This window comes from Pelobates fuscus, chromosome 9, assembly GCF_036172605.1.
Source record: "Pelobates fuscus isolate aPelFus1 chromosome 9, aPelFus1.pri, whole genome shotgun sequence".
NCBI classification, from domain to species: domain Eukaryota; kingdom Metazoa; phylum Chordata; class Amphibia; order Anura; family Pelobatidae; genus Pelobates; species Pelobates fuscus.
Window position 1 is genome coordinate 148406760 of NC_086325.1, and position 109274 is coordinate 148516033.

A 109274-nucleotide genomic window follows, 5' to 3' on the forward strand; every position below is an offset into this window, starting at 1 on the left:
TTTCCTGGCATAATAGTTTCCCTTTAATCTTCAAGACTTGTGGCACTGAGATAGATGGTCACCTTCCTTACAGAACACTAGGCTCAAAAAAAATCAAAGCTTCACCAGGTTGGTTTAAAGCCAAGAAACTTAGAAAGGCCCAGTGGAATCTAAGACTTTGGTTTGATTGAGAATCTCTGCAAAGACCGGAAAATTCCTATTTACTGATGGTCCCCAACCAACCTGGCAAGGCTTGAGCAATTTTACCAGGAAGATGGATAAACTGCAGGAAACATATATTCTGGTATAGATTTTCCCAAAACGGGTAATTTACTTTTGCCTCCAACATAACTTTACTTAAAAATAAATCCAAACTCACAATACATTTTTTGTATCTTTAAACTGTTCACTATGCTGCATAAAACAAATTATACAAATCTAAATAAAATTCATACTTAATATCTGGTTGTCAAATTACAAAGTATGGAAATGTTGGTGAGTACTTATCTAAGGTATGTTGTATAGTTGTAAAAAATATGGATGATGGCCGAGATGAATCCCCTCCTCTCCAAAAAAATCCTATGGACGGGAGAAAGATCCCCTCTGTCACAATGGTGTAGCTTTGAAAATCTTATGTTTTACTATTTAAGAGAGATTAAGTGGTTGGCTATCTTCTCTATTTAGCCTTTAAAAAAAATGTATTTCAAAAAGGAAATGTACTCCGTGGTGCATTGATCACTTGCCGTGACAGAATTTTAATGAGATTTCATCTATTCGGTGGACGGGTTTTAGTTGCGGCTGTGCATTACGTCTTTGGGTGTCAAATGTGCCCCCAGGGCAACGGAAGTCATTGGGGATGTCTAGTGAGCCAGAGTTTAGAAACAATCACATGTAAATAATAAATTTGATGTTGAACAGGCTGACAATCATGCATATCTGCTCTAGGTTCCAAGCTACCAAGACATGACATGTAGTAGTTTTGACAACGTCAAGGTCGACTATAGTAGCTGTCCAACATGTGCCCTTGGGCCTATATAATCAACAGCTGTGTGTGGAGACAACGTGACCGAGCAGTGAGGAGAACAAAGACTGACTTTACCTGTAATTATTTGTGCTGATCTGCATTGTTCAATAAGACACAAAATTTGTCTCTTCTTGAGTACCATTGATCATTGTCTCCATGAAACATACTCTAGCTTGCTGTCTATCATTGTGCGATGAGCTAGTCTCGTTTAAAATTGCTCATTCTTCTTGCAGGAATCCTTTCTTTAATCTATAAGGGATAGAGATATTTTTAAAAGAAATTTTTTTTTTTGGAAATTGCACTTTTGAATGAAATATTAAAAATAACTATCTTGTGCACACATTTTAGTAGATTGGACCCACAAGATTGTTAATGCCTTAACACAATTTAACTCATGTGTGGGCACGATATCGGTAACATGATCTACTAAATCATGTGCACAAGATAACTATAGCTGCCCGCGCATGTCAACTCCAGTGATCCGTACATACTGAATAGTGAATACAGGTATATCTCTGCTCCCTTTATTAGGCAAACAGGGAAAATTGGGCCGTATCAGAGAGCCACATCTTTCAATCTCTTCATAGATCTGTATCAGTAAACCAGACATAATCAAATAGGATAAATGTATTTAAAAATCAGTCTGTGTAAATAAGATAAATTTTACTTGTTCTAAGTAACATTTTAGCTGTATAAATTATTAGTAAGTCACCTACATTTCTCAGAACACCCACCCTTTCCCAGAACCCTAAAATGTAAGTGTCTTTCTTTATCCATTTGAAATGTTGGAAGGTTTGTAACCATATCAGTCTCCCAGCAGATAGCCAGGCATGCAAAACAGTGTGACTATGTTCATTAACATATTTGTGGTATGTCTGTCTCTTTAACCTCAAATTTAATGGCTGTCAGACTGGACAAGCAGTGACGATGATGTGGCTGTGGTTATAGCACATACCTGATCCACCTGTACGTGGGACCTCTTGTGTGGTCCATGTATCGGCATATGATTACATTCCTTAGCCTGGAACAGGCCTGTTTTGTAGTATATTATAGCAGAGCTTTAGGACATATATAATAATTACATCCTCATTACAAGTTACATAATTGATTTGTTACAGGTATGTCTCTGAGTTGAAAGGTTACGGTAAATCAAGAGTACGTTGATAACTTCTTTTGTTCTTGCAGACCTAAGCCCTGGGGTTTAGAAGACTTGAGAGCGATTGTGAAAGACGAATGACTATTTAATGCTGCTGTAGTTAAATATTTCAATGTGCAGACAGCATGTGTCAATACAAAGTCCACAAATAGTTTTTATTAATGAAAATTGTGGTTGCTGTTAAGTTTAAAGATGGAGGGGTGCTTCCCAAAGTTTGACTCTCCCCACGTGTTCAGCTCCTTACGGATATCTGTATTTGGGAAATAACAATTACGTTCAGGAGATCTGACTCCACCCCCCTCATGATGTTAGCCAATGGCAGCGCTAGAAGATAGTACAACACACAGGCCTGTGTGATGGCCCAGATCTGATGGACCATTGCAAATCCAATAGGTGATATTAGAAATTTTGATACAACAGACTAAGCTTGTCTGAACAATTTTTCATGCCCAAGTAAGAGGCTATTCAGAAACCTGTACATCTGTCAATTGACCAGGCCATACATGATATTTATTTTCCTCTTACATTTTCATGCTTGGCAAAATTAAAGGGACACTATAGGCACCCAGACCACTTCATCTCATTGAAGTTGTCTGGGTGCAGTGTCCTTGTCCCTTAACCCAAAAAATTGCAATGTTTACTCTATACCAGAAAGCCACTAGAGGAGCTTTTTTCAATTCCATGAAATTTCTTTGCATATTCTCACACTTTGTATGAGGACGTTCAGAGTCTTGAAAATCCCCATAGGAAAGCATTGAGTCCAGTGGCAGAACTACCACGGTCACAGAGGTCGCAAATACGACCGGGCCGTCACTCCAGGGTGCTCGGTCACTCTGTCAACCCCTGCAATCATGGGCCATTGGCATCACTTTAGGGCCGATGCACAGCCGCACTGGCCTGATGCCTGCAGTCGCCGGGTGACAGGCAGGAGGGGAACACACAGCACAGTGCTCCCCTCCAGCCGGTCACTGTGTGTAGCGTGGCTGAGCGGAGAGTTGTCTGAAAGGAAGTGCTCCCTGAGAGAGCACTTCCTGTCAGACTGGGTACCGTCCACGATGAGCAGGTAAGGAGGGGAGGGGGGAGATAATCATTAAGGGACAGAAGAGGGGAGGGGGAGATCATAGAGGGACAGAGGAGGGGGAGATAATAATGAAGGGACAGAGGAGGGGAGGTGGATAGAAACATGGGGGGGTTGAGCAGTAGGAGGGAGAAAATAATGGGAATAGAGGAGGGAAGGAGGAGATAATCATGAAGGGAATAGGGAAGGGATGGGGAGAGAATCATGGAGGGGCTGAGGTGGGCAGGGGGGAGAGAAACATGAAGGGACAGGGGAGGGGAGTTCGGAGAAAAACATGGAAAGGTTGAAACAGGTGAGGGGGTAAGACACGTAGAGGGTCTGGGGAGTTGAGACAGGTGGAAGGGACTGGGTGGGAGAATGAGACACGTGGAGGGGTTAAGGGGAGGAGAATGAGAGACGTGGAGGGGTTGGGGGGAATGAGACACGTGAAGGGGCTAAGGGGGAAATAAGACATTTGAAGGGGTTAAGGGGGAATAAGACATGTGGAGGGTCTGGGGGGGTGAATGAGAAACGTAGAGGCGGGGAGGGGGATTGAGACACATGGGGGGGGGGGGCAGGGTAATTTTCGCACCGGGACCCGGTGGTATCTAGTTATGCCTCTGATTGAGTCAATGCTTTCCTATGAGGAAGACCTAATGATCGTGCGGCACTTGCTATGCACGCACATTAGATAACACTGCCGATGTCATTTTGGAGGAAGCAGAGAGCAGGTAGCTTGGCACTGGAATCAGGTAAGTGAAAAAAAGTTATTTTGTAACCCCTTTTTTTTAGATTCTTTATGGGTTTTCATTTGTTTTTTTAACCCTTTTGTACTCCTAACACTATAGTGTTCGTTTAAATGTTATCACCCAAAATATATGCTATACAATGTAACAGAGCAACAGATTAGTCAGAACATCTGACAGCTGATACATTGTAACTCTATCAGCCAACGTTGATTAGTAATAGCATGGATTACACATCGAATGTCAGTTATCCGTATTTATATATTTATAAATTACTCAATCCCACTGTACTTTTGTTTCCTGTAGGGGTTTCCTAGATGAAGTTTTTTGTATTTTTTTTGAATGATGTTTTATAACTCCAGGACCAAGGTTTAAACATTAAAGTGTAGATAATACCATTGTTTTGGTAAGCTCAATAAGATTTATCACAGCTATAGCATGAAGCTGCGTTCATTAGAATGGCGTGTTTTTATGTAAATTTTGGCTATTTCAATCGGATGGTCTCATGAGACAATTTGATTGGTGCAGTGTGGCATTTTTCCACACATGCGAACTAGCCTCCAAATTAATTCCTATGGAAAAGCATTGGATTGGCTGAGATCATGAAGATTGATGATCTCGGACAAGCAGGCGGAGCTTTAGTACAGAGATTGGCACAGTGGGATGCAAGAAAAGGAAACTCCCCGTTTAAATCCTCAAAGCAGGGCAGGCAGCCACCTATAAGTAGAGGAACACTATAGCATTTATTCGTAACACAATTGTGTTCCTTTAAGGTTAAAGGAACACTATAGGCATCCAGACCACCTCATCTCATTAAACGTGGGCCGCGTGCAGTGGCCCAGTTGCCTTAACACTCCAATGTAAACATTGCAGTTTCTGAGAAACTATTGTTAAGACTTCCTCAAGTGGCTATCCAACAGATGGCCACTAGAGGCGCTTCCTGGAGTTTCACAGAGTTTGACACCATGAAACGATGCTGGACGTCTTCACTCTTTGCATGAGGATGTCCAGCTTGCTTTCCTATGGGATAGGACTAATATGTGTGAGGAGGAGGAGCTCGTAGCTGAATCAGGTGTTTAGAGGGTTCTTTAACCCTCTGTTATTTTTCATGGCAGGTGGAAAAACCTGGGGGTGAAGGAACACGGGGACACATTATCGATGTTATTTGGTAACAATGAGAATTCAAAGTAAATTTTAAATTTAGGTGAAAATAGCTAAATAGTAAACAACTCTGTACATGTTTGTATGTATGTACATAATATATGTATTCATCTATGTATATAATTAACAATGACTGTTTCTGAAATCTGAAATAATGTTCAGAAAGAAAGGCAATCATGGGAATAAAAATTATATTCACTATTTGAGAAACGCGTTTACATTAACAGTGCTTACTAGAATGAGTAAATTATAATTCTTCAAAAAAAAAAAATATATAGCAACTCATTTTTGGTGTATTATCTGCTGAAAAACAATTTTCTCAACTCTTATCTAAATCAGACACATGCTGTGCAAGACACCAATTTCAGTAACCGTACACAACAAGAACAAAATACAAAACAAACATTTTTGTTTCCAAAAATCAAATCTTTTTTAATGTTATTATTGCCATGTTTAGTGAATCTAGCAGATGATCACAGTGCAAAAGCATGAAGCTCATTGTTTTATTTAACAGAGGTATGTAATTTATTTTTTTATAAAGCTCCTATGGGAAGACTCATATTAAAAGCTCATTAATGCAGTTCAGTGCGGCAGTCTCTAGGATAGTATAGAAATTGGCTACAGGTGGTAGGGTTTCTACGTTACTATTTGTGTTGATCGCAAAAAGTGACATTTACCAAGCACTAAAGGTCTAAGGCACCATTCATCCTATATAACTTAATGGGCAAGAATAGACATCATGGCTTAGCTGTATTTAGTAAACCAGGCCAATGATAAACACACAGGTAAAAGTCTCCTAGGACCCCTCGGAGGCAGATGAAGCACATTTCGTTAAATCTTAAAGTCATGTCAGTCCATTAGTTACAACTGGAAACGAGTATTGTTTATCCATAGCTCGGCTGATTAAACAGACCTCATCTTCTTAAATGTCATCTCTGACGAGAAATGTGTATAACCGAAAATTCTCCAGTAAATTCTAATACTTGGCAATTTAGCCTATTTTTTAATCACCATTTGTGTTGTCCATACAATGATAACACTAGAAGTTTGTTCATATCATAATTTATAACATCCCCATAGAATTTGGAAGCCTTAATCCATTCTGGTACTTTAGGAATTTAATGTAAACTGATATTTTAACAGTGATTAAAGGGACGGAATTATCTAAAAGAGTTCTTCTTTCAGGTCACCTCAGTCAGTTTAATAATATCTTGGATTCACGATTCCTCACGTAATAAACTCGAGATCCCTAGAAGTACACGAAAACTTGCAAAACCAGTAATTCTAACTTTTCACAGTGCATAGGAAGACTAATGGGCTATTCCTACAAACAAAAACAAAACCACAAAAATATATATTTATTTATATAAAAAAATGTTTTCAACATAACTAACATACTGTATGGGGTTGCTTGATTCTTTTTATACGTAAAAATACGTTAAAAAATGTACGTGTACAGCTTTAACCCCTTAAGGACACATGACGGAAATATTCCGTCATGATTCCCTTTTATTTCTGAAGTTGTGTCCTTAAGGGGTACTCAAATAGAACAAAAATTTATACTTTATTTATTAAACTGTGAATTTGAGACAGATTTTTTTTACCTATTTTTTACCTATATTTACACCTTGTCAATTTTGGCCTAATTTACCGTGGCTGAATAAGCTAGTAAATTTATTAAACAAAGGGACAAGATGGGTTTACCGATTGGCCCCATCAGAGAGTTGGGAAAAGTGTTTTCCCCAGTCGGCTGGAGAAATAGGTGCAGTATAGCTGGTAAGAAGTTATAAATATTAAATTTAAAAATGAATATACTGCATACTAAATATACTTCTGTTGCAGTAGATGAAAAGATAAAAAGCTCTTTTTGAGGGTGTTGGAAGTATACCCAGTGTAATCAAAAGATTTCAAATCCCCTACACAGTTAAAAGATGAGACAAAATGCAAAGACCCTACAACCGACAGTGCCGCTTTAAGCATCAAAGGGAGCGTATAACATAATCTAAAGTTATACATTACCGTCTAGCCTGCTAACTGTTAAAATATAGCCCAACATAAATGTAATGTTCATTTTCCTTATCTAAATAGAAACCATATGGTAAAGCATAAAATGGAAAAAAAATTGTCAAGGACATTAATCAAAGCTGCAGATTGGATTTTGAGTTTAAAGGATTTGGGATAGCTTTTATTTTTCTTCTATATAGTTTTATTAGGCTGCAAATGTTGCAATACGGAAACAGTAGAAAATAGTGAAAATTCTGTTTCTATCACTTCCAGTGAAAATGTTTTATCCCTATTTAAAGAGCACCCGACAGAACTGAAAATCATTTACTCATAATCTTGGGTTAAAGGATCGTTAAGCTAGGGAGACAATATTTTCTCCAGGGCTACATCATTTTCTGGGGTATTTAAGATTTTCAGGAAAAAAAATTGAAAGTACCATTGACTTTCCAAACTACTTCAATTCAACTGACCAAATCGGAACGATCAATTTTATAATATAAAATGGACAGTTCTTGTTTAAAGTGATACTGTGCTTCTTCCTTTAATTTATGAGCTAAACCTCAAAACGGTCGACTCTTGAAGCTACCTGTGCCCTAAATGATCAAATGAGAGCTGAAAAGCTCTGGTTATATCAACTATAAATCTTCATGTTTTTCCCTTTGAGTACATTTGGTGACGTCAAACATGCTGTAAGACAGATATATATAGGTTATAATTCAGTACATATCAGTGATATCAGAATTTAAAGTTGCTTTGTGGTGAGGTTTGGGGATTTTTTCACTAAACATGGAATTGTGAAGAACGGGGAAAGACATTTCAAAATAGCGAAGTAAAAAAAAAAAAAGTTAAAGATTAACGAAGAAATTTACCAGTTTGGCAATATTGGCCTAAAATTTGCATTCCCTCGGGCAGCTCTGCACTACTTCAGATTTAGTTAATCAACCTACTAGTTAAAGAACACCATTCAGAAACTAAGTAGCATGTAGATAATATAGTGACATGGGTCTACTCCAGGGGTGCCCAAAAGGTAGATTCCCAGATGTTTTAAAACTACAACTACCATGATGCTTTGTCATTCTAAAGGAAACACATTATGGGAGCTGGAATTCTACAACATCTAGGGGTCTACATTTTGGACATCCCTGGTATACGCAAAGGAAACTGGTTAAAGAAAGTAATAAATAGATCGATACATTGGGAATAATCAGATTCTGATGGGAAAACCAAAATGAAGAAGACAATCCTAATTTCTCCTTATTATTCTACCAAAGATCATGTAGCCCCAAAATCCAGAACAGAAAAAAAAACAACATATACAGATTTAAAATTTGTGGATTCCATTGGTTCCATTAAAAAGGGGATGCACACGAACTGCCACACTGCACCCAATAATGGTCAGATTTTTAATATTAACACTTGAAATGGGCTTTATTTGAGGCTCCCGTGTGAAGTCTATGAGTCTGAATAAAAAAAGGCTTAAACTAAGAAACAAACAAGTCTTTTCTGAAAATGGCTGGGTCGGACTTGATTCGCTGGTGCAGATTTCAAAACCTGGGAACTTTCGATATTGACTGAGTCTCTGGGTTTTTACTTCCATCAATAGGTCCAAAGGAAAATTGTGTCTCACACAGTTCATAATCTCCTTGATTGCATATAATGTCTTTAAATTGAGTGACGGTGCTCCTCTTTGTGTTAACAATTGCATATAACCCAGGCTCTAATATAAAGGACCCAAATCAGGTGAATCCTGGATTCAGCGTCTCTTGTAGCTGGCTTTGAGATACTAGGTATCCACTTGAAATTTTATTGGGTACAAGAACCAGAAGTGATGATAATTTCCGTCTCTATGTTAATTCTTGTTAAAAGTTCCCAGATGTGCAATATTCCAACTCAACAGCTAAATGCAGGTCAATTAGAAGGGGAGGCAGCAACATTTAAAAATGTATTTAACAAGAAAATTATAAGAAATTGCAAACCAAAAAAAAAACCAAAAACAGTTCACACACACACACGTAAAAATAACCCCACAAGGTGCATAAGACGATTTGATGACTCAGAAACAGCATAAGACACAAGTAGTGTCAGAATGGCATGAGGTTCCATTCCCCGCATTAACACTTAATATTTCCATTCATTGGGAACAAACCCAGAGCTGGAATTTGCTGACGAGAAAACAGAGAGGGTTTCAGCTCCGATTTTCAAGTTATCCATTAAAAAAAATGTTCAACAAAACCAATCAATAAAAACATAAAAAGTTAACTTATTGAGATTGGTGTTGACAATCATTACACTAGTTGGACAAAGAATAAGAAAATATGGACGTACAATGGAGTTTGCCGACTCCTATTTAATATATATGAAGGGTTAACATTCCCCATGGGAATTCTGTGAATGATTACATTTTACACACTCTGTATAGTATATTGGCACAGTCTGCAAGGATAGGCAGCCCTAGTAAACATCTCAAATTTGGATCATCTTGAAGATAGGGCACTTCTACACACAAAAAGAAAACTAGGTTTAAGAAGTGCCGCTATATAAAACTCTTCTCTTTGATAACAAAAATATGCTTTCTTATGTGCAAGTTATTCAATAAGAAGGAGAATTATACATGTGTTTGATGAGGTCAGAAAAAAAGCAGAGTCGATCCAATAAAGTCCACTCTGTCTTGATCAATACATTTACTTGCTACCAGTACCGTGTAATAATCAACGGTCAGGGTTGTGCTTCACATACAATATGCTGTGAGCACGTTTTTGGCAACGGATTCCCTTTTTAAGGCAATTAGGAAAACACACAGTTCAAGCTGGAAATCGTCTCTCCAGAAACTCTTTCATTTTCCAAGTTACGTTACTAAGAGAAACAAAACGTACTCCGACCAGCGTCTCGTTGTTTTGTCTAGGTTTATTTGCATATTGTATTTTTTTTCAAGCATGTCGTCAGTGTGTCTGTAAGCTGTCCAGATTCTGTGAGATATCTGGTACATGCTATAGATACTGCTTGTTCCACTATTTCCTAATATTGGAAAAATGTTGCTGAAAATGCATAGACATATTAAAAATGTATCATGGACTCTGAAAGCTTCCATGTCATTTAAATAAAGAGCTGTGGATCATACACTTTATTATGAATAAAGCAGATCTGGTGGTTTTGCGACAAAAATGGATGGCTATTGTAAGTATACGGGATTATCAATTAAAATATGTGATTGGACGGGCCTTAAATGGTTTGTGAGATTATCCATAGTGTAATTAACTTTACCAATGCAAGAGAACTGAGATCTTAAAGTGCAGTCAAAATATAAACAGTATTTTGGACAATTATAGACACATTTCAGAATCGATAGATAGAATTAGGACTTCATAAGCATTCTGGAGTGTCGTAAAGACCACCGCAACACTGGCTGTACTGAACACTGTAAGATGATTGAGAATTCATCTTGGTGATCGAGTATACGGGAACTGTGGTATAGTAAGCCAACTTAGGGGTATGCTACGGAGCCTTGTTCACAAACTTGTGGCCAATTCTCTTTAGAATAATATAGGAACTTTGACTATTCAACTATTCACCCATTACTACATCTACTTAATAATTTCTAAATCATTTCAAATTCTGAAAATGTGTGTAAAGTCACACAAACTGTGTTCCATTGATAGAACACCCTATATTTTTTTTCGATAAAAGTTCACCATTGTACAGCGCCAGGGAATTTGCTGGCGCTATATATAAATAATAACATAATAATAATAATAATCAACATCTGTATCCATGGATCAGCCACCTCTGGCACACAACATGGACTCCTGCTATGGTCAGTAAATCAAGATGTCTTGTTAGGGTCCTGATAGTTACCATCCACAGAAAAAGGCTAAAAATCCCAGAGGTTACCTATCCCTGTTTTTTTTTTTTTTAGGATCAGTATAGTAAATAGTGCAACATAAGCCAGTTCCATTAGACAAACCATATTTCACAGTTAATGTACGTCTTGCTATACTCAACACACGGGGGTTACAAACCATTTATAAAGATAGCTGTGCTACATACAGAATAGCTGTGTGATTCAAGCACCCTAGGGGGCCCTCTAGCACACAGTCATAAAATATATTTTATTTTTTTCTACTTTAGATTCTTAATACAAATAGTATCTCTGTACATCTTCCCACAAAAATAAAAAATAAACTTTATCCGTGGCACAAAAAAATAGTTATAACAAAATTAGAAATTTGATCTTGAAAAATGTGTGCAAAGCATTCTGCAATGGGAAATATTAGGATGGAAAAATACATTCATTTACAGTAAACTCTGTAGGCAATCTTAGTAAAATGTGCTTAAGGTGGTGGTAGTATTCATAAACCTGGTAATCTTGGATAATCCCCCCCCCCCCCCCCCCCCCCGAATAAACTATAGAACAGATCCTCTTTTAACAAAGAAGTGTGTTTTTATCATTGAATGGCTACCATGACTTATGTTCCAAAACACCTCTGGTTAACTTGGGAACTTTGGTGTTGCTGTGTCTTCAGAAAATTCCTTTCTTATTCCACAGGAAAGAAGAAAGGGGTTTATCGCAGTCAATACCAACCCATTGGAGATCCTAACATATGCAGAGTGAAACACCACTTCAAAACCAGAAATAAAGAACTAATTGTATCTGTAGGCCTGGCAAAAAGTGGTCATACAGGGCCTATGTGCAGAACATGACAACTTTTTTTTAGGCATGCCTCTCCAAAAAATAAAATTGTTGACTACGGCATATAGAGTCGTAGATGCCAAAACCTTTGTTCAGGATGTGATTGAAAACCAGGATAAGATATTGTCACACTACCAACTCAGGACCCCCTATTGCAGGATACATACACATGGTTTAGAGCAGTGGCAACCCAGTCCTCATGGACCACCAACTGTTCAGGTTTTGTCAGTATCTCCATCGGAATAAAACAGGGAAATACATAAATCCTGGACTGGTGGTGGGTCACAAGGACTGGGTTGGAGACCACTGGTTTAGAGAATTGGGAAGCTACAGTGAGCAAACATGCTACAATATGTTTTTGTTTTCTAATCTAAGGCATGGACAAATCGTAGTTTCCTTGTGGTTAATCCAGCTTTCCTACATTTGGGTGGAATTTAGAATCTTAGAGGTAGCGAAAGGTAGTTTCATTGGGTTGTCTCCATATGTTTAGCAATAACATTTGAGCCTAATGTTATCTTTTAAATATTTTACATTTCCTTACAAGGAAACAGTAATTCACAAGAGAACTTGGTCAACAACCCCTTGTAGTTTGATGAAAGCATGGCTGTTCTCCAAAGTACTCTAATACTTGCATTGATTAATGCATCAGTTTCACTATTTACAGAGGCAGGATATATCTTCTCCACACAGCAAAATGGCTACTCTTTGTAGCAAAATGGCTTCCTGTTGTCGAAAATGGCAAACCTTCACAGCAATATCTGTAGCAGCAGAGACTCTTTCTCAACAGGGACGGATACTAGTTAAATCAGCAGTCTAATCTGTGAAGTTTTCTATCCAAGGGTGTTTGGGGTTTTGTTGCCAGACAGGGCCTACCTGTATACATGTATACTGTAAGGATATAAAAAAGTGCAAATTCATTTTTTTTTCTTTACACATTTCCTTCAGAGACACATCGCTGTTATATGAATGCTCCCATTAATACATTTATTCCAGAAGGGGTCAGCAAAGCACTGCTCTGATGCAAGTCACTTCAGAGGCAATGTGGGTTAAAGGGGTTAAACCCTACACAGAGCTCTCATTCGCAGAGCAACAAACTTCTCATTGATTGTTGGCATTAGCTTGCTGTAGTAGTCTTTCCAAATACTAGTGTTTACTTTGGCAAGATCTGCCCATTAGTACATTGTGGGTAAATTTTTTCCACTGTATGTTTTCAAGGATATTTTGGGATGTGTGTAGTATGCGAAGACATGGGCTTTATTTCTACCAGCAACTCTTCTGTTCATCAATTAGTCTGCACATTTCAGTCATGTTCCTCCTTCCTACACATCTCTGACCAGGCTGTCAGCAGCTTCTAAGGTGGCTAAAGTATTACTTAAAACATTGGTGAAATTCTTCATTGTGACTGCTTCTGATAAAAGACTGGACATTCTTATAGCTGAAGATGACAATTATCTTTTCCATCGCAGTAGGACTTCACTGCTCCTACCTGATGTCCAGAGTATTATATTTTTGTCCAGAATTCCATTTTTCGAAGGTCCACTGGAAACCTACAAGCAGATGGAACTTACTTCATTCAAAACTTGTTGATGGCTGGATTCAGAGAATCATATTTTGTTCATGTTCATAAAAGTCCTATTTTATTTCTTAACTGCTACATAGTAGGCATCTGGCAAGATTACTCCATGAATACATTATATGGACGGGATCATCAGAATCGTGTTGAGCATGCTACCTCTCCATCTTCACATTAAATTCAACGTATAACACCAGTAGAATGTTTTTTACTTTGATTTGGTATTTTCTCCAAACAAATGATCAATAACACTGGATTGGGATGGGTTAGGACTCTTAATGCAGTATGTTAATTGAATACATGGAGTAAAATAGAATATCACCAAGTAGCCAAGTGCTGTCTCAGACTACAGAACGGTTGTTGACATTTTTTTTCGGATGTAGTTGGGATTAATAAGGTACGAAGACTAATATTGAATTTCTGAATTTAGACATTCCTATTGCTGATGAAAGCCACATTTGGAGCTTAGCCTTCACTATACACTACTACTACTATTGCCAAGAGGGAACTACAGAAGTTGCGGGAGAAATATGCAGCAGAAGAGTGGTGTTTGGCCTGGTCAAGGAGTTGAAATGGACATTTTCGGGGGTACATGGTCACAGAATACTGAAGCAGGAGGATGATGACTTCACATGACGCTCTCAAAAATGATGACCTTGTTGTCCGAAACAGGTGTCAAGCTGGTCAGGCTCTTGACATCCTGATCAGGAGCCATATATTCTAAGTGATGAGCTCCCCAGACAGGCTCGGTCAGGTGCGCCCACCGCTGTAAAGAAATAAAAAAAAAAAGAAACTAAGAACACATTTTGTAACACCAGGCACATAATAAACAAGCAGGGAGACTATGTCTCGATGGACGTGTGTAAATTAAGACGTTTCTGCCCACACTCTACTTTGAAATATAACAGGCTTATGTTGTAATGAAAGTCTGGTTATTATGCATTCCGTACAGCACTGAATGTTCTACTTGTTTAGGATCATTTGGATAAACTTACCCATGCTAAAAAAGTGAGATGTTTTATGGCAGCATAGGGAGGGGGAATTATCCACCTTATTTTAACATGTGTTACTCTTAAAGGGATAAGCGAGCATAATATTAAAAATCCTTTTTAGTTGAAAAGACCCCAAAGTGATGTATAGTTTAGTCTCACATATTCCCTGCACCGAAATCCCAGTTTTGAAAGCATTCGTGCATTTTATATAATTATTTCAGATCACACAGACTGTCTTAACTAAAGCTAATTCTGTTTCTGCACTAGTCTCGAACTCTTCGAAAACGTCTCACGGTTTTATAGCAGAAATAGGGCTACCACAAAACACATCTACTGAAATAGCTTGAGAATCCAATTTCCTGTTACATAAAATTAGTGCTGGTAGACTAACAAACAGGCCCCCACTGAGAAATCGCAGTTAGGAAAAAATGTGTACAGGTTAAAGAATGTCTCTAAAAAAAACAAAACATACACACATTTTTTTGTAAGCCGTTTGTGCGTGTCCTACTTTTTGACTGATCACTTGCGTTACCATCACATACATTTTCCCAGCAAGAACAGCCAGAACAACATAAGGCAACATTCTGATTGGTTTTTGCAAGGCAAGCCTCCTCACATTCCCAAGGTAAGCGTGGGTTGCCTTGGGATCCTGGCACAGTTTCTAGAAGCTGATCCCAGACATTCTCCTACGTACCATGCCCAGAAAACCTTGTTTGCTCTCCATGTAGGTGGTGGTGAACGTACGTGAAAATATCAAGAGAAGAGAAAATGTACCAAGTGAAAAATCAGCCTCCCACCTGGTAAATGTCACGAAAGCTAGGGGCACTTACTTCTTTCAGTGTTCCTTTGGCACGTGTGATTTTATATAGGAAGGTGACAGGGACACACAGCATGGAGGACATTGCAAAGCACCAACCGATGGCTTCACCCCACCATGGGTATATATAGGTCTTGTTGTAAGTCAAAGGCTTGTAGTTCACAAGGTTAAATATGAATATGGCCTGAACAGGAGAAAATTGGCATATGATCAGCAAAGCACAATAACAACATCAAGCAGCATGTGACACACTGGCACATGTTCACAAACACAGGATAAAAAAACCCCATCAGATATGTTGTGGTTTAATTGTATCAGCTACTCTGATCTGGATGGATAATCAGCAGTAGAATACTGTATATTTTGGATACCAGCATATATACTGAAAAAAACTAAACAAAACAAAACACAATGATCTGTTTGCAGTGTCTGCTAGCATTGAAACACAGGTTTTGCTTTGCAAAGGTAAAGAAAAATGATTTATAGTGTAGATTTACAATCAGCACATAAGATCTACACGTTGTGGTTTTGTAGTAAAAAAAAAACCTAAAAACAAAAATTTAATTAGAATACAGTAAGCAACAAAGACTCAGCGGGAAAGTACCGGTAAGTAATAAACGTAAGGAATAATTAGCTAGAAAGGTATGTTGCAATACATAGGTGGTATGCACGCTATTATTGATGATTACTCAAAATACAATCTGGAGGGTGCTCGGGAAATGTCAAGGCACGACATAACAGTGTAGTTGTTGCATACTTAAAAGTAGTGCTTTCAGATCTGTTATGGAGCCAGCAAAAACCAGGGGGTTACTTGCAAAAAATATATTTTTAAACATGAGTGCGTCACATTTTTTGTTTTTACATGTGTCTGCATGTGTGCATGTGTATGTGACAAAGTAGCATGTAATGACTGAAGGCTAATACATACCAAGTGTCTGCTTGCGTGCAAATATGCGAGAAATCATGTATGTAAAACCTGGTAACTAGTACATGTTTACTGCTAGTTTATATTTCTCATACCAGGGCCATGTATCAGACAGAGAGGTGCAGCAACACACAGAAAGATACGTGCAGACCTGCGTGTTATAGATTAGGAAATATTCATTGAAATAGACAAGTGAAAGTAAATGGTGATTAACCAAGGCTGGGTACAGCCACCAACCCAGTGCTATTAGGCAGAATGTCTGACCTCTTCAGTAGCACCACATCTTAGTAAGCAACGTGAACATGTTTTCATTAAAGGTTAAAATTCAGGTCTCTGGCATAGGTATGGCTTCCCAAGAGTGTCCTTGTAACTGCAGTTTAGACATCGAAATGAGCCTACTTTTTATGAAGCCATTTATACCAATGTGATTGCATAGGAACACGAAAATTAGAATCGGTACTCCCAAAGGTGAAAGGTGGCCTGAACAAATCTATCACGGGACGCAGCTTGGGAATGAAATATACCCACTTTATTTGTTGTATTTCATGACACTGCAAGGATAGAGCACAGTGGGTAAAAGTGGGTATATTTTGCTCAAGGCATCGTTCCCATTTAGGACCGGTTGAAATGTTTGTGTTCCAAAGAATATCAATTCTCTAAGTTTGCAGACGGATTCTTCCAATAACGTTATCTTTGCAAATTTGTTTACAAATCATTCGAAATTCCAACCACTATTTTCTAAATATTTCCAGCATTTCGAAATTTGCTTTGGAAATTTCGTAAATTGTCTGATCTCACGGAATGGGACAGTATTATGACATATCAGACTAACGTGAACAGTTTACAGCAAACAGGGAAAACTGATTAAAGAATGAATTCCTTGTACAATCTATTAAATCTGGTTTGCATCCAGTTGTTGTTCTTGCCTTGTTTTTTTTCAAAGCACACAAGAAGCGTACAGTCTGCAGATGTCGCGCATGGAACGCCCTAATCTAGTAATAGATCTCACATCGCTTATTGTCTGTTACTTTCTGGGACACGGAGGATTGACAAGGCGACAAGTGTTCAGACCCAGCTGTCGGTGCGGGAATATCTTGATCAACTGCGATTCCCCAAGGATGAAGCGTTGGGATACTTTGTGGTTGTGTTATAAATGGATTTATTCACTATACAGTGAACTGTGATGAGTTAACAACACGCTTTCAAAACAAAATAAGCCGAACTAGGAGAACAAACAAGTAAACTATTGGAACTGCAGAATTTTATTGAAGTATGACAGCCCTGCGTACATGTGCTGACTCTCCCTTTCCGCAAGTGTGTCTGAAATGGTATCTATCAACTTTAACTATTTCTATACCGGAGGGAGATTTATCAATGCGGTGCAATGAAAGTTGTAAAAATTGAGTAATTACCGATGGAATGTTAGTTACGATTCGGCTTGTTTCTATGGTGATTGCCCTACTTTTAAAATGCTATACCATATTTCTGAGCGTGGCACTGTGATAAAGAATCCTCCTTTATAAATGTTCACTGTACAGCTCAACGCCACATGTTGCCGTTTTACTCATGAACGAAGATTTTAATTATGACTTACCATACAAACAAAGGGAGTGATGAAAGACCAGCACCACTTCATCCATGGGAAGGGGCGGTAACCAATCATACGAGCAATATCATCCATGAACCTATCAGCACCTGTAGGGTTAATAATGTAAATGTTAACCTGGTAATTGTGAGAGCGTGTACAATTCTACGAAAGACAATGTTTAGGAGCAGGGCAACATTTCTCAAAAGCAGTTTCTGCAGTCCAACTCCTCCCATCATCACGATTCTAGCTCAGAGTGACAGGCACTGCAATTCATTGAGAAATGGAGTTATGCAGAATGCGGATTGATAAAAGTGTTCTATTCCAAAAAAGTGTCACCAATTGTTTGTTTTCAGGATGATTGTCCCTCTTTTAGTAACTTAGATCATTTTAGAACAGTACCCTCTGATAACTCTCACCCAATGATTTAACACATGTTCAATGTTAGATCACCCTCCCCTCCGTAAGACACCCCTCCGTAAGACACCGTATTTACTAAACTGAGACTTCAAAGAGAATTTTAAATTCAAGGCTAGAGTAGGTGAACTGAAATTATTGCTGGATTTGAGAATTTTTCCAGTGCAGCTATTTTGACCTTAGGTTTGAAATTCACTTTGAATGCTCACTTCATTCAATAACCTTGACAATGTCCTTATTCATAGCTATAGTCACCGTCAGAACGTCAAGGTTTCAGAGGTAACTTTCATAGTGCATCTACTGCAAAGCAAATTGTAAGGGCATTTAAAGAGCTCAGCTCAGTCAGCATAGTTCCTGAATGCTCTCCTTTATTTCTGATTTAATAATCAGTTTCCAAAATAAGCACGTTCCCCACCCCTTTCACAGCCCAGCAATAATGATGGGCTTGAGATAAATGTAGACATTGCAGTTCTGTTCTTTCTTCATGATTTATTTGGGGATATGATCTCTGAGATGCCATCGATTCGATTTGCTATAATACTTAATAATACTGCTCAGCATGAAGAATTCAGGGAAATGACATCATATTTAGGTCCTCTCCGTATGAAAGGTCACACAAAGAAATGTGGAATTTGGATTTGTGCCATCAATGACAGAGAGCTCTTTCATCCCATATTAGACCCCAAGGACTTTGTATCCACATCTGTCCCCAAGCAGCATTAAAAGACAAAAAAAAGTAGCGTGGTCTCCTCCCTTTCCTATGCATGTTTTCTTGTTTACTGATTTTGTATTGTTTTGATGTACAATCTACAATTGGACCTGATTTACTTGTTTGGATGCATTTTTAAAATGATCAAAATCTGTTTTATCTACAGAAAAACGTATCCAAAAATATTAAACGTAAGCCTTTGTCCTGATTCTGAGTAAAGAATTGAAAATAAGAACGGGAAGTGTCAGGAGACCCTTAAAACTAGCTTTGGTAAACTTGGTCATGGAGGAGGTCCTATGGCGTGGAACAAAGGCCAAGAGAGAGTGGTAAGCAAAATATTAATGGTTCTAGATTGGAGGTCAATTATGAAATATTGGATTGGATTGTACTGCTGCCAACAGCAATGTCATAATCTTGACCATTAAGCTGTGTTGATGGAATATCCACCTGTATGTAAGTGAATACCGTTGTGTCGTTAATTTACAATCAATCAGTCTATTGTAGAAATTCAGCAGGAAGTAGATATGTATATTGGTTCGGGATTATAATATTGAATAATTTGCTATAAATCAAACGCTGCATTGTATATAACACATGCATTGGTTGTATTGCATAAGGTACATTAAGCTTTACATTGATTAGGAACAATACCGTTACATATAAAGATAGGAGGTTCCTGTCCCACAGTGCTTAAAAACTTACCATACACCCAGGCAATGACCACACACTGCCAGAAGGTTTGCCAAAGGAGAGTCATTCCACTGGCAGAATAATAATCGAAAAGTTGGAAGATGTACATGCCGCCCTGCAGGGAAACACAAATACCGTTCAATGTTATTTAAACACCCTTTGAATGTAGACATCACTAATATCAGCATGCAGATGTTTTATCAAGTGTGCCTAATGGAGATAGCCTACCCCAGTGCCTTAAAATAGAATGGCTTGATTAAATCAAATTACTTTTGTATTTCATTTGTATTTTATGCTAAAACAATAAATAAGAATAATGGAGTATACAACTTACAAAGATACTCTGGTTTGTTGTATCCTCCAAGATTGAATTTCCGCTGTTTAATTACTACTAGCTACAATCCACAAATTCACAATATACAAATTTGTTCAGCTAAAGTGATCTTAGTGCAGCAGGGAATGCACCAATCTTACAGTAAGAATTAAGAAGATAATTTGGAAACGTTCACTTTACATGATCACAGCCATCTTGGTAAAGGAATGTATTGATAAATGATATAGGATTCTGTTCCATCTAAGATCTAGCCTCTGTTCCTTTCTAGGTTCTAGCAGGATCTGGGTTCTGTTCCATTCTAGGATCTACAGGTTCCAGTCTCTTTTCCATTCTAGGATCTAGCAGGATCTAGAGTCTGCTCCATTTTAGGATCTAGCAGGGTCTAGGTTCTGTTTTATTCTAGGATCTAGCAGGCTCTAGGTTCTGTTCCATTCTAGGATCTAGCAGGGTCTAGGTTCTGTTCTATTCTAGGATCTAGCAGGTTCTAGGTTCTGTTCCATTCTAGGATTTAGCAGGTTCTAGGTTCTGTTCCATTCTAGGATCTAGCAGGATCTAGCCTCTGTTCCATTCTATGATCTAGCAGGATCTAGAGTCTGCTCCATTTTAGGATCTAGCAGGATCTAGGTTCTGTTCCTATCTAAGATCTAGCAGGATCTAGGTTCTGCTCCATTTTAGGATCTAGCAGGTTCTAGCCTCTGTTCTATTCTAGGATCTAGCAGGATCTAGGTTATGTTCCATTCTAGGATCTAGCAGGATCTTGGTTCTATTCTAGGATCTAGCAGGTTCTAGGTTCTGTTCCATTCTAGGATCTAGCAGGATCTAGGTTCTGTTCTATTCTAGGATCTAGCAGGATCTAGCCTCTGTTCCATTCTAGGATCTAGCAGGATCTAGGTTCTGTTCTATTCTAGGATTTAGCAGGTTCTAGCCTATGTTCCATTCTAGGATCTAGCAGGATCTAGGTTCTGTTCCATTCTAGGATCTAGCAGGATCTAGGTTCTGTTCTATTCTAGGACTTCGCAGGTTCTAGCCTCTGTTCCATTCTAGGATCTAGCAGGATCTAGGTTCTGTTCCATTCTAGGATCTAGCAGGATCTAGCTTCTGTTCCATTCTAGGATCTAGCCTCTGTTCCATTCTAGGATCTAGCAGCATCTAGGTTCTATTCCATTCTAGGATCTAGCAGGATCTAGGTCCTGTTCCATTCCAGGATCTAGCAGGTTGAATCTGCGTTCTACTTTGTGGGTCTCTTTTAATGTGTTAAAATTCCTAGAGGCACTAGATAGCACTTGAAAATGCAATTTTACATGCACAAGTTTATCATGTAAATGCTAAGCATGCCCCAGATCTAGGGTGGATAAACAGATAAGATCCATAGATGTTGCAGAACTGCAGGTCCCACAATGCTTTAACAATCTAAATGCTGGCTAAGCATCATGACAATTGCAGTTCTAGAACATCTGGGGATCTACCTTTTGCCCAGCCATACCCTAGAGCGTTCCGGGCACTCTGCAAGCAGGCTGCAAAAATATGTGATGCCTGTAGCAAATCCCTCTCTATTGTATTGGATTGAGTCTTCAATGTGTTGGGAAACATGCTTTCAGATTATGACAGTGATTTTGTTCAGCTTACCTCTGTTAACATAGAGATGTCAATAAGGAACATGACGAAACAGCAAATGGCCACAGCGACTTCCCTCTGGAAACGGAAATAATAGCGGGCAGGCAGCATGTCGAGAATGGCGGTTATGAAACCTTCCACACCAACAAACTGAAAAAAAACCAAACCAGTAACATAACCTTATCAAGACCAGTCATATGGTAAATTTTTTATTTAAAAAATATATATATTAAAACCTCTCGAGCACTGTCCCATTTTGATTTCTGTTTTCTAAGTACACCTAGCAACGCACTTGACTATGTTAATTCCTCTTTAATCTAGAACCCCAGTAGATAGGAATTGATTTAGTTATTTCAGGGTTTGGACCCAGGGAACTGTCATGTAAAGGTCATCTAGCTGACCATAAGACTGCCAGAGATTTCCAACTTTAAGTAGAGGCTACCCACTTCCTGCCCAAAATAATTAGAACAACAGAAACTCTACCTGGCTGTCCAAGCCTAAAAGCAGCAGCATGAAGAAGAACAGAGCAGACCAGAGGGGGGCCACTGGCATCAAGCTTACTGCTCGTGGATACGCGATGAAAGCCAAGCCTGGACCTATATAAAGAAAAAAAGATCAATATACCAGAAGACCCAGGACAATGCTACATAAAAATAATTCTACCAGGACTAAAAGGGCATCCATTCACTGCCAAACAACCTTTAGTTAACAGCAGATACCTACCCGATTCAGCCACTTTTGATATGTGTACCCCCTGCTCATTTGCCATAAATCCCAGGATGGAGAAAACCACAAATCCGGCAAAGAAACTGGTCCCACTATTAATCAGTGCAAGTACGAAGGCATCCCTGGAAAACAAGAGACAGAAACAGAGAGAGAGAAAAGAGGTTGTTATAATTACTTATTTCTTCTTATTTTTACATTGGGCTGCAGATGATATCTGCGTCATCACCGGGATGTTTTAAGACTCGTGAGCAAACATTACATGGCTTAAGCACAAGACTGCACTCTCAAAAGCTTAGAAGAACACTATTATTATTATTATGTCATCCTCACTAACGCGGTGCCAACGTATTGTACATTATTTACAAAATTTAAAACAGCAGGTCATTGACAAATTAAACAAAGTAGACAGAACAAAGAGGTGAGGAAAGCCCTGCTCAAATAAGCTCAAGATGGCCAACGGCTGGAATGTTTGTAAGCAGGACTCTGCAGTTGGCCTGAAAAGACTATTAAAGGGATACTCCAAGCACCATAACCACTACGGCCCTCTGTAGGGCTTATGAGACCAGGAGTATCCTGGCCTGGTTACTCAGTAATTAGGCAAACCATTTAGCAACAGTTTACCCTCTTACTTGGGTCCCTGCTGGGTTCCGATGCTCTCTGATGGTCTAGTGACATGTTTATGGATTCTGCGGACCTGCAGAAGCTGGAAGCTGCTGCAGTCGATATTTATTGGCTGAGAGCGTCTGCTGACCAATCTCAGTGAAATTCTGTGCAAAGAGAGTTGCCCATAATTATAGAACGCTGCCATTGGCGCAGTTACATCTCTGTCAGCAGAGGGTCTAATCCTTGAATGTGTAGTGTTTTAAAGTGACACTCTGCATACACAGACTCCAGGCACCATGACCGCTTCAAATCTATGAAGTGGTAATGGTGTTTGGAGCAACCCTTTAAGTATTTATTGTATATTTAGAAGGTCATTAAAATATTTGGTAAGGGGATAGTTATTAAATTGGTGCATTTGTAAGTTGCATTTCTTTCTTTATTTAATTTTTTTTTACTTTTTTAAACAGGTGCAAACTGATGTGAAAACCGATTTAGAATTTTTACATTGGACGCTAAGATGTATCAAGTTGCAGATCGGTTTCTCCAGTTATAAAGTAGAAATGTTAAGATGTAAAAAACTTTAAATAAAGAAGCTGGGGGGAAAAACAAAAAACGCCGTAGCTCCTGTGATATTCATGTTAATGTATCTGTACATATTATCACCAAGATCTATAGGAGAACACAGGAAGCGGAAAAGTTTCTTAATGGAGTAAATTTGTCGCCAACCTGTCAACTCTAAGTGCATTCAGTGCTTTCAGGCAGAAACATATTATAAACTTGACATATCTACAGCAAGCAGCATATAATGCATGTTTGATACCATGGCAAACCTATGGACTTGTTTATTCAAGCTAATATTTGCTGAGTAGGGTTGCTAGGAGAAGGGCTATTGAAGCTGAGAAAGGCAAGGTGCATTGAATCATTCTTTCATTTATACTGTAACCTTCTCTTGCATAAGACAGTGGTGACAACATCTTATTAACAATGTGGGGGGCCTACCATAAATATACTCTAGAGATTAGAACCGTCACATAAATTTGGCTGCAGCTCTTGTGGATTCAAAGCACATCCTGTACACGAGAATTATTTATGGAACTAAAGGCGCCTGTCTACTGGAACCCACAGTACATCAATGTACCCATTAGAGATTAGGCACAATGATGATGGTGGTAAGTGCATGGGCCAGGTATCGGAAAAATGTAAAGTCTATGAAAAACGAGCTGAATGTGGAGAACAGAATCTGTTCTTAAAGCAGCTTTGCATTATAGTTGTGACTTCTAACTATGATGCTCTGCCAAGTTTTGATGGGAAAGATTGGCAAAAAAAAACCTGCTACACCTTGAAGTGGCACTGTCAACTACCCCCCTTCCAAATTGAGTATTTGATAAAGTGGAACTTCACTGAAATTTCAGCACAGTCAAAAAAGAGACAAAGCTGGGACTACCTTGTCTTAGTATTTTTCCTACGCTTGGCTTAGTGCTTCCCTTTGACAGACCTCAGTAGTCACTAATGTTTTGCGGGCCGGTGGGTTCCTCCGTACTCCTCAGTGCTGTACTCTCGCGCATGAGATTACAATGCTGACTTGGGCTCCTGGCAGCTAAAGCACCATGAGCTGAAGAGGACCGTCAGGAACAGCACGGTGGAGGCCGTGAAGAACAGGTTCTGGTACATATAACTCATCTTGTCTACAGCAAACAAATTCCTCCTTGACCTTGAAATGGGTCACCAATCTTGAGTCTCTTATTATGGTCTAAGGGGTCTTCTCTTATCCTATAAAATCCTCTCCAGCAAGATCATAGGATGAATGGAACTGTTCTATAAACGTATAGCAGCCATACTGTGGCTGCCATCTCTTACAGAAAGTGGGTTCATGGTTCAGTAAACCTAGAAGTATTCACAAACTGCGGCTTGGCACACTGCATGTGGAAAACAGATCTCAATTTAAGTTGTGTAGCATGTGCATTCCATTCACACCACTTGGACAAAACTGATACAGTCATCCTGGAAGATAGAATTCTGTCTGACTGATTGACAGCTCCAGTGGGCTGTCTTACAGTAGTAGTGGCAACATGTTCTATAGTTTTCTGTAGTTGTAAGCCACTCACAGATAGGAGGATGGGTGCAATGATGCAACATTGGTAAAGCGGCACTGTTGTCCCCAATGAAAATTGACTATTTCATAAAGATAGAATCTTACGCCTGACTTTCTTTGACACAAGGCAGAGTCGAAGTGTCAGTCTCTGCAGCTGTCAACAGTGACAGCTGCACGGAATTTGCTGTGTCTATGAAGGATCCCAAAACCCCATGGATGCTGTACTCTTGCGCATGAGCGAGTGCACAGCAGTGGTGTCAGCACTGAGGAGGACCCCGCCAGGCCAATATAGCTGGACCCGCGAGTGTCAGGTTTAGGTAAGTAGGACTCACCTTTACCTGCTCCGCCTCGGCCACTGGACTCCCAGCGGTGATGTTACCATTAGAATGGTGACAGTGCCGCTTTAACTTTCTATGGAACTTAAAATGACCCTTTAGCTATGCAACACACCACAAGAGGCATACATTGATTACCTCCTAGCAGTCACAGGGTTAAATACAGGAAAAATAAGAGAAGCGGAGATCTGACCACCAAGCATGGGGACGGAATGTGAAGGGAAAGAAAGACTATAGCCCAACAAGAACCCCCTTTGCCTTCCATGGTCACAGTACTCTAGCCTATAAATGAAAACAGAACATGATCCTTGGTGTTGTCTGCAGCAGCTGAGCGAGGTGTCATGCCCTACTGCCTCATAGGGCTCTGCTTACAGCAGCTGCTCTTAGCCAGACATTAATTTCTCTCGATCACAGGGTTGTCAAGAGCCCAGTAGCTGAGCTTCTTAAAGTGGCCATCCCTTCAAAATCCACATTGCTACGAACAGATTGTTCTTCTGTCATTTGTTCCACACTACATATCATATAGCAATTTTATTTCAAATAAATAAATAAATAACAAAAAAAGTGATAAAAGGTTCATGGGATTTTTACTTAGAAAAACCAAACAAATCAACATATCTTAATGCTGTGGATTTATTTTGCTCACCTCACCACATCGGCACTAACAAGGGTCTTATTCAATAAACGGTTACATTTAGGTCAATCTAGTTGAGATGGATAAATATCTCATACAAGGCCAAGATGATATAGTTTCCAAATTTACACAGCATTTTAGAACTCAATCGCTGACTCAGGAAAATAAATCACAAAGTGTTAATTCTATGAAATTTTTATTGTCTACAAAGACAGAGGTGAGTCATATTTTATTACTGTTTTTTGTACACTGAAGCTGTTGATTTCTTGGGTCCCAGGAGGAGGCCTCCTTATAAGCTGATGATTTCACTGGAATATCTAAGTAACAGAGTCTACCAGGAGAGTAACTAAAATCTCTCCTTATTTAATAAAGGTTTTATAAAATAGTTCATCATAAAGGAGACCTAAAGCTGCTTTGGATTTGGCCCTGGTAAGAAGAGATATGTCCATCAAAACAAAAACCTTTGGTTTAGCAGATTTGTGAATAACTTGTTTATTTTATGCTATTTCATGAAAACAATTACTGTGTATAACGAATAACCGAAATCCAAACAGATACATACAGAGGCTGCATGATCATCAAATATTTTCCAATTTAAAGTAAAGCATGACTCCCCTTGGGTTAAGCTTTGACAAAGAGAGTCCTAATGTGATTGAATACAATACATTTTCTATGATATAAAAACGCAGATGAGGATTGTTTGACGCAACAGTGATAAATTAAGGACTTAACTACGTGGTAAAATTATGTTAAGCTCCTTGTTTAGAAGATATGCGGTCTATTGAAATAAAAGGAATAGTTAGATAGATGTGGTAATGCAACAAACAATGATTTTCAGACAGATAAAAAAAAAAAAACGTTATATAAAACCACATCAAAAAGTTGGAGCTCAGTATGTCTTTTTTATACTTCTCTGTAGATATCATACCATCTGCCAATCTATCTTATGTCCACACATCATTATTATTGGCTAAGGCTTTTGGATTCTCATGCCGGAATAATGGAACCAAGGCCACGGAGTATTCTAGTCTACGTAGAGACAATCTCTAATGTTCTAGATTTTGATTCAGATGTACCGCACAGTATTTTCAAGGCATACATAGCCATCTAAGATTGAGAGGGATCTTAGTCCCTCTTTCCAAAATGAGTTGGATCACTGGCAATCTGTGTACCAGATGCCCCTTCCAGGAGTCACTCAAAGCCACAGGAAATGTTACTGATGCCAATGCTAGGTAAAAGCTGCATAACCGTATTTTAAGTTGTACAACCTAGTCGAAATATGTTTGCCTAAACAGCTGCCTCTTACTTGTAGCAGTCATTGTTGAAGCGGTTATAGCTGCCCAGGGCTGTTAGAGCTCCAAGTCCTATGGCGTAGGAGAAGAAAATTTGAGTGCCAGCATCGATCCACACCTAGACCATGAGAAAAGAGGCAGAATACAAAGTGTTCAGAAATCCATGCTTGGTAGCTATACAATGGGCAAAACAACTATGGTTTATTTTTGTAACCTGATAAACAATAGCTACATGTACCAATTTGTTACTTTTTTAAAACAAAAACAAAAAAAATCTATAATTTACATATGAAACACTGTGTCCAAAATATACATTTTATTTACTTCTAGTCAACATAGGACATTGTCTAAGGGCTCCACACACCTGTCTATTAACCACAACAGGCAATATGGCAGTGATGGCTAGGTGAGTAGCAGGTGGTGCTAGAGGAGGTATGAGCAGGATGTGTCACACAGCAGTAGAACCCTCCACCCATGTAAGAGAGCTCGATAACCCTACTTTGCTGGGTGTTATTTGGTTTGCATGCCCCTTGCCTTGGTTATCAAACACCATGGTGTCATCTACACACAGGACTAAAAGTGGGATATCATTTATTCCTTTTAAAAAAATGTATGCGTGACTTTCTGATTTAATTATAACAGCCACGAAAAGAAACATAAAAGGAACAACTCATTAGAAATAGCTCAGTTGGCCAATTGCCATGTCTCTTGACATTCAGACCCGAGACCCCAAGACTTCATTAAGACTATTCATCTTTCCGTGGTTGATTGAAAAATAACTATTAAGATGGGACATAACATCTAACAATTAGTTCAGATAATAATTAATCAATCATCTGGTTGAAAAGTTCTGGATTTCTACATGATAACTGTACTAAATATATTTAAATCTTGCCTATAGGCTCCTACCTGAGCACTCCCGAGCTTTGACCAATCAGGCTTCAGGTAGTAAATGATACCTTCTACAGCTCCTGGCAACATAGCACCACGGACCAGAAGTATGAGCAGAACCACATATGGGAACGTGGCAGTAAAGTAGACAATCTGAAATATAGAAATTATAAGATGAGTTAAGAAACCAATGGACCTTTAAAATTAGAATTGTTCTGGCAGCATAAAATCAGTAGCTCCCTATTCATAAGGTACGTACTCATCGCAAGATAATTTTTTATATAAATAGGGAACTACTGGTTGGCTTCTGCCCCTGAAAAGATATTATTGATTGTATGGCAGTTGGCTTATAAACTACGCTTCAGAAAGAAATAGCGTAGCACACTGTAAATAGTTTCCTATTTAAGGGAATCTTACAAATATTTACATTATCGTTGTCTGCGAATGAAAAGGGACATCTGCTCAAATATAGCTCTATTAAATTGGATGCAGGAAAGTTATCGGAGGTAATATGCCTTCCCACTGAGAGTGTTCAGATAAAATTAAAGGTTTTATAATTTATTGTAGTAGCAAACAAAAATCTAAAAAACATAGTGAAAAGTCCCCAAAGTGATCGACAAGTATTAGAACAGGAGTATAAAAGTGATAAACAGCGTTTCCCTCAAAAATTTAATGAGTGCACATACTTAATGATTTCAATCAGCAATACTCCATTTTGGCGGCCGTCATAAATCCATCAAAGTTGCCCTGACCTTGGCATGACCTACATGCTTCCTTACCAAAGGCAGAAGAACTGTGATTTACAAACTGCGAATCCGAACTCTTAGCAAACAACATTTTTTAATCTCTATCTAAAGATGTAAAAGTTGTACATATCTAATATTGCTTGGGTACAGTGCAGAGCATCTCATGAAAAGACAACGTAATTACCTACTGGCGGACAGCCCACTAGGAGTGTGAATTTCAGTCTAGTGAAAGGTTTGTGATTTCAAAGTGAATTACAAATTTTAGGCCAGAATTATAAACAAACAAACAAAACATAAAAAAACGGCTATGTTTTCAGTTAAGTTGTTTTGTCCTCAAATTTAAAAGTTCGCTTTGAATTCACATTTGAATTATCATTAATTCACACTTTAGTAAACAACCCTGAAAATATAGAAATGTACTCTTTTTCTCTAAATAAATGTATTCCTTTATATTAAGTGAGCACAAGTTGCAGAATTCCTGTCCCTTTACCATTGTAAACCATTACGGGTCATGTGAAATTACTTTCTCTAACTTGATATCTCATCATGTTCCGTTCAAGCCTTGCCTCTCCCATCTGACCCCATTCTTTGTGAACATTCCTATGGTCCAGAAATACCACAATCAGCGGAGAACAATGTCTCAGAGTGGGAGCTGTGCTCCACAAGCTTCATTCATAACATTACGGTCATCTTTCCCCCTCTTCCACCTCCTTCTGTCGTCTGTAAGTCTAAAAAGTGTCACTTACCCTGCTAGCCAGCCTCTTTATAGGTCATTGGCTGGAAAATGGACTGACTGAATAAGCAGTGTGCTCACAGCCAAGAGGCTTTAGAGACAATGGCCTAGATTTGTCAGAGGCTGATGAGGTTGCAGTAATCCTTATCTCCCATTCATGGATATGCAAGTGCTAAGCATAAGCACAACCTGGGAGGTCTACAGCATTGTCTACAGCAGACGTGATCGCTATCCACGTAGAGGACACGAGATACGCAGCCCAATAATCACCATTCACGTACAGCGCATTACACGTTCTGCGTAAAACCAACTCATGACTACACTAGTCGATTTCAGCCAGTGAGAATGTTATACGTGACGAGTAGAGTCAACAGGCCCGCTCATTAAAGGGACAGTGAAATCCAATATTGATGTACAAATGCATCAAGCTGTTAACCTACATAAATCAATCATCTGACTGTCAGCCAGTATCTTAAAATCAAAGGCTCTGAATATGATAACAGGCTTATTCAATAAAGTAGGACTTTTCAGGAATTCCATGTCAATTCCAAGTGTATTTAAAATTTAAGGTTAAAAATAGCCAAATTGGATGCAGAGTATCTAATTCAGCTATTTTGGAAAAAAAGTTATTTCACATGCCTCGTATTGGTTTATAATTTTAAAGGGACAGTTCAGTTAAATTATTATGAATGCACTTTGAACTTTGAATTAATTCTCACTGTAGTGAATAAGGTTGGTCTAATGTTTTAGAACTATCGCTGGAATAGTTCTACATGTTGAAGAACAGCATTCTAAATGGCTATAAGCCATATAATTTTATATACACAAGTTAATTTACATGCACACTTAGCAGAGTCTAAACAAACACCACTGTGAGTTTTATAGCCACGGAGTCCTAAGATAAACTCGTATCCTGAGTTCAGAGAAATAGCAGACTCCGGGTTAAGAAAAAAGGGGAAAGAATTTTTCAGTCTGAAAAAATGACAACAGAGGGACATTCAACAGAGGCGTAATTAGGAGTCATGTCGTGTATACATGGATATCATGAAGAATGACAGAGGATAGAAAGGGAGATTTTGGGGAAATTCTGTGAACATGCAGCATGAATGGGCAGATATTCTTTCTTTAAATTGTTGCCCAATGGAGATAATGTTGAATTTTCATGTTGAATTCTCTCCAAGTGTCATTAGTTATTAGAAAGCTTTTCCAACACCGACCAGACCACCTGCCGAAAAAAGCTTACAACCCACATACGCCCCCAGACGCGCACCGACACCCCCCACCCCTCTACTCCAACACCACCTAGACGGTGGAAACCCTTGACAGACCACCAACAAGACTCCACACTTCCCGCAAACATAATGTGTGCAACAACTTACCCAATTTTTTATTCTGTACTCATACACTGTGTAAATGTACAATAAAATAATGCCTTGTATTTTTGTTTATAATTATGCCTTCTGTCATAACAAAATAAAGAATAAAAAAAATAAAAAAATAAGCTTTTCCAAGCACGTAAACTACTACATAATCATGTAGTAGTTTTGGTGCATAGATGCTGTCCCTTTTTTATGAAAACACACGGCTAAGCGCCGTTAGACTGAAAACGACTACAGGAACTTGGTCCATAACAATTTTTTAAGGTCTTTTTTTGGTCAGTGTCATCTCGCCAGCATGATGACTTCGAACATCAAATGTCAAATGTTTCCCAAAGAGAAGCTTTGGAGTTAGTGCTAGTCTTTTAAAAATCCATAGGTTGGCAGCACATGAAGTGCATTAGTATTGGACTGGTCCCAAGATCATGCTTGATGATCTCACAGTAATGGGAACGGCGGCAAAAAAGGGTGCGTGCCAGACTGCCAGCGCTGGAGGTGGAGAACTGAGTCGAAACGTAGTAAGGAACACTCCTAACTTAAAAAATAATATGTTTACATTTCATTTTGATGGTTTCTTTAAAACTACAAGCATCTACTGCTTCTAGAACGCAATAAAACGATTTATAAGAGGCACAGACAGAAAGTGCGCAAACCTGGCTCGATATAACAACTTGTATGGCCTGAGTGTCGGCAGGTGTAAGCAGAACAAACACCTCACCTGCTTATCTCTTTTGTAGATGATAAAAAGTGCACTCTAGACCAGTTTATAATAGGCTTGTCTTATTTTTCAGAGTGATAACAGCTTTTGCCTTGTTTGGGTTGTTTGTTACCAGAGGTTGGATTATTATGAAGACATGTGATTGTGAAAAACCCTCGAGGTGATGACTTGGCAACATGATACAACGAAACAAAATGTTCCAATTAAAAAACAAAAACAAAAACAAAAAAAAACAGAACGGAGACCAAGGAATGTACTCACTAAACAGTGAATTTTGAGGAACTAAAAAAAAATGAAAATTTGGATTTCCGTTGCAGCTAATTGGTCCTAAAATTTGTGATTTGGTTTTCAATCATTTTTTTTAGAGAATGACCTCCATGATTGCACCTGCTTTAGCATTTCCATAACTCAACAGCAGCATCTTGGATTTAAGTCTTATCTCGTTAGTCCTGAGTACTAATAGTACTGTCTCACCAAGAGAGGTTGAACTGATGAATGGGATCAGGAACTGTCAAGGGTATTTCAAGGGCACTCTCCAAACCCCCTCCATCATTCTTTATTCACTCCCATTGTTTAACTGTTGCTGAGCCAAATGGGTTTACTCCCTCCCCAAATGTAACCAAAAACAACATTTGAAAAATTTGACAAATCGCTAGTTTTTTATTCATTTTTTATTTATTTTTTTGTGTAACCTCATCTGCTGTTGGCCAAAATAGCTAAACTTAAAGCATCGCAAACTTACCGAGATTGTTTTTCAGTTTGGCAATTTCGGGACTAAATTTTGAATTTTAAACTTTTAAATTTTAAAACTGAATTCTTGACAATTAACACTTTAGTGTAAAACCACATCAATGTCAATAAAAAATAAATCACGCAAGGGCCAAGTTAAAGATAGAATTTGCCCAAGGAATGCTTAAACAAGTGAGGAAGAGGTGCTCTGAACCAACAGTTTATTTTACCTCTTTGGTTTCAAGGGGGCTTGTGCTACATTCCACAGCCATATGAAATTGAAAATGATAAAATTCACAACACTCTTCTTTAAATGTAGGCCGAAAGGAGCCCGAACATGTATTGCCCTACATTGGTGGCATGCTTTGCACGAACAAGTGCATTGAGAACTGGCACTCAGAAAGCGCACCACTTATTGTAAGTGATCCCCAAACACCCAGGGACTGCCTGCATTATTATGTGATCACTACTCCCCTCCAAACACTAAATGCTCTGGTGAAACAGAAGGAGCACAAGTGCTTGGATACCATGACAAAAAATTAGGCTAACCTCACTATTTCTTAACAACCTTGGCACACCATCTGTCCTGAAAGGGTTAATTCTGCCAGTTAGTAACAGAATGGGTTGTGATTACTTTCACATCTTTTCCAAATGATCTAAAAAACGCCTTTTGAATGGTTAAGTCCATATATCATGCAGTGGAATTTTCCAGTATCTCATTTACATGTTATCCGCAAAGTGCAGCCGAGGGAAGTGACTCGTGAGAGTTCAAAGTCCCCGTTAACACCTTGTGTGCCAGAAATGTCTTATCATCGATAGCACTGCTGTAAAACCCAATCTTCACATTGTAAAGCGAACGAGGCTATCCCATAAACCAGTGACTAGCAGTGGTATTTCCTGTGCACTGTAGAATATAACGTTCACAATAAATTCCGTGCAAAGGTCAGCCATAATTATCTTAGACTTAAAGGGACACTATAGTCACCTGAACAACTTTAGCTTAATGAAGCAGTTTTGGTGTATAGAGCATGCCCCTGCAGCCTCACTGCTCAATCCTCTGCCATTCAGGAGTTAAATCCCTTTGTTTATGAACCCTAGTCACACCTCCCTGCATGTGACTTGCACAGCCTTCCATAAACACTTCCTGTAAAGAGAGCCCTATTAAGGCTTACTTTATTGCAAGTTCTGTTTAATTAAGATTTTCTTATCCCCTACTACGTTAATAGCTTGCAAGACCCTGCAAGAGCCTCCTGTATGTGATTAAAGTTCAATTTAGAGATTGAGATACAATTATTTAAGGTAAATTACATCTGTTTGAAAGTGAAACCAGGTTTTTTTTTCATGCAGGCTCTGTCAATCATAGCCAGGGGAGGTGTGGCTAGGGCTGCATAAACAGAAACAAAGTGATTTAACTCCTAAATGACAGTGAATTGAGCAGTGAAATTGCAGGGGAATGATCTATACACTAAAACTGCTTTATTTAGCTAAAATAATTTAAGTGACTATAGTGTTCCTTTAATCAATTATAACTCCATTCTGTATGGTCTTGCCACGCAAATCATAATATTGTATTTATATCCGATTTTTAGACAATCTATTGTGATCTGCGCTAATCTGTACTTCGTAATATTACAATTCTCAATAAATAGATCTGTATTGCCCACAGAGAGAAAAAGTTGATGAAACTACCAATGGTTTTAGCTGTAGTGCTGTAACAATTTGATGAGGATTCTAGGCATTTTAGGGGCCCTGGTCACTACTGAATTATTTACCATTTTAATGAGGAGGATAAACAAGAAACAAACGATTACAAGTATTAAGGAGAAACAAAGAGTTACTAAGGACCCTGCAGGAATGAGTTTTACATTCTATACAATATAAACAACCCCACTCTTTTGCCACGACAACCTTATCTTTGGAAGTCGAGACAAATGGGAACCCTATGACATGGTTAGAAAGGTTTAATTTCATTGGTATGCCTCTCTTTCTTACTACGACTTGGCCAGCTCCGCTAAACTACATTGTGCACTGACATATGATGTTATGGCACAGGGAAAAGATAGAGTACATGGATCCTGCAATGTTACTCCCAGCACAGAACTACCTGATATTTGCAAGAGAATTTACCCATAATTGGTACCGGTAGTTTCCATACCTTTCCTGTTGACTTGACGCCTTTCCAGACACAAAAGTACACCAACAACCAGCACCCCAGCAGACACAGGAGCAGCTCCCAGTTTACAGAGCCCAAATCATCAAGGCCACTAGAAAGTCTTAAAACCTTGTTCCTGTAAGAATGATTACAGTGAGATTTACAGAGAATGGCATAATGTACACAACCTCACACTATCCAAAGGTCTTACGTGACCCTCTGGCATTCAAAATCTTAAGGGAAATCACTAGTGATCATCTAGTAAATTATTTGTAGTGGAGGGGATGCAATGGCAACAATGTAGAATAAATGATTTGCATTTTATTGTGGTCTAGAATTTTGAAGACAAAATTAAATTTCTATGTAATATATATATGCGATTTCTCTTTTTCGTAGCTGGGAAATCTATTCAAATAGATGAGTGACAGGGGACATAAAACCCAATAAAAGACATAGAGAGCGATCCTAATTACCTAAAGTGGCTACTTAATTTGATGTCTTTAGCCCCAGAGTGCATAAATGCAAAGCATTAAACAGGTCCTTTCATTCTACTGTGTTATTATTTTTATCGATAGGTTTGAAAAAGAAAAAAAAAAAAAGAAAAATAACTAATGTGTAAAAAATTACAAATAGCTAGTACAAGAGTACATTGGTGTCATCATTAAAAAAATTGTATTGTTTTTATTTCAAGGGGCTTTACGCTCAAAATAGCAAAAAAATTCTAAAACAATGTGTAGTCTTCCAGTCAGTAATTGTTTTGATGTGCATGTGATGTTTACTAGGGTAATGGCTGAAACAAGGGCAAGGAGGAAGCCATATTTTTAATTCTAGAAGACCTCAGCTGAGATAGCATAAGTGATTAAACATTAAGAATTAATTAAGAATGTTATATATGCTAATTTGATTTGAATAGGTCAGCCACTTCAAAATAGTTTCATACAGCATTTATTAAAAAAATAATAAAGCCGCAACATTTTTAAAAGGCTTCATAAAATACAACAATCACGTGTAGAAAATATAAAGTAAATAAATAAAATGAAATAAAAATAACACGGGTACACAACAAAACACAACATTATCCATGCATTAAGCACAAATTACGTAGTACCCAATAATCCATGCATTAGGCACAAATATTTACACGGTACCGATAACCAGTAATGTGCGAGACATGCTAGATTTACTTAATATTTGAAAAGTTCTATTTGAAAAAAAGAATATTTTTTTAACTGATATAACAGTGTATAATAATTTAACTAAATAAATAACTTAAAACAGTTCTAGGCGATTGAGTGCTTTTAGAAGGCATTCTATGCATGTCCATAGAAACGTAGAAAGAACATAGAATCCTGCTTGCCAGATGTCTCGTTCCAGAATCATGCGGGTTAGTTTAGAGTTGGTCACACTGTAGCCTTCATTCTTTTTGGAAGATTTCTAATACAAGTTAAGGATGAGTATTTATATTTGTTGATAGCTTTGCACGTTTGGTACCTGTAGCGGACTGGACCCTGCACCAGAGCCTGCCCCAGTTGCCTGGAGGGGACTGCTTGCCCGCCTGCTGCCTTTGGATTATGGACCGGCAGTTAAAGGGTTAATTGTACTGTGCAGAACGGTTTATTTCTTCCTTTCTGCACAGCCGTTCGGTAGATTCTACCTACCGAACAAAACAGCCTTCTATCAGCCTCCCCAGAGCCGTGGGAAGCCGGCCGGCACCGTCAATTGGCCACCCAGAAGCTGGAGTGTGCCCTCCATTTACCTCCCTGAAGCCGCGGTTAACCGCGGCTTAACGAGCGTGTGCCGGCAATTGACCACCCAGTAGCTGCGGTTAACCGCAGCTTAATTTATTGTTACTGGGTGGTCGCGGTTACACCTACCCGCCAAACGATGGCGGTGTTCTGGAGCTCCCCGGGCAGCCAGCGCTCTTCTGCCTGGCTTTCATGCACTAAAAGCGGACACTTTTGCGTGCAGGCACCGCTGAGCCTCCAGCCCCCTGGTTCCTCTTCGGGACAATTTAGCAAACACCTGGAACTTCGGTAGTTCATTTTATGTGAATGTTTTAACCCAGATAGCCATGCCATGGAGTCTGTTCATGGAATTAAAGACTTTGGCTCCATGGCGATTAAATTGTATTTGTGTGGTCTGAGTGCCATTCACCTAATAATGTGCACTCAGACCTGAGCTATCTGGGAATATGTGACATGTCTATGTTTTATGTGTAAAAGGTGACTTTATGTATTTTAAAGTGATAGTCTGTCTTTGTGTCCCCACGTGCATAATGGCGATTTGCCTTTGTCTTGGGAGATAATTTAATTACTTCTCAATTATCTCCAGGGCAGAGGAGAGGAAGCCAGGATGCATTGTGGGGATGTTTTACTGCTGTATGTATGTTATTGGTATTGTCTGTCCATTGTTACAGTCTTCCATCTGGTCCCCTAGGGGAGTGTCCACCAGGTGGGAGACCTGCATAAATACAGGGGCAGGTAGTCCTCAATAAACAGACCACTGCTTGACCCTCAAAACGTAGCCTCGTCTCGTTCTTGGGGGGATTCACTGTATGCTGATAGAGACTGATTGACAGGAGTGTAAGCCGTTTGGGAGCTTTTCCTGTTCGTCTGCTAGCAACTATTCGTGAGGTTCCAGTTCGGGAGTTTGGAGTGCTACCTTATTCCCTTGTATGCAGTTCGGGAGTTTGGTGCATTCACTTTTATCCAATTCGGGAGTTTTGGGGATTCTACAGTAGCTGTGCCTGTCTTTGAAAAGGGGATTATCGCCTTGTGAGCGAAACGGTCCGTTACAGTACCATTTCAATGGATTTCAATGAGGCCGAGGTCAAGATTCTGCTCAGGCCAAACAATTTCCGCATGGACCTCCCTTTGGCCACTGTGATGTACCGAAAGGTTTTCTCCAAATGGTTGCAGCAAGGTTGAAAGCTCCGAGGCATCTAAAAAAGCATTGAGAACCATAATTGGTTACCCATTCTATTTTCATGATTCCCCACTGGTTGCATTTCATGTTCTTCAGGTCACAGGCTCCTGACCACAATACATAGAACATTGTAGTGAATCACTGATCCTAATTTTTTTTGTCTGCAGTACAATTAAGAGGCTCCTTCCCAGGAATTAGTGGACAGTAGTGGACAGTATGTAATATATGATATATTTTCAGTATTATTTTTACCCACATTTTCAGATATTCAGAACTATGGATGATTATGTGGCATGCAACAAATGATTAAATTACGGCATCATGCAGTCCATTTGTAAAATGTATGGAACACAAAACCATAACCTTGTATGACTGTATAATACTGTTGGTTCTGGTAACATGGAGTAGCTGTATTTTAATTTTAAGCTGAAGTTACATAGATTGTAATTCTGTATTATATATATTTTGTATGCATGATGAAAATATCGTAATGTAGGAAGGATGGGTGTCTCTAGCCAATATATCCAACAAATGCAATCAGCTGTTGACTTAGAGGGTCACGGTCTAGGGACTTTGCAGAATTTAAAAGACCTCCGACAGTGCCATCACCATTGGGTGGTAGACAAAGGTGAGTTCTTCTTACTTGAACCTGTCCCTCTCAGGCACCGATATCATCTACCGGCGGATCCTCTTCAGGTTTTCTTCAGCGCCACCAGCTGATGTCACTGCTGGACTCTCGCACATGCGCGAGAGTTCTGCATTCAGGTCTATGAAGGATCCACGAGACCATCCATAGATAAAGCCAATTCCCTGCAGCCGTCACTGGTGATGGCTAGGGGGATTTACACTTCTAGACGGCGGTAGCTCCGCCCAGCGTCTTGAAGTGCCAGGCGTATTAGAAATACTGAGACAAAGTAGTCCCTGCTTGGTCTCAGTATATGTCTTGATTGGTTTGGAATTTCAGTGGAATTCCAACACAGTCAATATGAGTGTTTCATAAAGATTCTGTCTTTATGAAATACTTATTTTTCAGAGGGGGTGACAGGGCCACTTTAAATAGTTCCTCTATTGATTTGAAGTGGTCATCGTCCACATACAGAGATTAAGTCCACATCTAGCAGCATCATTAGCCAGCCTAGAACAAAAGGCCATAAGATAAATAAATATATGATGAAGCTCCCATTGAACCATTCTTGTGCTGGCAATACATCCAGAGACATTTTAGAACATGTTTGCAACTCTTTAGTGGATGTTGAACAGAAAAGATGATCTTCGCACGTACTGGACGTGAGCACCTGTCTGTCACATTCTGCGAGCTCTTGTAGCATGCCACTTCACGGCTGAGCTTTTACTTCTTGTAGACTTTTCCACTTCATGATAACAGTGCGTACAGTTGACCAGGGCAAGTCTAGCATCATGTTGCACACTGAAAACCACTGAGCTGTGCAGTACTGGCCATTCATACACCAAAAGTGTCAATGGTCATCACATGGCCATGTACTAGGGTTCATCCACATCACAAATAGCCAAATCACTAATTACCTCTAAGTGTGTGCGGGCGTGAGTGCAAAACTAAATGGAATACTTAAAAATTTGTAGGTAAAAAAATAAATAGGGACACGTGAAATAATTTAGATGGACATTTGGCTGGATAAGTTTAAAGAGGCAAACGTCATTAACTAAAGATTAAAGATTGGCGCCTCTAGAGCTTGTTTCTATTTTTAACAGTCCAAATAATTTTCTACAATTTCCATGAATGCAAATTGCAATATCAACAGTAAGGTCTGCTAGAAAAAAAAAAGTGCTATTCTGACCATTACTTACAGCTGACAAATGCACTAATCAAAAGGAATGCTGGTGGGAGAGACTACACATTGTATACATTCATAATACGAACAATGACCAGTGGCCACTAAAAAAAGAAAAAAGGACTCATAAGATAAAGCTGAATAAATATTTTGTTACAGTGTGACACTGCTAAGCTTAATCATTCTAAATTAGTGATTTGACATTGTTATGAGAGGTCCAAGGCCAGGATGACCTCAGAATTCCATATCCTTAGCTTTTACCGGGGTCGTCCAGTATGTGACTGACGCCAGAAAAATAATGGGCACCTGTTTTGACTTTTTAAGTGTATTTTTTTTTTTTTAAAGGATAACAGTTAAACCCTCTTATGGGTCAACCATCTTCTTTAACCCTAGCTCTGGAAATATTTAAAATCCATCATTTGTTAAATAAAGGGAAAGAGAAGGATGGATTCCATAGATGGAATGGCTGTATGGATTCAATAAGTCGACGTTGGGTTTTACAACTTAACCTCGTGGTGCTATACATAGTACAGACTTAAATTAGATTTATCACCAGATTACGCTGTAGAGCCAAACACCGCCGCTTATTTATATACCCTCTTCTAAATCGTCTCCAGAATTCTTTCTAGACTAAACAAGTTTTGAAATAATAAATTAAGGGGTCATATTACAGGGTCCTATTCATCAGGCATTATGAATTGTACCAGCACTGAAAATGACTGCTGTTTAAGCCAATGGCAATATCACAATTATCAGCAGTATAAGAATAAGCCCAAAATATTACTCCTGCAAAACAGCTGGGTCAAAAAGGGGTGCGAGATATTAGTGAGAGTTTTAATGGACCAATTGAAAAATATTTCCAATAGACGCACCACATTTGCCCCATTTTGTTTGCATCAGTAGGCTTTTGGTATATGACTAGTGACTAATGTAATGAGCCAGACATACAGAGGCAATGACCAGGCATTATAAAAGTCTGTTTTAGAATTTAAAGCCTCATTAAGTCCCTCTGTCTGACAGCATTTCTCAAAAAGTCAATGCCATTCACCAGTATCCTCTTCAGAAACCATCTCACAACATCACCAAAGAACCACAGTTAAACAAAAAGAAAAAAACAAACAAACAAACAAACAACAAACAAACAAACAAACAAAGGAAGGGAAAATATACAATTCACAGAGTAGTTTTATAAAATACATAAATAAAAAGATTAATTAAAATTGGAGAGGCTGTTTTCAGGCTCACATGTTTCAGAATCATGTTAACAAGACCATCCCACCCTGCAGCTGCCAGCGAGAGGTCATTTGATCCGTTCCTTTCTTTGGGATTGCTGGGGCGCAGTGCGCGGAAACACTTCCCCTACCGCCACTCGCTCGCAACACTGCAAGAAAACATCATAGCAAGAGAACGAACAAATGTACAGGAAGTGAAGAACTGCATTACATTGGGAAACTACAAATATATATATTTATATATTGATGATTTATTAAAATAATTACAGTTATAAAGACAAAAAAAAAGTAATAAAAAAAAATAAAAATAAAAATACCCTAATCTGAAAAATGTATTCCTGACCTTAAAAGGCGAATTGACATTTTAAATATTATGGTGGAACGATCACCATAGAAACATTGACACATTTTTATGCTGATTGATCCATTGTTGGAACAAAAAACCCTCCCATAGACTGGAAATGTCTACAAACAACAATGAAGCCACACTGATTTGCTGAATGACATTTTAAATGTGCTTAGAGTCTAATTTAAGTGTGACTGATTGACAAGAGCTGGCACAAACCGAAGGCCAGAAGGTTTGTAGACTGTAAAAACACAGGTGAAAATTACAATGATATGTAAAATAAATAAATCAATTCATAAAATATTAGAATTCTGAGATACTCTCTTAGATAGAATCTAGGAAAGCATGTCATCTCTTCTCTTTAAGTAACTTCATTTTAAATAACGGCTCAATAATTGTGGTATAGCTATGAGATTTCAGTCATTTAGAGGGCTAATGTTCGAGGGGCAGGGTATTATCCTCAGAATCACATTGTCTGTTTATTACTTTGTATGTTTTGTTCCTCAAACTAGCGTTTATAGAACTCTTAAAAGCCAAGAATTTAAGCATGTACTAAATTCATCCTAATCTTAATCGCATTGACAGAACCATCTGCAGACAAGCACGATTATCCTTTAAACCCCAGTCTATTATGAGTTAAGTTCCTTGAGTGATCATTTTTTTAAAACATCCTACTCTTGTTCTTTGGATGAGTCCAGTGAGATGGTCCTGTGAGATAATGAAAGTAAAATTTTACGCAAGGCAATTATTTTGTATTGTACTGTATTGTACTGTACAGAATATGTCTGGTTTCAGTACAACCCACCCTAATAGACCAATCTCAGTCAGTCATTTTGCAACCTCTAAAAAATATTTGAGGGGTCTTAGCATTCAATATAAACCCACCCCCCCAAAAAACCAATATATGTTATACATTAATTTATCAGGCCATAAGTAATCCCTATTGCTTAATTCTACATGCCCTCTCCTACGAAATAAGAAAGTTACTAAAATAGCGTTTTGGATTTGATCTGAAATCTATTCTTTATGAATTCTGCTACTTTTCCATCAGTTTATTTTTATTATAACTTTCAGTGAGAAAAAGAAAAAGTTTTTAACAAAGTCCTTTACCTCTCATCTTATTTTACTTGTCTGCTTAAATAATTTTTCCCGTTCGCTGCAATATTTTGCTAAAGAAACACATTAGTCTTTTATTGCAATCTATGTTTGCTGAGAATTTTTGTTTTGTTATATTTTTCTGCCAGTTTTAAGGGGTTGGAGTGTCTCTTTAAAGAAGGGCAACTGGCAGGGGTTCCCAACATGTAGTTCCTCAAGTACCCCCTAACAGTCCAGGATTTAGGGATTACCCCATAAGTGGTTTCTTTCTTTCTTACTAAAAACACCTTAGACACAACTGGGTAATCCCTAAATCCTGGACTGTTAGGGGGTACTTGAGGACTGGGTTGCGAACCACTGGTCCATAGGAATATATAAAGGGCATTTTAGATTGCCAATATCATGACATAATCTGCCAACTACTGACACGTTGCCAGTAAGGAATGACCTTCACTCTTAGAACTATAGAGTCCTCCCAACAGTAAATCAATAAGAGTTTTAAAGCTGGAGCACGTCCAACGACACATATCATGATGGTAATAAAGAAAATAATTGGCACTTATGAGGTATCACGGGGCTCCTCTTAGAATCTGAGATGATATTTGAAAAATGTACGCAAAGTAGACACATTCAACGATAATTTTTGGAAATGTATTATCAGTTAGCAATTAGAGCTACGTGTGAAGTATTGCTGTATTTTAACGTAAAAAATTGCTCCTGCACAATCCAAATGTTTGTATTATAGTAAACTTTTTTTTACACTTAAAATCCTTTCTGATTTAATATTATGAAGTAGCCAAGTTTTCGTAATTTTTACAGTGTGTATAAACGTACAAGCAGTCACAATGCACACAAACTAACATCACAGCAAACTCCCCCTTCCTCTTCATCATGTAAATTGACAAAATGATTCAAAATTTCCTATATCTGAATGGCATTTCTTTTGGATAAAAATGCTATGACAAGATGAATCGTAGCCCTTCTAACTCTTGGCTGCCTGGCAGTGAAGAGTTAAAATGCAAGACGTGGATCCCAGAAATCACGAGTGATGTACATACTATTGTCTTGTTCTTATTCTGCTGACACGTAAAAATGATTGAACTCCAAGCTCGTGACTCACGATCACAGACACAAACCTACAGGAATTTTCACGGAGGCATGAATTGCTTGAAATTGTTCAGGGAATATCAATTTGTAGGCCAAAGGAGCAAAATTGGAAAAACAAATACTCAGCTATTTCTTTGCTACTTTGTTCTAAAAAGTAGAATTCCCTGGTCAAGTCCTGGTTAGACGAAGCACACGACAAAGCACTTTTACCAAAATCACAATAAGAGGTGCAGGGCTCACACAGCCTTTTTTTTTAAAATTAATTACAGAAGGACGGCCACTTGAGAGAGTTTTATATAACTACTGGCAAACTAAAAATGACTTATGGTGTGTGCTCACATTTTTTAACTGTTATATACACCATATGCTTTCTAGGTATAGTTTTAGAATGATTTGCATGGAAGAGTACACTATGTAATTATATCATATACCGGTAAACAGGGTGCAAACCTAAATGGATACTCCCGTAGGTATCAAAAACAAATGTCTAATAATAAACAAGGATGCACACCAACACTACTGCAAATATAACCAACTTTTATTTAAAGGGGTAAATATTCAATACCAGATACGGTGCGATACAGGTTAACCTTGAGAAAAGCCCCTTTCTGTGTGCCACAACAATGCTCTCTTTTTTGTGTGTGACTTGTGTCCTGCTCTTGAAGGCTATTGATATGAATGCTGATATTTTATGCATAGATTCTAGCCTTATCACTGTTTGTTTGTCTTTTAAATGTCTTGATTGTCATATCGTTTTGTTAATAAAGTTACAGTTATATTTGCAGTAGTTTTGGTGTGCTTCCTGTTTTTTTTATCATCAAGGTATAGTCTGGCATACAAAGTACACCACGGCAAACCTATGATAAGGGCTCAAAATTTCTACTAGCCACTGGCGAGTAGAAATTCCTCCTTGGTGAGTAAGCTATAGTTACTCCAGGTATATAGTGGCAAGTACATTTTAAGGTCTGGCTAGGAGTGTAATACTTACTTGAAATTTAGTCCTGTCTATGATAATGTGCATAAGGGCTACTAAGTATATTTATATATATATATATGGCATGAAGCGGGCCAAAGCACCCAAAATGTGGCAATGGATGGAATTAACTCTCAGAGTCGTATTTCTCACATTTCTCCTAGCAGTAAGGGCTTAAATAGTATTAATAGCTCAACTATGGCCTCTTTAACTGCTGTCACAGTCTTATCATTCCTTATCACTATCGAATCAACTACCACTCTGTTCTTGAGGAAAGGCTAGATTTTCTGCTACCCCAATGATTCTAAAATAAAATCAGGTATCATTTCTGTTCTGTACGAAATATGTATATTACGGCTAAACGAATGATCTTGTACAAGATTAATATAGATCATATAAAGAAAACAAAATGGTTTATAAAAAAAAAAAAAATTGTTGAGGTTCGGAAATTCAGAATTGTAAAACGTAGCCAAAAAAATAGTGCCGATTTGGAAACGTTCACCAACTTATCTACAGTCGCATTAACCCCTTAAGGACCAAACTTCTGGATTAAAAGGGAATCATGACGTGTCACACATGTCATGTGTCCTTAAGGGGTTAAGGCAGTTTGGGCGTAAATTTTTTAATTCAGTTTCCAAATAATTCCATTTAGACGACTGCTGAATAAATCCCATAGTGATCATACGGTCTTACGTCTACCAAGCAAATTAGTACAATGTTTAATTACTTTCTATCCAAATTAAAAGCAATACATGCAAAAATATTATTTGTAACAAGGAATGATATTATTAAGCCATTTATCCTAATAGTTCTCTTGTTAAGCCGTACTTGCAACGTATTATGTAATGCATTTATACTATCTACAATTTTCTCAGTTGTAAGAACCAGAACTATCATCATAGAACCAGTTGACTTTAATAGACCTGTCAGTAGGAGATTAAGTTGACCACTCTCCTTGTTCCGGTAGTGATAGTCTTTATGCACTATACATTTACTTTATCTATAAATATAGAGGGCATCTTTCATCAAAGGAGCGGTGAGAGTAGATTCTGTCAAAAGGAATCTCAAAACTAAACATTGTCAGAATTATTCGCTAAACTGAGAATTTGGCAGGAATTAAAATTGAAGTAAGGCCAAAATAGCCAATCTGGAAAAATAAATTATATACATATACCGTGTATAAAAAATAAATAAAGATATGGCAGACAAAAAAAAAATACTATATTATGTATCACTAAATTAGAATACTGTGTGCAACCAATGGGATGCAAACACAGGATACCACATCTCCCATTGGCTGCACCCAGTTCTACCAGGCTTCATACCATCCTTACTCTAAAGACTCTGCTTACTTCTTATATATATCATGCGTATGCAAGAACATAGAAAAGAGCACATTGAGGTGATAATGGGTTACCACTGACAGTATGCACACAAAGATTATGGTAAATCCATTGTTTATCTTGGACACATACAAAAACACTAATGCGTACACATACAATTTACAGAAATGCATTCCCCTACACATTGAATATATGAAGAAAAAAAAAACTGTAATGAAGGCTACTTACTCCCAAAACTCCACTACGGGGGACACCTTGTCCGACAGCTCGTCACAGGTCATGTTGCCAAAGGTTGAATTGGCTGTGCCATTGCTGCAGTCTTCGTGCCTAAAAATCTCTACGCATTCTGGAGAGTTCCACGTGTTGTTACACTGTGACCAGGGCAGCGTAGCCGTGAAAGATTTCACCAGGTAATAGACACCCCAAGTCAGGATCATGATGTAATAGGTGTTGCAAAAAAAGACAATCACCACAGATGCAAAGCCGATCCCTTCAAGGTAGAAATGGGGTAATCAGTAACACATATAAATAACACAATGACACAGTGATAAAATTAAAAAAAAACACAACATACTCTGGGAGTTTGTCAATTTCGCGTCATGCAATGCCGATTCAATGCTTCCCTAGGAGAAGCATTTGATTGGAAGCGTGTGCGGCACTCGCCACGCATCTCATCCCCAGTGCTTCTCTATGAAAATTACTGGATTGGAAGAGAAGCCCGGCAGGGGATACCTCCAAGATGACGTTGCACGAGGAGGAGCGGGCAGCAGCACAGAGTGAGTCTCGACACTGGAAAAAAGGTAAGTAATTGCTTCATATACCATGTTTTTACTTCATTAAGGGGGACCCTGCATCTTAATAGTGAGGAGAATATTTTAGCATTACAAATACACCTTTATATTGCTAATACTGTACAAGGTTATTCACAAAAGTAAATTTCAAATTTAAGGTCAAAGAAGCCAAACCGGAAACATTCTGTACCTCAGTGATGGTTCCATGTTGGCTACTTTTGCCTTAAAGGGACAATATAGTCAACAGAACAACTACAGCTTATTGTATTTGTTCTGGTGTGTATAATCATTCCTTCAGGCTTTTTGCAGAAAAACACTGTCTTTTCAGAGAAAATGCAGTGTTTACATTACAGTCTAGGGATATCTCCACTGGCCACCTCTCAGATAGCTACTAGTGGTGCTTCCTGGAGCAGTGCTGCCTAGTGTGCAGCACTGCCATTCAGTGTCTCCATCATCTTCATGCAGATACTGAACTTTCCTCATAGAGATGCATTGATTCAATGTATCTCTCTGGAAGATGCTGATTGGCAAGGGCTGTGTTTAGCTTCTGCTAGCTATGCACCTGATCTGCCTCATTGACAGTCTCAGCCAATCCTATGGGAAAGCATTGTAATTGGCTTTTCTTCAACAGTCCTGATGATGTCAGCCAAGCAGGCAGATCATGGGCCGAGCCAACAGCAACAGACTGCAATAAAAGTAAGATTTTGCTATATTTACAATGGCAAGTGGGGGCCAGTGGGGCTAGATGGTTGTTTTAACACTATAGGGTCACGAATAAATGTTTGTATTCCTACCCCTATAGTGCTCCTTTAAATTTGAGATTCACTTTGAATTCGCATCAGTGAATATCCCTGTTAGTGTTCCTTTAAGAAATATCACTTAGAGTACAATGTCATACCAAAATGACCTTATTAACATACCAAGTATTTAGTAGAAATTTTTCACACATACAAATACTTTGCCTTCGGAAGTGAGAACTGTCTGCTGCTTATGAAATCATTTCAGTGTTGATAATTCTTGTAGATGTAGTCTTACGACCATAGTAAATATCTCAGAGGTTTGAAATTTATCTAGGGGATGCTCTCAAGCAATTATAAGCTTATATGGCTAATAATGACAGTTTTGTGAAATTGGATTTAACAACCGTCTTTGACGGATATGTTCTTCAGCAACAGAGTCCTATGTAGAAAGTTCTTGGGTAGAGTTCAAGACTTCTTTGTTACTAGACCGTACTTAAGATTGACCTCAAACTTCAGATTCAGAAAGACTGCCTTCTAGGCTCTGTCTAAAGTTAATGTTATCCATTTTAATTGAAAAGCGTTTAGCAGGATTAAAACTCGTTTGACCCAGTTAACCTGTGTGCAACAATGTGCAAAGATGAATTAATATGTGCAGAGAAGAAAATGGCTAACTAGTGTAACTGAGTTCTTGTCCTTCGTAGCTACACGATTCATGGATATCACAAAAAAGGCTACAAGGACATGCCTCGGATTAAGAGCAGTGGTAGAGCACAAGGAAATAGAAATGCAAATGCAAACATTTAATTATAGGATTAATGCCGAAGGGCTACAAAAGCACAACATTGTCAGACAAGAGTTTGAAAAAGAAATTCCCCTTGGAATTGAAATTGGTTTGCTGAACTTACATACATTAGTGTAGGGTCACAACACAGCATGTTTAGGAACAGAACAGGGAAAAGTAAAAAAAAAAAAAAAAAAGAGCCTTCGTCTGTCCACAGAAAAAGTATAGAATGAGCACCGAGTACCAGAACACTGACATTTTAGAAGAGATAAAGATCTGACCTTGAAATATAGGTGCGATGTTCCAGACTGCAATACTGCCCGCTTTCATAAACTGACCAAGAGCAATCTCCAGGAAGAAAATGGGGATTCCTCCAAGGATAGCGATCAGAATGTAAGGAATGAGAAAGACCCCTACAAGAGAAAAACAAGTCATGTTAAAGGAATAGTCGGATTATATATGTATTTATAACGTTCACTTCCATTTGTGATGCAAGTCGATTCTGTAATATTAATGCAGAGTTGCCCCCAAGGCAGATCCACAGATGTTGTAGAACTACACCTCCCATAATGATTTGCATGCCTTTAAAATGCATTTTGAATGACAAAGCATCATGGAGGCTGTAGTTTGAAAGCATCCGGGATCTACCTTTTAGGCACCCCTGTATTAATGGATTTATTTGCTAAACCAAAAACCGTGGAATTGAAAAGGGAAGGAAAATCATTAGGCCATAATGGCCAACAGTTCACAGGAGCAGAGATGTAGAATTTTTTTTCCTGTTGAGCTATTTTGGCTGAATAAACCTATTATTTTTTTTCAAAACAGTTTGATAGAATTCACTGGTATGATCCATAGATAAGACTATTGCGGCCTGTAACCGTGTGACATTGAAAGATAAATGGTAGACTTCAAGATGCTCATCAGTAAATAATTCTAGTTCGTTTTAGTTATGTTGTAAAGAGGAAATAATTTAGAAAGACAGTATGTACGTTCCTTAACAGTTCATATTCATAGTATAGGTCAGGGGTAGGCAACATTCGGCATGCCAGATGTTGTGGACCACATCTCCTCTGATGCTTTGCCAGCATTACGGCTGTAAGAGCATTATGGTAGATGATGTCTGCAACATATGGAGTGTTGAAGGTTACCTACCCTTGGCATAGGTTATGGTGCACATTGTATCAGACCTCACAACAGTTCTGATTTCAGGGTCCTTAATTTCCTGGTGCCCCACATCCATGGACAAAAACATATTGTCCATGGGTAGCACAGTGCAAGAGTATCATTAGATGTGCCCACAGTGTTCACAGGCACCAGGACACCTCCCGTAGCTAAATGTAGTCTGTGCAGCATTTCATAGAAAAACGCTGCACATACAGACACCAGCTACCGTGACTACTTTAAATCACTGAAGTTGTCATGGTCCTTGGAGTAACCCTTTAATAGCTGGGAAATAGGCTCAATTATGAAAATGACAACACAAAATGCATCAGTTAAAACTCTGATCTGCACACTCTGTCTCTTACTGCACTAGTAATGGTCACAATAGCTAATGATATGTAGAAACGCCAGATTTTCACAGCATTAAACCCAGACGCATACACCGAATAGCAAAAAATGTAGGCGGATATATTCACACTTTTATTTGATACCATTTGCATCCAGTTAGTCACGTAAATGGAAACATTAAACTAGTTACACTCACAGCCTTCACTCAGTATATAAACCACAAAATTCCAAGTGGCCCAGCCCCGATCACAGTATCTGCAGCTGTTGAGTCTTCCACTGCTCAGTGGATTATTGGTTGTTGGCAAACACCACTATCTGTGCTATGACCAGTCTGCTCCTGATAAATTAATTTGCTGCTGTAAACTTTCTTTTTTTTTTTTTTTTTTTTTTTTACAAGGAGGTTACCGGTATATATAGATATACATACTTGTGTAACCCTGTAAGGATCTAAACTTGGCACAGAGGTCTGACTTCAGCACAGGGTCTCTGAAATTATCAGAAGGATCTGATGTAGGTATATAGTTAGAGAACAGGTCATGAAGTTTGCGGAAGATCTTAAATTCTGGAGGGGGCTGAAATGGATAGGTCATTTCGCAGAAGCTGAAATGGGTAGAGGGTCTAAAAGAGTATTGAAATGTGCTGACCAACGCGTCTGGCGGGGTCTTAAAATGGGAAGAGCTGTTTGTAGCAGCCCAAGTGGAAAAAGAAATGTGAAGTGGACAAGTGCTATATGGGTGTCAGTGGGATTGACCAACATAGTCCCCAGCATATATGAAACTCTATATGAATTTGTGAAGAAAGTGTTTACATAGATTTAAATATACACTGAGAGCGAACACACCGTTTTTTGTGTGCTATGCTATCCAAGGTATTTAATGTGAAATAAAAACATTGACAAATGTAAAGGAGTCTAATAGAATTAAGACATGCCACATCGTAGCTGCCATATTGACACAACTAAGGTTCCTGTCCATGCCATTGTTCTTTCTCGCCTTCACTACTGCAATCCACTTCTCAGTGGTCTTATGTGTTCCCAGATTGCACTGCTGCAGTCTATAATGAATACAGCAGTGAGGCTCATTTTCCTGTCCGCCCGCACCTCCGATGCCTCCCCCCTCTGTCAGGCCCTACATTGGCTTCCAGTTAGATATAGGGCTCAATTTAAGACTTTCTTACAAGTCCCTACATAATGCTGCTCCAACCTACCTATCCTCCCTAATACACAAGTATCTCCCGTTGAGGCCCCTGCATTCTGCCGAAGACCTACGTCTATCCTCTGTCCGTACTCCCACATCTGATGCTCGCTTTTAAGACTTCTCCAGGGCTGCACCTTTTCTGTGGAACTCCCTTCCCTTCTCCGTTAGACTTTCACCCAGTCTCCACTCCTTCAAAAAATCTTTAAAAACACACTACTACAGCAAAGCATATAATTTAAACTGTTAGCGGGATTTCATCCCCCCCCCCCCCCCCCCATGACTCCTCTCCTATTTCATAACCCTTACCTTTACCTTTTGTGTCACTATACCCCACTCCCTCCAGCATGTAAACTCATTGAGCAGGGCCCTCAACCCCTCTGTCCCTGCGCGTCCATTTTTCTGGTTACAATTACGTGTCTGTTAGTCCACACATTGTACAGCGCTACGAAATTTGCTGGCGCTATATAAATAATAAAATAATAATATTGAAATTTGTGAACTAGTATTTCAAGGTGACTCTTGCTTCGTTGGAACTTTACCCTATTTTCCTCCTTATCTCAAGTCAAGTCTGAGATTTAAGAGTAGACCAGTTAATCATTAAACAGCCTGATAGGCATGAGAGCCTAATACGTGAATGGAAAGTATTCGATAATGGATTCTATGCAGTGATGGGGACAGTAACAATGTATAAAGTACAGTGGAATTCTCTGCACTGCATCTGTAACTTAGTTCTATCATTCAACCTTACAGAAAAATACAGAATTTTTTTTCCTGGTCATATTTCCAAGTAGGAAATGAGAATAGTTTTTTTACCTACTAGCAGGCGTGGGCAACCTTTGGCACTCTAGATATTGTGGACTACATCTTCCATAATGCTCTAACTGCTATAACGCTGATAAGCATCATGGGAGATGTAGTCCACAATATCTGGATAAATTCTATATTGTCATCATTACTAATTTGGTCTAAATGTAGCAATTGTGATTTTCAATACACCACGGTTTAGTAAGTAAATACAATGGTATCATCCATGGTAGATTTATCTTGATAAACATTCCAACAGCCTAGCAGGATTCATTGTTCATCCCATTGTACAGCGCTACGGAATCTTATGGCGCTATATAAATAATAAAATAATAACAATAATAATTTTGTTACATTACATATGTGTGTCAATGGCTTTCCTTCTCGTTAGAAGATTTACATACATAATCTTGTATGTTACATGTTACATTACATAATCTTGTATGTTACATGTGGTATGAACACATTCCATTGGCACATGCACAGAAAGAGTTTTGCATTTTCAGTCCTCGGCGGTTCACTCTTCCAAATGGTGAATCGAAATAACAAATAATGAAATCCAAAATACTGGACAAAAGTCTCCAATTCAGTATTTTTTTTCCCCCAAATGGCCATTTTCAAGCCTAAAATATTGTGATATTGAAACCATTCAAATTCACGGTTTACCGAATAAAAGTACAGATTTCGAGGTTTGTGTGCATTGGTTTATACAGAGAAGTTTGTGCTCTGGAATCTATAGACACAGCTCTCTATAAACTCGCTCTTTCAGTTTCAAAAAAAGTCATTTCCTTTTTGAATCGGCTCTGCCGGTGTTTGTGGATGTGTATCGTTTGCAAATAGTTTTAAATCCCACAGCATGTTCAAAAGAGTTCAAAACGAGATATCATACCTCGCGACATTTCAAAATGTCAAAGACTTTTATCTTAGGGGTGTGAGTGGGGGGGTGGCCAGGGACTGAAATCCTAATAACAATTTACTTCCAAATAACAATTTATGCTACTAAAATTTAAAATAGAACAATTTTAATATCCTATTTACACAGACTGATTTCTAAACACATTTATTTTAGTTTAAAGAAAAGCGCGATAGCAATATCAATACAAACCTGTATTCCTAATGCTATAGTGTTTTACTCCTTGTTTAGATTCAGTGGCCCACCTAAAAAAAAAAAAAATAATAAAAAAATGTAAAAATGGGTTTTAGTAATTCTGTGCTGCCGTACATTAAGGCCCCAGGGAGAGTGCGCATGCATGATTGGCTATATGCTACATGTGGGAGTGTGAGATGTGAGGAAGTGGGTGGTGACAGATCAGACTGAACTTAGTGCCACTTGGGAGCCGGGCCAGCAACAAGTTTCCCGCCAACCCTCCCTTTGCTGCTTTGGGCCCGGGGGGTTGTCACAGCGAGGCGGGGGGTGTCCTTGCCAAATAAGGGATGGTTTGGTAGATTAGATGAAAAGGGGGGATAATGACCGGGTCTCATCCTCCCCCTGTCTCTTATGGTGAACCTGGAGGAGGTACCAGGTTGGACGTGTCCCCACTGGGTTGTAAGTCGACCAGTGGGGAGCATTATGGTTGGGCCCCACCGAGTTGGTGGGGAGCCCTGAAAAGAAAGATGTTTTTATTATGCCGAGGGGGGGGAGGTGAGAGCCTTGGGGAAGTTAGATTGGCAAGGACGGTTTCTTTGGTTACTGTATGGCTATATGCAAATTGTTTATGTTAATTTATGATAATTATTATTTCGTTATATGTAAAGGAGTTATACAGTATTTGGCTGTGTTAATAAATGCTGTGGCCTGTTTTCTCCAAGAAGTTGTCTGTCGTTATTTGAAGGGGTAAGTTATGGTTTTATGGGGGATAAAGGGAATGCTATCCAATGCTCACTACGTACATACATGCCTCCGGTTAAGTCATCCCACAGGCAGTTTCCTTTCTGCTTCCCATCCATTGTTTCTAATAGAAGCATTGTGGACGTTGAGTGTACAATCAAATGCTCCTTATTAGAATGCACTAAATCAAAAGATTCCGTATGATCAGCATTTGTGGACATTGAATGTCACATAACTGAGTCTGACGCAGTTGTTGCATTAGAAGCACCCTCAGGCGGCTGTCGGGAAGAGAGCCACCTGAAATGTTTTTAACCGTGCAATTAATTCATTGTACCTGCAAAACTGCAATGTTTTTTTTAAAAAAAGACCACAGCACTCAGACCACTTCATTGCGTTGAAGTGGCCTAGCCTAGGTGCCTATACTGGTCCTTTAAACTCACATTAATGGGAGTGTTATTGCTATAGAGGTCTGGTATAAATTCGGCACACCAAGAATACTGAGCTTTAAGAAAGGAAGCACAGAAAGAGGAACAAAGGGAATTAAGCCCAAAGAGTGTCTGTCCCTTCTAAGTAGGGACACTTGGGAGGTATGGATATATATGCTTTATAGTATTGCAGGCATGTATATAAATTCAATGAATTAATCTACTTGTAACCACTGGGTTTTATAGGTTTTGTACATACCAGTAGCAAAGAGAAAGTCTAGGCACTCCAATGACTTCAGGCATGTTTATTAGAACATGTGGGATACTGCAACGTTTCCACCCCAGATAGGGTCTTTGTCAAACTACTTAACACCAAGGATTAGCTCACACTTTGGATAATAAATATGCCTGAAGTCATTGGAGTGCATGTACTGCTACTGGAATCTGTTATCCTTGGGCTAGTGCTGTATCGTGGTCCAGTTAAGCACCCTTTACTTTCTGAGAATTGAGTGCGGTTCCCTTTTTTTATTTTTGCTGTAGGTTTTGTTCAGTCAATTTCTCATTCACACTGACACTTCAACTTTACTAACAGACAAAGACAATTGTCATTATCTTTGTTTTGTCTATTTTTTGTATAACTTGTTGTCCATGCCAGTCAGTCAGATATTAGGCCCTTTAGAGCCTGGTCTACGTGTGCGTTGATGAACAGAACGCATTGTTTTATTTTTAGCTGGTTGTTGTTATATGTTAGAGTTATGTGTTACTGTATACAGTGCTGTGTCAGGGGAGAACAAGCCCTTCACTGTGTGTGATGTGTGTGAGGAAGTGAATTTTGTTGACACTGATGCACATGGTTTTTCCATAGCAGCTTTGTTCCTTCTCTTTATCAACAAATAAATCTTTTCCAAACCACTATGTACAATCATGATACAAACACATAATAAAATCATAAATTGACATGGCTGCCCCCCAACTGGAGATTAATACAGCCGTTCCCTGCGCCACTCTGTCTGTCTGTGCAATAGGCCGGTGAAGGAGAATTCCAGTTTCCTCACCAGCCCATCAAGGGACTTTGTCACATGTTTTTGCCGCCCTCAATGAGCGTCCGCCCTGCGTTTGCCGGCAGGGGAGATCCACTGGGCATTTGCCCAGTTTGCCTGATGGCCAATCCGGGTCTGCGGCGGTGCAGCTCAACTCATTCCAAGTTGACTCAGTCGGACAGCGGGACCCGGGACAGACTCTCAAAATGCGGGACTGTCCCGGGCGATCCGGGAAATGTGGGCCCCCTATGGCACAGTCAACAAACAGAAAATTCCAGCGCACCCAGACCCAACCAGTAGCATGTTAAGCGTCAGCTGATCACTATCAGCCAATGAGCTGAGTCCTGCACTGCCGAGCTTTGCTCAGGCAGAAAAATTCCAACTCTATGAAAGGCAGGGAGTGGCGGGTGGTAGACCACAGTTATGAAGTCAAACTGTTTTAAAATGGTTTGACGTATATTGAGTTGGACGCCAGGGCGCTCCTAGCACCATAACCCGTACATTGCGTTGTAGCGGTTATGGTGATTGGAGTGTTCCTTTAATGTTGAAGCATTCCTTATTTTATTTTAGAGCTAACTGTTCCCTTTTAAATAATAGAAAACCTGATAGGTTTAAATTTGAGAAGAATTGCACAAGCAGAGCAAAAGATTAACACGCATAAAACCACAACAATAATATTCACTTCTGTGTTTTTCAACCAATGGGATATTTATAAAGCGATGCAGAGTCAGACCGGCTCTAATGAAATTACAGTTGTAAAACTATATAAGAGTTACAACACAGACTTGTTTGTCTGCTGTAATAGGACCGGCTACTGGCTGACATGCTCATTTCTGGAAATAAAGGGTAACTCGGGGTTCAAAACTCTAGGAGTTCAGCTTGACTTCCAAGGAAAGAAATGCTGCTATACAAGCCCTTGCCATAGTTAAAGTATTCACCATCTGGCTTCTGTCTATTCACAATCATTTTATTATAAAGTATACCAACCAGCTAAAAAGAATGCATGGCAAATGGTGTATTAATCAGCATGCATCCAAGTGCCCAGATCATTGTCTTGCTCATGAGCAAAATAATTGGCATAAGTACATGGAAGAGGAGGGAAAGGCAAACGGCAGAAAGGAGACAGAGGATAGACAATGAATGAATGGACAGACGTGTAGAAGGACAGACAGGAGATAGACAGATGCATAGACAGATATGTCCCAACAATTCAAATAGACAAAGAGGGACATTTTATTTTAGGGGTGTGAATGAGGAGGGGGGAGTTTTGAAACATTTTAAGTGATTTTCTAATCATTTCTAAAACTGAAACACAAATGAAATCAAGAACAATGTATCTCATTTCCACAAACTAATTCCCAAACACATTTAGTGCAGGTTTCTCAAAAACTGGCAGGACTTAGTGGGACAGGAATACCGCACCCAGACCACTTCATTGCGATAAAGTGGTCTAGGTGCCTACAGTGTCCCTTTAAAGACAAATTACTGTGAGTATTATCGCTGTGGAGCTCTGTTAAACACTCAGACACACCAACAATATGGGGCTCCTAGAAAAGTGGGCGTTAGAATAGAAAAGAGGGACAGAGGGATTTGGGTCAGTTAGAGGGTCTGTCCCTTCTACATTTAGGAGGATGGATGGATAGAGGAATAGAGTGATAGAAGGATAGAGAGATCGATAGATAGTGAAAGATATCCTCCCCTCTCTCGTTTCTCATTTGACAGAATCCTACATGTGACATTAAACTCACATTCCCTTCCTGTTTCTCTTTGACATGTCTTCATTTATCTACTATAATTCACCAACCATCCTCACCTTACCCTGGTATTTTCCATGTGTCTGTACACACACAGATCTCTGTATTGAAAACAGCAGAACTGTCACATTTCACAGTGACATGCAGAAGGGTAATGTTACATGTCTGTATTGTCTTACAGGAAACAATGACACTTGGGATCTGAAAACTGCAAAATTGAGTCCAAAATATTTGATTTGGAAAAGGTTTTTTTTTGTTGTTGTTGCTTTTTTAGCCTGAATTTTGCAATTCAGTTTTTAATTCATTAGAATTTGGTCTTCAGTGAATAAAACATAATATTGCACGTCTTACCTAGAAAATAATGCTAGCTATAAAAGAAAATAAAGGACTGTGTGCATGTTGCCATTTGCAGATTGGGAGATATCCCACTGGTGATTACTCACAGGACTTGTAGTTAGTATCCCATGAAACAGTGAAACTGAGGGAATTGGCCTTGACATAGCTAGGATGCAGGCATACATGGGGATAGGATTTGATTGGTTTGGATAGGGTGAGGGGGCAGGGCCTATATGGATATTAATAACGGCCATTTTAGTGTAGGGGCCATTTTAACTAATCCTGACTTGTTGTCCCACCCCCTCCATTTCCAGGGGTTTTGTATGGGTTTGTCACTTTTGGTCTACGCTAGTCATAGCGGCGGGGATGGAGAAATATTGGGGGTAGGTAGGATTTGTAGTTGGGATCTTGGAATTTCGATACCAATATTCACTTGGTTGGATTTGGTATTTGGTAGGTTGGAGCCCGTTGGTGGCTATCAACCTGGTGGTGTAGGGGTATCTCGATATACCCCTACAATGTTAAATCTGCTATATTATGTTGCCTGTTTTGGCTGTGTGTGTTGTGTTATGTCTTCATAATACTGTCATTTAAATATGTATGTTAAGTTTTGTTACTTTGGAGGTTTGGACGTATTTAATTGGATATGTACAGAGTTAGGTCGGACAATGACCCATTGTGTTAAATATATATTTATAATTTGTTAAAGCCGTGACATTCACCCACTTTAATTTAGTGTCTGTGTCTCTCTGGGAAGGGCATATGTTTAGGTATAATTCATGGCATATGCCAAGAGACGACTATGCGCATGTCATGGAATGTTAATATCTATAGAGTGCTTTTCAGTTTCTGTATTGATACTGTATAGGTATTTACAAAGAAGTCACACATCAGTTGTGTTTGTTTTTCCATTGCCATGGTTGTGTTCTATAGTGTTCTGTTATTTAAACATTTGACAATGAATTACTGTGCTTGCCCTGTCCTGTCCTGCTACAGAGATAGAAGCTGTAAATATCTGGGGTTTTTTTACTCAGTTTGCCTGCATATAAATGGCTATTTTTGCTATTCTATGATTCGATATCTCCACAATCCACAATTTCACCCCCAACACAATAAGTGATGTTGGTGAAATTGATTTTGATTACCGAGCTGTGACGTATAGATGCTGCCATTTAAGATCCTGTTAACTAATCAGACTCCTGATTTAGCTCTGTTTAGCCATTTGTTTAATTTGCATAATCAAATTATCTTGATAAGAGATTGTCAGGGTTATTCACTAAAGCGAGAATTCAAAGTAAATTTCAGTTTTAAAGAGACACTGTGGGCACCCAGACCACTTCAGCTCATTGTAGTGGTCCGGCTGCCAACTCCCATCACCCTTAACCCTGAGCATGTCATTATTGCAGTTTTTCTAAATGGCAATAATTACCTGCTAGGGTTAACTCCTCCTCTAGTGGTTGTCTACCAGACAGCCGCTAGAGTGACGTCCAGGCTTGAAGGCGACTTTTAGTCGTCTAAACGACGCTGGATGTCCTCAGAGGGAGTGCTGTGCGCCCACCTCCTACCGGTCACTCCAATTTAGCGCCCCCTGGGCCAGTGCGCCCTAAGGCGGCCGCTTGTGCCACCTTATGGACGCGCCGGCCCTGTTGGTGTCGGTGATGTCACCCTCCACCAAACCCGTGATGCACACCCTGGTGCGGTTCGCACCCCCCTTGTGACGCCACTGGTCCGTACTAATACATGAATAACAGAAGCAGCCGTGAAGACTCCTTGCACCATATCCACCACATAAAGCTGTAGCAGTTAGGGCGCTTCCTGTGTCTCTTTCAATAACTTTATTAGCAAGATTTGATATTGATATACACAATTTGATGATCACTCTGTGGGCATTTGATAACCTGTCAATGAACATTAGTTGAAAACCCGTCATTAACCCCTTAAGGACACATGACATGTGTGACATGTCATGATTCCCTTTTATTCCAGAAGTTTGGTCCTTAAGGGGTTAAAGGGATTTTATAGAGTAAGGAATACAAAGTTGCATTCCTTACACTATAGTTCCCTCTGCCAGCCCTCCCACCCCCCTCCCCACCCCCCACTCCCTTTTCCTTGCACCCCACCCTCCACTCAGCATGGAAAGGGTTAAAAAACAACATTTGTTTACTTACCCAATTCTAGCGATGTTCTGCCACCTCTGGCTTCAACCGACAGGAGGGTTAATGCGCATGCGAGTGCCGCAAGCGCATTAAGCCCTCCCCATAGCAAATTGATTTTACCGATACTGAATGACCTCATGAAGAGCGTGAGGACATCCAGCGTCAGTTAGGCCACCAAAAGTCGCCTAGCCACAGGAAGTGCCTTTAGTGGCTGCCTGTTCAAATTTTGCAGCAGAACACATAAATCAGGGGTGCCCAAAAGGTAGATCCCCAGATGTTTTAAAACTACAGCTTCCATGATACTTTGCCATTCTAAAGGCATGCAAAGCATCATGGGAGATGTAGTTCTACAACATCTAAAGATCTACCTTTTGGGCACCTCTGGCCTAAATAATAAATTCCTCCCCCCAAAAAAATTTTTTGTGCTACCAGGGTTTACAACCTGGCATGGTCACTTACATTTATCACTTACCATACTATGCTATAAATAAGAGAGTAGGCATTACAAACAAAATAAGAACACGTGCTAGGACAATGGGAGAGCATTCTACGTCTATGTTTGCACTACAATGATGCTGAGCCATTCATAGTGTTAAAATTTGTAACTACCACATGTTATTACAGTTGCTCTTTGTAGAGAGATAGTGCAGTTTGTCCTACTTAGATTTAACAGTTAGAATCACTTAGGCGGAAGCTATTAAACTATAACTGTGTTTCTTGCATTCCGAGATCTGAGTGCAGAGAATTTTATTTTCTCCAATTAGTGGTTTTAGGAAAAAATAAATAAAAAATACCAACAAAATAGGGTAGCAAAATGATAATATATATTATTCACACCCTAATTTAGGGCCTTATTGCCCTTCCTTTGGCCTATTTTGGTCACAATAGGTACTTTTCTTTGCGTTTGAACGTGACAAATGTAGACTCTGTATCTCGAGTAAAATTTTATTTTTTAGCTACTTTTTAAAGTTATCATTTTTAAGTAAAGTTTAGATGGTAGTGTTCTCTTGGTACTCAGTCTAATGTAGCGTGCTGTGCATGCCTATGAATGAGAACAGTGAATATGCTAAATTTAAGAATGATGTAGAACTTTCCCTAAAAAAATGCATTTTTCTTATTATGAAAAATAGTACTTTGTCTTGCACATGAGCCTACTTACCTGTAACAGTCCCTGTATGCCAGGTGAGTGATGAGGCATTTAACTGAGCTTCGTGGCATAGTGATAGCCTTTACTAGAATGTGTTCCAAAATTTAACCTTAACACGGTTGATGCCCGGGTACTGCAGGTCTTCTGCACCAAAGTCCAGTGACGTCATTACGTGGATTTGCTGAGCCACCCAGGCGTTACCACTTGATTAAGCCATAGTGTGCCCACAACCATCCTGAAACTAAGTGGGCTCTTTAAATCTACATCCCATTTACATTTTCAGTATCAGAGGGCTTAAGTACTGTAATGCACATCTCTGTAACACTGAAAGGGCAAAGGATCGAGTGACATCCTGGACCCAGCAATCAACACATCAAATCACAATTCCAAACTGCAAGGACTAACTCCGGGCCGTTATAAAGTCTAATATTTTTAGCACAAAGTGGTTCGAAAGAACGAAAGCAAAGGATGAATTGCACTAATATTGAAAATGAATGAAAAGGTATTACATGCAAGGCACTGCCTCTAGGCAAAGGCACTTCATACTGAGAAATCTACGGAACTGAAATCCAAAAAAAACAATACACTCACAAATAAATGTATATGCAAATATATGTATACACACCCACACATACATATACATCTTGATCATAAAAATCAATGCATGCAAGTCACAAACTGTGAGTGACAGGTAATTATTTTCTAATTTGTTATTAAATGATAAAAATTTTTTAGTGAATCTCACCTCCTCCATTCTTGTAGCACAGGTATGGAAATCGCCAAACGTTTCCAAGTCCAACTGCAAACCCCACGCAGGACATGATAAAATCCATCTGCCGAGTCCATGTCTCTCTCTCAGGGACACCTTCCCTGCCGTTGGGGTTGAAAACGATGCCTCCTTTGGTTGATCCATTACAGCACAGATCTGCTTCGTGTCCCTTCCCGTTCGGTATCAACTGTCCATTTTTTTCGTCCACTGTAACTTTATAGCTGCCATTTTCCAAGGACAAGCTCCTTTTATCCATTCTAAACAAATAAAACTTTCCCTTCCAGATAAGTTTCAAAATAAAAAAAAAATTAAAAAGTCCAACGCACCCACCTGGATTTTCCTCTTTCCTTATCAATGTCCTGTTAATTTGGCCGGCTTCCTCAGCTTAAGATATAGCCCTCCCAAGTAATAAATAATAATATCAATAAAAAAATATATATATATATTAAAAAAAAAAAAAAAATCTGATAAAAATACAACAAATTAAAAAAAAAACAGTTTGGCAATTAAGATTTCTGAAGAATTATTTATATATGTACATATATGTATGTATATATTTATATATACACGCACACGTAAATATATATATATAAAAAAATTAAATATAAAAAAAATTAACCCACGAAAAAGACTGCAAATTTAGGGCTAATAGATGGGAGAGGAAAGTCAGAAGCCGTCCACAAAGCACTTAAAGGTTAGCCGAAAGAATCTCATCGGTTACCACGAATGATGACGAAGTACAACAAAATTTTGGGGGATTGGTGTACCACCAAAGCCCCTTGCAATGCAGGCGAGTGTGCAGGACAAATCAGACACTGCTCATCTGCCTATATCCCAGCAATGCTGCGAGTAACTGTCTAGAATCTCGTCAAGTCTTCTTCACCCTGAGTCTTAAGAAGCAAAGACTGTATGAAGTCACAGAAGCTCTCCACCCTATGACTCTTCTTCACTCCCCCCCTTTTTCGCTTGCACCTATCAGTGGCTCTGCTACATCCAACCCTCTCTTTCTCTACTCTCTGCCTTGTACAGCCAGCACATGCCACTGCCTATGAATGCCTTTGTTCCTCCCCAAGCCTCTTCCCCCCCTCCTCTATGTGATTTTCTTTCTCCCCCCTCCTTCCTTGTTCCCTCCTATACAATCCATTCAGCCAGATGAATAAATTCCCATTGCTGCGTAGTGTTCTGTCAGTGACATAAGGAGCAGTTTTCACGTGGTTGCTATTTTGGGAAGTCAATGAGAGGAATAGGATAGGCAGAAGGGATGGCGTGGGCATATATTAAAGGAGAGGACAACCTCCCTTGTGTCCATCAGCAGCCCTTGATCTCTCTCTGCACCTTGAAAGTCATTGGATGCATTGGCATTAACGCAGGATTCTAGAAAACCCCACTCTGCATTGCAGTCCTATCAGGATCCAACATTCGGTGTGCACCTAGAACTGGATCCTGTTCTAATAGAACCTTGAGCTTTAATCCCTATTCTCTGTTAATCATGCAAACAGATGCATACTCAGTGCCGCCGCCTGAAGCAAAATTAAATCATAAATAGCGCACGCTCTTGCGGTTTCTTCAGATCTGAAAATAATGGAAATTAAAAAGTATTAGTGCATAGAAAATAAATAAATAAATGAAATAAAAAAGGAGTGACTTTATTAAACTGTGCGAATGCAGAAACAAAAGGTAGATTGAAGGTTTTTGTTTTTTATTAAATTTGGTTATGATGTCTTCAAATTTTAAAATCCACTTTGAATTTGCCACAATTTCCACTTTAGTGGATTACCCCCCAAACTGAGCAGGGGAGATAATGCTATTAACTCATTAAGCAGAGTGAAAGCTTGCTAGATCTTTTCAGACATAACAACAATTAATGTGACGTACTGCCGTAAAGGACAGCTGTTTGATACATTGTTAGGATTGGCGGCAGATAATACTAACACATTCTGAAGGATATTACACAACTTATTTTGACATCGAAAACAACTAAATTGCAGCTAGTAAGAGCCGTGCCCTTAAACTGTAAAATTTTTGCCTAATATTCATTAAACCGCACTGGGACATTGCAACGGTTTAGATATTCTGTTCCATGTTGCATTTCAGGTGTTAAGTTCAAGTTTTACTCGACTATAATATAACACTTTCAGCGCCCCCCAAAAAATTGGAAGTTAAATTTATTTTAAAAAAAATTCAATCCTGACACTGAAGGGTTAATGTTAGCTACATGTCATCTCACGTGACATAGATAGAAACGTGCAACTTTAAGCATACAGGCGCATGGAGGCAAAAGGGGGGGGGGTGATGAGGGGAGTGTAGCTTCTATACATAATTTGCAGGTGGTGGGAGTTTTACCATTTGGCTGCTGGAGGGGGCTGTTAAAGCAAAACGTAAAAAAAATAATTAAAAAAAATTAAATTGTGCAGCATTTTTTTTTCGTTTGCGTAAATGTTGGATTGTTGTACATAACAACAAATATTTTTTTTTCCTTATTGTGGATTAAAAAACTGGTTATTTTCCATGTCTGTATGTGAGGGGCTTCGGGGGTTATTTATTAAAAGAATTCCAGAGGCAAAATGACTCTTTTTAAATACTCTCCACTGAGCTCAATTTACTAGCTGACGTAAAAGCAGGATATCTCCTAAAATGAGTAACATATGCAAGTTAGAAATATATCCACAGGTTGACACTTGTGCATAAATTATGATTTCCAGCGTGTGTTTATTGTGGTGTATGAGCTAGATTAGTGCAATACCAAGGAAAGAATTAAATATAAAAAATAACTTGGTGTATTCATTCAACTCCAAACTAAAGCAGATTGACAGGGGAAATACTGTCTAAAGCTGTGACAGGGAAATACTGTTTAATGCTGCGACAGGGGAAATACTGTCACTATTTAAGGCAACAACCACTTCCTAAGCCTTAATAAAACACACACACAAAAAAAACATGTGTGATCAGTGACATTGCCCTTCACCTTGGCGTCCACTGGCGCTACACTAATAAGGAATGGCCATTCACTGGTTGGGGACAGTGGATGGGAGGTGCGTAAAGGGACACTGTAGGCACCCAGACCACTTCAGCTCATTGAAGCAGTATGGGTGCAGTGCTACTTTTGCACTTAGTTTTGCACGGCAAAGCATTGCAGTTCCATAGAATGTTTACATTGCAGCTCTAAGTCTGCATTCAGTGGCTGTTTGAGGGATTCCTGAATTGAAACGGACCTTTAGTCCGGTATCTGACGCTGGACGTCCTAGCACTCTGCATGAGGACCTCCAGCGTCAGATTTTTGCCCATAGGAAAGCATTGATTCAATGATTTCCTATGGGTAGGTCTAATAAACGCGCAGCATTTGCGGAGGGACGGAGGAGGGGAGGGGACGGAGCATCAACCCAGCGCCGAGGGACATTGGCACTGGGATAGGGTAAATAAATAAAGGGTTTTAAACCCTTTATTTACCGGAGAGGTGGGGGGTGGGGCGATAGTGCCAGGAATAAAGCATACCTTTAAGCATCAATTAGCCCCGTCTCTTGGGATAGGGGATAATTACAACCTGGAAAAAGTGCTCTGTGCAATATAGGGCGCTTCGTGATTTTAACAAGGCAAATATATATGTATATAGCAGCTCAACACTCGTGTAAATACCCGTAAATTACACATAAATAGTCAAACCAAAAAAGTGAGCCCGGTGGAACACACCACCAAAATGTCTACTTAGTGGGGCACTACAAATGTATGCACTTACCCCACTAGAATCTGGGGGAGGTGTGTAATGATAAAATTCTCTAGAAAAGAGAAAACAATGCAAAAATAGTGAAGTATATAGAGTCCACCAGAATGATATGTGAAGGGAAATGGACAACACATGATATAGAGCCCCATAAGGATAGGCTCAGATCTCATAGGTGGAGGCATGTTAGGAAATACCAAACCATCTCTGGATTCTTGACCCAATTGTCCTCAATGTGGAGACAAAAAAGAGACAGAATATCCTAGTGCAAAATTGCTGAGGTAGAAAATAAAACCAAAGTGCAGGTGCAAGTGTTATAGTGTATGTGCCTTTAAGGGGAGCACTGCCCTTCTTGTATAGCAGGAGCAGGAAACAGTAAGGATCCACAGGACTTGGAATCACAATTAAAGTACACTTTATTCTAAAAAACAAAAACTAAAATATCAAAGTGCTAGGGATACCAGTCCACAGTCTTGGGTTGTCCTTCTTCTTTCGTGTTTCGCCTGGTGGCTTTATCACGATTCTAGTGGGGTAAGTGTATTCATTTGTAGCGCTCCACTAAGTAGACGTTTTGGTGGTGTGTTCCACCGGGCCCACTTTTTTGGTTTGGCTAATTAAAACCTACCCAGTATTTCCTTCCTCGTCTCCCTGCACAAACGAAAGAAATGAGAGACCATTGCCTGGGCACCTCTGGTTATGGTCCTGGGAATTCAATGGCATTTTTTTTAAAACCATGAACTTAGTTAACTGAACCTTACAACAGTTTCAACTGCTGAATAGGTCACAGTGTTATGTGACAAGGGCTTACCATGGCGTGTTTTGAGCTGACTGGAGGCTATTTTTTTCAAGAGGATTTGCCTGTTTACACAAGCTATTAAATTGGATTATGGCGTGAAAATATAGCCTCACTAGAAGAAAACAAACTGGTGGCTGTAGTCAAAGCCATTGTTTTATTTTTTAATTTGCATCAACTTTGCAGCTACGAAGAGAACGTGCAATTATGTCTTACTTTTTGGACTGATGGAACTAAGGAAACCAATTAATTATTGCATATTCCATAAGTACTGATAAATTGCTTCCGTTCCTTTCGAGGAAAGGAAACTATTCAGATGCTGGACAACAGACGGAATCTTGAAAACAGTATAAAGTCATGAATTGTCAATTATTCAACAGGGAACTGCAAAATTTAAGATTTTAAGTAAGTTATATTTGTAGCTGAGCTGTTTTGGACGAAATCAAATTTCTGCGGAAATAGAGGCAGCAAAAGAAACTTTAATAAACAGACCAGGTAAAGCAGCCTTAAAAATCTACATATTGGAAAAATGAGCAAGGTCCTAAAAAAACCCTAATTATCAGGAGCGTGCCAAGAGTGACTCACACCTGTCCCACTTACCCTAATGTGAAGGAATGGGGAGGGAGTTAAAATGTTACTATCTGGATTTCACAGACACTAATAATAAAGAGAGAACCCACGTTTTCTTCTCTCTCCTACCACCAATGTGCGGTCCTTGAGGGCTTAACATGAATTAGCAGTAGAACCTGCTTGTGGAACCTCTAATAATCAAGCAGGACCTTCAGGCACTCAGTACATGCTGGTAGAATGGTATAAAGTTGAGTGTCTACATACTATACACCTAACAAGTCATATGTTATTGAATAGCAGATGCTTAACAGACCTCTATAAAAAAAATCTAGGGGGCTCTTTCTTCTATGCCTCTAACGCACTGAGTGACAGGTGAGAGGTTGAATTTAAGTATCCGGGTCTCATAGGCCGCTACAATGTAAACCAAGATCCATGGGCTTCCTCCTTCACCCCATAAACGGCAATTAGGAGGTTAGATTTACTTATAGCTCACAGACCTATTCTCCTCACCCCGTGTTTTAATACAGTGCCCAGAACCTTTGGCACTCACACCCCACCCACTACAGTGCAATGATAAGGGAACCCATTACCCCATTAACAGTGATGGTGTCAACCTCTTCATAGACCGTGTAAAAAGCCAGTCACAATTCACAATAACTGTTTAGAGTCAGTCTTAGCACCCTGAGTTTACTCTGAGCTCTGGCAGTGCTTTGTTTGTAAATAATTGATGCCACTGTACTGGATTCGGATACCTGGTTCCTGTCTGGTGCACTAAGGAGGACACAGTACTAAGACTGCCTCTAGTGGCTGTCTACCAGACACCCACTAGCTGTGCTTCCTGAAGTTTCGCTGAGTTTGACTCCATGAAATGACGCTGGACGTCACGTCCCCACACTCTGCATGGGAACATCCAGCATCAAGGATAACCTCACTAGAAAGCATTCAGGCAAAGCTTAATGGGGAAGGCCTAATGTGCATGTGGCGCTCGCTGCACATGGGCTTTAGGTCTCCCCATCGGCTCACGTCAGAAGAGGAGGATTGCGACCCAGCTAAAATCAGGTAAGTGTTTAAAGCATTATTTAACCCAATCCACTGCCGGGGGGATAAGAGGTGTGGCCATAGGGGCAGATGAACATGTAAGTGTTAAGAATAAATGTTTTTTATTTCTAATAATACCTTCCTTTAATACCTAGGTAGATCTCTTTGAGTGTTAAATAGATTATAAGGATCAGCTTAAAGGAGCACTACAGCAATATAGTGCCAGGAAAACAAACTCATTTTCCTGACACTATATAATCCTTAGGTCACCTCCTACCCTCAGGGCCCCCCTCCCGCTGGGCTGAAGGGGTTAAAACCCTTTCAGCCACTTACCTTTATCCAGCGCCAGGCTCCCTCGGCGCTGGGGACTTCTCCTCCCCCTCCGATATCAGCTCCTGAGTGGAGCCGAATGCGCATGCGCGGCCAGAGCCGCACGTGCATTAAAAACGTCCGTAGGAAAGCATTTCTCAATGCTTTCCTATGGGCGTTCTGCGTGCTCCGCGATTTTAGCATTGAGCGTTGCGGAAGCGCCTCTTGCGGCTGTCAGGAAGACAGACAATGTGACATGTAATAGGTCACAAAAACCAGAGGCTCTTCCACCTATGTTACATCATTCTGTTATTTCTGTTACTCTAATGAGTGGATTAGAGTCAATCATAATGGATTCCAATGTAGAAATAAATGTGAAGAAACTGAACACCCTTGCAGGGACGTAACTCGGAATCACAGGGCCCCGGTGCAAGAGTTAAAGAAGGGCCCCCATTGCGCTCTTACTGATACACATATACTAACATTATTATGTACAAACCTAATATTACTACATAAAGTAGGCATGCTTTCCTAGCCCGAGTCTCTATATTTCCTTAAAATGTTTGCTATTTCCATGCCATGTTTATGTTTTGCTCTGTTGATATTTTGCTTGCTTTTGCTGTCATGGCTTTGCAAGCGCCTTTCCTATCTTATGCACAGCAAAAATAAAGAATTCAAATTAGTAAAAAAAAAAAAGGTTTTAAATCCATTAGCAGCGATTATTATAATTGTTTTAAATTTAAATTTCCGGAAATGGAAAAGTAACTGCTATATGTGTGTGATCTTCCCACTGTTTAAGGATTAAGGTGATAGTATAATTAAATGATGAAAACAAATCTCCTTCTAACATTTAATAATAGGAGTTTAGTAAAGGGAAGGCAAACTATCTTTATGATAAGATTTGTATTGATTCCTTTTGTTGCCTAAACAAGATAACTTGCAAAGAATTGATCAAACATGGATGAACAATGTGGCTGTGTTTGCTACTCAACAATGAGATTACTTCCAAAAAATGCTATTGTTCTCTTTTACAAGAATACACAAAAACATTATCTACAAACTAAAGAGATTTTGTTTGAGTTGATAAAAGAATATCTATTCACTAAAAATATCTGGAACTCCGTTGTTAAGATGATTTTGCTATTTTAGCTGAATTTCAAAGAAACTATACACAATGTACTGAATGGAGTTTGGGTTGATTTTGTTCAGGAAAATGTATCCGTATATACTATGGGATTTTGAGTGGCACTTTTGTTGGTTGAATGTATGTGCTACATTTTAATCAGCTCCACAGGAAGTCAGTCATGAATCCCATTTGGCCACCGGCAGAAAAAGGTGCCATATCCTCTCCATTCTTACATTGTAACAATGCCCTTGTCTGCACATCACTATGCAAATGCATCTTGTAGATCCTCAGATGTAGAAGATATACCGGGTAGATATCCTTGATAGATTAATATTGTAGTAAATAAGTCCATTAAACCTTAGCCACAATTTGCGAAGACATTGGAACTACCAATTATATCATTTAATTCTATCAGTTCTTCAGAGAGTCATTATGTAGGGTTAATCTGAACCATTTCGTTTTGTTTCCCAGTAGTCATTAATATATAAAGGTGCATTAAATCAAAAAGTAAATGTGTTCATTTTATAGATGATATGGCATGATACAGATTGGCTTGATATTGTAAATTCTACCGAGCAGGAGAACAAAATATTACTATGGGAAAAGAATATATACAGCAATTGCTTACTGAGGTTCAATAATGGTCATAATATATAAGCTGTAGAGCCCAATTCAACTCAGAATTCCTTTAACAGTCGATATACCTCACTTTGGATTTAGGGTTTACATTCTAATCTTCCTTCCAATTCTTCAAGAGCAGAACATGGCTTTATATTGGTACACAAGTTTGAGGAGGCAATTGCTACATTTCTTTTAACTACCAATTGTAGAATTTGGTTATTTGATATTGCTGTGGCTTTACCCACTCCTTGACATGTGCACAATCGTTATTTGGCGTGTGCTATATAACCCCCACAACCTTAATAAAACACAGACACCAATATTCTGTTGGAGTATAAAGTCCACAGCTTTATTAAATTATTTATATATACATATATAAGATTAACAAAATTTAGGGTCATTGCCACCAAGTGATAATTATGCTACAATCTCCCCCCGAACAACAATACCCCTGACAATGACCCATACCAATGAACAATAAATAACATTCCAAATAACACATAACTTATAACACACGGCCTACCAAAGAGGCCCCATATCCATATGGTTAAACTGTAGGGGTGTACCAAGACACCCCTACACCCCTATGTTCGTAGCCACCGATGAGCTTGAACCTACCAAACACTTTTTTCACTCCGGCCTACTCCAGCCTAGACCTTGGCCTGCCCACTTCCTATTCTACCTAAATCCTATTTAACCAAGCCCTTTTCCCGCCGCTGTGACCAAACGGGAAACAACCCTAAACCCTAGGGAGGGTGGGAGGGACAACTAACAGGTAAGTGAGGCTTTTGATTAAAATGGCCACCAACTAAGATGGATGCTTTTTATACACCTACTCTCCACCCCCTTAAACAAACTATTAATTTCCCGCCCCTTATTATTAAATTCCACCTGCCCACTCTCTGGCCCTGTCAAGGCCCACTTCCCTACTGCGTTGTTCCATGGGCTTCATTCTCATTAGAAAAGATGGAACCTCTAAGAAATGTCGTTTCAGGATAACATATACCCATCATGCAAACCTGAGACAGTATTAGATGAACAAAGGACAGTATCAGACTTTAATGCAGATCCAGGGCCGTCTTTAATATTGATTGGACCCTGGGCAAGCATTTGCTTGAGCCCCCTAGGCATGCAATCACTCGCTCCACCGCAACCCAGCAGCAAAACTAATGTAGAGAGTGCCCTGGTGCAAAAACATTTTTAGGCCTCCCCTGTAGCACAAGAGTAAAGAAAAGATAGATCCCCATCTGTCATACAACTCCTGCGATGCTATGCCAGCTGGGGATCTACCATCCTTGCAGGGTTGTATTTGTGAGCTGTGTTTGTGCAATTTAATGTTAGCATGTTTTTTTATACAGTGTATGTGTGCATTTAGGTGTGTATTTGTATGTACTATTACCAATGCAATGCAGATTGTCTGTAGTGTTGGCTTTTAAATGCAGGTGTACTTTTGTGTGTAGAGTTGGTGTTTTTGTATATAATTTTAACATTTTAATACAGGGATGTGTTTGTATGTAAGAAGGTGTTTGGATGTAGTGTTTTTTAAATGCGTTATTACATTTGTGTGTAGTATTGGTGTTTCAGCAAACTGGTGTGTCTGTATGTAATGTTTGTGTTTGCAGGGGTCTGTTTGGATGTTGTGTGATTTCTGGGATGTATGCACATACATATTAACACATATACACGTACACATTAACACGCAGATACACACATAAACACAATGACACAAGCTCACACCTTGACACATGCACACACTGGCATATACACACACACAGACACTCAGATACACACCCTTTGACAAACAGATACAAGCACTTTCACACAAACACATACACATTGGCACATCCACACACAGAGATATATATACACACACACACACACACTGACACAGGTATTTACACACACACACACACACACACACAAAGGTATAAATGCAGGGGTGTATATGTGTACAGTGTTAGCAATGGAATGTTGGAGTGTATCTGTGTGCAGTGTTGGCATTAAAATGCTGGGATGTATGCATTATCACACACCGACATATACATACACACACACACACACACAGGTACACACTGACACACAAGTACACATACACGCAGACACACTGACACACAGACAAACACAGCCAAATACACACACTGACACAAACACAGCCAGATACACACACACATATATGTGTGTGAATTTACATATATTAATCTCTGCCCTCTAGCAGCTCCTGGACAGCAACTCCCAGCAACCTTGGCCAATATAATGTCTCAACTCTGTTCTTACATACCCTGGTCCAGAATTTGGCAAAAGTGACATTTGGAAATGGTGTACAGCCTTTGATAACACTTTAAGCAATAATATTTAAAAAGAAATATTTTTATTTATTTATATTTAATAGGGAACTGTCAGGTTCTTCTAGGATTTGTAACATGTAGTTATCCCCAGTGTGTTACATTGATACCGGAGAAACTGACGGAAGCCAAGCACAGAGAGATGGACACAGGTTTCTTCAGGAAGGAAGAGATTCTTTATTGGATCACCGATCGGGACTCAGAGGGACTAATGTCACCAAAATACAGCAAAGTCTGAGCCCCGGACAATAGTGCAGGCTCCTTATATAGGCATATAACTCCTCCCATATTAAGCTCCACCCGCACATTCTCTTAACCAATCAACACAAATAAGAATTAACTTCCTGTTTGACCGCATGGCCTGTCCAGCACAATGGAGGAGGGGAATACTATATCCTGTATTCTTGCACATGCTCCGTACACTACTGATCGTATCTTGCCTCGTGCATCCAACTGATCGATACGTCAGCATATGCACGTACACATGCCACGTGGTAATCTCGGCCTACTAAATTTATTTTTACCGAGATTCCACCACATTCCCCCCTTTGATGCCTCTTGATATTTTACAATTACTTGAGGCATCACTTAACCTTAGTTTTGCTTACACCGCAAGTTACCTTGAACCAGACCAGACTTATCTTATGATGTGAATCTTCAACATTCATCTTCTTGCATTGGTTCTCCCTGATCTAGAGCCTTATATTTATATATCGCCATTATCTGTGCAGCAGCCTTCCTCTCTGCTATACTTCCTATCAGGCTTTGCACAGACCTAACTACTAAGGGTATAAGACACGGTAGGAGTAGACACAACAGTAAAATCAGTAGGACTCCACCTACCACTGCCTTAAGCCCTCCAAACCACTCATACCAGCTACCAAACCAACTACTTGGATTGTACCCTTTCCATACCTGAGTAGGCACATGCGCTAGTTTAACCATATGGCTAGTAAGCTCAGCTATTGCTTGCCCTTCGTCATCTATTTGAAGACAGCAATTGCTTAGGTTAAACTTCCCACATACACCTCCCTCTACTGCCAAAAGGTAATCCAAGGCTAATCTATTTTGGTATACTGCTGTCCTCATCCTGGTATTATGTTTCACTAGGAGATTGAGCGCTTGTGATGTCTCATTTGTGATAATCTCAACCACCGCCTGTAATCTTATAATGCGGTTGAGCATATAAATAGGGGTTCTATAACCAAAGGTACCATCTTCTGCCCACGTGGCTGGCCCATAATAATCTATGATACGCTGGGGAGGCCATTCATTATCTTCCCAGGTGCCTATCTCTAAGGGTCCCCTTTTCTTCCTATGATTCACATCATACACTTTAACACCTAAAGTCTCACCTGTTTCAATCGGTAACAAGAAGAAGGATGGTTTGAGCATACCCAACACACATGCCCCTTCCCAGTCCTGTGGCAACTCCGAATAGGCTTTCTTACCACAGATCCAGTACAAATTTGCTGGGGCTCTCCAGGTAGATGTGATGGATAAATCAAACCACACATCCTTTAAACTGGCATATCTAGCAAACGGGTTAGATGGTTCTGAGACATTTGAAGCCGACCACCAAGTTGTATTTTTAGTATCATCATCATAAGCTTTTTGCCCTAGACAAGTTAATTCTCCTACAGAAGTATTATACATTATTCCTTTCCTTGCTATGCAAACATAACCTATGATGGAGGTCTTTAATCTCCACTCAGATTTACCTCTAACACTCATATGATAATCGGCTTGTGTAGATATTAATTGGTCAACTGCCTCAGAACCGGACATTACCTCCTTTGCTTCCCAAGGCCATTGGTCTCCCATGTTAGTACCTCCACACACATAGCAGTTGGTAACATTAAGACTACCGGCAATACTTTCGGCTAAATCGATGAACAGGTTTTTAGCATTATGGGGGATCTTATTATCTATACTCATCTCTTCATAAAAGGAATGGTATACTTGATGAGTCTGGGAGGATACCGTATCAGTCTCTATTCCTATAAACAATAATGTCCCAGGATCTAAACCCGTCCCGTATATTTGAAACCCAAATAAATTTCCATACTTATCTAAGAACTTGTCGGGGTTATTAATAAGTATATGGACTGGGTTGCATTCCATAGACTTACAATATGGGCTAGTCGGCAACTTAGTCACTATCATGTCTTTGTCTACTGTCTGTCCCCAAGTCGCCCACCCCACACAAGACCAATATGGACAAAAGTTATAGTCTTTATTTGGGCATCTAGGACTCACATATTTATTTTTGCTACTGGGACAAATGTATTTATCGTTAGACCCATACGTCCTCTCCCATCTAAGATCCCCACATACATTCCACGGCTTTCTACCACTCGATATCGCTTTACACGCATCAAATAGCAGAACACCCGAAGAATGTACGGATTCTAACACCGTCTTATTAATTAGGGTCCCCTGAGGATCTCCATTCCTGAGAGTCAACCAAATTGTACGAGGTTGATACTCTGGACTGAAGCACTTAGGTTCTCCTACTCCTAAATGGCACACACTATAGTCTATATTTAGGTATCTACATTTTGATACCTCTCCTTTACACTCGTACTGTGAATGCCAAATTAGGGTTTGGGAAATATGGTTACCTGTTCTCGTAGTCTTAATGCATACCTCACAGCTAGGAGTGTCGGTACCTCTACCTTCCTGAATATAAAAACACATGTAAATAAACACAATCAGAAGCACATCTTTCGCCGTCATCCTCAGTCTTCGTCCGTGCGATGGAACCTCAGCTTCCAGGATGTGAGGGCTGCAGGGAATGGAGTTCTGCTCGTCTTCACAGGTGTCCCTTCGAGACTTTCCTGGCTTATACACTATGTGATGGTAAGCGGACAGGCTTTATTATGGCCTTCTCACTCACACCTGTAACAATAAAATTTGTAATCCACAATAATTCCTCGTTACTCCGACTGAGTAGTGCGTTTCAACCGGATCTTGCAGGGATTCTCTGGATCTGCTGTAACTTGCCAAGAATCGACTGCTGCTGGCTTAACCCTGGAGTGATGTATCCACGGAGTCACTTCGGCTACTTTTATCGCTGTAGGGGTAGACAAAAGAACAACATAAGGACCTCTCCACTTGGGCCCTAACGGTACATTATTCCACTCTTTAATCCACACTTGATCTCCTGGATGATAACTATGAACAGGGGGATAAATATTCACAGGTAATCTATCTTGTACCCATTTCTGTACCTCCTCCATAGTCTTACCCAACTCTACAACCTGCTGCCGGGTAATTCCTTCTCCCAACTGACTCAAATCCCCCCTTAAGTTACCAAGTACGGGAGGTGGTCGCCCATACATAATTTCAAAAGGAGAGAGGCCCATCCTTCTGGTAGGGGTACTGCGAATTCGCAATAAAGCTATAGGTAAGAGAACGTTCCACTTAAGTTGGGTTTCCTGACACATTTTAGCCAACTGGTTCTTAATAGTTCTATTCATTCTCTCTACCTTACCAGAACTCTGGGGTCTATATGCAGTATGAAGCCTCCACTTTATACCAAGCATATGAGTCAGTTGTTGTAGGCACTGGTGAACAAAAGCTGGACCATTGTCCGATCCTATAGAACAGGGTAGTCCATATCGGGGTATTATTTCTCGTAGCAGGAATCTTACAACTTCTCCTGCTTTCTCTGTACGAGTAGGACATGCTTCTACCCAGCCTGAATAGGTGCACACAATTACCAGCAGGTAACGATGTCCACCCGATTTAGGCATCACTGTAAAGTCTATTTGTAGATCGGACATGGGGAGTCCCCCCATAAACTGGACTCCTGGTGGCTTTACTGGTCCTTGTCTTGCATTATTTTTAGCACACGTTACACATCTACGTACAATGGCCTGAGTCAAGTTGGACAATCTTGGTATGTAGAGATGTTTCCTGAGAGATTCTTCTGTACTGTCTCTCCCAGAATGTGTCCCGTTATGATAGTTCTGGACAATTTCTACTGCTAGTGATGCTGGTATAACTATTCTTCCATCTTCTAGCTGATACCACTTGTTCTCCAAATACTTTCCCGGTTCAGTCTTTAACCACTCCTCTTCTTGAGCTGTATAAACTGGAGTCCATTGGGACAGTGGAGTTGGTATAAGAGCAGCTATATGCCCCACATACTCCTGTCTTCCTGATTCAGCAGCACGCTTAGCTGCACTATCTGCCATCCGATTTCCCTTGGTTACATCACCATCTCCTCTCAGATGCGCTCGACAATGTATGATACCGACTTCTTTCGGCTCCCACACTGCTTCCAATAGTTGTAGGATTTCAGCTGCGTATTTGATTTCTTTGCCTTCTGAATTCAGTAGTCCTCTTTCTTTATACAAAGCTCCGTGGGCATGAGTGGTTAAAAACGCATACTTAGAGTCCGTATAGATATTCACTCTTAAACCTTCAGCCAATTGTAACGCTCGTGTTAGTGCTATTAATTCTGCCTTTTGTGCTGATGTTCCTTTTGCCAGTGGCCGAGCTTCTATCACCTTGTCTATTGTTGTTACTGCATATCCTGCATAGCGGATCCCTTCTTTCACATAACTACTGCCGTCTGTGTAATATTGAACATCGGGGTTCTGGATGGGAAAATCACGAAGATCTGGTCTACTTGAGAATACTTCATCCATTACTTCCAAACAATCATGTTGACTTTCAGTAGGTTGTGGCAAAAGGGTAGCTGGATTTAAGGTGTTTACAGTCTCTAAATGCACTCTTGGGTTTTCACACAACATTGCTTGATACTTGGTCATACGGCTATTACTAAACCAATGATTTCCTTTGTAATCCAACAACGTCTGTACTGCATGTGGGACTCGTACATAAAGTTCTTGACCCAGAGTGAGTTTATCGGCTTCAGCTACTAGCAAGGCGGCTGCAGCTACGGCTCTTAGACAAGGTGGAAGTCCGCTGGCCACTGCATCCAGTTGCTTAGACATGTAGGCAACAGGTCTTTGCCATGATCCCAAGTACTGTGTCAATACTCCCACAGCCATTCTTCTTTGCTCATGTACGTACAGGTAGAATGGTCGTGTGTGATCAGGTAGACCTAATGCTGGGGCACTCATCAAAGCCTTCTTCACATCTTCAAATGCCGTTTGCTGTTCTTGGGTCCATAAGAAGGGGTCATGCTCTGTACCTTTGATGGCTGCGTACAGAGGTTTTGCCAGTATCGCATAGCTGGGAATCCATATCCTACAGAAGCCTGCTGCCCCCAAGAATTCTCGCACTTGTCTTCTATTCTTGGGTATTGGTATTTGGCAGACAGCTTCTTTTCTCTCTGGCCCCATAATCCTTTGACCTTCAGAGATATGGAATCCCAGATACTTGACAGTTGGCAAACACAACTGAGCCTTCTTTCTAGACACCTTGTATCCTGCCTTCCAGAGAATGTGTAGTAGATCGTGCGTTGCTTGCTGACATTTTTCTTTTGTAACTGCTGCTATCAACAAGTCATCTACATACTGTAACAATACACACTCTCCTGGGATGGACTCGAAATCCAGTAGATCTTGACTTAGAGCTGAACCAAATAGGGTAGGTGAATTTTTAAACCCTTGGGGTAGTCTTGTCCAAGTCATTTGGCGTTTTGAGCCCGTTACAGCGTTCTCCCATTGGAAAGCGAAAATACATTGACTTTCTGTGGCAATTCGGAGGCAAAAGAAGGCATCTTTGAGATCTAAGACTGTGAAGTAAGTAGCCCCGCCCGGAATTAAAGCAAGCAGGTTATATGGATTGGGTACAACTGGATGTATACTAACAACCGCATCATTGACTGCTCTTAAGTCCTGCACAGGTCGATACTCATCTGTACCGGGCTTTTGAACAGGCAACAATGGGGTGTTCCAGGGGGAAGTACAGAATTTTAGGATACCATACCGTATGAATTAATCCAGATAGGATTGGATGTTCTTCTTAGCCTTCTGTGGGATGTGGTATTGTCTTAGGCTTACTGGATAAACCCCAAGTTTCAGTTCAATTTTTATAGGTGGAATATTGCGGGCCAGTCCTGGTGGGTTGTTCTCTGCCCAAACTCCTGGTATGTTAAACAATGTCTCATCACTCCTAGGGTTTTGGCTAGTCAACACTGTATAAAGTCGCCACTCTTCTTCCTTTGGTACAGATAAAGTCATAATACCTGAAGGTCCATTAAACTTTAAAGATGTTGTTCCATTTGGTAGGAACGTAATCTGCGCTTGTAATTTTGATAGCATATCACGTCCCAGCAATTGGACTGGACATTCAGGCATATAAAGGAATTGATGTTTTACTACGTGGCCTCCCAATGTACAGAGTCGACTTTTAAGAACCGGTTTTTCAGCACTTCTTCCAGTTGCTCCTATCACAGTAATAGTCCTTCCAGATGGAGGAGCAACTAGATTAGTCACCACTGAATGTTCAGCACCAGTGTCGATCATGAACGCACTCCTTTTTCCCCCTATTGATACATCGACCATAGGCTCCGCTCGACCAAGGGGGATGGAGCCCGGTCGGTATCAATAGTCCTCCATGACCGTGTCAGCCAATCCTACAAAGTCCCTACCTTCTCTATCGCGGGACCTTTGCGCTGCTGGAATATACCTGTCTTCCCTAACACTTCCTCTGTTCCCATTACTCCCTCTATAACCATTACTCCCTCCGGGGCCTCCTCTACCTCTCGCTCTGCCTCTAAAGTTTCCGTAACCTGACCTAGGTCTGTCTCTCTCAGACTGTTCTCTTCGCGGACACTCATTTCTCCAATGCCCTTCTTCCCTACAGTAAGCGCACTGATTCCTACTTAGAGGTTCCTCATTCCACTTACTATCGCCTCTATCCGGGCCCCGTCTATCTACGCCTGCGATCGCTACCGCTAGCATATCAGCCTTTTTACGCATCTTGCGCTCTTCCTCTTTCTTACTTTCTGTATCCCTGTTCATATAGACCTTATTTGCTACCTCCATTAGTTGGGTGATGGACATACCTGCAAACCCTTCTAACTTTTGTAGCTTGCGCTTAATATCTCCGTATGCTTGGCTGACAAAGGCGGAGTTAACCATTCGGGAATTATCTGCGTCTTCCGGATTAAAGGGGGTGTACAAGCGGTACGCCTCCAATAATCGGTCATAAAAGACACTGGGCGCTTCATCGCTTTTCTGGATCACCTCAACTGTCTTCGACATGTTAATGGCTTTCTTTCCTCCTGCTTTCATGCCAGCAATTATAGCGTCTCTATAGGCTCTGAGTTGAACCATATCAGCACCATTTACGTTCCAATCGGGATCAGTATTGGGATAATGTGTTGCGGCCCATGCTGCTGGATTTGCTTGGTTCAAAGCACGGGCTCTATCCTCTAGTGCTTTAATGGCTGCTTGATTTATTCTTGTCCTTTCCTCATTGTTAAATAAAGTCATTAGTAACTGCTGGCAATCAGCCCATGTCGGATTATGCGTCTGTACTATTGAGGTGAACAGATCAGTCATGGCTTGTGGTTTCTCAGTATACGAGGAATTATGGGTCTTCCAGTTTAAAAGGTCGGTAGTGGTAAATGGGACATATACGAAGACTGGGTCAGCGTGTGCCATTTGACCTGCGGCATCGATATAAGCTGACCCGGGATTTAGGCGAAGAGGCATCTGATAATGCTTTAATTGTTGGGCACCAGTCAACTGTCGGGTTTGGATGGGGCTACGTAGAGAGGCGTCAGTCATGGGTTCCGGTCGGGGAGAGATAGGGTATGGGGATGTGGGAGGTTGGTTTTGTGAAAAGGTCGTAAATAAAACACTTCGAGCCGAGCTAGATGAAGCTTGACCGGAAGTCTGAAGTGGCGCCAAATCAGGATATTCGTTTTTAATGGGGGTGGGTTCTGGTTCCGGAAGGGGAGATTTAGTACGAGGGGGGGTGGATCCTGTACTGGAGGAGGAAGCGGAAGTGGATGAGGGTAATGAGGGGAGGGGTGCAGGGCTTCCTGCGTTTGCGTCACTTCTTCTTAACGGAAAGTAAGGGGGCGGCAAAGAGATCTCGGACTCAGGGGGCGTGTCCAAAATGGGCCTAACACCGGTCCTAGTGGACGAACAAGTCCTAGCTACCATGAGGCGACACTGCTCCTCGTGGCATGTCTGGAGCCATTTTGGCGAGTCATTTACGGCCTGTCTCCAACAGTCAATATAAGGAAACTGGCCGTAAAGTTCAGGCCTACCTGATACAGCCACGTGTAAGCGCTGTACCAGAGTTGGATCCAAACTGCCACGTGGCGGCCATGCCGCAACCAAAGTAGGCCACTCTCTAGTACACAAAGTAACTAAACGCACAGGAGACATCTTAACCCCAAAATCACAAGTTTTGAATCCCTTTTTAAAATTCTTCACCATACAACCTAAGGGATCCGGAATCGTTGACTGCGACGCACCCATACTTAACAATGGAACGTCGTCGACAACGAATACTATACACGTGTACTATTCAACAGTCACACCCGTTTCCTCTGGCAACAGCACCACGTGGTACGGTTACCAAGTGAAACGTACACAATAACAATAAACACTCAGGGAATTCCCGTACACACACAGCTGTTACACCAGTCACTATATAATCAATATTATGCCCTTTGGCGTAACTATACAGTCACCCACGCTATAATTCTCTATATACGAATTACCCGTCTATAACACACCCCAGTAACATCGTCTTTTACAAATAGCGGTTACAGTACGGTTAGCATAGGTCAAAGCACAAGTTAAGGTCACAATACAATTATTAGTGGTTATGGTGTTAAACATGCAATGGACGACAATGATTAGTACTTATTATACAATGTCAGTAAATATACAGGGTTATGGTACCGTGCACTATAATACAGCAACACACTATTAACACTCTCGCTAGACGGCTGAGCTCGCGCTATCTAACAAGATATACACTTTACTAAACAATCGCTAACACATTTACAATTCCCAACTAAACTATTGGCCAGTACCTTGAATGGACTACCTAAAAACAATCTACATACGTTTTGGTTAGCCACACTGCCCAATCACCACATATATAGCGAGCTAGAGAACCGAATTTACACAGACGCCTCTTAGTCGCACTATACAACGAGCTAGAGGACCGAATTTACACAGACGCCTCTTAGTCGTACTATCAAAAGTCTAGTGGGTTCCAAATTTACACGCCTTCCCACTTAGCCCAGATAGGATGAGAACTAGCGAACCGGATTTACACAGACGCCGCTTAGTCTCCCGGTCCCTCCGACCTAGCGAACAAAATATACACCCTAGAACGCTAGTCTAGACAAGACACCGGTGTCCGGCTAGGGCTATTTTACACCAGAGCGCCCCGCCTGACTAACCAAATCAAACGGTCTGACTAAAGAGCGTTCGATCGAGCGGTGCGCCTTCGCTCCTTCCCTCCGACAGAGGGGGCAGATACACAGATTCAAAACCCCTTTGGGCCTACCGCACAATCGGTATACCCCTAGTGGGTCCTGCCGTCTAAAACAGCAGTTGTCTTACCTCCTCGTTCCTGAACCTGAGTTCACACTCATCGACGGGGACACCCCAGCACTTCTCACGTAGAGGCCGATGATCTCCTGGACAACAGACCAGTGGCGCCGAGACGAAGGGAGGTCCACGCAGAAGTTCAGGGGTGCAGCCGTAGAGAACGTGGGCAAAGATAGACCGTCTCACGCCTCTGCCTCTCAGCTACCGTTGAACGATGAGCTTCCCGGCCAATGCACCAAATGATACCGGAGAAACTGACGGAAGCCAAGCACAGAGAGATGGACACAGGTTTCTTCAGGAAGGAAGAGATTCTTTATTGGATCACCGATCGGGACTCAGAGGGACTAATGTCACCAAAATACAGCAAAGTCTGAGCCCCGGACAATAGTGCAGGCTCCTTATATAGGCATATAACTCCTCCCATATTAAGCTCCACCCGCACATTCTCTTAACCAATCAACACAAATAAGAATTAACTTCCTGTTTGACCGCATGGCCTGTCCAGCACAATGGAGGAGGGGAATACTATATCCTGTATTCTTGCACATGCTCCGTACACTACTGATCGTATCTTGCCTCGTGCATCCAACTGATCGATACGTCAGCATATGCACGTACACATGCCACGTGGTAATCTCGGCCTACTAAATTTATTTTTACCGAGATTCCACCACAACATTACAAACACCAACACATGGGTGTTTGTAATGTCTGATGAATACAAGTGAAATCAGAAATTAGCAAAACAAACAAAAACAATATTAAGCCCCCCTCCTGTCTCTTTACCTTTTGGGTTGAGAAGGATGGCTTCCCTGGGGTCCAGTGGGAGCTTGCTGGCCCAGGCTGATAGGAGTATGCATTGAGCTGCCCCAGTCCCTCTCCCCCACAATGCTTGCATCCTCCATGTGGTGTGTGCCCCCTCCCCAGCGGCACTGAGAAGGAAGTGATCTGTTCTTACTGGGTCTGACCTCACTTCCTCCCAGCATGCCCGGGGAAGAAAGAGAGGGCAGTGTGTAAGGGGGCTAGTTGTGAGTATGTAGTCAGCCAGCCCCATATTACAGGGGCCAGGTCCGGAGCAGTATTAAAGGGCCGTGTCTCCTGATTATCTCAGGTGCTGCAGGGGGCCCATGGGGCAGCTGCCTTAGGCCCCCAGGAGTAACATGCCCCTCCTTAAAGACGGCCCTGTGCAGATCCCTAATGACAGGTATAACACACCTGCAAGTAATCAAAGCAAAGTCAGAAGAAGCCAAGATCAGGACTACAGAGGAGTAAAAATATGAATAAATAAGCCAAAACCTAAACAAATCATTTTATTAATCCCAAATATAAGCACTCAAAGCCTAAACATGAAAAAACAACCTTAACCTTAGTCCTAGGTTTAACTCATTTAAAAAACTAAACATTCCATGTACCCCAATACTAAATTTAACCCAACTCTAACCGTAAACTCAGTAATCCTAAACAGTACATGTCAAGGTTTGCCATCAGATATGCTGGGGCCCCTGCCCTTACACATTTCAAGGCGTGGGCCCCCAGGACTCGCCCATGAGTCCTCCCACAGGGCATACCCCCAAAGATGCAGTGTGTGTGTATAGTGGATAGAGATAGTGTTTGTGAGTAAAGTGAATGTACTGTGTATAGTGGATGCAGTGTGTGTGTATATACTTTGTGTGTATATCCACCGGTGTGCAGATCGGTGTTTGATAATGTATTGACTATCCACTTACTTCAGGTGGAAGGGCTTTTCAATAACTTTTTTTCCCCACACTGTGGGCATATTGGCTGTACCACCCCAATTGCGGCCCTGGCCTCTGTACCCAATTGCTAAATTGAGCGCCACTCTAACTCTAAACCAAATAATTCAAAAAACCAAAAACCCCTCTCAAGCTATAAATCCTTTTAACAATACTGTCCCATGTAATTTCACTCTGACATTAAAGGGACACTATAGTCACCAGAACAACTACAGCTTAATAGTTCCCTTGAGGGATTTTCATGCAAACAAGTGGCCACTGTAGGTGCTTCCTGGCTCAGGGCTGCACACTAAGCAGCCCTGCCGTTCAGCGTCCCCACGCTCTGCATGGAGATGCAGAAGTTTTATCATAGAGATGCATTGATTCAATGCATCTCTATGAGGAGGTCCTGATTGGCCAAAACGGCATTTGGCCCCGCCTTGTGCTGATTTTAGCCAATCCAATGCATTGGATTGGCTAAAAATTGGCCATTTTGATGATGTCACAGAGGGGGTGGAGCCAGTGCCGGCAGACCCGTGCAGCGCTGGAATTAAGGTGAGTTTTAAACGTTTATAGGGGGGCTAAGGGGGGACAAGCCACCTAAATGGTGAGTTTAGCATTATAGAGTTAGGAATACATGTTTGTGTTCCTGACCCTATAGTGATCCTTTAACCCATCCCACCCAAAATACATCAGGATTAAAACATATTAGCAAAAATTTGCATATACTGTATTGCATATCCACATATGCAGTTATGACATCTTAATGTATTTTTTGGGGCATTTTTATACCTGCCATGTCCAGTCCAGTTCCTCCCTTTATCTCCGTTTTTTAAAGGAAGCAAGGGGCATGTTAGATATTTGTGCTATTAGCAGCTGACATGTGCATCCAGCCCTGTGTATAGTGGTGTACACACAATCCATGGGGCCCCAGTGTGAAACTGATCCATGGGCCCCCCCTATCTCACCCCCTCCCTCTTCCCCCTGTCTTCCCACCACAGACACAAACATACATACAGATATATATATTATACATATATATATATACACACACATACACTGCTGTGTGTGTGTGTGAGGGTGCTGTGTGTGTAAAGGTGCTGTGTGTGTGTGTGTAAGGGTGCTGTGTGTGAGGGTGCTGTTTGTGCTATGTGGGTGAGGGTGTTTGTGTGTGTGTTTGTGAGGGTGCTGGTAGTGTGCTGTGTGTGTGAGGGTGCTTGTGTGTGTGTTTGTTAGGGTCCTGTTAGTGTGCTGTGTGTGTGAGGGTGCTGTTTGTGTGAGGGTGCTGTATGTGTGTGGATGCGGTTTGTGTGCTGTGTGTGTGCTGTATGTTTGAAGGGATTGTGAGGGTGGGGGCAGATTAGTAAATATCCTCCCTCCCTTCTTACCTTATGTAGGGAGAGGAGATCCTTGCTGCCATGTGGCATCCCTGGTGGTTCAGTGGAGAGTGAACTCTAGCCTTGTCATGGCAACGCTCAGATCTCGTGAGAGGAACCGGCGGACCTGCTCGCTAGAACCCGCCCGGGTCCTCTCCTGCCTCCCTCCATGCTGCTGTGGGCCGGTGAAGGAGATCTTCGATCTCCCCACTGGCCCATGGAGGCTTAGAGCAGAGATAGCGCGGGCTCTGCATGAGCCGACAGGGGAGATCTCCCAGCCGGTCTCAATCTATAGGCGTGCCGTGGGGATTAGGGTGTGCCCAGGCACACCCGGCACACCCTGTGCGCACGCCTATGCATAAATACATACATAGAAACACACACACATAGACATATACAGACAGAGAGATACATACAGACACATACGCACATACATACACACAGACAGACACACACATACACACTTACATACAGACCGACACACACATACACACAGACAGACAGACAGACAGACACACACACAGACACACACAGACAGACACACACACACACACAAGGCACACATACATACAAACAGACAGGCACACATACATACACACAGACAGACACATACATACAGACACACAGACACATACAGACACACATACATACAAAGACACATACATACATACAAACAGACAGGCACGCATGCACAGAAAGACACACACAGACAGACACACACACATACACAAAATGTTTAAGTCACCCTCCTGTTTCCTACTTTTTAGGTGCAGTTGGGTTACTTTGCCTGGGGTCCAGTGGTGGCTCAGGTTGATGGGAGTTCCCACTGTGGCTCCCTCCTCTGTGTGATTGCTGGGAGGAGTGACCGGGGCAGTCACTTCCTCCTAGCGTGTAATGTTATCTCAGGGGGCCCGGGCCACGCTGTTAAAGCACTGTAGCGCCCCCTGGAAATATATACCCATCGGGTGGCCTTAACAGCATGTGCCAGTCAATGGGCCCCTTGAACGGCGGCCCCAGCGGTTTGCCGTGCGGGCCGGGGTCGCAAAACATGACGGCGGGCACCCAGTCGCAGGGGTCCGCAGGGCGGCCAGGCCCCCTGGAGTGACAGACCCGGTCGCAGCTGCGACCCCTATATTATTATTATTATTATTATTATTTTATTATTTATATAGCGCCAACAAATTCCGTAGCGCTGTACAATGGGTGGACTAACAGACACATAATTGAGATCAGACCACTGGACGTACAGGAACAGAGGGGGTTGAGGGCCCTGCTCAATGAGCTTACATGCTAGAGGGAGTGGGGTATAGTGACACAAACGGGTGAAAGTAGGGGAATTAAATAGTTTGTTAGAGAAGGGTTTATTGAGTGCTTGGTAGGTCATTTTTGACAGTTGCAGGGAAGGAGTCAAGGGGTGGGGAATGAGAAGCCTGCTGACAGTTTAATTGATACGCTTTAACGAAGAAGTGAGTTTTCAAAGATTTTTTGAAGGAGTGGAGGCTGGGTGAAAGTCTGATTGAGGAGGGAAGTGAGTTCCACAGAATAGGTGCAGCCCTAGAGAAGTCTTGAAGGCGAGCGTCAGAAGTGGGGATCCGGGCAGAGGATAGGCGTAGGTCTTGGGATGAGCGCAGGGGTCTCGACGGGACATACTTGTGTATGAGGGAGGATAGGTATGTTGGAGCAGCATTATGTAGGGATTTGTAAGCAAGTGCCAGAATTTTGAATTGGGCCCTATATCTAACTGGAAGCCAATGCAGGGACTGACAGAGCGTGGAGGCGTGGGAGGTGCGACCGGACAGGAAAATAAGCCTCGCAGCCGCGTTCATTACAGATTGCAGCGGTGCAAGCTGGGAACATGTAAGACCGGTCAGAAGGGGATTGCAGTAGTCGAGGCGAGAGAGAACAACAGCATGAACCAATATCTTAGCCGCGTCCGGCGTTAGATATGGGCGGATGCGCGCTATGTTCTTGAGTTGGAAGCGACAGGATTTGACTATCGATTGGACATGGGGAGTAAAAGAGAGGTCAGAATCGAAAAGAACCCCTAGGCAGCGAGCCTGCGAGGTAGAGGTGATAGTAGCGCCGTTGACTTGGATGGAGACAACAGGAGTAGCAGCACTTGAGGGAGGAAAAACTAGAAGTTCTGTTTTGGACAGGTTGAGTTTAAGGAAGTGAGCAGCCATCCAGTTGGAAATAGCAGAGAGGCAGTCAGAAACACGAGTCAAGGTGGGCGGAGAGAGATCAGGGGAGGACAGGTAGATTTGCGTGTCATCTGCATATAAATGATATTGGAAACCAAAGGAGCTGATGAGTTTACCAAGGGAGGCAGTATAGATAGAGAACAGTAGGGGGCCGAGGACAGATCCTTGGGGGACGCCGACAGAGAGGGGTTGGTGAGTAGAGGCGGAACCAGAGAAAGAAACACTGAAAGAGCGCTGGGAGAGGTAGGAGGAGCACCAGGAGAGAGCAGTATCCCGTAGACCAAAGTTACGAAGAATGTGAAGAAGCTGTTGATGATCAACAGTGTCAAATGCGGCAGAAAGATCAAGGAGGATTAGGATAGAGTATTGGCCGTGAGATTTAGCGGCAATTAAGTCGTTGGATACTTTGGTCACAGCAGTTTCGACAGAGTGACCAGCGCGGAATCCAGACTGAAGGGGGTCAAGCAGAGAGTTGGATTCGAGAAAGTCTGTCAATCTGGCGTACACAACTCTCTCGAGGATCTTGGAGGCAAATGGGAGTAGCGAGATAGGGCGGTAGTTGGATGGGGAGTTGGGATCAAGGTTGGGCTTTTTCAGAATCGGGGTTACGGTTGCATGTTTGAAGGGTGAGGGAAATGTGCCAGAGGAAAGGGAGAGATTGAAAATGCTAGCGAGAGGAAGAGCAAGAGAGGGAGACAAAGTGCGGATGAGATGCGAGGGAATAGGATCGAGAGAGCAGGTGGTGGGGCGGGAGGACAGGAGCAGTGCAGAAACCTCTTGTGCTGTAGCAGGTGCAAATGTGCATAGGATGGCAGGGGGAGTGGGGTTGGGTGATATAATGATAGGGGAAGGAGAGAGATTAGAGATCTCTTTCCTGATTGTAGAGATCTTCTCAGTGAAATGAGATGCAAAGTTTGTGGCGGACAAGGTGGTGGAAGGAGGGGTAGTCACAGGGCGAAGAAGAGCATCAAAAGTGTGAAACAGGTGTTTGGGTTGATGGGACAGTGTGCTTATGAGGGTTTTGAAGTAGTTTACTTTTGCAGAGGAAAGAGCCATGCTGTAGGAGCGCAGCATAAATTTATAGTGGACAAAGTCAGATGCAGAGTGAGACTTTCTCCAGCAGCGTTCAGCAGTTCTGGAACATTTTTGGAGGTAACGGGTCAGCTTAGTGTGCCAGGGTTGTAGTTGGGGGCGCTTGCTGCGTTTAACTGTAGGAGGTGCCATGATGTCAAGTTGAGAGGAGAGAGTGGAGTTGTAGAGTGAGGTTGCAGAGTTAGGGCAGTTGAGATTTGAGATGGGTAAAAGGAGTGTTTGGAGTGTGGTGGAGAAGTGCTGGAGATCGAGGGAGTTGAGGTTTCTGCGAGGTTGGAGAGTTGATGGTGTTGAAATTTTGGTATGAGGTATGCAGATGTTAAATGTTAGCAGATGGTGGTCAGACAAAGGAAATGGATCAGTGGAGAGATCAGAGGTGGTACAGAGATTGGTGAAGATGAGGTCAAGAGTGTTTCCTGCAGTGTGAGTTGCGGAGGAGGAAATCTGTGTGAGTCCAAAGGAGGAGGTTACAGAGAGCAGACGGGAGGCATCAGGGCAGTTGAGCTTGTTGATAGGGATATTGAAGTCCCCAAGTATGAGAGAGGGAGTGCTAGAGGAAAGAAAATGGGGTAACCAGGAGGAAAAGTGTTCAATAAATAGTTTAGGGTGACCGGGGGGGCGATAGATGATGGCAATTCTTAAAGGAGTGGGCTTAAAAAGGCGTACAGTGTGAACTTCAAAGGAAGTAAAGGATAGGGCAGGGGCAGGGAGGATAGGTTGAAAGGTGCATTGAGGGGAGAGAAGGATGCCTACACCACCTCCTTTACAGTCGAGTCTAGGAGTATGGGAGAACTGTAGACCACCGAAACATAAAGAAGCAGGAGTAGCGGTATCGGATGGGGACAGCCAGGTCTCAGTGAGTGCCAATATTGTGAGCGAGTTAGAGATGATGAGGTCATGTATAGCTGTAGATTTGATGTTAGTACAAATGGAGCGAGCGTTCCAGAGTGCACACTGAATTTTGGTAGAGTTGGATAAACTGCAGGGTATTTGGAGGAGGTTTGCATGGTTTCTATTTATTTTGGTGTGAGCAGATGAGGTGTGGGGCCCTGGGTTGGGAGAGACGTCACCAGCTGCCAGAAGTAGGAGGAGAGATAGTGACAGGAGGTGTGAATGGGTTTTATATGGGCGGCGACTAGGGTGAGACTGGGTTAGAGCAGGAGAGAGAGAATAGAGAAATGAGTGCAGGGCTTGAGATGAGAGAAGGGGGGAGTGTAGCAAAGAGGGATTGATGTAAATATGAGTGTGTTGAGGGAGGTGGGTGGAATGAGATATTTTGATTCTGAGGGAGATAAGAGAGAAGGAGAGGAGGAGAGTATAGAGCATTGCTCTGATGGGTAGGTAATTAGAGGAAAGGAGAATGAGCCGAAGTAAGGAGGACGACTGAGTGTTAGGGGTTAAGAAGGTGGATTGTGCTCATTACTGGTAGTGTTTGCAGCTGCTATTTGGAGTTATCTAAAGTTGTGTGAGGGATTCTATCTATAAATGTAGTAAGAAACATGGGGTGGGGTGGTGTTGGGGAGGGGTGGGTGGGACCCTGAGCACTGTTCAGGTTTGTTAGAAGTGGTCTTTTAAAACTCTGACTGTGGAAGACAGGGATGATAGGGTCAAAACAGGACTGCAATAAAATCTATGGAATGGAGATGCACAGAAGAGGTGAGGATTGGTCAAGCAAGACATTTGGGTGGGTATCAATAAAATAAGGGGGGGGGGAGAGCAAAAATAAAAGAGAAAGTCTTTAGAGATAAGCAGAATGTTAAATAACATTTAAGTTAACAAACCAGTGATGAGCAGGGCAGGTATATACGCCACTGCCTGTGTAGTAGTGGTTATGGTGTCAGGAGAGCCTGTAAATAGTCAAACCATTTGTAAACAGCTTAACAACTTGAGTGGCGCCCGCCTCCCTTGAGCTGGAAGATCCTGTGGGCATTAAGAGCGCCAGCTCAGTGTTGTCAGCCAATGAGCATTGCCCTTCACAGCTGAGCTCAGCTCAACGCTCGGATCTTCTGGCTGCAAAGGAAGCAGCGATGGGTGCACAGCTATGTTTTTAAAATGTTATAATGTACTGGTTATGGTGCTTGGAGTGTCCCTGTAAGACAACAATAGCTGTCGGATTAGGAAAAATTCTCCAACTCTGCAGAAGTGAAAACTTTATATAAAATTTAGATTTTGTTATTAATTAGAGGCACTTCCCCTTTAAGTTATATTATCTTTAATAATCTTGTGTTGATATATATGATTAAATAGGTTTTTCTGCTTTTCTCTGATCCTCTCCAAAAAAATCTTATAAAACAAACAAAGGCACGATTTTAAGCAATATGTAACTACAATAATGTGGTTCCTAAACTAAGATAAGATATTACTGCATGTGATTATTGTAGTTATGTATTGCGCTAACTCAAATATTTTATTCTTTAATTAGAAGTCAAAACTTTACAAATTGTAGCTACATTTCGTTGTTTGGTAAAAAAAACGCTATGTTAGAACAAAGGCCCAAATTAAAAGCACCCCTGCGTGATACAATTTGAATTATCCATTAGTCACCATTTATTGCTAACAGATGGGAGATCATACCTATATTAGAAACGGCAGCTGTTAACCCCTTAAGGACGGAGGCAATTGTCCGAGTTCTGAACCAAAACAAACCCTAGAATTTGAGCTATATGTCTGTTCAACCATAATTTACCTATTTTATAATAGAGCTTTTATTTCACATCAAATATTTATTTATTTTACTGTAATAGAAAAAAAAATCTAAAACGAAAACGTTAGCTTTAACTGCAATAAAACACACGTTTGTTTTCTGTGATATCCAACGTGCACACCAGTACCCCGATGTACAGGTTTCATGGAATTTTGAAAGTTACAGGGTCAAAAATAGGGCTTCTCAGTCTTTTTAAGTAGCCACTGGCTAAATTTAGTGTTTATATTTGTATTTTGCATTGTCACACAAAAACTGCACTTTCACTGATGATATAATTGTCACTATAGATTTTACTGCTGTAAAACATTCAGAAACAATATAAACACTATAGACACACCACCCAGGAGGGGTGAGAAAATCAATTTATATATATATATATATATATATATACACACACAATATTGTAATCCGGACAATCTGAGTTATATCATCGCAATCACATGACTTGGATCAGTTGGATTGTCTGCCTCGGTTGTCAGGCAGACCCCTGTTCGTGATCGCCACGGAGGACAAGTATCCTGGCCTGATCGTTAGGACGTGTTTTGCTCTCCTTTTGTCGGACGGCATAGTACACCCTAACATCGGGAAGGTGTTAAATCGGCTCTGTCAGCACGCACTAATGTTGGGAATAGGTTAAAGCAGCTGTCACCACCACCAAAAAAAACCAACAATTTAACAACATCTTTATGATATGCTCAAATAGAACTGTGCTGGAATTCTGTTGAAATTCTAAAATAGTCAAAAGATATCAAAGTAGGGACTAGTTACTGGGTTATTTAATAAAGTGAGAATTCAAAGTAAAATACAAGTGAATTTCAAATTTAAGGCCCGAGGATCTCAATGGAAAGCATAGCTGAAATTTTTTCCCAGTTCAGGTATTTTTACCTTAAACATGAAATTCACTTTAAATTCACTTTGAATTCTCACTTTAGTTCTGGTAAATCCTCAAATTTACAAAACATGACAAAATCTGAGCTACTGCTGTCAAGTTTTGTCACTTCCAAGTTCCCACAGCTGTTGCTACAGATGACTGTAGGAAAAAGGCATTGTCTCACTCTTTACACGATGACACCTATGGAGCCTCCTGCAGTCTTGCGTGGTCCTCCTTAGACATCAATGTTGTGCGAGTGCAAACAAGGACACAGACTGGTGGATGAAGTGCTAGGAGTTAAAGATCAAAGATGGCAGCCCACATGGAGGACAGCATGAGCATGGCACCGTCACGCTGCAGCTCATCAGTCTTTGCGTGTCCATTACAAATATTTTTCTAATAGTTTGCCGATTGGTGTTTCTATCCTTGGATCTTAAAACAGTCGAAAGAGCAGACTAGGATTTTTGGTGGAGGTTTCCAGGAATGTGAGCCTATGATGAATTGAAAGAAACTTGATGGTTACATTTACACCCTGTTAGATTCATCTGGAAAGTCCATCGACAAAGGTCACTGTCAGCTGAACTGTCCATAACAGCTGAACAAATGCATTTGTCAAAATGCCTCAAATACTTGGTTGGCACAATTGTCGGGCTTCCAACTGAGACTTGGCAGAGGCCTTTGGTATAAACGATGAAACCATGGCTTGTTTTATAAAGATATAACCTGATATGACTTTGACGCCACTCCTTTGTGAAAAAAGGTCATATAGTATCTGTTATCATGTATTATAAAAACACATGAAATAAACTTAGCAAAAAAGACATCTAAAGATCTCTTTGTTTTTCAGCAAATCTTCAGATTTTGATTCTTTTCCAAATCCCATCTGTCACCCAGAAAATGTCTGAAAATGCAGACAGTCTTGGTCCTACCTTAAGCCAGTATAGGAGAGTTGCACAGAACTGTCATTTAAATAAATGAATGAAGAGTGCATGTTCATATAAGTGGACGTTGACAGCTATTGAAGTCTCGGACAGGAAAGCGACTGATTTTGGCGGGACAGTCCTTATTTCTGGGTCCTGCCCCACTGTCCTGATTTACTTCCCTGGTGTCCCGCATCCAGGGATTCCATAGAACTCTGCTTGGACAGCACCAAGCAGGCTCCTCATTAGATACGCTTGTGCTGTGCAGTGGGCGTTAGGACCGTGCATAAAGCACTTTAACGGCACTCTCTGAATGGTCCTGTAGGTTGGGGGTTGACCAAGAACCTGTCTGTCAATCTTGTATGCTTGACACCAGACTGACATATCCCTTTAGTGGATGGGCCTGCCCACTCCCTGGGTGGGTCCATCCATTATGGGTGTTGCCAGAGACACAAGTCAGGAATTCAAAAGGAATTTCAAATTTAAGGCAAATATAAGTGCATTCGAAACATTCTCTAAGTCAGTTACGCCTCCAGTTTGTCTATTTTGGTCTAAAATTTTAAATTCACTTTGAATTAATTTTTCACTGTAGAGATTGTGGTTAGGAAGGACATTCATATTGGCAGTGTTTTCTATAGACAGTTTACACATTTATTTTGAGAAGTTAAACGATCTCAAGGGACATTAAAACATTGTTTTATAGAATAACGCTGTAAAAACACATTTAATATTATATTGTAACTATACTCTTTATTTCTAAACTTGTGATGTGTTTGATCCTGCTGTTAAAGAAAACAGTGGAGTTTTTGGGAGCGAAGGCTAGCCCGTCTCGTCTGATCACACAGAAGAGCTACTGTAGCTCAAATTGTTGGAAAGCTTCATGCTGGCCATGATAAAAAGGTGTCAGAACACACAGGTCATCGCAGTTTGACCGCAGACCAGTTAGAATGTCCACGATGTTCCACCACCGACAGTGACTTCAATGGGGATGTGAGAGCCAGAAATGGACCACTGAACAATGGAACAAGGTTACCTGGTCTAATTAATCATGTTTCCCTTTAGATCAGGTAGATGGCCGGGTGTGTGCGTCATTTACCTACGGAATAGATGGCAGCAGGATGCACTATGGGGTTCCCCACAATTATCATTTTCCTAGCTGTGTGTTTCTCTCATTCAGTCCCACTAGGCCTTGTTACAGTGCATTATTGAGTGGTATGCTGACACCCAGTGGTTGTAGAAATGAATGCACAATGGTTTAATATGTGTGGGGGCCGGTGTCAGCCACAAACAGCTGGTTAGTACCAGTTCCATCTTTACACGGCAGATTGACACACATTCCTAAACATATAACAATGTCACAGGCGCTGCCAACAACATGGCGTGAAGACACAGTGGGGTTTATTCACTAAACAACACATTGTAGCAAATTAAAATCGGAATTGCTCAATGTAGGTTTAAATAGCCGATTTGGAAAAAATTATCTCTCTTAGATATAGTTGGATTTAGGCTTCTTACTTTATGTATTTATATAATACGAAGCGCAGATATAAATAAACTGCAAAATAATGTTTCCTTACTATATAAATGCAAAGGTTACCTTTAAAATGCAATTAGAAACATGAAAGAATGGTACATATGCTTTGGTATACATGCTATTTTTTGAAACATAATGTCTGCATACTCAGCATTATCATCTAGCCAATCAGCGGAGTTTGTGCTCTCGGTGACTAGACTTTTATCACTCTCCCTAGAAGACACACTCATTTTCACATTAAAGGACCAATCAAGGCACTATAACCACTACCGAGCAGTGTATTAGTCAAGGTGCCAGGAATCCTCAGGCACCATCCGCAGGTGATCTTTTGAACAGTTTAAGGCTTAAACCGCCTGACGCTTACCTTGTTGTTTTGGTTGCCCACGGGTCTTACAGTGTTATTTTGATACATTATGATACCAGGTTATGATACCAGGTTTAGACAAGATTCGTTGTCTGAGTGTATCAGATGACAGCTCTCAGCCAATGAGTACTCTCTAAGCCTAGTATGTGTTGGCACGATAATCCATCAATCTCAATTCCTTTTCCCAAACAATTCAGACCAGAAGGACCACAGGGAATTGACATAGCAAGGTAAGTGTCAAACCGTTCGGTAACGTTTGACAGATAACCAGCAAAAGGCGCCTAGGTACTTCTGATGTCATAGCCATTACAGTTTACTGTTGTGGTTATGGTGCTTAGAGAATCCCTTTAACTTGTGTGTAGTCTTGTATACTATGTTATGTAAAAGAGAGGGATTTCTTCACAAAATTGTGGATAACCGGTAAGCGCATTGCTAATTTTTTGGCTAAAATATACTTAATTGGAACTGTAGCTGAGCTGTGTAATATTTAGAATTCGGAAAATGTGCAGTTTCTTTGTCAATTCTCTACAATTCTTAGTTAAGAAAGAGACTTTCACTAAGGAAATAACAGGCTAATTAAATTGTTAGAGCAATCAAATGAAGGCAGGTGGGCACTCTAATGCAGTTTATAAGGCTGAGGTTATTAACCTCTAACGTGTTAAGGTTCCTTAGTTACTGCAGAACATGACAGCTTGTGTACACTGGTGCGGAGGGGAATGATCTTGGGCATTGGACAGTGTCCATATTAGGTAGGTACCTGAAGGCCCACAATTGTCTGTTGCCCCTTACTATTTTGAAAAAAATCCACATATATCATATAAAACAAAACAAAAATTAAATATTGAAATATAGCTAAAATAAATAACATTTGTGGTCATGGTAGGTGTCCCTACTAGAGATGTACCTACTACCTATAGGCAGCTGCACATTTTGCCTACTGGCAAAAAATGGTACACTTTTTGCTTCAATTAAAGAAACATTAAGAGTTTAGAAGATTTTTTAAATATGAATCATGCAAGATGTAATCAGCCCTCTAGGCTCTAAATAGTTTGTGGGCAATAACACATTAAATTAAAATATATCATATACATTTAATTATACATGTCAGCAAAGTCTGTAATGTATTTAAAGCAGACAATAAAATCTATAATAAACTTGCTCTACCCACTGGTCATGTGACTAAACCTGCTTTTAAAGTTAGTTAAAAGAATGCTGAGATCTATATATATCTTGTAACCATATCGCTAGAGGAAGGTTAGAGTTGGATGAAAGTTAGATGAAGGTTACGTCAAAGCCGGAATAAGATTTCCCAGGGCCCTAGGCAGAATCCTAGATCAGGGCCCCCTCTTAGAGCCCATGACTCTTTTCTGTTAGTGTTGTCTGTGCCGGTCTGTTGCGTGTGTGTGTGTGAGGGTAAGTGTGCCTGTGTCTGCTGGTTGAGTGTTGCGTGTGTAGCAGTCTGTCATGGGCACAGGGTTGCAGGGTAGGGCTTCCTCTTGCTTGGGTGGGAATTTTACAAGGGGTCTTCGTGGATTTCAGGTTGTTTGAATTATATGGAAAAATTGTTAAGGTTTGTATTTTAGTGGGGCTGGGGAATTGGGAATTATGGGAAGAAGACTTGAAGGTGAACTGTATGTACGGTTAATTGCCCTATAGTATGCAAATTACCCTCTGTGGCTATAAATACCTCTGCACAGCTGCAAAAAAGTCAGACATGTTTAACCCCTACATGTAGTCTCGTTTTCATGGTGTGGGGTAAAGGCTATAATCACTTGCTACATTTCCCCTCCAAATGCTGCAAAGATAAGAGAAGGACATCTGAGCACTCGTAATGGCATCGAATACTTCGACTCGGCAAAGCAATATCGGATAGTCCAAAAATAGCCTAGTAATGGAGGTACTCAGCTTGAGAACCCGCAGACCATTACAGAGTCTGAGTATTGTGTGTGTGGAGGGAAATCTGAGTGTGGATGAATGTTTTGTGTGTGGCTGTTTTAATAGGGGAATTTGGGGAGGTGTATGCTATTTGCACCCCATTAGCTGAGGTATGGAGGCCATTTTCTGATGACCAGGTGGGGAGCATTGTGTTCTGTACCAATATTGGGTCCAGATAATTTTAAAAGCTCCTTTGTGATTCTGGTGCTCATTCAATGGCTGTGGCGCTATGAATCATCGAGACGGGCAGACAGAGGACGCCGTGCCGAGTTGGACAATCTACTGATCTCCCTGCTGGCTCAGAGAAGGCCTCCTCACATACAGAGCCACAGCTCCAGGCCCAGACAGGTTGCTGCGAGCCCATCGCAGTTGCCTATGCCACCTTATGGCTAATTCAACTCTAGTTATGGGGGAGGTTAGGGTAACATTTTGGGATGAATATGGAGACTTTAGTTTTAGGGAATCCCTTCTAATTAGTTTTAGGGTTAAGGGGGGCTTATAGTTATGTGATACCTGCCGTCATGATGCTATGGACTGTAACTCCAATTATTCCAAGTCATTCCATACAATGCAGAGCCAGCACTCTGACCCATCCATCTATTGGAGCAATAGTGAGTTATGGGTCTCAGGGTCACTGCACACTTCATATCACTATGAGCAAAACAAAAAAAACCAGCAACTCCCAAGGCAAATGTTGTGGAAAATATACATTTTATACCATCACGAGTGATGGATCCAGCAATATATCAGGCATGAGACAATCTTAATATACTAAGCAGTCAATATATAAGTAACAGGGATATATTGTCTGAGTGACAATGATTGATTCAATGAATCTCTATGAGGAGGTGCTGATTGGCCAAAATGGTGTTTGGCCCAGCCCCCTTGCCAATTTTATCCAATCCAATGCTTTCCCCATGGACCTGCGCAGCGCTGGTAATAAGGTGCGTTTTAATTCCTTTTAAGGGGGCTAAGTGGTGTGTTTTGCACTATAGGGTCAGGAATACATGGTTGTGTTTCGGACCCTATAGTGCTCCTTTAACAGGCAGAGCAGACACCCATGCAGGACATACTCTGCCGTATGGCTAATCTGGCCCTGTTTATGGGCTAGATTTCATACTGTAAAATACATGAAAATAATAACGTTTATACTCGATTTGGGTATTGCAAGGGGTTACTCCAAGCACAAAGTGGTCATGGTGCCTGGAGTCTGTAGCAAAACGCTGCACATACAGATTTTAACCCCTCTCCTGCCAGAGTTTTAACTCCACTGCTTAAGTAAGGGGGAGTGCCGTCAGTGGAGGAGAATTGGGCTACAGTGAGGACTTTCCCTTGGCAAGCTCGAATATATGGGTAAAAGGGCATTTTTAGAACAGTTTGACTTTTTTACCTGGGATCTAGGGTTGCTGCGTCCAGTCAGTAAGTCACACCATGAAAAATAATAATAAGAATAAGAATAATCAAAACTGTAAAGATTCAAAGCACAACCTACAGCTAGTTTTTACTTAACTATTGATTTGTGAAATAAATCTCAACATTCCTCATGAAGAAAATCAACTCAAGTCATAAACCATGTGAACTTGCTCAAGGGGTTCTAATTCATTATTTTTAGGTGAATGTGAAGCCACAATCAGCTTAATTGTGAATGCATTACGATAACATTATTATTATTTTTATGACTATTATTATTATTTTCTATATTCTATTTGCAGATGACAGACATGCTGTCTGAGCTGTTTTACTGTCCTTACCCTAGGATTCAAACCACTGTAATCCAGAATACAAAAATAACCTTCTGAGCAAAGTACAAAATCAGATAAGAAGATCAAAGAGCTGTTAATAATCAGTTCCACAAAGGTTGCAAACTTCAGTGTAACATCACAAGCAGTCTAAAATTCTGGTAAGCTCAACCATTAACTAGGCACCAAGAGACAGGGCATTATAAATATATTGGCAACAAGATTAGGATCTCCCACTGCTACCTGCGCTCCCCTGACACTTGATGTCCACGTTGTAAGCATGACACTGCAAAGGGGTCACAGGTTGCATCTCTGTGTTCATGTTGTACACATCAGGTGCAGGTACACAGAGAATGCTAACCCAGCAGTGACACAGTGGGGGAGGACAGTAGACCGGAGACATGTTGAGGGATGTGTGGTAGGGCGCTGTTGGCACAGGAAGGAAGATAGTGGAGCACCTACATGCCAAAGTCAACATGGCAACCTGAATCAGTTGGCTGCCATACAGTGATTGACTTGCACTGCTAAGTCATGATTCCATGCCAACTTTAGCCACTCTGATTGTTGTCATTATTGGTATTATTACGTCTTTGATTTAAAAAGCTATAGATAGCTTGGTTGAAAGAACCGTATTCTGAAACACCCTAAAATACACATAGGTGTTAAGAAGAGAGAATGTGGAATAGACAAAATACGAGATTGGAAAAGAGGAGAGCCTTTTGCATATCTTCCGGTGTAAAGGATAAATTGTAAGATTTGCAATTAGCCCATTTTTATCTTTTTTTTCTATCCTTGTGTTACAAATCGTTATTTGTAACTGGCCTTTTAAATAGAACATTGCCCTGCTTCCCTGGATTGTGGAGAAGCCTAATGGCCAGCCTCCTTCCTCGTGACTATGGCCCTGGAATATATTACCTTTTGAGACTTACCTTCGGGCACCAAGGATTCTGGTATGCTGTTCTGGGCCCTTTAACTGTTTGGTACTTCGATACTGAACTTCGGATACAATCGAAGTACCGAAGCCGCCGAAGTACCGAAGTCGCCGAAGTAGTCGAAGTGGCCGCCATTACATTCGAACACGTGGCAGCGGCCATTTTAAAACAGTCGAACGCGGTCCGCGGTGACCTGTACCTTCCCGTATCCTTCGACACCACAGCCAGAGACTAAGTCCCGTTCGAACGTCCGAACACCCGTTCGAATGGGACTTCATCATCTTTTTATGGGAAACCGATTGTCCTCGACTAGCGACCCCCGAGGAGGTTTTAACCGCGGTTTACTTCGGCACTTCGACAGAGGTCGAAGTGCGTTCGACTATTCGAACACCGTCTTCGGATGGGACTTTACTGGTTTTCAGGGCAGAGATAGACCGACCACACAGCCTGAATCTGTGGAACTGTTTGTGGGCATGCAAACAGGCGTGCGGCCGGTCCAAAGAGACTTTTTAATATCTCTGGAACCACTGGACAGATTCTCACGAATTTTGAGTATGTTGTTCCCCAATTTATGTTGTTCATAAAAATGTAAGTTTTATTAATGTATCATGTAAAATGGGAAAGTTATAGAAATGTATAAAAATGTGTAAGTTTTAGCTTGGATATAATTGAGTAGATACAGTAGGAAACTCAATTATCTCCCAAGCTGAGGGGAGGGAACCTGTGGGCTGTACTTTGCTGTTATTGGTGATTTTATGCCTCCCCCTGGGAGTGTCCTGTTTGCCTGTACCTCAATAAAAGCCAGGTTGGGTGTGCCAGCACCTCAGACCTCTTCTAACCCTCTAACTTGTAGCCTCGACTCATGTTTGTAGGGGACAGCTAGAATCACTACAGGGATTGCTATGCTCGTCATACTCCCTTAGCTGTTGAGCTCTTGTAAGAGCTCTTGTTCCTGATCCTGCTTCGCTCTACAGAAGGAAGAGGTTCGCCTATTGGAACCTGGAGCCTGGTCGTAGGTCCAGGGCGCAGAGCAGACGGCGAGATACCAGCCCAGCAGCGGTGGTTCGTGGAGTTCGCAGTGCTTATGGTGGCTACGGTGCTGATGGTCCTTTGGTGAGCGCTAGGAGCATCCTTTTCTACGGTTCAACTTCCAGCCAGCCTGGAGGCAACCGTAACATTTGGTGGCAGCGGTGGGATGGCGTCCTAGCGCAAGGAGCAGCACCCCAACAGCACTGGTATCGTATGAGAGTATTGGGGGCAACGCTAGCCACTGCGCAGCGTCCCTACCTACAGCAACATGGAGCAAGCAAGACCCTGGAAAGCAGCCAGTGAATTGCAAATCCGCCAGACACAGTGCTGGGAGGGCGCTGATTTTATGAAGGTAGTAAAGGAGCGGCTGGTCTTGTATGGCCCAAACCCTTCAAATGAGTTGGTCCATGAAGTTATGCGCCAGTTGAGTGCTGACAACAAAGCGGCACGAGCCTTTGAGCGTCAACTGTGGAGTTTGGGGGTATGGACACCCCGTCTCCAGCGAGAAAGTGAGTTACAGGGAGCGGAGAGCAGCGACCTCCCTCCCCAGCGGCAGCCTGAGTTACAGGGAGAGGAGAGCAGTGACCTCCCTTCCCAGCGGCAGTGCACCGTACAGAGGGAAGAGACAACCGGTCTCCTTCCCCAACCCCAACCAGAGATACCCGAGGCAGCAGGCCTCATAGACTGGTCCTGGGAGGACCCCCAGCAGGCAGGTGGAGATGGGACCGCAGTCTCTCTACCGGCCCTACAGGGATGCTGGGCAGTCGGCCAAGATCCCCAACCCCAGGGTGAGTTACAGGGAGCGGAGAGCAGCGACCTCCCTCCCCAGCGGCAGCCTGAGTTACAGGGAGAGGAGAGCAGCGACCTCCCTCCCCAGCGGCAGTGCACCGTACAGAGGGAAAAGACAACCGGTCTCCTTCCCCAACCACAACCAGGGGTATCCGAGGCAGCAGGCCTCATAGGATGGTCCTGGGAGGACCCCCAGCAGGCAGGTGGAGATGGGACCGCAGTCTCTCTACCGGCCCTACAGGGATGCTGGGCAGGCGGCCCAGATCCCCAGCAGCAGACCCAGCTACAGGGAGGGGAGAGCATCGACCTCCCTCCCCAGCCGGAGTGTGCCCTCCAGGGAGAGGAGACAACCGGTCCCTCTCCCCAGCCGCAGCATGTTCCACAGGGAGCGGAGAGCATCGACCTCCCTCCCCAACGGCCGCAGGAGTATCCGGAGGAGGAGGTAAGCCAATCTCCCCCTCCCCAGCTAACTCCTAACTTGGGCCCATGGTTAACAGTGGAGATGTTAACCCCCACTGACCCCCACGTTCCCTTTGCCCCCGGGCAGGACTATGCCCTAATTTTCCCAGCAAAAGAGCTGGCAGCTGGGCAGAGTGCAGTTGGCCTCTGCCCTCCCTTTGACCCTTGCGCAGAGATTGACATTCTACCAGCTATCCCAGCGGAAGAGCTGGCATCAGGACAGAGCGCCGCCGGCCTCTGCCCTACAGACCCCCTTGTTACAGGACTGGCCTGCAAACCCCCCACCCCAACAGAAGCGCTGGCACCAGGGCAGAGTGCCGCTGGCCCCTGCCCCCCAAGTACCACCAGCTATTTGCCCAGCTGCGCCAGGAAGGCAGCGGGTGCTGCATTGTTACCCTACGTACCCTACAACCTGGGACCTACAGGCCAGTACCATTTATTGTGGGGGGGCTACTTTGCTGTTAATGTTGATTTGTGGGTGAGGTGCGAGACTAACGTAGGCACTGACCGACAGAAGGTCAGGTGCCTGGTTAGTCTCCCTCCGAAAGGGGAGATATGTTACAAATCGTTATTTGTAACTGGCCTTTTAAATAGAACATTGCCCTGCTTCCCTGGATTGTGGAGAAGCCTAATGGCCAGCCTCCTTCCTCGTGACTATGGCCCTGGAATATATTACCTTTTGAGACTTACCTTCGGGCACCAAGGATTCTGGTATGCTGTTCTGGGCCCTTTAACTGTTTGGTACTTCGATACTGAACTTCGGATACAATCGAAGTACCGAAGCCGCCGAAGTACCGAAGTCGCCGAAGTAGTCGAAGTGGCCGCCATTACATTCGAACACGTGGCAGCGGCCATTTTAAAACAGTCGAACGCGGTCCGCGGTGACCTGTACCTTCCCGTATCCTTCGACACCACAGCCAGAGACTAAGTCCCGTTCGAACGTCCGAACACCCGTTCGAATGGGACTTCATCATCTTTTTATGGGAAACCGATTGTCCTCGACTAGCGACCCCCGAGGAGGTTTTAACCGCGGTTTACTTCGGCACTTCGACAGAGGTCGAAGTGCGTTCGACTATTCGAACACCGTCTTCGGATGGGACTTTACTGGTTTTCAGGGCAGAGATAGACCGACCACACAGCCTGAATCTGTGGAACTGTTTGTGGGCATGCAAACAGGCGTGCGGCCGGTCCAAAGAGACTTTTTAATATCTCTGGAACCACTGGACAGATTCTCACGAATTTTGAGTATGTTGTTCCCCAATTTATGTTGTTCATAAAAATGTAAGTTTTATTAATGTATCATGTAAAATGGGAAAGTTATAGAAATGTATAAAAATGTGTAAGTTTTAGCTTGGATATAATTGAGTAGATACAGTAGGAAACTCAATTATCTCCCAAGCTGAGGGGAGGGAACCTGTGGGCTGTACTTTGCTGTTATTGGTGATTTTATGCCTCCCCCTGGGAGTGTCCTGTTTGCCTGTACCTCAATAAAAGCCAGGTTGGGTGTGCCAGCACCTCAGACCTCTTCTAACCCTCTAACTTGTAGCCTCGACTCATGTTTGTAGGGGACAGCTAGAATCACTACAGGGATTGCTATGCTCGTCATACTCCCTTAGCTGTTGAGCTCTTGTAAGAGCTCTTGTTCCTGATCCTGCTTCGCTCTACAGAAGGAAGAGGTTCGCCTATTGGAACCTGGAGCCTGGTCGTAGGTCCAGGGCGCAGAGCAGACGGCGAGATACCAGCCCAGCAGCGGTGGTTCGTGGAGTTCGCAGTGCTTATGGTGGCTACGGTGCTGATGGTCCGTTGGTGAGCGCTAGGAGCATCCTTTTCTACGGTCCAACTTCCAGCCAGCCTGGAGGCAACCGTAACACCTTGCTATTTTTAAATACCAGCAAGAAGTTTAGGAAACACAGTATATGCACGCAGCTATAATACAAGAAAGATAGCAGGCAAAGCACGGAACATCACAAATAATATTTAACTTGCCACATAGTGATTAGCAGAAAACTCTATTACAAACTAGGGATATAGGTTTTAAAAGAGCTTAGTGGTGTACTAGCAAAACCATAAACTGATTTATTTAACCAATCATTGTTAAAGGGACACTATAGTCACCTGAACAACTACAGCTTAATGTATTTGTTCAGGTGAGATCTATAGCTTCCTGCAGGCAATCTAATGTAAACACTGTATTGTCAGAGAAAATACAGTGTTTACATTGATTGATAGGAATACCTCCAGTGGCCATCACTCAGACGGCCACCAGAGGGAATTCCTATCATGCAGGGCCCTAAAAAGGCCCTGTACACGTTAAAATACGTCTGACGTGTGCAGGAGAGAGAAGGCACTGTGGGGGGCGGGCAAAGACTGCGAGCTGAGCTGTCAGTCAGCTCAGCTCGCGGCCACGCACACCGCACGCATGCGCGTTAGTGCGCTCAGGACATGCCGCCCTCTGAAGTATGTGCGCATGTGTGGCGAAGCAGATATTGATACTTTGGAGAGAGTTCAGAGAAGGGCTACTAAACTGGTTTATGGATTGCAGGATAAAACTTACCAGGAAAGGTTAAAGGATCTTAACATGTATAGCTTAGAGGAAAGACGAGACGGGGGGATATGATAAAAACATTTAAATACATAAAGGGAATAAACACAGTAAAGGAGGAGACAATATTTAAAGGACCACTCTAGTGCCAGGAAAACATACTCGTTTTCCTGGCACTAGAGTGCCCTGAGGGTGCCCCCACCCTCAGGGACCCACTCCCGCTGGGCTCTGGAAAGGGGAAAGTGTTTAAAACTTACCTTTTTCCAGCGGTGGGCGGAGAGCTCTCCTCCTCCGATCCTCCTCTTCTCCTCCCCGTCGGCTGAATGCGCACGCGCGGCAAGAGCTGCGCGCGCATTCAGCCGGTCACATAGGAAAGCATTCATAATGCTTTCCTATGGACGCTTGCGTGCTCTCACTGTGAAAATCACAGTGAGAATCACGCAAGCGCCTCTAGCGGCTGTCAATGAGACAGCCACTAGAGGAAATAGGGGAAGGCTTAACCCATTCACAAACATAGCAGTTTCTCTGAAACTGCTATGTTTATGAAAAAATGGGTTAATCCTAGAAGGACCTGGCACCCAGACCACTTCATTAAGCTGAAGTGGTCTGGGTGCCTAGAGTGGTCCTTTAAAAGAAGAAAAACTACCACAACAAGAGGACATAGTCTTAAATTCGAGGGGCAAAGGTTTAAAAATAATATCAGGAAGTATTACTTTACTGAGAGGGTAGTGGATGCATGGAATAGCCTTCCAGCTGAAGCGGTAGAGGTAAACACAGTGAAGGAGTTTAAGCATGGGTGGGATAGGCATAAGGCTATCCTAACTATAAGATAAGGCCAGGGACTAATGAAAGTATTTAGAAAATTGGGCAGACTAGATGGGCCGAATGGTTCTTATCTGCAGTCACATTCTATGTTTCTATGTTTCTATGTCTGCCTATTTTTACAGAAGCTTACACTAGGCGTTAAGTGACGCCCTCTCTTGAAAAGTACGGAGCTTTTGGCAGTCTGCCTATTTTGACAGAAGCTTACCCTAAGGGTTAAATAATGCTATCACTTGAAAAGTACAGAGCTTATAGCAGTCTGCCTAATTTGACAGAAGCTTACACTAGGCTTTAGGTGATGCTATCACTATAAAAGCTTTTGGCAGTCTGCCTATTGTAACAGAAGCTTACATAATGCTATCACCTGAAAAGTACAGAGCTTATTGCAGTCTGCCTATTTTGACATGTCTCATAGGAAGTAACGCGTTTCGCCGCTTTGGCCCGCTTCTCCACCTGAAGAGGCGTCAAACCGGCGAAACGCGCTTCGGGGCTCCCTCCTAACCTGCATTAGCTAATTTATGATCATTTAGAAGATACTTTAAGGACAGATGATATTTTCCTGCAGGTGTACAAAGTGGATTTTTTGACGCTGCATGTAAACAGTCAGACAGTGATTATTAGAGATTTTAAGGTGCCCACGAAGGCACAGTCTGGACGTTAAACCATGCATGCAATAACCACTTTTATGCACTGTTTCTATCGGGACAAATAATTATCTTAGCAGCAGAACTATCACATTTAGGAGCATTGATCTTCTGACCAACTAGGGATCAGCTATATATATTCAGAGACTCTAGTGATTTTTGCAACATTGTTTCTTCACATAGCTACTAGGTTCTCACACTATAGTTACTTCCTATGAGACATGTCAAAATAGGCAGACTGCAATAAGCTCCATACTTTTCAAGTGATAGCATCATTTAACCCTTAGGGTAAGCTTCTGTCAAAATATGCAGACTGCTACAAGCTCCGTACTTTTCAAGAGAAAATATCATTTAACCCCTAGTGCAAGCCTCTGACAGATAGGGAGGTTATACACATTTCAGTGCATATGATCCTTTTCCTGAACATCTCTCTGTTCAGATAAACAACTGAGATTGGGGAAATCTTTTGTATATAATTTGTTTTGCAGTATATCTTTTCTCCTTTTCACCTTATTATTTTTTGTTAATATTATTTTTATTATCAATTTTGGTTTGGGATTATCAACACTTTCTTAGTATTCCCGCCTTTTCTTTATTATTGGTTTAGTGAGTACTTTCATATATAATTTTGGTAGCACCTTAGGAGATATGTCTTTTCTCCATGCGTTGTCTATGCTTCAGCATCTTCTTGTCAGGATCGGGACAGGGATCCAACACGCAGAGTACAAACAGGTACAGGGCACGTATACCGGACCTTAGAATGGCCGGACTAACGTAAGTAGTAAGTAAAGAATGGTCTAGAGACAAGCCGAGGTCGAGGGAACGAGAGAGCAGGTAAGCGAGAGACAAGCCGAGTCAAAGGGAAATAGAGGTAAACGAGGTAGAACAGACAAGCCGGGTCAAAACCAAAGAAACTAACAGAATACAAGAGCACTGAGTGACTAGACAAGCTAGAACCACGACAGGGCAATGAACAAATGTAGAAAGCCCTATTTTATACCCTGGTTCCAAACAGGTAATCACGCCCCACGCTCACGCTCATTCGTGCTTGGGGCTTGATTGACAGATCGGGTTGGGTGGTCGTCATGACGTCGGCTACTGAACGCCGCATCATAAAAGGAAGTGGATCCCTCGCGGCCGGCGTGTAAACGACCGAGGGAACCGCGAGGAACGAGTGATTCAACCCTTTTGCGAGGAAGAACGTCCAAGTGTCTCACCTCCACAGAGGTAGAGACAACAGGTACCCTGACACTTCTGAGGTAATTTTGTTAGGAAAGTATGTATCGTAAACTCCACTATATTTTATACTTATATCACAATAAAAGTTAATTTTTTAATTTCCAACCAGGACCTCAACCTCTTTCCTAATTATTAAAAATTGGGTCCATGCCCTGTTTTCCTGGGACCTACTATATTTCTCCCATTCTCTACTATTTCACATGGATTTCAAGATCAGAGACAACGTGGGTTTACTTCAGGGAGATCATGCCAAACTAATCGTATTGATTTTTTTGATTGGGTAACTAAAATAATAGATCAGGGTGGTGCAGTAGACATTGCTTGCCTGGATTTCAGTAAGGCTTTTGACACTGTTGCACATAGAAGGCTTATCAATAAACTGAAATCTTTAAGTTTGGATTCCAATATTGTTGAATGGGTAAGGCAGTGGCTGAGTGACAGGCAACAGAGGGTTGTAGTCAATGGAGTATATTTGAAGCTTGGGCTTGTCACCAGTGGGGTACCTCAGGGATCTGTACTTGGACCCATTCTCTTTATTATTTTTATTAGTGATATTGCAGGTCTTGATGGTAAGGTATGTTTTTTTGCCAAATGGCAAATGATTTAGGTAAACTAGAAAAATGGTCAGAGCTGTGGCAGCTGACATAAAATGTGGATAAGTGTATAAGACAATGCATCTTGGATGTAAAAACCCAATGGCAGAGTACCAAATATTTGATACAGTCCTAACCTAAACATCTGAGGAAAGGGATTCAGGGGTGATTATTTCTGATGACTTAAAGGTAGGCAGACAATGTAATAGAGCAGCAGGAAATGCTAGCAGAATGCTTGGTTGTATAGGGAGAGGTATTAGCAGTAGAAAGAGGGAAGTGCTCATGACATTGTACAGAACACTGGTGAGACCTCACTTTGAGTATTGTACGCAGTTTCTATGTGTATTGTACACAGTTTCTATGTTTCTGGTCCTCAGAAGGATCTTCAGGTTTCCCCTCATAATGGTTTTTTCCTCCTTCATTTTAATTATTATTTTTTTTTTTTAATAGGTAACATGGGGTTATGCCCACTGCTCACCTTAATCTCCACATGCACGTGGCCCCAAAGTGCACCTCTACAACCTGCATGAGTCTGTCTGCAGGATCTTGCATGTCCATCTTTATGTGTCGTATGGAGCGTCAGTAATGCTCGGATCATTCTCCCACAGTCATACAATATGTACAGGGTGGGTAAATCCTGGATAAGGGTATGGGATGGGGGTAGGGTAAGAATGGGAAGGTGGAAAGGTGGGAATGTGGTCATCTGGTCTCTCCCTGGTATGACTATGGTCCTCTCAGTTTCCTTCGCCAGCCCTCAGCCAGGTCTGGAAGCTTCAAAACTGGGGAATGACTTCTTTTGCCAAGTTTAGAGTACAAATCATGATTGTTTTCTTATAATTTATCCTTGAGGTATCTATAAGGTGTAGAAGGATATTGATACTTTGTAAGAGTTCAGAGAAGGGCTACTAAACTGGTTCATGGATTGCAGGAGCTTAACATGTACAGCTTGGAGGAAAGACGAGACAGGGGAAATATGATAGAAACATGTAAAAACATAAAGGGAATCAGCACAGTGATGTAGGAAAAGAAAAACTACCAAAACAAGAAGATATAGTCTTAAATTAGAGGGGAAAAGGTTTAGAAATAATATCAGGAAATATTACTTTACTGAGAGGGTAGTGGATGCATGGAATTGCCTTCCAGCTGAAGTGGTAGAGATTAACACAGTGAGCAAGTTTAAGCATGCGTGGAATAGGCATAAGGCTATAAGATAAAGCCAGACTATATATAAGATAAGGCCAGGTGTCACGATTCGGGAACCTAATACGCTAACAGATCACAGATAGTAAAGGGTGCAATACCGGTCCTTAGAATGGCCGGGTTAAGCACAATAAGAATAGTCAGGAGACAAGCCAAGTAAAGGGAGCCAGAAAACAGGAGAGCGAGAAACAAGCCGAGGTCAAAGGAATGGAGAAAGCAGGAGAATCGCAATAACAAGTCAAATATTCGGTAACCATATTTGAAACACGAGCAAATTGCAATACAGGTATCATAAGACCACAACAGGGCACTGAGAGACAGGAAAGGTAAGTATTTAAATCCTGTGCTTAATTCTGATTGGATAACTTCCAATCAGAATTAACAATCACACGTGGGGGATATCTATACCTCCCACTGTGATTGTTGTGCTGTTGCTTTAACGCCGGGTCACGTGAGTGATCCCGGCGTTTAGATAAATGTGCCGGCTCCCAGCGTGCAGTGTTATACATGCTGCCGCTGGGAGGAGAGGAGGAGGACGCGAGCGGCGCGTCAAGCAGGGAGGACTCCGCTCGCCGACAGGTAGGGGAAGAGGGGACCGCCGCCCGCGGAGCCCTGACATAACCCCCCCCTCGAGGACCGGCCGGAGGGCGGGAAGCCGAAGGCTTCAAAGGAAACCGCGCATGAAAGGAGCGGATCAAAGAGGGCGCGTCCAAATCAGAGACAGAAACCCAAGACCGCTCCTCAGGACCGTAACCCTTCCAATCAACCAGATACTGCAACTGACCACGAGAGAAACGAGAATCAAGCAGAGCAGCCACCTCGCACACGTCACTAGAGACCGCGCGGAGGGCATCGGAACGCCTGAGAGACCCAGAGAACCGATTACAGAGCAAGGGCTTCAAAAGGGAGGTGTGAAAAGTGTTAGGTATACGCATGGAAGGAGGCAATGCCAGGGAGTAGGACACGGGATTAATCCTACGCAATACCTTATAGGGACCAAGGTACCTGGGCGCGAATTTCATCGAGGGAACCCTGAGGCGGAGATTCCTAGAGGACAACCAAACCCTATCACCCGGAGCATAAGAAGGAGCCGCACACCTACGGCGATCAGCAAATCTCTTCTGAGTAATCGCAGCACGAGAGAGAGCAGCATGGGCTTGATGCCACATCTTCCGTAAGGAGGCGAGGTGCTCGTCCAAAGCAGGCATTCCCTTGTCGGAGAACACACCAGGAAGGACAGAGGGTTGGTCACAGTATTCCTGGCAAATTCAGCCCAGGGAAGGAGATGAGACCAGTTGTCCTGGTGTGCATTCGTAAAGCAGCGTAAACAACTCCACAGACTGATTTGCCCGTTCGGCAGCTCCATTAGATTGTGGATGATAGGAGGAAGTAAACGACAAGGAGACCCCCATCTCAGCACAAAAGCCCCTCCAAAACCGAGAGACAAATTGAGGACCCCTGTCGGATACGATATCCTGTGGTATACCATGCAAGCAGAACACCTCTTTGGCAAACACCTGAGCCAACTGAACCGCAGTAGGTCACTTTTTAAGTGGAATAAAGTTGCCATTTTGGAGAACCTATCAGTTACAGTCAAAATTACTGTCTGTCTATCAGATGAAGGAAGATCCACAATAAAATCCATGGCTAAGTGTGTCCATGGTTTCATGGGTACAGATAGAGGCATTAGGAGTCCCAGGGGTTTAACATTAGGGATTTACACTGTGTGCAGACACGGCAAGCCTGCACATAATCCACCACGTCTTTTTTAAGTGAGGGCCACCAAAACTGTTGCAGGAGACCCTTGTATGTTTTGGTAACCCCTGGATGACCAGCAGTTTTGGCGGTGTGAAATAAAGCTAATAACTTTTTTCTGTCTTTTACTTTCATGTATAACTTACCAACAGGAGTCTCAGAGGGTGCTTGGGATT

General features: G+C 41.3%; 1 protein-coding gene across 2 annotated transcripts; it reads right to left on the bottom strand.

Moving 5' to 3' along the window:
• Positions 1–5528: 5528 nt before the first annotated feature.
• SLC6A8 (solute carrier family 6 member 8) lies at positions 5529–61032 on the bottom strand. 2 transcript variants are annotated; one of them, XM_063432722.1, is made up of 13 exons: positions 60579–61032; positions 47920–48051; positions 45555–45816; positions 34501–34633; positions 28062–28196; positions 27167–27270; positions 22194–22318; positions 21954–22066; positions 21483–21620; positions 19535–19637; positions 17716–17816; positions 15210–15380; positions 5529–14153 (listed from the first exon to the last, which is right to left on the bottom strand). In XM_063432722.1, the coding sequence occupies exons 1-13, from the start codon at positions 60856–60858 to the stop codon at positions 14016–14018; spliced, it is 1935 nt and encodes a 644-aa protein (XP_063288792.1). In that variant the 5' UTR covers positions 60859–61032; the 3' UTR covers positions 5529–14015. The 2 variants fall into 2 exon arrangements, with proteins under 2 accessions (XP_063288792.1, XP_063288793.1); XM_063432723.1 differs by lacking the exon at positions 60579–61032 and adding an exon at positions 49575–49601.
• Positions 61033–109274: the final 48242 nt, after the last annotated feature.

What these genes read in the sequence shown, in the direction of transcription:
- SLC6A8 (XM_063432722.1), bottom strand. Translation starts at nt 60,858, where the DNA reads ATGGATAAAAGGAGCTTGTCCTTGGAAAATGGCAGCTATAAAGTTACA. An exon ending in GCGTCAAGTCAACAGGAAAG is followed by an intron (nt 28,197 to 34,500) that starts GTATGGAAACTA and finishes TCTATATTTCAG; the next exon opens with ATTGTCTACTTTACTGCCAC. An exon ending in GGTCATTGCCTGGGTGTATG is followed by an intron (nt 17,817 to 19,534) that starts GTAAGTTTTTAA and finishes TTAACCCTACAG; the next exon opens with GTGCTGATAGGTTCATGGAT.